At 40.5% G+C, this 144,179-nt stretch overlaps 2 protein-coding genes across 2 annotated transcripts in view; one reads left to right on the top strand and one right to left on the bottom strand.

Annotated features, from left to right (window-relative positions):
- The window catches only part of LOC111862481 (low-density lipoprotein receptor-related protein 2), a 340,196-nt gene extending 296,491 nt beyond the window's left edge, over positions 1-43,705 (top strand). The window contains exons 31-61 of the mRNA XM_023847942.2: positions 278-499; positions 1,442-1,760; positions 3,140-3,341; positions 4,679-5,131; positions 6,681-6,988; positions 7,673-7,883; positions 9,607-9,867; positions 10,481-10,664; positions 11,509-11,690; positions 11,933-12,156; positions 13,626-13,849; positions 15,206-15,417; positions 16,321-16,507; positions 17,244-17,466; positions 17,940-18,275; positions 19,817-20,063; positions 21,524-21,815; positions 23,888-24,218; positions 25,407-25,699; positions 26,832-26,958; positions 27,727-27,912; positions 28,732-28,936; positions 29,983-30,220; positions 31,016-31,270; positions 31,693-31,827; positions 33,219-33,590; positions 34,458-34,868; positions 36,952-37,104; positions 38,480-38,891; positions 40,449-40,566; positions 40,755-43,705. Of these exons, the coding sequence (XP_023703710.1) occupies positions 278-499; positions 1,442-1,760; positions 3,140-3,341; positions 4,679-5,131; positions 6,681-6,988; positions 7,673-7,883; positions 9,607-9,867; positions 10,481-10,664; positions 11,509-11,690; positions 11,933-12,156; positions 13,626-13,849; positions 15,206-15,417; positions 16,321-16,507; positions 17,244-17,466; positions 17,940-18,275; positions 19,817-20,063; positions 21,524-21,815; positions 23,888-24,218; positions 25,407-25,699; positions 26,832-26,958; positions 27,727-27,912; positions 28,732-28,936; positions 29,983-30,220; positions 31,016-31,270; positions 31,693-31,827; positions 33,219-33,590; positions 34,458-34,868; positions 36,952-37,104; positions 38,480-38,891; positions 40,449-40,566; positions 40,755-41,105 (7,874 nt within the window). The 3' untranslated portion in view covers positions 41,106-43,705. The remainder of the gene's footprint in view (positions 1-277; positions 500-1,441; positions 1,761-3,139; positions 3,342-4,678; positions 5,132-6,680; positions 6,989-7,672; positions 7,884-9,606; positions 9,868-10,480; positions 10,665-11,508; positions 11,691-11,932; positions 12,157-13,625; positions 13,850-15,205; positions 15,418-16,320; positions 16,508-17,243; positions 17,467-17,939; positions 18,276-19,816; positions 20,064-21,523; positions 21,816-23,887; positions 24,219-25,406; positions 25,700-26,831; positions 26,959-27,726; positions 27,913-28,731; positions 28,937-29,982; positions 30,221-31,015; positions 31,271-31,692; positions 31,828-33,218; positions 33,591-34,457; positions 34,869-36,951; positions 37,105-38,479; positions 38,892-40,448; positions 40,567-40,754) is intronic.
- A 14,349-nt stretch (positions 43,706-58,054) lies between these two features.
- Positions 58,055-124,185, bottom strand: LOC111862493. Its single transcript, XM_023847962.2, has 5 exons — positions 124,012-124,185; positions 99,966-100,200; positions 78,290-78,421; positions 58,959-60,180; positions 58,055-58,614 (listed from the first exon to the last, which is right to left on the bottom strand). Exons 2-5 carry the CDS (start codon positions 100,177-100,179, stop codon positions 58,122-58,124), a joined length of 2,061 nt encoding a protein of 686 aa, XP_023703730.1. The 5' UTR covers positions 100,180-100,200; positions 124,012-124,185; the 3' UTR covers positions 58,055-58,121.
- Between the last annotated feature and the right edge of the window lie 19,994 nt (positions 124,186-144,179).

The following is a 144,179-nucleotide window of genomic DNA, read 5'->3' as shown; positions in this document are numbered from 1 at the left end:
ATAATATAAGAGTGATGTGTTCAAGATATTTCTAGTTTAGTGTAATTTTTATTTATTAATTAATAACAAGTTCATTGTCATATGCTGGAATCTAAGTTGCTGTTTCATAACACAACATGTTTTAACTACTATATGGTCATTCTCAGGTCTTTACACATGTTGTATGTTTATTCTTTTACTTGGTATAATGTCAGTTGTATAGTAATTAGAGATTAATGTGGTGTTGGAGAGTCTGTATTATTTTTTCATTAATTTTTTGTTGTTTACCTGCTACCAGGTACAAATCATCCATGCATGAACAACAATGGTGGCTGTGAACAGCTGTGCATACCTCATGAGGGTAGTACACGTGTATGCAGCTGTTCTATTGGCTACAAGAAGGAGAATGAAGTTAGCTGCACTGCCTACAAAACATTTGCTGTGGTTTCACAGTTGGACATCACCCGTGGCTACAGCCTCAAGGACTCTGCAGAAGCAATGGTGCCCATCACAGGTCCAGGTATGAGAATCTCCAGTGTGTGCAGAAAAATAAGCCACAGCTTTGCCATAAAGCAAATAGTATAACTGACAAGTCTTCTCAAATATGAGGGTTGTCATGATTGACCCAGCATCTTTGGAACCCATCTTGTGCTCACTTTTTGAAGTGAATGCCCACGTTAAATATTGTCTCTGGATTACAAATGCTGACATTCACTTGTTAAAAGATTTCACACATACAAAGGCAGCTGTTCTACAAAATAAGCTTCTTGATTTTATTAATGTTCATGTTATTGGCTGTAAAGCCATGGGTGCAGGGGGGCATAGATTATTATTTTACTGGCTACCCTTTAATGTGGTAATTCATACACCTGTGTTGTGGAAGTGTATCATCCCTAAGCTGTTCCTAATATCCTCAGTGAACGTCAGCTGATTTTGAGCCTTCTTTCACCAAGCAATTGATTACAATGTTCCACCATCTTACTAACTGCTATGGACACCATCTTGTGTGGTATGTTACTTCATGCTCACAGGTATGGTTAATGGTTGCAGGAGAGAGATATGAAAGAAACGTGCAAAAAAATGATACCAATTCATGTAATCGTTTAGCAGAAACAGATAATATTCTGGGTCAAATTTGACCACCTACCTTGTAAACCTTTTGGCTTTCGTTGTGAAGCTCATGTTTCGAGTTTCACTATTTATGTATTTTAAGCTCTGCAGTTGAAATAGCATGATCTTGTAGCCTCTTGACTCACAGTTGGGGGGGGGGGAGGATGTGGCTTGATGACTCACTTCAAATGTGTTTACATTAAGTTTTTTCCAGGCTACCCCATGGACAGTTTGCAAACTGGTGAATTGTTATGCAAATTTAAGACAGCTCAGTTTTTCAACAGGAAAAATGTGAAAATGTGTGTCTTATGTGTGAAGTAATATGGTAATAGCCATCAGTATCTCTTTTCAGGTCACCACATCCTCCATGTTGATGTCCATTATGCACAAAATTGGATCTATTGGGTCGAGTTTAACCGAGGAATATGGAACGGCATTTTCCGCATCAGACCAAATGGTACTGAACTCCAGCCAATAATTAAGGATGGAATTGGATCAAATGGGATTCGTGGCATCACAATTGACTGGATTGCAGGCAACCTGTATTTTACCAATGTGTTTCCTCATGAAAACTACCTTGAGGTGTGTTGGCTTGATGGCTCCAATAGGATGGTGCTTGTTAAGACAACTACAGATGCACCACGAGAACTTGCTGTCAACCCTGTTAAGAGGTACATAACATAAAAACACTAAACATTGTAAATATGCACTTATAAAACATAATTGTTGATTGCAGTCTAAAGTGAACACTGTCTTCTATTGCCCAAACACTGAAATCTTTGGCCATACCCAGTTCTGAGACTTCTAGTGGCTTTTGACTTCTAATGACTTTTAATGCCATTTTTATCAAATCTTGAAATTATGTATGGTGGTAGATTGGTGAAATATATTCAGTTTTGTTAACTCTCTTGGTGCCAGCCGGTGAAGAAATCCAGCGAGTAGGGAGGATGGAGAATGATAACCATCTTGTTGTTAGTGGCAAACTCCATGGTTTTTAGGGACATATGGGTGGGCACGTTGTCATGATGAAGCCAGTTGTGGTTGCGCCAAAGTTCATTATTTTTCGCCGCACGTTTTCTCTCATGCATCTCAGAATGTCACAATAAAAGTCAATAATTGATACCAGCAATGTCTGCTAGCTCATGGGTTGTTTGGCGATGGTCTTCATGGATGAATTCTTTCGTTTTGCTGGTGCTTGGTCACCCTGAACGTTCGTTATGTCCAGCTGACACTCAACCAGCCTTGAAACGTGAATGCCATTCAAAAAGCGCTGTCTGGCTTAAAGAATGTTCTCGAAAAGCCACATTAAGTATTTCAGGGATAGTGGATTTACTGAGCTTCACACAAAACTTGATGTAGACATGTTGATCGATTTTGCCATCCATTGCAGACGAAACAAAACACAAAGTCAAAAAAGCATTTGTATAAAAACAGTGCATGTTCACAGTGCAGTGTCACATGGCAGACTGATACAATACGATTGTGGAATTGTGACCTTGGCCTCCCCTCTCATGTTCTTTCATTGAGGCACTTAAACAATAACAGTCTGGTAACTTTCTGACAGCATGTAAGATGCGAAGTGCCCTTCTGTAAACTGCTGGACAATAAATAGGATTCATGTCTTACTGAATCTGTATGTAGCTTTCCAGTTTCTAGCAGTAAGTAATGAACCATTACAGCTTTGAACGTGAAATTCTGTATGGAGATGTATCATAAGTGGACCTACACATTCTATATGAATCACATAATATATATTAATAAATTACAAACAAACCTGTGATGTGAATCTTTGATGTTATATTGGACAAATTTAACAATTGGCATCTGTACTAATTGAAACGATTGTCAGAAGTAGGTTGATTAAATTGTTTTATTATTAATTTATGGTTCCTGTTAGGGTCATCATATACATTAAAATGATTGGAGGGGAGTGGGCAATGTAACCTCTCCTAGAACATCAAGTTCTCATTGTAGTGTACAGCTAATTGTATTATGGACATTTTGACTGGAATACTGTCATGAATAAAACAGCTGAAACCTTTATTTTCAGGTACCTATACTGGATTGATTATGGCCAGTATCCAAGGATAGGAAAAGCATTCTTGGATGGCACAGGCTGGCAGCCAATGGTGACTTCTGGAATCAGCAACCCACGTGATTTAACTGTTGATATGTTGACACATGAAGTATACTGGGTTGATTCTAAGCTGGATATGATCCAGAAGGTGGCCTTCAATGGTGGAAATAGACAGGTATAAATACTTTTCTAACTAATTTGAATTACTGTAATTGCTGAAAAAAGTATCTCCTTCAGAGAACTATCAGATGAAGAAGTGACAAGTTCAGTATTAGTAATATTACATTACATTACATTACATTACATTACATTCCCTTCCCTGGATCAAAANCAAAAAAAAAATTTTTTTTTGTAGGCCTGTGTAGTAGATCACTGAAAATCTTGGTCTCAGCACAATATGCCCTTTTTCTGAAAGCATGAAAGGTTAGCATTCAGTTTATGAAGATAGTGCTTTTGTGTTGTGTTAAACACTTTGTACATCTGCACTGGTCCGAAAATGTTCTTCATTATTTGTAATGAAGTTTATTAATGAAATATTTATTCTCGTGGAAGAGTTAAGATCTCCAGTCCTTGGGTTGGACACCATAGAGAACACTGTCTTCTCTTGTCAAGTATTGTTGTGTTACATAGCAACACATTGTAGCATGGCCCACAGAGAACGCAGCTCCTGTTGTTGTGTTTGGTGGAACATGTATACTAAGTTGTTGCCTAGCAATAGGTCGATATATCACCATAGGTTATTGGCTTTTGGTCATTGAACTTTAATGCTAAATGAAGGAAAAGCTGAAATTGAGGAGTGTTAGATGGATGTTCCATTGTAGATTGTATTGTTTGTAGGATGATAAGTGTCACAGGCTATTCCTAGTCCTTCTTCTATATGCATAATCACATAATTGCTCTAACCAAATTTGTATTTATGAATTAATGGGTAAGGTGTTGGCCTTAACCAGTCCGTGCACCATGGGAATCAGTGATCTGCTGTTCAGCACCCCAACAATCTACTCTTCAAACGATGTGTAGTGCCATACTGCAACACCGGGTTGTATAAAATCTCAGCTGAGAGAAGTTCTTAAGTATGCTATATCCTCACAACATGTGAGGCTGTTTCTTCTTTTTTGTTAGGTCCCTTCCATGAGTGGGATTGCTGGTTAAACCCCATGCTAATGAGGTGTCCTTTAGATTGCAGTGTCCTGTAAATAGAGATTTTGGTGTAACTTTTCAATGTAATGGGATTTTTTTCTATATTTTCCACCATATTTTTCATTTGTTATAGAAATATTTGCTCACTTTTTGGAGAAAAATATGTGACTCATGGTTATTCTAAAATTTTCAGTCTAAAAATATGTAAAATATTTAATCTACTTATCTTTCAATAGCTTCAAATCTCATGTGTGAATACAATTCTGTATATTCCTGTTATGTTTTCCCCCTTACTTTTTATCTCTGTATGTCTGAAGTATTGAGTCTTCCCAGGTGGAGTAACTTATATTTTTATAATAATAAATGTTTCAGGTGATCCGCCGCAACTTGCCAAATCCAATGGGTGTCGCTGTGCACAAGGGTGATGTGTACTGGGTGGATCGTAACCTGGCTTCAGTATTCAAAGCTTCAAAATTGGCTGGCAACACTTCTCTTCCAACTTCAGTGCGCACAAACTTACCTCGACTTCGAGATATTGCCATCTTTGATGTGGCAAATCAACCGATGGATGAACATAACCCATGTCTGAGGTTGGGGAATGGCGGATGTGACCAGCTATGCTTCTCCTTCCCATTAGAGCCAGCCACGATCGAGAAGACACAATATCGCTGTGCTTGTGCGACTGGTGAGCTGACTGTTACATTAAGTGGTGGGGACGGACGGAAGTGTGACTCTGTGTCAGAGTTCCTTGTGTTTTCAACTCGCACTGAGATCCGAGCAATCAGTCTTGACCCACATTCTACAAATTTGCCCTTCAAACCAGTGGTAAGTATATATGTTCTTCATGCTTTTACTTTTTCTTGTGCCTCCATTTTGAAATCCTGTATTTTTAAGTTGTACATGCTTGATTAATTTTTTACAAGCTTTTTGCTCTCTCTATTGTATGGTAAGTAACAAGTTATTTAATTACTTTACGGAACTGTCATTCTGATTATCAGTTAAGCACCAAAATGAAAATAAAGTATCTAACCACAGTGCCTTGAAGAAGTATAGGAAGAAGGGGTGAAACTCACATAGTCTTCAGTCAGCATGAGCTGAAAATTGCGGGTATCATTACATTTTGGTCTCTCTGTCTCCTAGAATAATATTGTAGGAGGCTGGTGGGCCCCAGGCTCAATCTGAATGTGGTGTTGAAGAAGGAAATTTTTTTTATCAGAATAAAATCCGTCATCCATCCCATACCTGGCCTCTTTATGTAGTTATCCCAACTTATAAATTGAATGCTGACTTTATTGATGTTCTTCAAATACAGAAATAATTTTCTGACTCTTTGGTGTTAAATGGAAACAAGGTTCCTATATTATGAGGTTAAGACATAAACTGGAGATGTTCCTACATAAAGGGATTAATAGTTGAATAATCGTGATGAAGGGAATAAATGACAGATATTCATTTTGAAGGACTTAGGGCAGTAAATAATCTGAAGTGGATATTAGAGAAATAGAGTCTGAAAGTCCATGTGTCAGGACAACTGGTGGTGTCAGAACACAACATCAGATTCTTATTCAAAGAGTTCTGAGTTTGATCCCAAATCAAATCTGTGTGCTTATGTACTGAAACCTTTACCTCTTTTAAAGGTAGAGAAAGTTGTGAAAATGTGAAGAATATTGGGCTGCCCCATGGTTTGGAGCATACATTTAGCTGTAATTCCCCCTGCTGACTGCTGTTCTCATGATCAGCCTATCACAGGGGTTAATATTATCTGACTTGTGAGTGACTGATTCCAGAAATGAATTGTACACCCATACCTTGGCAGGCAGAGACAAGAAGGGTCAAACAGACCTTATCTGGAGGCACTAGAAACCAATCTAACCTACCAGTCATCTTGTGTCATGGAGCTAGTTCTTTCCATTGCATTGTCATTGTTTTTCAGCTTGTAGTTTTTTAACCTGTGATATTGTATAGTCTTATAAGTGGACACTGGTGTTTCAGAGGAACATACTTCTTTCATCTTCAGGGTTGAAGTAGGTATGGTGAGGAATCAGTTGGGTTATAAAGAAAGTGGTTACTCAGATCCACAGGAGGGGGAGAAGAGGTAGAACCTGGTCTGGGTAAATAAGAACAGTGAACAGGAAAGTGGCCCCTTTTAGGACCACATTATTACCCCCTTCTGTGGATATGATTGGCAAACTCATAACCTGCCTATATAACCCAATTGTATTCTACATACTTCAACCCTGAAGATGGAGGTAGCATATTCCTCCAAAATGGTGGTCTCTGCTTGCAGTCCTGTAACCTATAAAACCACACTCTTGAACAGTCACAACTGTCAAGACCTCAAAACTGCTGTAACTTTTTTTTCCTTTCTTTATAGGGGAATCTGACAAATGTTGTTGGCGTAGACTTTGATTATGCAGATCATAAGCTGCTCTTCACCCAGATCAGGCCGTGGGCACGCATTGCTTGGATGTCCAGCACAGAACCCAGTGCCAGTAATATGCAGAATATTATCAATCGCGGTATAAACCCTGAAGGAATTGCATATGACTGGACACAAAAGAAAGTGTATTGGACAGATTCATCCAACAACAGTATCTATGCCATGAACATGGATGGAACAGATCTAGTTATGATTGCTCGAGTTGAGCGTCCCAGGGCCATTGTGGTGGACCCATGCAATGGGTGAGTTGCTGGTGTGTCAGAGTGGATTTTACACTGTGTGTGATAGTTTTCTGTGTAATCTGATGGTAGGGGTGTGATGGTTCCTGGGATTAGATAAGATACTTCTGTGTTAAACAAAATAAATTTATTAAAGAGAGACATTTTATACTACCTTATTTGGTACATGTAGCATGCAAGATGCAGGTAAGGAATATTTATAGAATTCTAGCTGATATAACTGAATTTGGATGTGTAGACGTGCATATTTAGAAATGCTGCACATTTGGCAGCTTCTCAAGAAGGGCTCAGCTTCATGAGTGAGTGAGTGATATAGATATGCATTGGACAGTAATATTAAAATGGATGGATATTTGTTTATTTATTGATTTAGTTAATGATTATGTCAGTATCTGAGACTAAATAGCCTCAAATTCCACCTTTCCTTTGTATTTCCTTCTTCCAGTGATTTTGCCCATTCTTCAGGAGTTAGTCTGTTCAGTAGGGTCCAGTGATTGAGGTTAACTCTTTCTAATGGATCCAAGAGAGTAGGTGTCTCTCATCCTTTCACACAAGGATGACAGTAGATCAAGAATCTGAAACGTTTTGTTCTTTAGAATACCAGCTAATCGAAATTTAACAATCCTAAGAATTTAGGAGTCAGTTTGTACATGAGTAACAAATGGTGATGTATGGCTTGCATCGTAGGTCACTATACTACACAGACTGGGGCCGTTTTGGAACGTCGGGTCGAATATTCAGAACAACAATGGCTGGTTCTCTGAAGAAGGCTATTGTGGATAAAGATCTGTCACAACCAAGTGGTCTGGCCATTGACTATGAAGACAGGATGCTCTACTGGACAGATGCTGTGAGGGAGAAGATTGAGAGAGCCACAATGAATGGAACTAACAGAGAGGTGAGCAGACACAGTTCAGAACTGAACAGTATTAGATTCAGCAGAGTGTTAACATGTGTATATGCTGTCCACACATTGTTAGGCATACTAAGTACATGTTCTGTGTAATGTTTACAGTTTAGTTTAACTAGTAACATAGCATCAAGTAACCAAGTATAATTAGAATGATGAGGACGAGATGGGCAGGGCATGTAACACAAATAGGATATTGGTGGAAATGTTGGAAGGAAAGAGACCAGTAGGAAGATGAAGATGTAGGTGGGTGAACAGTATTAAAATGGATCTTGGAGAAATAGGATGTGATGATATGGACTGGATTGATCTGGCTCAGGATAGGGACCAGTGTATGGATCTTGTGAACATGGTAATGAAACCTTTGGGTTCATAGAATGCTGGGAAATTCTTGAGTAGCTTCACAATTTGCAGTTTCTCAAGAAGGGCTCAGTTCCATGAACCAATGAACATAACTACATGAGACATTGCTAGACCAACATTATCTTATGCTGGTGAATCATGGCCAGTGAGAAGAATGTGTTAGGTGAGGTTAATATCAGCATATCTGGACTTCATGAAGAAGGCTGTGAGGAGCACACTTCAGACTGTAAAAGAGTTGAAGAAATTATGAAAGAAGTACAGGTTCAAGAAATAAGAGAATATGTGAAGCAGTACAGATGAACCCAGAAAGAACTCATTGACAGGATGAGGTCTGACTAAAAAAAGAAATATTGGGGTATCAATCAGTGGAAAGAGAAAGGTGGACTTCTGAAATGATTGAAGGATTCTGTTTCGTAATGTCCATCTTAGATGTATGGCAAGGTAAGGTTTCCATCCATCTCAGAACTCAGCAGGACTAACACTGGAAAGGTTAAGAAATGAGTAAACAAGATTTAGTCCATGGTTTGGAAAGTTACAGCCCACAGCATTGTTCTGACAACATTAACCCTCTCAGATATTCAAGCTCATTTGTGCTTCAATTGTATTTCCCTTACAACAGTCCTATGGTACCCTCAGTGTGCCATGATTGTCTCAAGGTTGTTGCAGCCTTTGGGGAACAAATGATATCAGAGTGGTAGGGCTTGATGTTAGTGCCTCTGTGTATCTGACTGATGGAGGTAGCCCCAGGAAAGCATTTCTTGTCAAATTGAATGGAAAGGTTGACAATATAGCCTCTTATTAATCTTTACTTTCTCATACATAGTGAAGGGAATGTACTGTACTTGCAAGAAAATCAAGATTTTGGTGGAACTTCAAGCTTTAGGGATTCTAATAAAATATTTACTGCTGTAATTTCTTATACTTAGAACTGAGAAAGAGAGGAAATGAGATGGGGTCAGACTGGATGTAATTCATGAGAGCAGCAAGCAGAGTTCAGGATCTCATGTCCCAGTCCGTTATTAACAGCGTTACTTTTATATATTTTGATATATCTATAAATTATGGTCATTCAGGATAATTAATTGCCAACTATTTAATGCTTCTTGAAGTACTGAATTCTTTTTTTAAGGCATTCTGGCCTTTGATCACTTCAAAATAGCCCAGTTTATGCCCAAAGCAAAAATAATTTCCTGCCTCTGATATAGGCTTCATGTTGAAATCATGATTTTACAAATAACAGATTTAAGTGAAGTCTCTTTTCCACTTGGTGGTGCATAAGAAAGCCGTCGGTTATGTTCCTCCATGTTTAGTCCTATATTACATATTTCACTTTTCTATTTTCACTTAGGTTCTGGTTTCTGCAACCATCTACCCATTTGCAATTACTGTCTATGGTAACTACATGTACTGGACAGACTTGCAACTGCGTGGAGTGTACCGAGCTGAAAAACACACAGGTGCCAACATGATAGAGATGGTGAAACGTTTAGAAGACTCTCCAAGGGACATTCACGTTTTCTCAAGCTCACGCCAGAAATGTCAAGTTAATCCATGTCACATCAACAATGGAGGTTGTGCACAATCTTGTCATCCAGGACCTAACGGCACAGTAAGTCAATGTTGTGCACGTTCTGTGAACTAAAGCCATGTGAAGAGGGTTGTATTGTCTGTGGTGTTACACTACTGAGTATATATGGCTAAAATACATATGGCTTTGGCTGACATTTTAGATTTCTGGGGCAGAGAAAATTAAGTCTAGGTTATGATACCAACTAGTGTCATAGGTTGTTCTGTTTGGAAAAAGGTAAAGCTATCTCTGTAACAGGCTGTGGAGGTCCTTGGGGTTGTGAGACATCAAGGCTCCAACATTTTCTAGACAGTCAGCTCACAGACGGTGGTGAGGTTGTCAGCCCTTCGCGCTAGCCGCCATGTACTCCCAGGAAGATTCCTGGTACTCATTTCTGTTAGAGGCTGAGTCGACCCCAGGGCCATAGTGCGGCTGGAAGGGTTACGTTAATTGAAAAATTCAGTGGCCTCATCGGATATCAAACTGGTGACCTTCTGGCTTGTAGCATAGTGCCTCAACTGACTGTACTAGTGTGTGTCCTTATATAAGGACTTTAACCTAAATAAATGAAAGTGTTTGTTATTTTAATGTGAATACACAGAAAATTTCTTGTTATGAACTAAGTGCAAGTTCTTTTGGTGTTGTGTTCCCACAGGCTGAGTGTAAATGTAATGATAGTATGAAATTGGTAAATGAGAACCGAATGTGCGTGGCCAAGAACCTGACCTGTGAAAACAACAAATTCTTCTGCCGCAATGGCAAGTGTATCTCTCGGATGTGGGCATGCGATGGGGACGATGACTGCGGAGACAACAGCGATGAAGATGAACAGTACTGCAGTAAGTGTGCTGTGTAGATGTTCAGATGTTCAGAGTATACAGTTGTTTGCATGGATCTGTTGTCAATCTCTATGACTGACAGATTATTCAGAGCAGCTGCTAATGATACAGTGCAAGTCATGTAGCCACTCTGTCCACCTTCACTAGAAAGAAATGGTTTGAGCTGTTTGATATAGGCCAGAGGAGGCTGGAGGGGAATGTAACAGTAAGCATGCTGTGACCCCTACCATACATGGGACTTCTTTCTATGGCCTCAGTGTAATATACGTGTAGACACATTTCATACTTCTTTGCATCACATATGCACTTTAATGTGGGTTGCCTAACAAGAAAGCTTTGCCATATATGTTTTGTCTTCCAAATGCTCCTCAGTTTTCTCCCATATTCTTCCTTAGGTATGGCATGTTCCTTAATCCATTGTTCTCACTGTGAACTCTCTCCTCCTCATAAATGTTTTTCTGTCTGTTTCATATGCTAAACCTTCTTTGGCATTCTTTTGTCATTTATTCTTCCGATATTCCCATATCATGTTATTCTGTTCTTCATTTATCTTCTGCTATATTTGTCCCTAAATTCTCTTTATTTCCTTAATTCCTTACTCTTATTTCTCCCAGTTTCCCTTCTGTACTTTACAGAAATCTCATCTCAGCTGCTGTTAGTCTATCAATGTCTACTTTTGTCCATAAGTATATCAGTATCATAATTGTATAGTTCAGTGCAAGGTATTATCATTGGTGTGACATTCATCTCTCTCATTGCCAAGGTAATTAATTTTCTAGTGTGATTGGTTCCTCTTAGATTGAAGAACACTCTTTACTTGTTCTTTTTTGTGATTTGTTTACAGCATTCCATTCTTGCAGCCCTAATGAGTTCAGGTGTGCAAATGGTCGATGCATATTCCGATCATGGAAATGTGATCACGAAAATGACTGTCGAGATGGTTCAGATGAGTTGGATTGTAACTATCCAGCATGCGCTAAAGAAGAGTTCACGTGTGACAACCATCGGTGTATACCCATGTCACAGGTGAGTATGATGTCTTACAAAAGTTCTGACTTTTATTAATTAACCTGTTGTACTTAGAATTTGTTAAATTCAAGATGATGGACAGAGTTCAATTAATAGTCATGTTTGATTGAAGTTATAGAAGTTAGAAACCAATTTGAAGGAAACCTGGCTCCGAAGTGTCTTGCAATCTACTACTTCATGGACCAAAGGATTAATATTTGCTCCATTTTCAGCATTCAAATGTATCTTCATAATTTCAGGTTTGCAATGGTGTGAATGACTGCAAGGACAATGTGACTTCAGACGAGACTCATGATCGCTGTCCACGCAACACAACTTGCCCAGTAAACCATCTGAAATGCGAGAAGACGAATATCTGTGTCGAGCCGTACTGGCTCTGTGATGGAGACAATGACTGTGGTGACAACAGCGATGAGGATGCACTGCATTGTGCTCAGCGCACATGCCCACAGAACAGTTTCAGGTTGGGTGACACAGTTTCTTTGAACTACTTTGGAGGAGAAATATAAATTACAAGTCTTTGGGAAGAATTTTTGAGGGCAATATTTGGTCCTACAAGAGATGACGTAAATGGCTGATTTCTTATATTATATAGTAAGTCCTGGGGGCACATGATAGCATAGTTGGTTGAGGCACTATGCTACAAGCTGGAAGGTCACTGGTTTGATTCCTGATGAGGAGATTGCATTTTTAAGTTAACCTAATCCTTCCAGCCGCACTATGGCCCTGGGTTGGACTCAGCCTCTAACAGAAATGAGTACCAGGAATCTTCCTAGAGGTAAAAGGAGGCTGGCACGTGAGGCTGACAACCTCACCACCATCTGTGAGCTGATTGTCTAGAAAATCTGGGAGCTTTAACATCTCACAACTGTATGGGCCTCCATGGCCTGTTACAGGGATAACTTTACATTTTAAAGCAGGAACTATTGATTTGTGTTGACCTCAGGATAGAGGATAAAATTGTTCCTATGCTTAATTAAGCACAATACCATGAATTCATGTATGGAAGTTGAAGTATATGTCCAAGCATTTTTACAGTCAGCACTAGTTTGAAGCGACTGGATACCTTTATGCTGTAGGAGGTTTACCCTTGAGAAGGAGCCTGCAGTTCCCATGGGATAGGAGGCTGGGTGGGACCAAGAGCCCAATCTGGTTGTTGTGGAGACAAGAAATGCTATTATCTCTGCCAAGAATCAAACCACAGTTATCTAGTCAGAGCCTAATTAGTGTATTGTCAGAACTGTGCTGGCTGTCACAATGGGTTGGAGTAGATGAGGAGAATGCATATGAAGTTTTGGTTGGTAAACAGCTTGAACAGGCTAGAGGAATAAGATCTGAAAGTCTGTGACGATGGTACTGCAAATATTATGTTTCTGGACATCATCCACCGTCCTGCTTTTATCTACGCAAAACACCATCCTGCTTTTATTTCAAAACACAACATTTCAGATGCTGGATTATCTCTCCATCTTCAGGTAGAATCTACTCAGTTGATAGATCTAGTCCTTATCTCTGGACACCTGCACCATGATAAGATATAAAAGTGCAAGCTGAGCACAGCACAAACCATCTGCGAGAGCTAAGACAAAACATTAAAATATTAAAAACTACACGTATAAGGCCTTGCACCTGAGAACTATAAAGATAGAAATCATCAATGGAGAGATGGAATTCTCCATTGATGATCTCAACACAAGTCTAGAGAAAGATGGGAGGATGGCATGAAGATGAATCTTACAGAAGTGGGTCATGAGTGTTCAAGGAGGATGAACTTAGCTGAGAATGGTGTCCAGTGACAGCCTTAAGGAATTAGCTTGTTAGTTCCTCAGAGATATATTTGACATGCACATTAGTTGCATATGCTATGAGTGGAAACTTTATGAGTCTGTTTACTGTTAATTTGTAACAACATCCCTGTCATATTGTCTGCAGGTGCCCAAATCACCGTTGCATCCCAGCAACATGGTATTGTGATGGTGATGATGATTGTGGAGATGGATCTGATGAACCGCCAGAGTACTGCAAGTCTGAAGGTCGGACATGCTTTGGTGATTTGTTCACATGCGATAATGGAAACTGTATTCCTCGTATCTATATCTGTGATGGTGATAATGATTGCCTTGACAACTCGGATGAAGATGAGAGACATCAGTGCAGTAAGTAATCTTTTAATTGGCATATTTTTCTGGATGAGTTCTGTCAGTAGCAGTTGGCAGTGTGTAATCTCAGTTATTGTCATTTGGATTTCTAATTTTTATTCCATATACTGTTATATAAAAGCCGAGTCTTACTATTCTGAATTGATTCTGTCCATATACTTATTCTGTTGTTATTTAAAAGCCATTGTTGTTAGCAGTTAACAGATATAACTATGAGGTGACTGTTGGAAGTAGCTCTGACAATGTTTCAGTTGGCTTTTCAGTCTCAAGGTCCTCCAAAAACAAATTTCAAATTATTGGTACCGCGCATATTCAGTGAAATCTTCACACATTTAACCTACAAAAGTGGATCAGTGGAGAGGTTATCTGTGGAAACTGTAGTTAGAGATGTGAATTGTTTATTTCAAAGGCACTGATTTATTGCATCTGAGATCATTCAGAATAACGTGTAATTGTATATTAATAAAAGGGAATATTACAACGTGTAGAAGCAAAAAATGATACGTATAATGGCAAAGCCAAAATAATGTGTTACTAATTCATGTGTCTGTGAGTATGTAAGACATTAATTTTTTATTTCCATAGATTGTACCATCTGCAATTTGTGAAGAATGAAATGAATAAACAGTATTATGATGAGAAATGTCATTGAAAATGTAACAGGCTACACTACAGTATGTCTCAGTACTCTGGTACTCTCTTCCGATCTGAGATAGCTCAGTCAGTGTTGAGACTAGCTATAGGTTGAACAGCCATTTCTCTCTATGGGTTATTTAATGTCACTTTCAGAATAGAGACTATATAGTGTTGGATGGTAGGATGATGAATGAGTGATGAATTGGAAAGAATTTGGAAGGAAGCAGCCATGGACTGATTGAAGTACTAAGATGACATTTGCCTCGAGCGACTAAGGAAAACCACAGAAAACCTTAGTCAGGATATCCGATGTTCCAGAGATATGGAACTAAGTTCCTTCAAAATACAGGGCTAGAGCATTACATCTAGACCAGTGTATTCAATCTGAACCATGTTTAGGTTTTGACTGGGGTTGAAATTTTATTAAAATGATCATGTCTTGAATGGCTCTCAGGCCCACCCAGCTTTCTATCTACATACCCACATTATATTTCCCTAGGAAATATTTTAATATTCACATTTATACCTAGGTCTCACAAATGATCTGTTCCTTTGACATTTTTTAACTAATCTTATTTCCTCCACATGCACTGCTTTTACCATCTGTCTAATTCTTCCCAATTTAACACCCAAATAATAATCAAAGGTAATGTTCACAAGTTATATAATCTTCTTCATTATCCTGTTACAGTAACATTGTGAATTAAATATTTGCAGATGCTCGAACATGTGATGAAGAAACAGAATTCACTTGCACAGAAAACAAGATGTGGAACAGGGCGCAGTGCATACCGCGCAAGTGGTTGTGTGATGGTGATCCTGATTGTGTGGATGGAGCAGATGAGAATGTTACATTACACCATTGTTCAAACCCTGTTCCTTGCAGTGAGGATCAGTTCACCTGTAACAATGGCCGTTGTATAAACAAGGTAAGGGTATCCTCTGCCCCTTTTCTACAGCTGCCCAAATTTCTTTATACTTTCACCTGAATGAAAGAGACAGCTTGAAGGCCTAGGTGTAGTTGGGAGCATAATACTGGAATGGATCTTAAAGAAATGGGTGGGACACTGCACAAATTTTATTTGACTCAGAACAGGAACATGTGGGGACTGTTTTCGAATATGGCAATGAAACTTATGGTTCCATAAAAGATGGCAAATTTCTTGACTAGCTGGGTGACTGTTACCTCTGAAGAAGGACTTTGCTCCATGGAATTAATTAGTCAGATTTTATTAAATGGCCTGGTAGGTGGAAGTGCTAATGGATGCATAATTATGACCTGCCTATAATGCATCCATTTTACACATTTCATAGAAGAGATTTATAAACACATTTGATTTTCCTGCAGCAGTGAATATTAAGATATAGTCTTCTGGAATATGCCACTGTGTAGTCAGGTAAATAAGTACCAGTATGCAAGAGCACCCTTTTGCTTCTATTCACAGTCTTGAACCCTGTCTTCTTAATTTCTAATATGTTTTCATGATTGACACTAATTTCTGTAGAGGTTGTGGAAAGTGAAGTGGAACGAATTCCTGAAAAATGCTGTCTTCTGGAATGTGACACCATATAGTCCAGTAGAAGTTTACCAGTGTTTCAGATGAACCTGTGCCCTCTAGGATTGAAGAAGAAACCAAAGAAGCAGACAGGAAAATTCCTCACTTCTTGCTTTTTGCTCATCTTACTCTTGGCTCCTGAAGATGCTGGCAATATATTCCTTTGAAACATTGATGAACTTCTATCAGGTTGTGTGGCATCACATGTCAGAAGATGGTACTCTATGTAGACTCTACTGCAGGAACTTAAATCTCAAGTGAATCTCTCTGTGGCAGGGTTGGCTGTGTGACCACGATAATGATTGTGGGGATGGTTCAGATGAGGGCAAGTTTTGCAGCTCACAGTACAAGACCTGCAGCACTCTTGAGTTTGCATGTCAGAACTTCAAATGTATTAGAACCACATACCGCTGTGATGGCGAAGATGATTGTGGTGACAACTCTGACGAAGTTAATTGTCCCAGTGAGTACTAGTTAGTCATCTGAAAATCACCAGTATTAACCTATCAGTCTGGAGTGTCATGTGCTGCATGCAGATGACTATTCATGCTTTGTACTTCCATCTCACAAATAGTATTTGGACCACATGAATTCTGCTGCATGTACATCTGAGATAAAGTTGTAGACTGTTACGTGGTGTAAAACTCAGAGCTGTAAGAATGTTTTCTGCTTTCCATATAGACTTTTTGTTCAGTATACGAGGAAATCTTCCCCATCCTCTTCCTCTTCCTCATTTCTTTTGCGGTATGGCAGTCAAACTTATTCTGACTTCACATACATATTCAATTTTTCCAATTCCCTCCTCTGGCTTGGAGTCCTTCTAGTTTATGCTGTAGAATCTGTTTTGGTATTCTATCATCAGCCATTCTTTTGAAATGGCTTATCCAGTTCTGCCTCTTCAATTCCTTCCTGCCATCTTCATTCTTAGTACATTCAAGTTTAGTGTGACTTCATGGGTCATACTGGCAGTAGCACAAATTCTGGTAGTTCTCTCTTCCCAGAGAGATAAAAATGTGCTAGACCAAGTGGAATAACCTGTCTCTCTCTAGATATGTGGTTGTGCAGATAGGCTGATAACATTATTGTATAAAAAATCTGAATACTGTGTAGTTCATGTGAAGAAATTAATAAATTAGTTTAAATTTTCATTGTTAAATTAATGAACAGTACTTTGTAACATGATTGTCTTTGTTACTCAGAAAAAGAAAAGCCTCAGTGTGCACAAGGCCAGTTCATGTGTAACAGCGGACAGTGTATCGACTACCATCTGGTGTGTAACAAGGTGTCAGATTGCCCTGATGACAGTGATGAGCCACTTCATTGTAACGTAGATGAGTGCTCTAAAGTGGAAGTCCATCAGTGTGGACATAAGTGTGTGGACACTCTTACAGGCTTCTATTGTGAATGTAACCAGGGCTACAAGTAAGTATCACAGACCTTGTTTATAGGCTCTTAAACTTGTCTTGGCCATGGCACAGATATTGTGTATTATTACTTGTATGTAAGAGTTCTGGTTGGAATTAAAGAATTTCCCTCATACTACCTACATGTGAGAGAAACTTACCATGGGAGATCCCAGCAGCTTCATTTTGCTACATTTCAAAGTAATACATGGAGCCTTAGCCAACAAAATAGCACTTACCCTGTATACAATTCTGGGCAGAACGAATTGTTTACTTCCGTTTAATATGACATGGACCACATAGAAAACAACATGTACAAGAGTGGCTGTCTCTTCTGGCTTCACTATTCTAGCTTTCAGGAATTGGTTGGGGGAACATATGCAGACAGGAAGGTACAGGAATTGGAGTGCATCTTTAATCATTTCATGAAGTATCTTAGGAGTCAGATGTTCTGGCAGGTTTATATTTTCATGAAATTGCTTTTTCTTACAGGTTGCTTGAAGATGGAAAAGCATGTGCTGATATTAATGAGTGTGTGGAGACACCTGGTGTGTGTTCACAGTACTGTTCAAACACACCAGGCTCATACTATTGCAAGTGTAATGAACAGTATTATGAGCGGGCAACTGATGAACACACATGTAAGAGACGAGACAAGACTCGACCCTGGCTTGTCTTTACCAACAAGTACTATGTTCGAAACATGTCTCTAGATGCTTCACAATATTCACTCATTCATCAGGACCTCATGAACGTTGTAGCTCTTGATTTTGATTACAAAGAAGGTCACATGTACTTCTGTGATGTCAGTGCCAAGACAATATTCAGGTTTGTAGCTGCATTATTGTAAATGCAAACTAACTGGATGTCACTCATAGCTGTGGGATTTGAGATTCTTATGAATGAAATTAAGATTGCTGGTAGAATAAAATAAATTTGCTTCCAGGAACAAAATGAAATGACCTATACAGTGCAAATAGCTGTAATAAAGTAATGAAACAAAAAATTAAAATACAAATTATAATATTTTATTAACCTGTCATTTTGGATTGCTGTGCGCTGCATGCTGGTGACTATTCATGCTTTGTGCTTCATTCTCGCAAATAGTATTTGAACTACATGAATTCTGCTGTATATACAGTGAGATAAAGGTCTAGGCTATCATTGCTGTATTGACTGGATTTATTGATTTTTCTTAGAGTAAATGATCATGGAAATTTTGGTTGTAAATCAGCTGTTGGATATTTCATTGGCTAGTAAACATTTATCAAATGTGAATATTGAAGGTATTTTGAATTAATATTTTCTCTTATTCCTATGACATTAATTTTGATTATTATGGAAAGGAAGTATGTCTGAATTAAAATCCTTAGTAGAAACTGAATGCACCATGTTACGGACTGACACTTAAATCCTCGCTTGCTTAAGGGTTAAAAAAAACAACATATAATTGATTAACATTAGACCATGACAAACTGAATGCAAACAGTTCTGTGTCAATGAAATTATTTCTGTGATATAACACTGTATATTTGGTAGAATGTTCCCAGTAATTATGAGGAATTGTTGGTAACATTCTGCCAGACTACATGGTGTTACGTCCCTCAGTACAAATATAATTTTAAATCCTGCTTATAATTCTTAAAAGAAAAGTAATAATAAATTGTAATCTTGTCCATACACCTGGCAGATTTAGAGGCTGGAATTCAGAGAAATATATATAAAGAATATTTAATACTATTTGAATTTACACAATTGCCAACTTATGAAAACATAACCTGTATTTTCTTTGAAACCAAAAGTAAACAGACTCTCTTTTGCTAACATTCTGCTGCTGACTCCTGACCACTGTTGCTATTATCACAGTTATCTGAATACAGATTGGAAACTCCATCTGCATTCTTAAAACTTTCTCATCTTAAGCAATTATCATTTAATTTTGCTGTGGACACCTGTAAAAGTTTATGTATTCAAACCAATTTGTTTAGTAAAATTCTTTTAGTGAAGCCTAGTTCTACAGATTTTGCAAGAATTGCAGGGGCTCTTGGTGTTCCTATTTGTTTCACTGTGTAGTCTTGTAGGTATGTAGGCATCAAACATATCAGAGCAACACATTGCCTCCATAGTCAGAATAGAAAATATTGGCAGTATGTTCCTTTGAATTGTTGATACCCACTGACTAGACTACATGGTGTCATAGTCCAAAAGATCGTGATATGTCATGAAACCCTCAAATCATTTAACTGTAGGAATCTTCTGTTAAGAATTGAACAGTAATGTGAAATCTTGAAATTTTATGTACTACACAGTTGTGATGCAGAAATTTCAGACTGGATGAATTTTACAAAATAATTTTGCAATTGTTGCAGGTCACGAATAGGATCATCAGAGCCAAAAGAGCCTGTTATCCGCCATGACAGCCATGGTCTTGAGGGAATTGCTGTAGATTGGGTTGGTCGCAAATTGTACTGGCTTGACCGACACAGCAAACAGCTGGATGTCGCTGAGCTTGATGGCACTCGACGCAAAACCCTTAAAATTGGCATTGCTGATCCTCGTGCCCTCGCTGTTCACCCTGGAACTGGTTATTTATACTTCACCAGCTGGCATCTGCAGGCAAGATGTTTCTGAGACTTGTCTTAGCCCTTTCATTCTCATATTAGCAAGATCTATGTTGGCTTCCCCAATACTGAATTTATTTTCTACATAAAATCAACGGACCAAAATGAAACAATTTAAAACAATTTAAAATTATTTTCTACAACTGTTTCTTATTTGCTACATGTGATATCATTTATATATTGTGATGCAATAGAATAGCTTAACAGGAGATGTTATCCGTTGCCAGGCAGTGTCACAGTAAACACACTATGTTGTCACCAAACAAATGAGCTATTGCTACACACCGAATTAACACATGACAATGGAAGAACTGTGGGAATGCTGTTCTGTGTGCAGCCTGACCANACAGGAGATGTTATCCGTTGCCAGGCAGTGTCACAGTAAACACACTGTGTTGTCATCAAACAAATGAGCTATTGCTACACACTGAATTAACACATGACAATGGAAGAACTGTGGGAGATGCTGTTCTGTGTGCAGCCTGACCTATAGCTATGTGATGAGGAGCAGTAAAGCCATGAGTTAGTTGGGAGTCAACATTTTTGAGACAGTTGCAAGCCAATAAGGACATCCGTTGTCAGGCAATGGCTAGTGAAGACATAAAAGACTTAGCATGTTCTGTAGTGAGAAGTAGATTGTGCAAATTAGTGAGAGCCTTATAATTACTTGTAGTTACAATTTATAAGTGTTCAATAGATCCAATTACCAATCGAAACCCCATGTCTAGTGACCAACACATGACAGTATTTAGATTCGCTATCACTGTTGCTAGAAGTGACATCTGAACCTATTTATGCACTAGATTCTAGATTACTTTCACTTGAAAAGAAATGCTTATATTTCATGGACACCATAATGCAAGCAAGAGGATGATGCAAACGGATGGTTAATTCTGTTTCTATGCTTTGGCCAGAATGTAAACTGACATTGTTCTGCTGTTCTCAAGAGATTGCAGTAGCTTAGAGTTAAATTAGAAGCAACTAGAATAAATACAGTCCATATAATTTGGCTGCAAAATTTGAATCATGTCTACTCTGCTGCAGAAAGGGAATACTACTCGTACAAAATTAAGTGTACGTGATCACTGCAGTGAAGTGGTCATGGAAAAGGTTCAGAATTTGATTCTCCCCTAACCTCTTGCTTGATCTACGGTTTGTTACATTGGCCAGAGCATGTTGCTGACTGTTTGCAGTTGGAGGTCCAGATCTTGATACTTGCAGGGTGAAGGGAGAAGGGATGGAAACAGACATGTTTGCTATGTACTCCTGCATTCCTTGCAAGTCTCAGGGCTAGTTATCAGCTGTTCCTCCATCTAGTGATAAAATTAAGAATATATGGGGGCCAGACCTCTTCTCCCCATGTATGTACATGTATCTACATGACATGGTGCGTAATTAATCAAGTACAGGGGCAACTTTACTTCTTACATATTTTATTGTTATTTATTGTTCTAGGCATTTATTGGTAAGATGGGAATGGATGGTTCCAATTTTACAAGAATTCTTACATGGGAAAATGACATCGCATGGCCGAATGCCCTCACCATTGACTATTTCACGGATCGCATCTACTTTGCTGATGCTCACTTGGATTATATTGCTTTTACTGATCTGGAAGGACACCATCGTCATGTTGTGCTTTCGGGTCAAAAGGTGCCCCACGTGTTTGCTGTTACACTGTTTGATGACTACCTCTACTGGACTGATTGGAATCTCAAGGCCATCGGCAAAGCCAACAAGTTCACAGGTATGACAAGTGTTTCTTATTTTATGGCAACTGAAAAGAAGAGCTAATGTAGCAGGCAGTGATATGAGAGTTATAAGATAACTGAAATATCAGCAGTTGTAATATTTAAGTCGGTTCTCTTCGATTTTGTCCATTTAGGTAGTTTCTGTATATAAACTGTAATTCCTACTGTTGCAGCTTGGATTTGATCACAGGTTTTCTTTTGGGTCAGTTTCCCCTGCCAGTTTTTATTCCAACAACTGCTCCATATTCAGTAATCATCCTGTGATCGATGCTATATAGCCTTGACACAGCAAGCTTAAAAAGAATTGAGAAAGAATTGGTAATGAGTTCGGTCTCTATCTTCAGATGGAAAAGATACTGTCACGTGTTTTAGTGACTAGAGATGGGATATGGATTCGTGCATAGATATACTGACCATGTGCAGGTCATAACAACAAATAACTTTAACACTATTTCTGATTTCCACGTTACAAATCACTCCACCCTAAGTCTTCTCAGTCTACTTTCAGTAGGCTTTACTTGATAATAGCTCTCCACAATGGTTATTCCTCAGCAGTGTCTTCACTAGAGATTTCTTGTTACCGAATCTTAGCTGCGGAGATTCTTCCACTTCTGTTGCCTGCTGATTGACGCTCCACAGCTGAACTCTTTTCTCTCTTATAGTGCTAGTTATCTTCAAGATAATTCCTCAGCATGGACCACGCAGAAAACACGGCCTCTGTCACTGATGAGGTGTGTTTACCATGCCATTGTATGGCAACAGTGGCGGCACAGACCCCCATACTAAACGCAGCCATTCCGTTGTCATGTTCGTGTATTACTTAGCAATGGCCATTTCTCTGGCTCCACAGTTCTTGCATGAAGCAAATACACCACAATATGAAAATATTGGTACTGTGTTAGGCCTCTTGCTGCAGCTAATCTCATAACTTAGATTCATAGAAGACATTTCCAAAATGATGTGGCTCATACATAAGTTGAACTAGGATGATAGACAAGTTCAAGGATATAGCCCTCAACATTGTATGATACCATGTCACATAACTTTGAGCTCGGATTTGAGATTCTCACAGAAGTGACTATGAAGGGTACAGTCTTTGGGAGAGAGGCAGATGTTTCAAAGGAAAGTATCACCACTATCTTCAGCTTAGCTTGTCACCTGCTTCTGTTTTCCTGCTTGGCTTACTCTTCACACCTATAGATGGAGGTGACATGTTCTTGCAAAATATTGGGCTCTCTCTAGACTACAGTTTTATAATCTAGAAGACTCTACTTTTCAGCTTCAAACTTTATCTACAGTTTTATGTGTATGGATGTGATTATTGTGTATTGACAGGTGCTATATGAGATTAAATGTTAGTTGGTAGTGATTTGGGAGCCATGTATGTCTTGAGACACATTCCAAAAGCATATTATATTTCATCATAAAATCTCTACTACTGTGAATACAGCCCATAGACCATATTCACTCCAGCTCAGACTGTACATCTTTGAGTACTAGGATGAGTAGTGCATAAATTGGAAAGGAATTATTCCAATAATTTCATGGAAAGACAGAAGAAAATCATGAACACTATCAGTCAGGATAGCTGGTCTCTGGTGCAAGATTTAAGCCCAGGACCTCCAGAATTCACTGTGTTTGCTATGGTGGGCTCTGTTAGATGCATCATACCTCTTTACATTACTAAGGGAATGGATGTTGTATTAACTTATCTATGTGTAGTTATGTAATATTGTCAGTATCTCTGGCTGTAGCAATGAATGACTGGATGACAGTGAATAATTAATTTGAAATTATGTAGAAGGAAGCAGTCATGGTCTAATTTAAGGTACTATACCAGCATATGTCTGGAGTGACTGAGGCAGTCCTTGTGAAACCTTTGTTACGATAGTTGGTGTCTTGGATGAGATTCGAAATGAGCAACTTCTAAATACAAGTCAGAAGACATCACTGCCTGTGCCAGCTTGCTTGGTGTCTTATTAATAGAACTGAATATTCCGATATAAAATTATGTTACGTGGAAGATGTGTCCGTCAGTTCTGTGATTGATCTTATTTTATATTTACAGGCAAAGACTTGGCGATAATCCGAAACACAACTCATCGTCCATATGACCTGCACATATACCATCCACTGCGACAACTGCCGTATCCTAATCCCTGTGGAAACAACAATGGTGGATGTTCACACCTTTGCTTGATCAGTCCGAAACCGAAGTCTGGCGATGATCCAGTTCCTACAGGCTTCGGAGAGGGAGAGGGTCCGGTGACGTACATATGTGCCTGCCCGAATCAGTTCTACCTCTCACCACAGGATAACAAGACCTGTATTGCAAACTGCACAACCGGACAGCACCGCTGTGGTGGAAATGATGATAAATGTATACCGTGGTTTTGGAAGTAAGCTCTGTCTTTTAAAATTATTTGCGAGTTACGAACCAAATAGGTCTTGTCTATTGCCTCAGTAGAATTTGTGTTAGAGAAATCCTGATGTGTTTCAGTCTTACAAGACCATTATCAGGTGATATAACTTATTAAAATAAACTTTACAATTCATGTGTGTAAAACCTTAAAATGTTAGTAATATCTGGGGTATAATTCCCCTTTATGTTAGACTTATATTACATTATAGTGATGTAGGTTATGTTTAGTGTGGTGGAGTTGAACATGTTATTTTGTTATGCTGTTTTGGGCTGTCTTATACCCACTTTCTGTTGTTGCTGACAAATGTGTGTCAGTACTGGTTAAGGTGGGCCTAGTATATTCCACTTTTATGTTTTATTGCGCTCCTGTTTTAAAATTAAATATTAAATTATGTGATACTGTTTGAATAACTGGATCTTTCTTCTAATTTCATATTTGACATTTCCATATTTATTAATTCTTTGGCCATGCCATAGCTCAGGCAGTTAGTCACTGGCTTCTCACCATGGCGGCCTGGGATCGAGCCTGGGTCTGGTCGTGTGGGATTTGTGGTGTACAGATTGAAGCTGGGGCAGGTTTTCTCATAGTACTTCAGTTTCCCCTGCCAATCTTCCAACAATTTCTCCAAAACCATCACATATCATTTGGGGCTGGTGCAATAGGCCAGTAGTGGCTGCAGTACCAAGTTGTCTTAGTCTCACCCCACTAATAATAACAGTAATAATGATAATAAGATTAAAAAAAATATTCTGTAGTTTCACTTCCAGGTAAAAACGTAAAGCTATCCCTGTAACAGGCCATATAGGCCCATAGGGTTGTGAGATGTCGAGGCTCCCACATTTTCTAGACAGTCAGTTCACAGATGGCAGTGAGGTTGTTAAACTTATGTGTTGGCTGCCCTTTACTCCCAGGACGATTCTTGGTACACATTTCTGTTAGAGGCTGAGTTGACCCCGGGTCATAATGTGACTGGAATGATTAGGTCAACTGAAGAATCAAGTGGCCTCAATGGGAATCAAACCCATGAACTTCCAGCTTGTAGCATGGTGCCTCAGCCATCTACACTACAACGTGCCCAAAAGTTTCACTTTCATGTAACTTTAATATAGGGAATCAGTACTGAATAGCAAACATGGTTTTGATTTGACCATCTTTTTGTGACAGATGTGATGGCGAGAGGGACTGTAAGGATGGCACAGATGAGCCATCCACATGCCCCGAACGTAACTGCCGTGCGGGAATGTATCAGTGCAGTAATGGGAACTGTACGGCATCAGCCACCATCTGTGATGGTGTGGATGACTGTGGAGATGGCTCTGATGAAAAGAACTGTGATTTACCTTGTCCTGAATTGGAATTTAAGTGCAAGTCTAATGGCCGCTGTGTGCTGAATGCTTGGAAATGTGACGGAGATGCCGATTGCAAAGATCGCAGTGATGAATCTCCAGAAATGTGCCGTAAGTTTCTAAATTATTATTACAAACAATTCTTTCCACCTTAAATACACAAAAGTTCTGAAAAGAACTGTTAACTCTGTCATGTCTCTCTGTCCATCTGCATGCAGCACGGCCTAAGACAGATTTTTATCAAATTTTGTAAGGTATACATAATAGCATTTTTTTTGTTGCCCGCTTCAAACCTTGGTTTATTTTGGATAGTTTTAAGAGCCTCCTTGCTTATAGGCATAAATGAACATTTAAATATATATCCTGAATTTTGTTAAAATTTTGAGAACCTTAGTGAAGTGGAACCCCCATTTAATATTTCTTGATGGACAGTTTGCCCTCATCTGTAGTTCATTTCAGTGATCCCTTGCAATAATATGAAAGTTAAATGTCCTCCATCTGAATGTGCTTTGTGGCAACTTTGGATCTAATTTTAATTTTAATCTCAATTTTAATGTTCATTCTAGATTAATATTACCCCCTTTTTTTCTCTCAAGAATGACAGTGCAATAAACAGTGCAGTGCTTCATAGAATGGCACATACATCCATGTAACTGCTTGACAATGACCACAGTTGTTGAAACATGTTGTGTTATGAACTAATTATGAATACTTTGTTGTCTGGTGTGTAGTAGCCGCTTTGTGATTATTTGATAAATATGGGGTCACACGGTAGCATAGTTGGTTGAGGCACTGTGCTACAAGCTGGAAGTTTGCGGAATCAAATCCCAATGTGGTCATTGGATTTTTTTCATTTTACCTAATCCTTCCAGCCGCACTAAGGCCCTGGGGTCGACTCAGCCTGTAACAGAAATGAGTACCAGGAATATTCTTGGAATGTTCTTAGGGGTAAAGGGCGACTGGAGTGTAGGGCTGACGTTACCGCCATCTATGAGCTGATTGTCTAGAAAATGTGGGAACCTCAACATCTCACAACCCTATTGACCTCCACGGCCTGTTACAGGGATGCCTTTACTTACTTTTAATTACATAACTAAGTAACATGACTGGTTTTGATGCATGTGTGTGCTGGATAAGTATGATTGAAAGCAAATGCAACTGGATGCTACAATGTAACATTATTGTGTAACATTCAACCTTGCACCATTGGAATTAGTTAGTGAACTAACAATTTTATTTGCAGATAACAAAGAGTGTGATCCTGGAACAGAGTTTGCATGTAAAAATGGACGCTGCATCCCAAAACTGTGGATGTGTGATTTTGATAATGATTGTGGGGATGACTCGGATGAACCCGCATATATGTGCAGGTAAAGCTTTGTTAGAAACATTTGAGTTGCTCTGTATTTTGTGCTCTTTGAGTTATAGGGTCTGGCAATGGATGGAATTTTATTATGACTGTGATAGACATTTAGGTTCCATGATGAAAGGAATCTCGATAAGTTAAGTGAAATTTATTTCATCTAGACATGAGAGACATTTTATTTTAATGACATGTTATATGGGTGAAAATGTCACAAGCTGATGCATGGGTAAATTATTGTTTTCTATTGTGATTTCGTAATGATTCTGTGTAGAAATTTTTTTTTCTTCTTTGCATTTATAGCATGGGGTAGTTTTATAATTAACTTTGCGAATGTATTGATAGGAACTGAAGTGTGTGTCAGTGAGTTAATTGCAAATTAATAAGTGTTAATTGTATTTACTACTTAGCAGGTTCATTAACCAGTAACACTACAGATGGATATTTTATGGGCGCTAGAGCATCAACTAACATGAATGAGGTTTGCTGGGGTTTTTGTCAGTCTCTCGAAACAGATGCTGGGATAGTACATCAATTGGGTCATGACTGCTTCTTTTGTATCCCTTACAATTCATTGTTCATAATACTATTAGATACAGTATAATAATATAACCCACAAACACAGCAAACATATCTACTGCCTTGTTTTCATTGGTCGCTCTTTGTTTCTGTAAAGAATGACATAAGTGAAATTGTTCTTGTACTCCGTAAATGCAGATATAAGTGCTAACAGAGCTGTGTAGGTCTGAAACATATGTGTTCTTCAATGAAACAGGCAGCGTAACTGCACTACTGGGTGGCAGCGATGTCCTGGACCTGCCAACTACCGGTGCATCCCCAAGTGGCTCTTCTGTGATGGCAAGGATGACTGCCGTGATGGAAGTGACGAGCTGCCACAGAACTGTCCCAAGTGCCATGAAACTGGAGATTTCCGGTGCACGAACAATCGGTGCATTCCCAAGTAAGTGTCCCTGTCAGGGTTGTCTGGTGCAAATAGCCATTTGAAATATTTTTACTGGGTGGCGCAAGAAGACTGTTTTTTAAGAGATGCAAACATGGACAGCCCAAAGTATCTGAAAGAAATTCATATTATTTGTGTAGAATATACATAATAAAAATGATCTTTTCAGTTTATTATTATTTTTTTATTACACAGAAACACATTTTGAATTTTGAAAGTTAAAAATGGGCTTGGGTTTGAAGATCTCTCTCTTGTGACATATAATGCTGTTTATTTCACTGAAACTCAACAGAAATTTTGGAGGCAAATACTACCTGCTTCATGCTGGTTTCTTCTTGGCTTATTCTTTGGCTCATATTGATAAATTAAAAGTTTATTTATGTAATCAGAGAAAGAGGATTGAGAATGAGGATTCAAGTCACATTCAGAACTCTACCATAATGCTTGCATATCCTTAAATAGCCATGATTATCATAAACATTGGTAAATTTCAAAATATGAGTACCTTGAGTGTTTTCTATTATAGGATATAGAATTCATACAGTTTCAAATTCAGCATTGAAAATGATAATGAAGAAAACCGAAATTTCTGATGTAGTTCAGTTTTGCTGCTTCTGTTTTACTGTTCACATTCCTTATTTGTACATTTTGTTGTGCCTTTTGTTTATTTTTATGCCTGATTTGATGACACTGGGTATAATGGAACAGGTAATGTATCTGACCGTTATTCGTCACAAAAACCTCTTACTTCAGTAAACATTCAGGTTTAACTTAACCCATCCCATCTCATTTAAATTTAAAAACTTTGGTGTTCTACAGACGATGGCTGTGTGATTTTGAGAACGATTGCGGTGACAACAGTGATGAACAGGATGCCCTGTGTCACGGTTCTTATCGTGAATGCTCAGAATCAGAGTTCCGTTGTGCCAACAATAAATGCATTCCTAACCGGTGGCGCTGTGACCTTGATGATGACTGCGGTGACAACTCTGATGAAGTGAACTGCTCTGGCTTTCAGTGCAAGGTAAATTGGTGCTACTTAAGCAAAATGTGTACTGTCATGTGTATGAGTGTGATTGTAGACAGGACTGATGATTGGATCTATTGGACTCTTTGATACAGTGCATGGCTACATTTTACAGTTCACTGTTACAGTAGTGTCCACAGTCACATCTTCACTAGCTGTTGCTCAGTAGTGGCTTCCAATAGTGGATGTTCACCTTCCACTGTGTTCCTGTGCTATCCCTGGCCTCATCTACCACCTTCCTACAGTAACAGCTCACAGTGACTGAACCTCAGTGGTTCTTGGTTCTCTAACTCGCTGACTAACTCACTAACCAACTGTCCTACATATAACATCTCAGAATGGACCACACAGAAAACTCTGTACCATTATTGCTGTGCAGTTGTTGCCATGGAAACATGCTTGTTTGTGAAGCCATTACTTAACAGATGCTGTTTGTATAGCTCTGATTTTGTGGCCATTGCCTAGCAATGTGTCCACATGCTAAAATACTTTATGCGACATTATGCGCATTGGTTATATATTGACAAGTAATTAAGAATATGAAATTTTGTTCTCTATATGAAATTGTACATTGCAAGAAAATATGCTTAACACACACATGTTACTGATTTATCTGTTGCACAAAAAGTTACTGAATGATACCTATGTGTCTTGCAGTGTGGAGAAGGTTGAGAGACAGCAGCTTATTGAAAAGTTCCATCTTTTGAGATATATTGCCATGTAGCCAAGTGAAATTAAACCAGAGTTTTACAGGAACACATTGCCTCCATCTTCAGAGTTGAAGAGTAAGCCAAGGAAGAGACTTCGCAGAAATAGGCTTTGCTTACTGCCTGCTTCATGCTACTTTCTTGCTTGACATATTCTTGACTCTGAAATCCTGGAAATGGTGGCAGTGTGTTCCTCTGAAACATCAGTTGACTTTCGCTAGACAAAACCTTCACCACTCTGAGAACCTCATATCCAAATGGCTTATTGAACTATACACATGCTTACATCACATGAACATCCATATTGATGTTACATTCACTGACATTTCTTTCCAGAATGGGACATTCCAGTGTGCGAGTGGACACTGCATTGCCTCGTACTTCCGCTGTGATGGAGATAGAGACTGCAGAGACATGAGCGATGAGATGCACTGTCCTCCACGGTTTCCTGGTGGCCGGTATTGCCCCGACAGCAAATTTGAATGTGGCAATCATTTGTGCGTAAACCAGGGAGATCTCTGTGATGGGACGGATGACTGTGGTGACAATTCTGATGAGAGCCCCAGCCTGTGTAGTAAGTCTGTGTTTATATATATATTCTAGAGAATGGTCCATTAAGATCAATGTCAAGCTGAAAATATTAATACAGGAACCCTATTTGTTGTAGGCTGTCTCATTCCAGAGAAAGTAGTCCCTTATTAGAAGGAAGACATATTTACAATGTTCATGTCCTTTCCAGAACCTACTCTTTAATTTTGTTATGCTGAAATGGATATTGTCAGGACTTACAATTTTATTCTATAACCAAAAGACACCAACAGAAGTCCTACTTGAGAAGCTTATAGTTGTTCATCTAGTTGAGAAATGCCCAACATTGTGTGGAATCCAAAGGTTCTTTACTTTACACACCTCTGGTCCCTCTTTTGAGCCACATGAATCCAATCCATGCCCTCTCTAGTATCCTTCAATTTATGTCTTAAGTCTTCCGTGCAGTCTTCCTACCAAAACTTTATATTCATTTCTCTTCTTTCTCATATATATTATTATGTCATTCTCCTTGGTTTGCTCTTTCCAGTACTACTTCTCCAGCCCCTTATTTCTTTTTCTTCTTAGGTCCAGATATTCTCCTCAGTGCTCTGTTCTCAAATGCTTAGCAATTTGTGTTCTTCCATTAATATGAGATACCAAGTTTCACACTTGTATTTAACTGTGTGCACAAGTGTACCTGTACTCCAGTTTTGTTCTCTTTGTGAAAGATTTTGTCCTACATGTATCTTGGACAGTAATTTTACTGTCCTTCACATCCTGAGAGCTGATGTTGTCATTTATGTTTCACAAGCTGTTACATTGCTGTTTATTTCTTTCCCAGTGAACTTCAGTTGCGATGCACTCAAAAGATTCCAATGTGAAAACCATCGTTGTGTACCTCGCTACCAGCTGTGTGATGGAGTTGATAACTGCGGTGATGGTAGTGATGAAAACAACATGACTTTATGTGCTAGTCGTGTCAAACCATGCAATCTCTATGCCGAGTACCAGTGTGCAAACAAGAAGTGCATTGACCGTGGCCGAGTGTGTGATTTCGCCGATGACTGCGGAGATTCTTCTGATGAACTTGGTTGCCGTGAGTATCTGAACCTTTATCTGTGACTCAAACATAAAATTTTATAGTTTTTTCTTTTTGCCAGTGGGGTGGGACTAAGTCCCTTGTACTGCAGCCACTTCTGGCCTATTGTACCAGCCCCAGATAATAGGTGAGGGTGATTGTGGAGCAGTTGGTGGAATGAAGATTGGCAGGGGAAACCGAAGTCCTCGGAGGAAACTTGCCCTAGCGCCGCTTCATCCACCACAAATCCCACTTGACCAGACCCGGGATTGTACCTGGGCCGCTGAGGTGGGAAGCCAGCGACTAACCACTTGAGCTATGGCACGGCCAACTTTTATAGTTAATTGATTCAAATTTGATTAATATGGCAAGATATCTTGTGCAGTAACTCTGTCAGGAAATTGTAAATATACAGTTGTCTGTCCAAATTTGTATTACAGATCACACAAAAACATGCACAGAAGACAATAGGGGAGGCTGTGAGCACCACTGCACGAACCTTAGTGATGGAGGCTACATCTGTGCCTGCTACTCAGGTTTCATCATCTCTCCAGAAAATAGGAAGAAGTGCCTAGGTAAGGAATTGGGGCAAGTTGGTTCAAGATGTAATGCTTCTCACTTGTATTCAGGATGTGTCGAGTTTGAACCCAACCAGGGCTCTGACTGTCCTGGGAGTTTTCTTTTTTGCTCAGTCCCTCCAGGTAGATGTCAGGATAATATCTTTAATAGCCCATGACCACTTCCTTTCCAGTTCATTATCATGTCCAAAACATAGCCCATGACCACTTCCTTTCCAGTTCATTATCATGTCCAAAACATCTTCGAGGGTGCGTCATCATGGGTAAGTGATGTGGATTATAACATTATCATTAGTCACTAGATTACATTCTCAGCATGTGATGAGAACCAAAAGCACCGTACCGGAGATCTCCTCACTGAAAACAGGATTTTTCTTCGATAAGGCTGTGTAACCAAGATATGCTGTGCCCTTGAAGATGTTTCAGACAATGTATATTGTCTTCTTATTTGATGTTCCTTGTCTGAGTTACTGATAGCATCATTAAATAAACTACGAATAAATGAAGGAATAAATAAATAAAATATCTTGTGATTTGTAAGTGCAGTGTTGCATTCTGTTGTGTAATTTGACTCGTTAAACAAGTGCATGCACACAGTCAAATAACGTTCATTAACAGTTAAAATTAACAAATTCTTGTCTCGTTTTAAGCACAGCAATGCCATCTTCAGGCACAAAATATTCGGTTAGGTGTCTGATGATTGTGTGTAACAATATACATGACTTTTATTTTGGACGTCTTTCATTGTTTGGGTTTTTTCAGAAGACTGTGTTGTGAAGGCTGGATCAGTTTCCATCATGTGTAAGGGAGGAAATGTCCCTTCTCAGATGGACCCATTTGAAAGAACCACAGAGCCAATGCTAAAGACTAACTCTTTCTTATGGTCCCATCTGAGTAGGAACCTTTCCTCCTTTATACTTGTTGATGAAAACCTAACATTGTTTTTATTGTAACCAAGTAACTAAACAACTAATTTAATACCTAACACTATGGAACTGAGTCCTTCTTGAGAAGCCGTTAGTTGCTGCTCAAGAATTTCCCAACATATTATGGAACCTTGGTTCATTACCATGTTCACAAGAGTGTGCCATTGGTCTGTATTCTGAGCCAGATGAAGCCACTTCATACCCTCCACATCCTGTTCCCTAAGATCCATTTTAGTATTACCCTCCCACCTACATTTAAGTCTTCCTAGTAGTCTGTTTCCTTCTGAGTTTCCCACCAAAATTGTATATGTATTCCTTTTCTTCTCCGTGCATGATCTCATTGAACGTTACTGTTGCAGATTACCATGTGTATTATATTGGTGGTAGAGATTTTAATTTTATATTTGAATATCAGCAGTGTGATTCTTGTAGTTAGTAATTCATGTGCTTTTTTTCTTGCAGATGTTGATGAATGTGCGACTGGGGTTCACAGGTGCTCACAACTGTGTACGAACTTGAATTCAACATATGAATGCTCATGTCGCAAAGGGTTCACTCTCTCTGATGGAATGAGTGGTGTATGTAAGGCAGACAACCCTGAAGTAATGCTTCTCTTTGCTAATGGCCCGGAGATTCGTTCATACAACTTGCTGGAACGCCGCCAGTTGGATGTGATACAAGACGAGAAGAGAATAGAGGCCATTGATTATGATCCGAACACAGAAATTATCTTCTGGGCAGACTCTTACGAAAAAACCATCAAGCGTTCCTACATGGTCAATGCTCAGAAAGGAGATGTGAAAGTCGGCTTTGCACAAGATCTTAATATGAAAGGTGTGCACATAACTTCCAGTGACTCGTATCTTTTCCTTTTTCAAACTTAATGAGTGATACAAGCCCATTCTGACATTTAGTAGCAATAAATCTGATTTAGTCATCTACTTCAGGGTCTTCCCATGTCTCTGCATCCTTTTGGATTATGTAGGTATGCTAATTTTGGTAGTCTGTTATATTGTATCCCATGTACAGCCATTAAATTTAATTTATTTCCTCTACCGTATCCTTACTGGAGCCAAGAAAACTGCAGTCGGTATAGTGACTGACTGACTGTGGGCTGGATGACTGAGGGATCGGAGTTTGAGTGCCAGTGGGTCAAGAATTTTCTGTTCTTCACATTGTCCTCACCATCTTTTGGGTCCACCCAACCCCTTATCCAGTGGATACCGGGGGCTCTATTCCTGGGGTAAAACGGCCAGGGCTTGATACTGACCACTCACCTCCAACTAGTGCTGAGGTCAAGATAATGTGGATTTATACATTCACCCCCATCCATGCATATGGTGTAGTGCTTAATTAGTTAAGCACAGTGACAACTTTACCTGTTTTTTTTTACCTTTACCATATCCTTACTATATGTCTGAAAGAGTTCCAAAACTTATGAATATTTTAGGCCTATGGCTAAAATCTTCGTACCATTTACAGGAAATAACTACACTATAGTAGTAATAGTAGCAGAATCTTTTTGTTGAAAGTTGTTGTCTTGTGGGTTGTGCTATTTCATGGTCTGTTCAATCATTCTTTGACCTGAAGATGGAGGCAGTACCTGTCTGCCAGACTATATGACGTCACATCCCAGGAGACGGTTTTCAAATTCACAGAAATAAGAACATCAAATCTTACAATATTTTTTTTTTTGTACAGGTAACTCAAAACCTACCAGCCTGGCTGTGGACTGGGTAGCAAATAACCTATATTGGACAGAGACTGATCGCTCTGGTTCGAAGCCACGTGGACGTGTTATGGTTGCTAAAACCGATGGTCGATACCGGCGTGCAGTCATCAATACGGGCCTGGAATCACCTACATCTGTGGTTGTGGATCCACAGTTAGGCCGTATGTACTGGACTGATGCAGGGGCTGCTCCAAAGATTGAATCGTCATGGATGGATGGCAGTAAACGACGACCCTTGGTCACTACTGGCATTCGACATCCAACAGGCCTGGCTGTTGATTATGCTATGGATCATGTGTTATACTGGGTTGATTCGAAGCTGAACACCATTGAAATGGTGAAGCATGATGGCAGCAACAGGATTCTTGTGCTCCACGGAGGTTTGTAAAAGTAGCAACTTTCAAAGCAAGTTTTTCACATGTATAATAGAGTCTACATTCAGAGGGCCTGACACGTTTCACCCAGTGAAACAATCTGGATTCAGATGATATGTCATTACAGGGGACAGGAACTAAATTATTGTGTTTCATGTTTTCACTTCTTGGTTAAATTTAGTTACAGATATCATCCATCTCTTTCTTACTTTCCCATCAGAAGGGAAGTAAAGTTGGAGGTCCCTTGCTGTATACACGTTTATTGCATGTAGGAGTATCTTCCAGTTATGGTAAAAGATGAGTGAAGGCAAAATTGGGTTCCATTTTTGGTCACCCAGTACCCTTCATATTCTGCTCTTAGATGTCACTGCAGGTGCATGTCTACAGAGACCTCTGGTTGACAGGAGTTGGAACAGCTTGAAAGCACCCAACCCAACTGAACTACGCTGGACAACTGGATAACATAACTCACCCAAGATGTGCCACTCTATTGAGGTTAAGAGCACAAATGACATAATTGTCAAAGTGCGATAATAAAAATCAACCAATTTTACTTAACCATGCTTTGTCATCTTCACTGATTTTATAATGCAAGATAGAAGAATGATTGTAAATCACAAAAAGGGGAGGATGTGAATGAGAGCAGTTTTGTCTACTTTCCATTAATGGCTAAATATTTGCCTGTCAAAACAGTGAAACCATGAAATAAATCACTCAGGATACCAGGCCTCAGTGTTGGGAGTTAAAGTTATTATCTCCCATATACAGATTAAGAATGCTGATTGTTCATTATTCTGTTCGTTAATACAGGTAAGTAACATTTTTGTGGGAAAACTTCTAGGAAAGGTTCCTCTTGAAAAAAAAAATGAAATGGATAATTTTGATGTTTGAAGATGGATGAATCTTCCTCAGAATCATGCCCAGAGATGAGTATTGTTATTAACAGTGTTGAATTGTTGGTTCTGCTACAAGAGAATTATATTAGTTTGAAAATATCAGGTCTGTGGTGTAGTTTAGTGTTCACACTAAGCAGTGGGCCATCACTCTTGCAGTCATTCACATGGGGTGGGAGAGTGGTAGCAACTGTTCTTTTGGTGCTCCTGCTTTGTTGGAAGAGGACAGGACGGCCGTTAGGACCACACCAAGAGACGTTCCCTAGTAACAACAGTAATTTAGATTTGGGATTTATACTTCTGTCGTAAATCAAATCATGAATAGTTTCTAGCCATGCAAGAATACAAATTTATAAGATGTCTGCTAGACAAATGTTGTCTTATGGTAGTGAACCATGGACAATAAGAATTGATAAGATTGATATCAGGAGAAATGGGTTTCATTGAGAAGGCTGTGGAATACAGCATTCAGACTTTAAAAGAGGAGAAGAAATTATAAGGTAACTACAAATTCCACAGATAACAGAATTTATAGAACAATATGGAGGAAGAATAATACTGTATTTATGTATGTGACGCCATGAAGTCTGGTAGAAGTCTACCTGAGGTCTGAAGGAACATGATGCCTCCATCCTCGGGGTAGAAGAGCAAATTTACTGCCTCCATCTTCAGGGTGGAAGAGTGAATTTGCTGCATATATCTTCAGGGTAGAGTAGTGAATGTGCAGCTTATATCTTCAGGGTAGAAAAGTGAACTTACTGCTTACATCTTCAGGGTAGAAGAGATGCAGAAGAAACATGATACAGCATGTTGACAAGATTCCAAAAAGAAACCTTAAAATTTCAGCAAAAAAGAAAAATTAGTTAATGAAGATTTCTGAAATGGTGGAAGGATTCTCTTTGTAATATCCATAGGAGGCCTCAGTAAGCTAATACTATGCAGGATGCTGTTGACTATGATGATGATAATATGCATCTCGGTTACAGAGTTCGTATGTATCCGTACAGGACATTATTTGACAATGTGAGGTGGACCAGCTTCTAATGAAAGCAGTCTCTGTGCATTTATAACCAAAGAAAAGATTTCCCCCCTTCAAGGTAGAGGAAACCTAATTACCATGCAGGGATTCCAGTGTACATCCCAAGGAGTAGCAACCTTGTGAACAGTGCATTTTATAATTTCTGTTTTGTTGGCAGAGGCACTTCATCATCCAATCTCACTGGATGTGTTTGAGAGCACCATGTTCTGGATAACACGGGATGCTGGCGAATTGATGAAGCAGGATAAGTTTGGTCGTGGAGTGCCTGTTGTCATCACAAAGGACTTGGTGAACCCCTCAGGAGTGAAGGGTAAGAAGTCACTATTATGAGACCTGTGCTGTGTGTCTGTATTATGTTTAATTGTGTTCAGTGCCAGACTGCTGATGTAATGAAAACCTTGAACCTGGCACTAGATCCTGTGTGACTAGTTGGTTGTCTGTCCCAGTGATTCAGTCACTGAATGAGTGAGTGGCTGCCTGAATAACTTGAATGACTTACTGATTGACTGGCTGTATGACAGACTGGATGACTCATTTTACTGAGTAAATCACTAAATTAGTGATTGTAAGATTCACCCACTGGCTACTGATTCACCGAATGGCTGACAGTGACTCATTGACTAAATAATTAACCCATTAATTTTGACTTGTTGACTCAATGGCTGAATGACCATGACAGACTGATCCACTCTCGGCTGATTGATTGTCTGTTGACTGAGTAAATGATTGATTAAATTATGGTTTCATGACTGACCCACTGAATAACTGACTCAATGAATCACTCACTTATTGACTGATTAACTGATTTATTGTACTACTGACTGAATAACTCACCTATTGGCTGCCAAACTGATAGACTAATTCATAAATGAGAGTGCAGTTGAATCACTTACTCACTGATTGGTTTATTCACTGATCAGTTTATTGGTTGACTAAGTGGCTGCCTTGCTCGCTGGCTTGCTGATTGTCTACTTGTATTACTGACTAGTGGACACCCCACTAGTGATAAAAAAAATTAGCTCCATGGAGATGAGCCTTTCTTGAGAAGCTGCCAGTTGTGCAGGTACCCAAGAATTTCCCAACATCTTATGGAACCCGAAGGTTCACTACAGTGATCACAAGAGCTGTCCACAGGTTCCTGTCCTGAGCCAGGTCAGTCCAGTTCACACCACCCCATTCTGTCTCTCCAAGATCCATTTAAAATTATTCTCCCACCTATGTCTAGGTCTTCCAAGTGGTCTCTTTCCTTCCAGCCTTCCAACAAAAACCCTATAAGCATTTTTCTCCTCCCCATGCATACTACATGGCCTGCCCATCTCATCCCCCTCGACTTGATTATTCTAATTGCACTTGGTGAACAATACAAGTCATGAAACTACTCATTATGCAGCTTGCATTGGGCTACACTTATATATTAAATCATGATTCCAGTGAATATGCATGCTATCAGAAACTGGAATTTGTTTTTGGCAAAAATTGAGGCTGGAATGCAAGCTGAAGCACTGCTGCCTGGTTATCTTAACAACAATGACCTGTACATAATCAGGTTAGAATAATGACAGAATTGAAGCCTTAGGCTTAGGATAGTGCTAAATACACATAGAACGTGCAAACTACATACTTGTAGATCATTGGCCTAGGGTGACTTACCTGTGTCTAAATTGAAATATGTTTTGTGTTCTCAGTGTATCACGTGCAGCGTTACAACACAACGATCAGTAACCCGTGTTATAGCACTCCATGCACCCACTTGTGTCTCATTGTGCCGGGTGGACATCGATGTGCATGTCCAGACAACTCAAACTTGCGCGACAATGGCAACGAAGTCACGTGTGATGCTGCATCTGAACGTCCTCGTCCGTCTCCACGAGTCTGCAAGTGCCAAAATGGCGGCGTCTGTCAAGAGGATGATTCAGGTGGCCTAACTTGCCAGTGTCCCATGGACTTCCATGGTGAATTCTGTGATGATTATGTGAGGAAAGCACCTGTCCCAGGCACCGGTTCCAACACGGCCGCTATTGTTATTCCGATTGTCGTCATCCTCTTGATTCTTCTTGCATCGGGAGCAGTATACTTCGTTCTTCGCAAGAGGCCGTTGTAAGTTTGAAATATTTTTTGTAAATATAGTATTTTTATAGTTCTTTGCCCATATTGCCATCTTGCAAATTGCTGCACTTGTGCAAATGTAGATAACAGGAGGATTGTAATTAAGATCTGAATGTTTGTGACAGTGGTACGTTAATACAAATATTATGTTTCTGGACATTATCCATTATGCTGTGCTTATCGTAAACACCATCCTGCTTTTTTATTTAAACACAGGATGATAGTTAACATTCAGAAACATTATAGTTGTAGGAGGATTGTATCTGAGAGTATGGCTTCACACTTCTCCCGCACACAATAGAACCCTGGTATAAGTTCCAGATTTTCATGGCATTCAGTGTTCAAATTGTGGTCTTATGACTTGTGATACTATTGAGTATCATAAGTAGATGCCAGTGTATGGGAGCAACATATTGGCTCTCTCTCCATGTTGATGTGAATATGGTGAGCGTGATATTAAGTTGTATGGGCAGGTTCCAAAGAAGATCCATGGGATGGTGAAAATGGGATGAAGCCCACTCAGGGCCAGTAGGAATGATGAACAGGAAATGCAGGAAAGAGAAAATCCTGTTATTTTTCTTGACATATTTAATTATTCTGTATCAAGTTCAGCACTGTCAGATTGCTGTTAAGAAATTCAAATTAAACTTGATTTTAATGTTATTTTTCTTGACATATTTAATTATTCTGTATCAAGTTCAGCACTGTCAGATTGCTGTTAAGAAATTCAAATTAAACTTGATTTTAATGAGCTGATGATGTCCAAAAGTTGTCCTTTACTAAAAGTCTTGAAAACTATAGTTTCATTATATTGTGACATGATAGCTGAAAGCCAGAACAGTGGAACAAGAAGAGGCTGATATTATTAAGTAATTGCATGGTAAACACATATCCACAGCAATGAATCAGCATGCAATGACAGAGGAACTGTTGGAAATGGTGTTTTCTGTGTGGTCTGTGCCAAGGCTGTATAGCAAGAGACTAACAGTAAATTAGTCAGAGGTTGGAGTCAGTGGTTAGTGAGCTGCATGTGAATAGTGCCAGTTCCTGGTTGGCCATGAGGAATCTCCACTGTTAGCAGCTGCTACCTGGCAGTGACTAGTGATGGCAGAATAACAGATAGAAGACTGTGTGTACTGTAGCTGTAGTGATTTATAGTGTGTAGATTAGCAATAATGTTATAAACACTTGTAGTCACAACTTATAAGCATTCAGTAATCTAATTATCAATCCAAACCTTGTGTCTTAGTCACTAACATATGACAATATTGTTGACTAATGTTTGCCAGACTGAAGTTAATTTTAATGGCTATGAAGTCATTTCAACTGCATTCATAACAGTAAAGCAGATTAAACCAAAACTGAAAAATTAAACTAGAGACTTTAATGTGTTAACTGGCTTCTCGTACGCTCATTCCATGCAACAGAACCCTCCCTGAGAAGCGGATATTTGCTGAGATAATCAAATTCTGCACCTTTTATGGAACCTGAAGGTATATTACCATGTTCACAAAAACCTGTGACTGATTATGTCTTTATTGCTTGCAGTGGAAAGGGCACTGGTTTGGGTGGACTCTCAAATTCACAGAGTGTTTCCTTCCGTCAAGGCACCAATGTTGAGTTTGGAACCCCAACTTTTGCCACCAATGGCCCACAGGGTAGAATGGTAAGTATTATTCTATTCCATCCTGTAATTACAATTGACAAGGAACATGTACATTCTAAACAGAAATTTGGAACGTTGGTGCAACTGCAACCTGGTCAATAACTGGGAATAATTGCTGATAATGACATTTGCTTCCGATAAGTGTGACAGGTACAACCAGATACTGAATTTATTTGTTTTGTATTCAGGAGCCCATGGATGTGGAGTATAACATGGGAGATATAGGTGCTAAGAACAGAGACTTCAGTAATCCCATGTATGACGCATTGGACGGAAGTGGTCCGACAGGTAATGGGGGCAGTGGTGGAGGTATCTACGAGGTGCCTTCTGATGTAACCAAGTCAAAAGTTACGGCTGGTAACGGGGAAGTAGAAGTGTTGCCACATCCTGAACCAGCATCTGCTGTCCTTGCACCATCAAGTGTCATACAGCGGTCATCCCCCCAGATCCATATCCGACATAGAGAATTGGATCCAAGCTCAACTGATACAGGCAAAGACACACAGAAACTGGTTGAGGAGGACAAGTCTGAGTGCTAATTGTTGTTTAGGAGTAAACCTTCAAAATGTGGCTTAGAGCACGGGTGCTGGACTGACAGCTGGAGAGAGTTCAGTGGAACTGCATGAGGACGTAATAGACAGAATGAATGTGTATGAAGATTTTGATCCAGTGATCCATCTGTTAGAGTTAAATGTTGACATCCTGTCTTATGGTCCCTCCTAAAATAGCACACCATCACATGACTACAGTGTACAATTCCTAGTTTCTCCTTAATGTAAAGTTGGATGATTTCAATACCTGTTTATATGCAGATTACAGAAATGTTCTAACAACCACCATTTTTTCTTTAGAAAACTGGATCTATTATTTGTTTCAAAAATATAAAAAGTTATAGCATCTTGCAAAGATTTGACCTGGAGAGTGGCACATTAACAGCTGCTGGTTAATCTAACTCCAGACATCACTCACATGTTGATCACATGATCATCATGTTGCATACTGATTACTTTAAAAATTGCCTCAGTAAATCTGGCTACCTTATGAGTTGTTATATATTAAGTTTTAATCCTTTCCTTGAAGAATGGTGCGTGATGTGAAATGGTGGAGCTCAGATTGCATTAATCAAATGCACATTGACTGAAGTCGCCTATTTTTCATTAAAGGAGAAAACAAGTTGCTTGTTTTGTTGTACATTGCTATTAGTTGCTGTGAGCACTTGAGTTACCCTTTAGGTATGCACTCAAAATGCAGTGAGAGGAGAATTAGCTAAGGGTTTGGCAATTTTTTTTTTTTTCATATTTATTAGCGCAAAAAATGTCAGGTCTCACGTTGGAAAAGTCTGATTAAAGAAAAAAAACACAAAAAGGGATTGATCTAGAAACATTCCATATTTTACATTGTACCTACATGAAACTGTAATATTTTTAATATTAAAATTGCACTATGATCATATATGTTAAGGACAATTTGTAAAGCAAAGAAAAGTTCCTTAACGTATTTTAAGAAGAGGACCAGGACTCATGTGTTAACTCTATATTTTGAAGAACTTGTGTTGTGTAATGCTGTTTGAGGTGTGGAGTGGAATGGATGATTTTTGAGCTGTGACACGGAGGCGAGGATTTTACCTGCCAGCTCCAAGTTTGCCCAATAATGACACAGCATTATGGCTTACAGCTATGTGCATCTTGACTACATTCATTACAGAAAAGTAAAAGTTAAAAAAAGAAATTTTTTTTTTTTACAAATTTCATGACTGATGAATAAATAAGAGATATTGAAAATATTTTTATATTGGTCGAGGTAAATGTTTACATGCCTAGAGGAGCTGAGAGGGTGTTACAATCTTGCAATCTTGCAATGTTGTGTTGTGTATATATATATTTGAAACATATGTAAATTTAATTTAGAAAGAGACTCATCATAGTCCTGGAAAATATTTCTTCTTTCCAAGGTCTGTTGCATATTTGTCAAAAAACTAAAAGGATTATTACCAGTCTGCAGGTCGGATCTTCATTCCTGCTGTCTCTGACATTGGTTCGCTTTTATAGCCAGTCTGTGAGATGTCACGCATTATGTAACATTCCAGAATCACATGTAATTTATTTAATTGCAGTACTGACACATTTCTATGCTTTATCGTGCACTGCAGGATAAACAGTTTATACAGAGGGTTTATAAATTAGCTTGAACTTCTGAACAGTCATATGCAGCAATAAATACATAATAAAATTGACTGTGGTAGGCATTTTTTTCCCCATTGAATTTTGTAGTGTCACAAATGTTCTATGTGGTGGCCTTATGTAATGCAGGCAATGCTCCGTTTTACTGATACTTACCATGACAACAGTTGCAAGAATCTATACTCCATAATTCATCAAGTGTTTGTGGAAGGTGGGACCAATTTGATCCTCGATCCAGCCCCCCCAGAGGAATCTGTAGTGGCAAAATCAGGTGACTGATTGGGCTAAGCAGTGTGCCCTGCTTGACCAATCAGTGTGGCAGGGAACATGTATTCCACAGGTTTTCCGTTGACCGTATCCCTGCCATTGATGTGGAATGTGGCCTCATCACAGGCTTATAGGTCATAGCTCATCTCTAGCTCATCACAAACTGACTGTTCAGAAGTGTGACCTAATTTAGAAAGACTTAGTATAACACTGTGCATATATCAAAATGAGACCGTCCATCACGTGTTGATACATTCCTTTCTTATCATTCCAGCATGGTATGTTCTTAAATATAAGGACTTGAGATGAAGTGGAAATGTTTAATATAATAATTATTTTAAAATATTGTACAGAACTGTTTTGTGTGTTTGTGTGTGGGGGGGCTGGGATGGGAGGGGGGGATGGTCCTTGAACTGTGGAGTATCTTCAGGGAGTTAGTTAGATACTTCATCTATTTTATTTCCATTATCTGTGAGAAATTATTTTGTGGATTTTATACAGTTACATTTAACAGATGACATATACACCATACATTGCATTGTTAAGTTTGTCTGCATTATGTACTTATGATAATCTAACTAAAACCCTGCGGGTAAGACCACGCTAAATTTTTGTACAGATTATATAATCTACTTGTACTGAGAGCGAAATAAGTTTTACAGTAAAGATAACCCATTGGGTTGTGTTTTTCATCTACATGTAATAGAAATGAGACCATCTTCAGATTATTACTGATATTCCATAATTTAAATTATGTGCACTGACTGTTCTTACTATCAGCTTTGTTGCAGAATTATAGGTTTTTACAGTAGTCTATACATACTGTAGACTCTTTAAGGGTTATAAGTACAGCATCACAACTGGAAAAATTGTGGATGTTTCAGAGGAAATTCTTGCCATCTCCTCAAGGGTTGATCCTGAAGAATGTTGTGGCTAATTCCTCTGAAATATCAATAATTTTTACTGTTTTGGCATGGATAATTCAGCAGTGATACTTTTAGGATGTGATGCTATGTAATTTGGTAGATAGGTACCAGTGTTTTTGAGAAACCTGTTGCCTTCTAAACTACAAGGTTTTACGTTCTTGAAGATTGTAATTTTAATATCCTTATCTCTCAAAGACTTGTGTTTGGATCTTCATAGCGTGACTGAAGAATACTGTCTTCTGGAATGTGACATCATGTAGTCTGGTAGAAATTTACTTCACATTTCAGAGGAATGTAATGCACCTCTTCTTGCTTGGTTTATTCTTTGACCCAGAAGATGGAGGGAGGAAATACATTCCTCTAAAATGTCAGTGAATTTCTACCTAACTAGATGGTATCACACTATAGAAGATGATAATGTTCAGGTGTACTAATTATTTTGTCATCTCCACTCAGTGTTTTGAACTTCTGAGTAAATGTTCTTTTTATGTAGAGGTCCCTCATATAGATAACTACAGAATTTTTGTTCGAGCATCCTTCCCTTAGCTAGGCTGTGTTCACTGTGATTCAGTCTTGATGTCTGATGACTTACTGGTAAACAGGGACAGCAGATACCTCTTGTAGGTGACTTTAGATGTCCATTCTAGGATTCATGTGGTTTCTAAATAGCATAAGTGCACATTAGTGACACATCAACTTTTTCATTGGATTAGCTCCTCACCAAACATTACACTTGAGTGCTTACCATGCTTGCTATATATTCAGGAAAAACTCTAAGAATTAAATCTCAGCCACACACTGGTCATTTGGACTCTACTGATGTTCTACTGAATCTTTTTAGTCTTGTTCAGACAGTATTTTAAAACAGGCTGTGACCACTTCTTTCCATATCTTTCCATTCTTACCATTCAACACTACATAACCTGTGCAGCTGCAAAATTATAATTAAGTAAGGCAAGTATAAATCAACTGCAACCACTTCTTATTAAATTGATCTTTTTCACCATTATTTGTTCTCATCTTTTGTATTTCTTTCTTTTTTGGTGGACCTCTGTAAATTCAGACAGAAGGTAAAACGATGTCACAATCAATATGCAGAAAATTTTCTTTTTTGCTACAAGATACAAAATTTCTGATAAAGCTCATTGCGTGGAAAATAAAGTTCTGGTATATCTTCTGATGGAGACAGATATGTGTACACACTAATATGTGGTTATGTCAAAGTCAGCAGATTCCATTGTGGACAGGCAATTTAAAAAATGTCTACACAGTAGCCAAATTTTTAGGTCCCAAGTTGGATCTTAGTTGCAACTGGGTAGTGCCCTATTTTAATGAAGTATGTTTGTTTGAACGGACAGAGGAAAACCATTAAAAATGAGAATTTCTGATCTCAAAAAATGCTATTATGACCTGGGACTTCACGAATATTTTTGAGTTGGAGTGTAAATAATTTGGCTGTTGATTCAGTTGTAATTAATTTTGATATATGCTTTCTTCCTCTGTCTTTTATTACCCTGCAGAGACACTTAAGGGGGATTAAAAGAAGACTGTATTTCTTTTGTTAATGTATATTGAATGTCTTGCACAAAGACTGGATTCCCATTAAAATTTATTCATGATGTCAAAATATTGCCTGAAATAAGGTATATTGATTAAACATGAAATTTTAAAGCCAGGAAACAAGTTTATTTGTAATAATCTGAATATGGTTACTTAGATATGTAGAAATATTTCCCTTCCTCTGCTAGAGTGAAACTACCCCGATTGCCTCCAAATGCATGCAACCAGTTTACTTGAATCATACCCATATCCATGTTGAAGACATGCATGGAGTGTGTGCTGAAGGAAGAACTGAAGAGACGTAAAGACGTCACATACATGTGGTAAGGGGAAGTATGCAAGTTATTAATTTACAATCATAAAGCTATTTGAAATTTCAAAAGACAGTTGTTGTGGTTATCAGTATTGTTGGAGGAGTCATGATAGCACAGTTGGTAAAGCAACTGGCCAGGGGTTGGAGTCTGGACTGCAAAAGGGTTAAAAATTTTCTCATAACCACATTGTCCAGGCCATCTCTAGGGCCCACTCAGCCAGCTATCTGATGGAGCTGACAGTTCACCTCCAACCAGTGCCAAGGTAAGGAATATGTGGAGCTATACATCCACTTCACCATACATTTCAGTGGCGTAGTGCTTTATTAGTTATGCACAGGGACAAGTTTGCCTTTACCTTTTATCAATATTATTGTTGAATTTGGAGTCTGAAATATACTGAGGAAGTATTTCTGTGCATGTGCAATATTTTTTTTTCCCATAGGAACAAACTTTTTCAGTAATATTTGGCCTTAATAGCTTAAAAATTCTGGAAAGACAGCCATGTTTATGTTATGAATTGAACTTTGAAGAATGATAATATTCATTAAGTGCTGCAGTTGACATTGGTGGATGTTGCGGTACCAATGAATATGGATATGAGCAAGTGATACTGGTAATACCAGTTCATATGCAATCATTTAAAAGAAAACTGGTTATGTTCCCCTGCAGCACAGGGTTCCAGGTTTGCAAAATTATGCATTTCTGTGTTGTGCTGGAAGATTTTTTTTTGGGGGTGGGGGTGGGGAAAGGCAATTAGTTGGCTTGTAGTTAATGTTCTTACTGGTTCAGCTGTTGGCAGTGCTGCAACTGATGGTAGTCCTAATCGTTGGAAGTAAAATAACAGCATCATACAGGGAGGATTTGTACTTTGTTGACTGGTTCCATGGTGGCCGGTGCACTGCTTGCTGCAAGATGCATACAAAATTTGCTGATGAATCAGCATGTCTGATGACTGATAATGTTTGGAATGAAGGGAAGTTCCTACCTTTGTTCACAGATCAAAGGAGGTGTTGAAAATGTTGTACCTCTATATGTAGACATTCCTTGCACCAGAAGGGGAGGTTCTGATTTGAACTTTGAAGCTGTTCTGCAGGAATATTTGCAATTTCCCCACAGGCATTTTCTTTTAGTTCTTCTGTTTGAGGGTTACTGTTGTAAACTTTGTCCTTCAGATAGTTCCAGAATAGAAAATCACAAGGATTAAGATCAGGTGAACATGATGGCCAAATACCACTCCTGATAATTCTGTCCCCGAAGTCATCGGACAAAGCCTGCATAGACATACATGCAGTGTGAGCAGTAGCTGAGTCTTACTGAAACAAGCCATAGAGTCTTTCCTCTTCTGTTAACTTAGGAAAGAATTGCTCAAGAATGACCTATACATATCTTTCGCAATTAATTGCTTAGTTAAAAAAGACAGGTACAACAATCCTTCCACTTACTTTCACTGGATGGAGCAGGTCTTCATGGGTTAGATGTGGATTCTGTGAACTACAGTCATGATTATTTTGTGTATTTATGTATCCCTGCAATTGAAACCGTGCCTCATAAGAAAAGAATGTTAATTGCGGATCGATCTCTCCTTTGATGACAGACTGTAGAAACAAACTGCAAAAAATGAACCCAGCTAGCTGATCACGTGGCCGCAAGGCGTGGATTACTTTCTTTTATAGGACCTAAGCTTCAGAAATTTTGTTGCCGTTTATACACGAGAATTTGGCACTCCAGTCTCTTGAGCTAGACCTTTCAGTGATTTTCTAGCTGTACAAGTCTGCCGTCTATGTCATGTAAATTCTCCTGAGTAGGCACCCGGCTCTTATGCTTTTGATTCTAGTTTACTAACAGTCTCGTTGTTCAGCGTTTATTCAACAAATTGTGAATTTTTTGACTGCTGGGAATTCTTTTATCACGAAATTTTCGCCGAAACTTACCGGCGTCCGTATTTCACACTTCGTATGCGCCGCGCAGGAAGCGGAAGTGCGCAACGTTTTGGTGGCTGGTTTTAACGCGGGCTAAGTTTATATGCGTATGTAATGGAAGAATGAATAAGGGAAGGAGGTTTCTCGTACGTTTTGAAACTAGAAATTAGAACTGGGTATTCAGATTTTGCAGGTAAGGGAGAATTAACGTTTGTGTATATTTTTCTGGCGCATACAGATGCAATAAATGCAAATTTCCTGTTTCAGATGCTCTGCTGTAGTACCATCAAGTGTTAACGCACAGAATGAATTCAAGGTGTCTGCATGCATATGCTCAGCGAAATTCAGCTTTCTTGGCACTACACATTTGAGCGAAGTAAAAGGAGACCGGAAAAAATTACAAAACTTGGGCTTTATAATTCGTAATCACCCAGTAGTATTGGTGCAATAAAATCATGTCACATTTGGTTGGGTTAGGTTAGAGTAGATTCTGTTAGGTTAAGTATAATTACTTTAGGTTAGGCAAGGTGAAACTTTACTTTTATACAAACAAAACTGGGAAAATACACATCCATATTCATGTGCATTTGCTTTAGTTAAAGGAAGAGAGAACTTTGTAAGGTAAAAGTAAAGTTGACCTCGTGCTTAATTAAATAAGTACCAGATTATGAGGGCATACATGGGAGTGGATGTATAGTTCCACCATTCTTGATCTCTGCACTAGTTGGAGCTGAGTGGTCGGCTTCACTCCCTGGCTGCTTTACCCATGGGAAAAGAGCCCCTGGTACCCATTAGGCAGGAGGTTGGGTGGACCCCAGAACCGGTCTGGACGACATGGAGAAGAGAAAATTCTTGACGCTACCAGGACTCGAACCCATCTTTCATCCAGCCCATAGCCAGTTGGTATACCGACTACACTGGCTTTCCTCATAAACCTTGAGAGGAAAATGTGACCAAACACTGATGTCCTAAGAGGTATACAGAGTTGTTACCCCATAGTATAGATGGTTTAAGATTATAAAATTGTAAATAAATTCTTCATATAAATATATAAATATAATTCTTCCAGAATTGCTTATGTAAAATATTATGGACAAAGTACAGGTGCTGCAGTACTTATTATTATGGGGCAACCAGATATGCAATTCCCATTTGCCCTGCTCACCTTTCCCCATCCGAGGCCCCAATTGGCCACTCCCGTACTCCATGGCATTACTTTCTCCCCTGGTAGTGTGACACATTTCCAATTTGCTTTGTATCTACCCTGAATGTGGAAGCAGTCTATTTTTCCAGGTTGTTTCTACCTACCCAAAAAAAATAAAGACATAAAGCTATGCCTGTAACAGGCCATGGAAGCCCATAAGGTTGTGAGAGATCAAGGCTCCTACATTTTCTAGACAATCGGCTCACAGATGGGGGTAAGGTCAGCCTTATGCGCTGGCCATCCATTACCTCCAGGAATATTCCTGGTACTCATTTCTGTTAGAAGCTGTATCAACCCCAGGGCCACAGTGCAGCTGGAAGGTGAATTGAAATATCCAATGTTCTCATCGGGACTCGAACGTGCAACCTTACAGCTTGTGCAATAGTGCTTCAGCCAACTATGCTACCGGAGGCCCCTGCTACCTACCTACCTACCGTACTAACAGTGTTGTAACGACAAAATGAATCTCTACCATCATGAAACCTCATATCTTATAGAGATCGGCATATGATTAGCAGTAGTGAATAAACCAGGATTTGGAAGGAGGCAGTCATAGATACAGCATTCAGGCAGATTCACTGGGTGGAACTGTTGAAATGCCAGAATAATTACAAAGACAAAAATAACACCATCTAATGTGACTATTTCAGTTTTATCATTTGAAGACTCATCACCCTTACATGTTTCGATCCCTACAGATCATCCTCAGAGGGCATCAATACTTTTTCAGAAACTACTATTACAATAGATGTTAATTATATACATATATAAGGTCTGAAATGCACGATGTACACAGTGTTCAACCTTTCACATTCACAGCAGCCTTCCTGGTGTTAAAACTTCTTAAAGTTTTTTAAAAACTTTCTAGTTCAAGCTTAAAATTTATAAACCATACAGGTTCGTGTCAATTCTCCTATTGTTATTCTTGGAGGTGGCTGATCCTGTGCCGCCTGTCTCTCTTGCGAAGGAGATTCTTAGTATTTCCGTGTTTATTCGTGGCTTGCTGTGTTGTTTACACTGTTCTAGAGTGTGCTGTGCTGTGCTGTGAAAGGTTGAACACTGTACATTGTGCATTTCAGACATTATATGTGTATGTATATAATTAACATCTATTGTAATAGTAGTTTCTGAAAAAGTATTGATGCCCTCTGAGGATGATCCATAGGGATCGAAACATGTAAGGGTGATGAGTCTTCAAATGATAAACTTAAATAGTCACATTAGACGGTGTTATTTTTGTCTTTGTAATTGTTAATGTGACGGACCAGGATGAAACAAATCAAATTCAGAATAATTTATCATCTGCCTGAGATACAGATCTGGTACCTCCTGAAATGAAACCGACATGTCACCAGCCTGCTAGGTTCAGCTCTCGTCTAATTAACCAACTAATTCTGTGGAGTTCAATCCTTGAGAAGCCACCAGTTACTCATCTACTCAACAGCTTCTCAACATTTTATGTAATCCAAAGTTTCATTACCATGTTCACAAGAACCCACCACTGGTTCCTATCCTGAGCCAGATCAATCCAGTCAATGCCACTCCATACTTTTTCTCTAAGATCCATTTTAATATTATACTTCCACCTATGTATGTGATTTCCTAGTGGGTTCTTTCTTTTCCAGACATCATCTGGATAATGTAATGGTGTATTCGGTGTAAGAAGTGAGAGTCAAGAAATCTGATTGATAACTTGTTTATTAGTTTATGAAATTCTACTAATATTGTACAAATCAGTGTATGTATATACCTCTTTATAAGTTTAAAATGAATATTCTAATATACAATAATTACATTTATATATATGTATATATGTTCAACAAGAAACATTTAGCTATAATGCATTTTGAGCACATTCTTTATATAGTCTAACAAGTAATATCTGATCAGACTGTGGTCTTCTGGGTTGTAACACTGTAATCTTGTAGGTGTATACCAAAATTTCGGAGGAATATGATTTATCCATCTTTAGGGTTGACGTACGAGTATGTAGGGCAAGGAATTGACTGGGTTATATAATCATGTCACGAGGAAGGCGACCACTGAGACTGATGGCAGAGGGGATCGAACCTGGTCTTGGCCAATAGAAACAGTGAACAGTTGTGTCTAAGTGACCACCTTACCTCCAACCTCGTTGCCAGTTCCTCATTCTGCACATTTGAATCCTGAAGATGGAGGCAGCATTTTACTCTGAAACGTTATCTGTCCACAATACTATAGTGTCAAATCTAGAATGTCATAATCTGGATAACGACCTCCATGGCAACCCCAAAACTTACGTGATTAGCGCCTGATTATGCTGGCATGAATACAAAAAAGAAATGTATGACCTTCCCTGATAAATCACATTTATAATATAATGTAGGATTATAGAATAATCCTTGCTGTGGTAATCCTGAATTATGCTGTCATTTTCCTGTAATGTACTTCAGTTAGTGTATTATTTATTTATTTTTATTCAGATTACATTATTGGTTTCAGATGTTCCCTGCATGTCAGCACTGCATAAAAGTGGGTTCTGACCCCATGCAAGTGTTCGTTTGTGATCTGGTTAGGCTAGTTTAGTTTATATGACATTTCAGGTTTTCACATTAATCACCCTTCATTGTGTCAGCATCTCAGTATAACATGTTGGCTCTGACATAGTTTGGGTACTTAGTTGCCAGCTCCTTGTTTCAGTAGCTGTGTTAAGTCTCTGGTCAGGTCATAAGGAATTTGTGCAGATTTTCTGTGATTATTTTGGTGTCCCCTGCCAGTTTTCATTTCACCAGCTGTTCTACATTTGTTAATGATGCTGTATACTTCTGATGCAGAGAGCATTATTAAATAACTGACTTAAAGCACTCTCAGGGAATAAAACACTAACATGATTCCAGAGAAAGTTGTTTTCTTTTTGTAGTATTTTTATAATAATCAAATGTATTTACAATATAATATGTGGGTAGTTGAGTTTAGTGTGTTAATTCACCTTTTTGGGGCGTAGCCATATTGTATGTTGATGCCGTATGATGATAACCATGTTTATGGTTATCTGGCTCTCATGTTTGCAAAAGATGCAGACTTTTTCTCCGCCTTGAACTTTGAGGTTTGATGTGTGGAACTAGGAGTGGAAGTCTGTGTTGAGGGTGGTTGGGAACAGGGTGCTGAGGAGAATATTTGGAGCTAAACGGGAGGAAGTGACAGGAGGATGGAAAATGTTACATAATGAGGAGCTTCATAATTTACCAACTATTATTAGGGCTATCAAATCAACAGGACCAGATTTAAGAAGGATCAACTATGCAGTTACCCCTGAGCCTCCACAAAGCAGAACTAGAATCCACAGATTTTATTTAGGTGTTTGCTTCTCTAAAACCATGAATAGAGAATTCATATTTTTAGTTATTGTAAGAAGTAAAAAAGTTTGTGATCTAAATTTGTTGTTACCGGTAGGACCTTCCATATTTTTGATGTTGGGGTCCCCCCACAACTGTAAATCTGGCCTTCCAAATCAAGGAGGATGAGATTGTACCACACATGGTACACCACTACAAGTGCATACACACTTACATCAAGAAGAGACAACTTTGGGAGATCTAGGAAAAGATGGAAAGGAAATACTACGATGCATCTTAAAGGTCTTATGATGTGAACTGAATTCAAGTGGCACAGGGTAGGGTCCATTGACGTGTTGTTACAGATATGATAATGTACCTTTGTGTCTTGTAAAATATGTGGCATTTCCCAGCTAGCTGAGTGACTGTTAGCTTTACAAGAATAATTCTGTTTCATGGAGCTAATTCTTCTGTTAGCATTCATTCTGATTTCTTGTGCATATGATCAGGCAGTCTTTGAGAAAGCTGTGTTTTCCCACTTGAAAGTGTGTGAAATTAATACAATAGAAATTAATATTTATGGACAACAAAGAACATGAACAGGAAGAGTATTGTATTCCTGGATCTGATGACATTTACTGACTTTCAGAGAAAAACACTGCCTCCATTTTCAGGGTCAAAGAGTAATTCAAGCAGAGACTTCCACCAGACTACATGATGTTACATCCCAGATGACTGTATTCTTCACAGTTGCTGCCATGAGAACCTTGTATGTGTGAACTTTATTTCAACTTGTAAAGGCATCAGTTTAGCTGCTAACCTGGAGGTGAAGTACCATATATCTCTGAAATAGTTTGAATTTTTTCAAGTGAGTCTGTAAGTAACCGTTCTCTCATCTCCAACATTTGATCACAGTAACAGAACATGCATAATTTTAAATGACACACATTAACCCTGTAAGTCACAAGTACTATAAGAACTGCTTTCCAGATTACCGTTTTGCCTTTAATGTGGTAATATTAGGCCTCTGGATATACATTTTCTTTATAAAACACCAAAATATGTCATCTATATACATTAAATATCACTACAAAATCCAACAGTGTTTCAGTACATTACACAAACTCCATTTTTGATAAACCAGAATACACAGATCCTAGCCTAAAATATATTTTTAAACAGTTTATTACTTGTTTATCTATATTCTCCTTCCAGACACCCACTCACATTCAAAATTATATAGTATTTCATGGATCATTTCCCAGTGCATGTAACTGGAAAAGTCTATAAAAATAAAATTTTTGTGAAACAAAAGAATGTTGCAGTGTAACTTATATTCCTTCTTGTAAAAATGCCTTTAGTTATAATGGTACACAAAATCTGTCATTATACTTTTTCTTTCCCATGTGAATCCATGACAAATTTTGTGTACACCAGAAAGGTCAACAAATCACAGCATGGAAAACATTATGTTAGTGTAACTGTATTTGTAATTGTAATTGAGTAAATGTATTTACATAAAATGAATATTGCTGTATGCTAACATTTATGAATTATAATAAAATAATTCTTATTTTCAGTAATTGGCATTCATTTATTGGTTACATTAATTATTATTAGGAATTCTGTTTAACACCAGACAGAATTTTGTTTGTAAATCGGTGATAGATATTTTGAAACCTTTCCATGCCTGCCTTTATTTAAAGAATATCCCTGTATTATAATGTTTCCATGGTAATGTATAATTTTTCTTCAGTTGAAGAAAATCTGTGAATACATAATTAGTTAGCATTTGCTGTTGATAAATGGCACTACACACTTCATCCACAAATATTCTCAACCACCAAATAAATGCAATCAGTAGATGTGTAGCATGGATAGGGTTAAAAGTATATTGGAAAAAATGTAAAAGATTGTAGCAGATGTAGGATTTTACACAGTTGTGCCAGTAATGCACAAATAGTTGCATCATCAATAATCTGTCTTACAAACGTGTACTAAGTGTTTTGATGAAACTGTCAGTTGTTTGAATTTTAGTTTACCTCAACAGTTCACTTTGTTTGAATAAAGATTTGTACACACTGTAGTATTTGCTGTTTTCACTAAAACATATTGGCAAAACTTAAATTTTGTTCATTTTTGGCAGTTTAAATTAAATCTTGCATTTGGATTCCAAAAAGGAATCGCACATCTTCAGAGATTTCATTAGAATTTAATGCTGGGGCTTATTAAATTCAAAATTATTTGATTACTAAAATTAATTATTATGGATGTTTATTTTAATATTCAGTAAACCAAAAAATAATATTTGACTTCTCACAATGGTGAGTATTAAGATCATAATCTTCTGGAGTATTATATTGTTTAAGTCTGGTAGAGAGATAACCAACATTTTGGAGAAACGTGCAGCCTTCATTATCATAGTACGAGAGTGGAGGTATTATGAATATAATATATACGAATTATATATGAGAGAGACAGCAATCATGTTACTGTAGAGCATCTCTTATTGTTTCATCCTGTGAGATTTGATATTCTCACACCAGTGACTATGTTGAGGTTGCTGCCTTGTGGGATATGCATTGTGTATAGAACCATAAGGTATATTTTGGACTCTATCCATCATCTGGTATATATAAGACAAAAAACCACAATGTTTCAGAGGCTGGATCTATCTCTGTCCTCAGGTGGATGGGGCAAGATAGACCTACTCAGTTGGTCGTCCAGTGATTGAGACTAGCTCTTTCTAATGGGCCCAACTGAGTAGGTCTATCTTGGCCCATCCACCTGAGGACGGAGACGGGTCCAGTCTCTGAAACGTGTTCTTTTTTGTCTTATACCAGACGATGGATAAAGTCCAAAATAAACCTTATAGTTCTATACAGCATACACAATCACCAGAATCCTTTAAAGTCTATGCGTTGTGTAGCCTAACAGTTTTGTCATATCCCAGAAGGCTAAACAGTTTGCAGACTACACAGTATCACATCCCAGATGACAGCATTCATGTCAGTGTACAGAAATATGGAGAACTTGCTAGAGTTTCAGTCTATGGGATTTGGCACTCATACAGCAATAACTACCCTGAAGATTACTGTCTTGGGATGTGGGGTGTGGTACCTGTCAGACTGGTCACATCCCAGAAGTCTTGAATATCAACTAGACTGCATGGAGTTACATCTCAGAAGGCAGTAATCTTCAGTGTTTCAATACATTCAATTAAATGAAAGTCTAGGTACACTATTGCTTACTGTGTTTTCCATTGAGTTGTGCATTGCCTTGAGTCACAAACAATAATGCATGTATATGTTAACAACTGACTACAAATTACAGAGTATAATAACTTTAGAATATTGACGCTTGTGGATTCCAGACTCTGTGAAACCCACTTCTTGTGCTGATCTATACAATAATAACATTAATTATGACGTCTCTTAACAGAACTTCTTTTGTGAATCCTGCAAAATATCCTCTGTTAATTCCAAGAGGACTGGAGTTAACAATTATACACATTAATATTGTAACGTGTAGAACCGTCTCTATGCACTGACCACGGGATAAGCAAATATACCAGAGCTGTTTCTAGGCAACGGCTTGGTAAACATGTTCCCGCAGCAGCAGACATGAGCTCAACAATGGTACAGCAACAGAGGAACAGTATTTTCTGTGATCTCTGCAGCAATGAATCAAGACAGAACAGTAGAAGAGCTGTGTTTCCTGCATGGCCAATGCCGAGATGTTATAACCAGGATGGTTAAGAGCTTAGCCAGTTGATAGTCAGGCGGTGAAGAGAAGACTAGGAGGTTGGTGTTAAATGGCTGCAAGTTAGTTGCAAGAGGTGCTCAGTTGGAAATCCAACTGTGAAGAGTAGACTTTATGTGTGACATTTGGGAATGTGTAATTCAGTGGGACTGTTACATTTCCTGTGTTAAAATGCATTGCCAGGAAACAGCTAGTGGACACTGTAATAGATGGAGGACACAAGTCTGTGTGTGTGTCAGTGATCTGTAAAATGTAGTCACAAGTCGTGGGTGTGTAAGCGGTCAGTGTTACGAACTGCAAACAATACTGCTGAGTCATGTAATCCCAGTCATTGATTTGGAGTTCAGTAACACAGTGTTTCCTGGTCAGTGTGTTCTATGGGGTACTACAAACTATTTTCTCATGTAGTATATAGGAGCCAGGTTAGTACAGTATGCGCCAAAATATACAGTACTGAAACTCGCGCATCTTGAACGCACTTGTGCATTTGTCAACGGGGCATAGCTCCAGTCGCACATGTTCCCAGTAGTGAAAAGGAAGTTGTGTTATGTAGTTGTTGGAAATGGGTCTCTCGACGGAGGAAAAAGTATTCATAGCTGAGTATTATTTCCGCTCATACAGAAGTGGTCAGACGTTACCGTCCAGAAACCGCTACACAGTACACGTGTGACGTTATGGCGTGCCGTCTCAGCACCTGGTATATTAGGCCCCTATTTCATTGAGGATGAGGAAGGCAATGCTCTTACCGTCACCCAAGAATGCTACAGGGACATGGTAATCTGACCGCTTCTTCAGGATTTGAGAAGGTTCTGTCATGCAAGGGGCCTTCGCATGAATAGACAGTGGTATCAACAGAACGTCTTTTCATTTCAGTACTGTAATTTTTTGGCGCATACTGTAATTACCTCACCTTACCTTTAAGGGGGGGGCACAATGTATAGAAGTTTGGGAACTTCTGAACTGTACATAAAGAGTGTAGATACAATTGCATAAGAATACTACATAGTTCCTTGCAGATGTTACAGTTCTATTGTTGGTGAGATGGTGTGGGAAATGACTGTCATTGCATAGGTTGCTCTGCCGAAAGGAAATTCGGTTAGGGCTGACATTGAATGAGGTTCCACCTGCATTTTGAATGCTATAGTTCCTTTGTGTCTGGGCTGAAATGTGTTTACTTTCTGCCTGACATCCCATGTAGAAACCTTTATTTCCAAAGTGGCAACATGGATCAAGTCGTAACCTTAGCAAAGAGCTGCTGTGTATTTACAGAACATTTCAATAACTGTCCAGTATGACCCTCGTGTCAACTCAGCCTCCAACAGAAATGAGTACCAGGAATCTTCCTGTGGGTATAGGGCCAGTGGCTGGTGCATAAGGCTGACAACCTAATTGCCAAATTTGATCCAATTGTGTAGAAAATGTGGAGCTTTGAACGCCTGTTACAGGGATAGCTTTACCTTTCTTCACATTTCCAGTACAGTACCGAAAATATGTTATTTGAAACCGGCCAAAATATTTGAAATCTTTTGATTCGTCATCAGGGCCACTTACAATATTGTAGGCTGCTGACGTTCATATGTCCATATTACTTGTTACACCATTCAGGTACATTCTACAACATTTATGTCTAGAATATCAGAATATTAAATAATTGGGGGGGGGGTTAAAAAGTTTTTTTTTGTGAAATGTAAAATTTTTTTAAAATGACTTAATGTTATCGTTCATACAATGATTTAAAATAATCAGATGTCTCAGTAAAGTCTGCGGATTCTATTTCTGTTTTGTGGAGGCCCTGGGGCAAGGGCCTGGAGCCCCTTTCCCCCTTAAATCTGGCCTTGCTTCTTCTGATGGCATCTATTAAATGTATACTGTATTCTTCTACAGTTTGTTTTACTGTCATCCTTAGTACGTTGCTAAGTGTCTTATGTGCCTTTGACGAGACGGAAGACTGAAAACATGTTCGGTTGTTTGTAACAGGAGACAACTATATTGTTGTGTTGTTTGGTTATGGTATTGTCTTGTGCATAAAAATAACAATGGTATGAATTTCATTGCGGAAACCGTTTTGTATTTGTTTAAATTTGCATTTACACAACCGTTAATATTATTTTAAATATGTGATGTTTCACCATTATCAATTTCAATGACTAAATCGAGCTCTGAGGCACGTTTACTGACATCTGATAAAGCAGCTGCGTTGCCGCCATATTGTACTGTTGAATCACTGCTTGACTGATGTGACTTTATTTTCTGTTTATCATTTTCTGATACTGCGTCATTGCTTTCATAACATTTCTGTTTATTCTGACGTTCTAATTCGCTGATTCTTAAAAGGTCATGTAAGCTGGTGTCCTCTTCATGAAGCTTTCCCCTGACTATTGACATTTCTATATCCTGAAAAACATCTTCATGTTGATGCGCTGTCGAGTCTTCTGTGTTGGATCTTGATATTGAAAATGGTGATCTGCTGGGCGAGTGTTTTCGGTAGTGAAGCCTCTTATATTCATCTCTTGTTGCAGTATTTGATCTAGTGAAGAATGGAACTGAGTTTGATTCTCGATGACGTCTGCTGGTGAAGTCAGACGTTGAACTTCTTCGTGACCTGAAATAACATTTTATGAATGATAAGCTGGTATGAGTACGAGGGAACCATATGTAAATCTCATGATGACCACGGTGTCACTGTATGCCATATAACAAATTTATTAAAGAAACTTGCGTATTTTTTTTTTCCAAATGTATATTACAATCCCAGGGCACTAAATTAAGTGGTACTCATATCACACCTACCTCTGAATTTCACAGGACTGCCACGTTTGCATTACTTATAGGAGGAAATTAGAAATCTACAACGATAAGCTGACCTGTAGTGGCATGATATCCCTTGATTTCTTATGAATGCACATAACCCTGTAGTTCCATATGCAACAGGCTTTAATCACTCACCTGGGATCTTCAGTGTTGGATCTTGCATAGTAATGTTTGGGATGAACAGCGCTGGACTCTCTGCGCTGGTAACTTCTCATAGATTCACCTGTGTTTGATCTTGACCTGGGATGAGGCGACTTTGTCTCATCTGTGCTTGATCTCGAATATGTAGCAGACGCTCGCCTACCTCGCGACTGCTTGTTATGCCTTGATTCGCCAGTATTCGCCCTTGACCTCGGACGTGGAACTTTTATATCCTCTGCATGTGTCCTTACATGAATTCCACCTAACCTCGGACTACATGAATGTGATTCGCGTCTAAAATCTAAACCACTACATGGTAAAAACTCATGAAAGTCTTCTTCAACCGGCTTTTGTCTTACGAACAAGTGTCTTTTTGCCGTTTCTGATTTTCTCGATTGGTCCGTAACCTTTAGTGTTACTGGGCAGTCATTTGGAAGATGTAAGTCCATTGCCATCGATGCTTGAGAGCCATGATGAGAGCAATTTGCTCCTGCGCTTGCGCCAAGTTCAAGTGATTCACGACTTCCGGTACTCATATTTCCTCCACTTCTTGTACTGCGACCACTGCCTTGCCGACGTAGCAAAGGTGGGGATGAGTAGTACGCGCATGGGCCGTAAGTTGGGTTGTCCATCGACAGGGCTTGCCTCTGGAGGAGATAAGGGCTCAGCAGGGCACAACCTCCGCCGGTAGGGTGAAGAGAATTCCCAGTAATTCGGGACCTTGATTTTGGTGACGGGTTTACAGTTTGTGGTTTCATCAGTGTTTGGTTTTGGTTTGGAGAATGTGGACTGTTGTCTGCAGAGAGGTTTGGTGCGGAGGGACTTTTAGTGATCCCGTTTGTTATTGGTTGAGCACAGAGCCGCGAAGAGCCAGAATCTGTTGATGGCTGTCGGTTTTGTAGCGCTCTTGAGAACTGGACAAATGTGGCTGTAAGAGCACGCCTGTTCATGACTTCGCTACTACATGGGGAGGTACCTCCGGTGTCACCACGTACACTCCCGGTTTTATTGCTGGATACGCGGAACAAACCCATGTGATTGTCCCACTTGGTCTGGCAGCTGGTGCTGCGACGGCTGTCTGACCTTTCCGACATCTGTTTCTTCGAAAGAGGACTCGCTTTTATCGTGTTGTTGAATTTGAACCTCGCAGGAACTACTTTCGCTGCGCTGTCCCGTGCTTCAAACGTCATGACACACGCGGCGACAACGATGAAACCTGAAACAGAGAACGGATGTTGGCAAGACAAGCGGAAATGCAAAGGTAAAAAGCAAAATTGTGTCAGTTCTTAATTAAATATATACCACGCTATGAAGGGGAACAGGCGGCAGCGTAGTTGTCGAGGCACTATGCTACAAGCCGGAAGGTAGCGGGTTCAATTCCCGATGAGGTCATTGTATTTTTCAATTGACCTAGTCTTTCCAGCCGCACTATGGCCCTGGCATCGACTCAGCCTCTAACAGAAATTAGTATCAGGAATCTTCCTTGGGATATAGGGCGGCCGGCCGGTGCGTAATGCTGACAACCTTACCGCCATCTGTGAGCCGATTGTCTAGAGAAAATGTGGGAGCCACGACTTCTCACAACCCTATGGGCCTTCAGGGCCTGTTACAGGGATAGCTTTACCTGTTACCACGCCATGAAGACTGTGGAGAAGTGGAGGTATAGTTCCACAATTCTTAAAACACTGACTGAATAAAACAACAGATAATATAACAGAAATAACTAATTTATTGTAAAATTCATCTCCCTGTAACAGGCCGTGTAGGCCTATAGGGACGTGAGACGTGGATGCTCCCACAATTTCTAGACATTTCAGCTCACAGATGGCGATGAGGTTGTTAGTCTTGCGCGCCGGCCGCATTTTACCCCTAGGAAGATTCCTGGTACTCATTTCTGTTAGAGGCTGAGTCGACCCCAGGGCCATAGTGCGGCTGGAAGGATCAGGTCAATTGAAAAATACGATGACCTCATCGGGAATTGAGCCCGTTACCTTCCGGCTTGTAGCATAGTGCCTCAACTGCGCTACCGCGTGCCTCACTAATTCGTGGAGGACAGTGAAAACACGAGGCATCCAGAGAAAATCAGTTAATCAGTGAGTTTATTTAACGACATTTGTTTAACTGCAAAATTTGCTTGAAGATCGCTCTCTACTGAGATGCGACGATATTCACGGACATTGTTGCCTCCTTCTTCAAGGTAAATGAAGGAGGCAAGAAGTTTCTCGAAAGCTTTCTATCAGAATTACATTCTGGAGAACACTAGTCTCCACAGTTACCACTGTGAAGACCTCGAAACTCACAACTGAACCCTTTAAAGCACCAATTGCTTTAACATTTTGTCCAGAGTGTACTTGTTTGTTTTGTGTGGTTCTCAGCATAGGAGTAGATAGAATTAAGCAATCGGTATTCGTAATTGGGATTCATTGTGGTTTCCGTGAGATGAGCTCAAAATGTTTAAATTATATTCAGGTGTACATTCAAGAACTCAATACAAAACGCTCTTTGCTTATGTAGCTGTTAAGAGGATAACTGTAGCTGTTGGATTTTTGTGATTTGACTCCCCACGCCCACCCAAAAAGGAAAACACGGTTACAAGTGCATATAAATCGCATTCAGAATTCGCATTGGCACTTTTCCGCATTTATACAGACATATATTTTGTTGTCACTGTTGTACATACATGCGTACCCATAATTCTTCTATAGTCCATTCGCGGAGACGAGACAGTTAGCGTAAACAAAGCAAGCCCCGCGTCGCCACAGCTGACAGCAAGGAGTGGACAAAGCGCGCAGTTACTCAGTGTACTCACTGCATTCAGACTGAAGAGTGAACTTTGGACGCCCCTGCAACGGTACATGCATCACGTGATCGCTGCATGATTTCATTCAAAGAGCGAAGGAGATACCGCGTGCATTTGTTTACGAGGACTCTCTCGTCTCCGCGAATGGACTGTATATAACACCAACCTGCCTGCAGCTACATGGGCCAAACTTACGTCACATTACATTTCCTACTCTGAACCGATCACAGTGACCGCGCGGTCTAAGGCATGAACCGTCTTCGCTCGCTCGAACACTGGGATCGTGGGTTCGAATCCCACACAAGACATGAATGTCTCTGTGCGTTTATTCTGTGCTTGTGTTGTCCTGTGTGTAGGTAGCGGCCTTGCGACCGGCTGATCCCCCGTCGAAGGACTCCTACCGTCTGTGTATAGGATTAAGAAACTGAAAAAGCGGCAAAGGTCCAACATTTCGGGGAGCGAATCAAACACTTTAGGTGGTTGCATACCGGAAAACATTTGTGTTCCCATTATGGTAAGGTCGCTGTGCACGGGTTGGGGTAGCTCAGTCGGTATACCGGCTAGCCTTGGTTGGACGACCGGGACTACATACCCAGTAGGGGCAAGACATTTTCTCTTCTCTTTAACGTCCAGACCGGCTTTGGCTTGACCCAGCCTCCTGTCCAGTGGGTTTGGGTGGGTGGGTTGTTTCCTGGTGTAAAGCGGCCGAGGCATGAAGCTGATCACTCACCTTTATCTAGTACTGAGGCCAAGAATGGTGGAGCTGTACCTCCACTTCCCTCCACGTTTTCATGGCGTGATGCTTATTTAATTATGCACATGAACAACTATACCTGAATTTTTTGTGCTTAAGGGCCGCAGTTTGATTACCTTCGGTTATGTATGGATAGGAGTGGCCAGCTTCAGGTTCCGGCCGCTTTATCACCGGTACTCATTTCGGATGTCAGGTGGACCTCAGAAATTTTCTGGGCAAAAGGCCCCTGCCGGTAATTGAATCGCAGTTACTCGGACCTCAGCCTTGTCGCTGTACTCACTGAGGCCTGTATATGTCAGAAAACAGAACTTTTAGGTAAATCTTTCGGGTTTATGGCCCGTCTGTGGGCCCCTGCACGGAATCAGGAACCCAAATGAAACTCGTATTTCACGGGATGCGAGTTTCGGCTGTCTGAAGTGGAGCGGTGTTTGAGGCGTACTGCTCGACTTCGATCTGTCCGCGCTGATGGAGACATCTACCGAGATCTTTGTTTACTTGTTTCCGTAGCAACGCTGTCATGGCGTCCATTTCGGAGTTTTAAGCTGGTGTAACGATACGTTAAGAGGAGGTGATAAGTCATGTCTCCTCAAGGTTAATATCGTCACATTAAAGAACATTTTTTCCTGAGCAAATAGGAAATCCACAGCCCTGAAATTTTGTACACTGTTTGTGGGGTTTCCTTTATAAACTTGCTTTATCATTATAATATTGTGACTATAGTTCCGTTGCTAGACAACAGCTCGATAAACACATTTCCGTGGAGACAGTTTCTTGGTAAACATCTCGTTCTTAGGTAAAGGCTGCAACAGTACGCGACAAGAGTAGACGTCCATTGCTAGTAAGAGGAAGTGTCTTCCATGAGGTTCGACCCAAGGTTATATAATGAGAAATCCAGGCTGGCTAGACAGATAGAAGAGAGAGAGAGAGAGAGAGGAATGGATTGGTGTAGAGTGGTCAGAAGTCGAGATTGTCCAGTCGAAGAGAGCGATTTGTGAAATGTTGTAACAAGGCGCATACAGGTTCAATAAATTCGATCATCAAATCCAAAACCCGTCTTTTAAATCACGCAAACCCCCCTAATATGTGACAATATATTTGTAAATAGATTTCTTATGATTTTTATATTCAAAGAATGTTTCATCAAAGCGGCCTCCGTAGTCTAGAGGTAACGTTCCCACCTCATGACTCGTAGTAGGTAAATAAATAAGGAAAAGTAAATGAAATAGGGGCCCTAGTTGGTATCTGTTGTTGCAGAGCAAGAGTTTTAGCTGAAGTTCAAGTTGTAAATTCACTATGAAATTTTAAAATTTTTTCCACTCGGCGGGGGAACGGCGTAAAGTGCCATCTGCTGTATCACGTGTCGGCGATATACGTAAGAAGGAGACGCCGTTTAGTCCCCAGCGAACTGCTTTCCTTCATGCAACTTATGTCTTAATAATGCATGAAGTACTGCTCCAGATGTTGGGGAAATTAAATTTCTGTTCTGCAGAGCAGGCGAACTGTATGATGAGGCTTTATGGAGTTGGTTGAGCGCAAATGGCCTTTACAGCAGAGCCTAGACTGAACTTGTCTCGAAGAATGATGGGTGGAGGGAAATAAGAGGTGAAGTTTCCTCTGTGCTTAATTAATTAAGCACCACCTCATGAAGACATATAGGAAAAGGAGGTGTAGCTCCACTATTTCTGACATCGGAACTAGCTGAAGGAAGTGAACACTCACTACCTTTTATTGTCGAGGTTAAAAATTATGGAGTTCTACTTTCATTCCCCATACATATCCATGTCCTGATGTTTAATTAAGCATAGGTTTTATATTTCATGGAGCTGAGCCCTTCTTGAGGAGCTGCCAATTCTGCAGCCACTCAAGAATTTCCCAGCATTTTATGGAACCCGAAGGTTCATTACCGTGTTCACAAGAGCCCTCCACTGGTCCCTATCCTGAGCCAGCACAATCCAATCCATACTATCCCATCCTATCTCTCTAGGATCCATTTGAATATTGTCCACCCACCTACGCCTTGGTCTTTCCAGTGGTCTTTTTCCTTCTGGCTTCTCCACCAATATCCTATATACATTCCTCTTCTCCCCATTCGTGCTACATGCCCTGCCCACCTCATAAGCACAGGTTTACCCGGTAGATTTCGTTGTAGAACCTGATATGAAGATATTGCTTCGGAAATCTAGCTGTAGATGAAGGTTGCGGAAATAGGTGTTAAGATGTAGAGATTGGGATAAACTGGCTAAGGTTTTCAGGCAGTAACGGAGACTGTGAGACCTCGGTAACGATGTATCTTGTGATAGGCTATAAATATCTAGAGGATAGTAATCTTTTCCTCAAATCATTTAGATATGTTCTGTGCTGAAATTGTAGCTTCGAAGTTCTCCTCTTTAACACGAGAACTGACCCATCACGTCTGGTTTTCATATGAAGCCTCGCTATTTCAATCGATGTTGCTGGGCCGGTTTATGCGTCCTGTACAACACGGAGACTGTCTGCCCACACCCATACGCTACCTGTTGCCTCTGACGATTGGAGCAGAGAACAGAACAGGGCAGACATCAGGAACAACTTGTGGCTTTTCAGCTTCTCTGATATAACCTTCATGTAACTCTTTGCACGTCACGCGCCGATTAGATCGGCTCGGGTAGACTTGGGTTAAAACCATCATAGCCGAAGAGACCGGCTTATTAATTAACTGGTATAGCATTTTGTCAGTAGTGTGATATACCGGTGGATTTTTGTAATTCGTAGAATAACAATGATGGACATTTTGTCTGAGAACAGCAAAAAAGAATACCAAAGCCAGTTACAAAACTCTTAAGGCTATAGAAAGAGAGAAGTCTGCAAGGTGTCTGTTACTTCATGAACAATAATCCCTAAATTTATTAAAGAATAAGTAAAAGTACAAAATATTAATATGAACCGGGATAGCGCAGTCGGTATAGCGACGCCCTGCGGTCTGGGCGAACAAGTTCCTGTAGGGTCAAGAATTTTCTCTTCTCCACCTCGTCCAGACCGGCTCTGGGGCCCACCCAGCCTTCTACCCAATGGGTACCGGGGGCTCTTTTCTCGGGGGTAAAGCGAAACGGTCGTGAAGCTGACCACTCAGTTCCAACTAGTGCAGTGGTCAAGAAAATGTGGCTCTATACATCCACTCCCCCTTACATCTGCATGGCGTAATGCTTAATTACTTAAGCACAGGGACAACTTTACTTTGTTTTTTCCTTGGCACTACAGCCCCAGTGGGCCTAGGCCTACCTCCATGAACTTCTCCGTTCACTTCGGTTTTTCTAGATCTTACACATTCGGTAGGACTCCTTGGGCGGGTGATCAGCTCGTCGTAAGGCCTCTACCTGTACACAAACACAGAAAAACGCACACACACAAACTAAACATCCATGCCCTGAGTGGGATTCGAACCCACGATCCCGGTTTCCAAGCGAGAGAAGACAGTACATGCCTTGGACAGCTCGGCTACCGTGACCGGCGGAACAACTTTACCTTTACAAAATATTAATAATATATTTTTAGGGTTAAGTTAAGAGATATATTGAAAGCCGCTGAATGACCACCATGATAGCATAAGATGCTTATAAGACTTCCTCAGAGGGCTGGATGGGCATCGCCTATGAAATTTTTGTATACATATTTTTTTTTTCGAAACAGAAAATATTTACTTATGATGTTTTAGTGTCATTTGACGGAAATATTGCGTGTTTAGGTGGAGCTGTTCCTGCCACGATCAGTGTTGGCGTTTTTAACAGTAGTTACTTCTTTGGCGAGGCTTGGCAGTTGAAACGTTAGCTTCTGGTAAGAATATCTGAGTACTCCAGCGTTATTGCATGATGGATTTTGGGTTCTGCTGAAATTATTGTACCCAGAAGGATCTTTCCCTTTTCTGTGGTCTATTATACGAATCTACTGTTATTTATAATTTACACCATCTAATTGAGGGACTTAGACAAATTATCAACTGGAAAACATTTGGAAAGAGACTGTCATGGTCTAATCGACCTACTAGCCTGGAATTTTCCTGGAGGAACTGAGGAATACCGTGAGTCGTACTGGGTAGCTCGATGGAGATTCGAACGGAGCACCTCCCGAATACTAGTGTAAAGCATTACCGCTATGCTAGCCCGCTGAAGATATGCTTTCTTATATCTTGTATACAAAAATAGGGGACAATTATACGTATAACAAAAAAAAATTAAAGATATCCCTGTAACAGGCTGTGGAGGCCCATTGGGTTGTGAGACGTCGAGGCTCCCACATTTTCTCTAGACATTCGTCTCAGATGGTAGTGAGGTTGTCAGATGTTACAAATTCTTGTCTATCAAGTTTGTGATCAGGGAGTCGGATTTAATAGCAAAAAAATATATTTTTTACAGGTTGTCGAAGAAAGAAAATGAAAATTTGTTGCGCTGCGACTAATATTTCTGTTTGAGTCGGTGTCACTCCATCTCCCTTAAGCAGGGAAGGGGGGCGGGGGGGATACTGCTGGATGATTGCACTTGGTTCGTAGCACAGAAGAAGTTTCATGAGTGGCACAATATTGATTCACAGTTGTACAGTGACGAGCTCCAAGTCACGCCGGAGGTAGGCACAGGATCTGCTCCCAACCTTTCCACATCATTTCTTTTATCGTTTCATTTAACGACACTCAATCAGCCTCACGTACTACTTGGTCGATTCTTTGATACATTCTTAGTTTATTTACCGACTCAACTACATTCGTTATGTAGAATTGGTTTTAGAATGATTATAAAGGAGGAACATAGACTGACGGTGTTTGAGAACAGGGCGTTGAGGAGAATATTTGGACCGAAGAGAGATGAAGTAACAGGAGGTTGGAGAAAACTGCATAATTAGGAGCTTCATAACTTGTACTCTTCTCCAAGTATAATTAGAATGGTCAAGTCAAGGAGGATGAGGTGGGCAGGGCATGTAGCCCGAAGGGGGGAGAAGAGACATGGATATAGGATATTGGTGGGAAGGCCAGAAGGACAGAGAGCACGGGGAGACCAAGACGTAGGTGGATGGACAATAGTAAAATGGATCTTAGAGAGAGAGAAGATGCGATGTCATGCTTTGGACCGATCTGGCTCAGGATAGGGACCAGTGGAGGGCTCTCGTGAACACGGTAATGAACCTTCGCGTTCCATAAAATGGTGGGAAATTCTTGAGTAGCTGCAGAATTGGCGGCTCCTCCAGAAGGGCTCAGCCCCATGAGTAAGTAAGTAAGTAAGTCCAGAATTCTTGAAGACTATGTCATATATTGAATTCATGATCGCTGGCATCATCATCAGCAGCAGCAGCATCAGTGTCGAAACAGTACTGCTTGAGTCATGGCCTACCTGCTAGACCATCCTGTTTTCACGTCTTTGGATTTCGAAACAGTATTTTTTTTACAGATCTGGGTCAGCCTTTGCGTCCAACTTCCAATCAGGAGGGCCAGGTCCCCGTATTTTGTGTCCCCCAGTGACAGGGTGGCCCAGTTATACCCCCAGGCACCGGGCTCCCTTCTCATCGCCTTTACGACTTGCAGGGTTACGGCGGAGGGATACGTACTGTGCTTTCAGCGAAATCTCCGGTATGGCGGTTTTCAGTCCTGTCGTGTTTTGAGGTTAGAATGTAGCAACTCTCTGATGTTGACATAACGACCTACGTCACGGTTTATGATTTAATGTTCTCACAGCGGTGGTTATGAAGAGTTCTTCCTTCTGGGATATAGCGCCCGTGTATTCATTCGAAAGTCAACAGATATTTCGGAGGAAAATGTCTCCAAACAATAAACCATCGTGAAGCAGTTAACAAACAGAGCCCATTCTTTGACCCTGAAGATCGAGGCGATATTTTGCTCCGAAAGTTCCCTTCACTTTCAACGGATTACACAGCCTTTTGTTCCAGAAGATAGAATCTTCTTTACATTACTATGTGCTAATTATGTACACTCAGATATATCTTAGACAAATTTTACTTTAAACCAGCTCTTGCAGCTCACTATCGGCGCACTGTGTTACCGTGATCTCACCCAACATCATTACAGCTTTGTTGTTAGAAGAGATGGTAAAGTAAAAGTAAGCAAAGCTATCCCTGTAACAGGCCGTGGAGGCCCATAGGGTTGTGAGACGTTGAGGGTCCCACATTATCTAGATAATCGGCTCAAAGATGGCGGTAAGGTTGTCAGCCTTACGCGCCGGCCGCCCTTTACCCACAGGAAGTTTCCTGATACTCATTTCTGTTAGAGGCTGAGTAGATCCCAGGGCCATAGTGCGGTTGGAAGGATTGGGTCAATTGGAAAATTCCAGTGACCTCATCGGGAATCGAATCCGCCACCTTCAGGCTTGTAGCATAATAGTAGCCCTTAATAGACACTTCAGTATCACAATTTCATTCCGATCTATGAACTTGAGGATTTGCGGAATATGTGATTAAATAAACATATTAATAATTGTCTAGAGGTGCCTTTGTCTTGACAAAGGTGTACACTGCAATACCGACCGAAACACTGCCGTTTGCTACTCTCCACCTCCTGATTCTATCGTAAGTAACAGATAGTTTATAGGGTTTGATGTTCTCACACCGATGGTTATGAAGAGTTCCATCATCTGTGATACAGCGCCTTGTTTCTTGGTTGGCTTACTCTCAACCGTGACGATGGAGGTAACGTGTTACTCTCTAACGTTTTTTTTTCAATTTTAAGGACTACACAGCGCTATATTTGAGAAATATAATTCTTAATATATATTATTTTTGTATTTTATTTCCACAGAAATAACACAACGACAAACGGACAAATATAACTATACATATAATCATAGGTCTATGTACGAGTATATACAGGAATATTTGGAACAAAGATGTGTATTTCCAGAAATTTCATGTTTTTTCATCTGTTAATATATGTTATTAATTACGAGCGTTCATGAGCAGATCTTGAGTTAATTAACGGGACCATCTCAGAATTCGCTCCTGAATAATTTTGCATGAGAAAATACAGGAAAAAGAAACCTAGAGGTAAAGAAATTCACAACTACTTATGTTCCATTTTTGCTTGCTCGATGCGCCCACAAGCTCAAGTATGCATATATGTATATTTATTTCATCTACATAAAAGCAACACCTACTGTACACGGATCAGCGCGTCTTACTTCTCAGAGGCTGTCAATAGCAGGAAGAAGATGTGAATGTTATTGCGTTAAGACCAGAACACTTAGTCAACGAGCTGGGTTGGGAATGCTTTCTATGTTTTCCATATTCGGTACCTCAAGCCAATGAAAAAGCTTAGTTAAGTTCTCTGCAACTTGCAACCATGAAGCAGAACTTAGGCACTATACTTTCGTGGTTTATTTTTGCGATGTTGCCACTAAAGTAAAGCTGTCCCTGTAACAGGCCGTGGAGGCCCATAGGGGTGTGAGATTTCGAGGCTGCCAAATTTTCTAGACAATCGGCTCAAATTGGCGGTGATGTCAGCATTACGCACCGGCCGCCCTTTACCCCAAGCAAGATTCCTGGTACTCATTTCTGTTAGAGGCTGAGTCGACCCCAGTGCCATAGTGCAGCTGGAAGGATTAGACCAATTGAAAATATCCAGTGACCTCATCGGGAATCTAACCCGCGACCTCCTGGCTTCTAGTATAGTACCTCAACCAACTACGCTACCGCGTGGGTTACAAACACACACTCGATGATTATTATCCATCTATTTTTTTATGTTTTTCAACCCTAGTGTTAAGTGATATTTTATGTGGGCATAACGAATTTTTAAACAAGAATTCACGACACATAACCCTTTTCTCTTATGAATTTCACATGCACGGTCACAAATGACCGTCTATCAGTGTATATAAATCTCATGTCTGAAATCTGGACTCGTACATGGCGTATTACGAATTGTATTTAACCCTCCATGTTATTTCGCAGTCGATGTGCCTCCAGTTTATGCTAAGCTTGGGCCATCCATCACACAATTCGAACGACTCATGGTGACAAATTTTGATGTCTGCCTTTAAAAGCAGACGCCATCTCTCTTCAGCTCCCCCTTCCGTCCTTCTTTCTACTCTTCTATATCTCACAGAGTTTCTATTGTTATGTCCTTTTTGTTCCCTTCCTGGAGTCATGTACTAGAAGACGTTCCAGCCTTTGAAATATTCTACCATTCACTGGTACATGGAACATCGCTCTGATAAAAATATTCTTTCCCTTCAGTGCTGCCTGCTATGAAAGGTAAAATATCCCTCCATTAAATTCCAGATTTCCTCTCTCTTACCGTACCTTACCATAAAGATAAAATGTAAAGGTTTCCCTCTGCTTAATTAATTAAGACGCTGTGAGGACGTAAGGAGCCGGGATAGCGCAGTCGGTATAGCGACTGGCTACGGGCTGGACGACTGAGGGGACGGAGTTTGAGTCCCGGTAGGGCTCAAGAATTTTCACTTCTCTAAGTCATCAGAATCGGCACTGAGGTTCACCCAACCTCGTATCCAATGAGTACCGGGGCTCTTTCCTCGGGGTTAAAGCGGCAGGGGCGTGAAGCTGACCACTCACCTCCAACTAGTGGCGAGATCAAGAAATGTGGATCTATACATCCACTTCCCCATACGTCTTCATGGCATAGTGTTTAATTAGTTAAGCAGACGGATAAATTTACCTTTAACATTACTGACAACTTCGTTAAATGAAGCCTAAAATAAGAGACAACTCAAATTTCAATCTGTACATGAAGATACGATAACCATTGTTTGAGAACTGGCTTTTCAGAACTAGGCAGATTGTCAATTCCAGAACTAGATATACGTTCTAGTTCAGAACTAGGTACACGCTCCGATCCAGAACCAGGTAGGCACTTAAGCTCAGAACTAGGCAGACATTTTAATTCAGAACTAGGTATAGTTTAATTTCAGAACTTGATAGATAATCTGGTTCAGAACTAGGTAGACTCTGAAGTTCAGAGCTAGGTAGATACAGAAGGTCAGAACTCAGTAGACACTGAAGTTCAGAACTAGGTAGATACGGAAGGTCAGAAGTAGGTAGACACTGAAGTTCAGAGCTAGGTAGATACGGAAGGTCAGAACTAGGTAGACACTGAAGTTCAGAATTAGGTAGATACGGAAGGTCAGAACTAGGTAGACACTGAATTTCAGAGCTAGGTAGATACCGAAGGTCAGAACTCGGTAGACACTGAAGTTCAGAACTAGGTAGACACTCCAGTGCAGTAGAAAAGTCGCGGGTAGTAACCAACACGTATCAGGAGGAAATTAACAGAGTATTTTTGTGAATGTTTTCCTACATGTATCGCTGTTGGGGGCTGAAGCGCACTGGGAACAGCTTCCTCGAAATGAAACATTATGGAACTAATTAGACGAGGTCTGCCCGCATCTGCCCACATTTCCAGCCCTGCCAAGAGCTGTCGGGTGTGCCTTCAAGAGGGTGGGAGGGAAGCAGAAGTGAGCTGGACTCTCCGCGGGAAGAGTGGGGAAGGAGGGAGGGATGGAACTATCTTGTTCCTCTCTTGAAAGCATCTTTACACAGGATCCTATGGGATAACACTTAGTTCATATATTCCGCAAAGTAACGAAGTGTAATATGAGGTGACTGTGAAGAGTATTGTCTTCTGGGATGAGAAGCCGTGTATTCTGGTAGAATTCTCCCTGCTTGCTTGATTGGTTTATATTTGGATACTGAAATAAAAGCAATACGTTCTTCCGAAACGTCAGTAATCTAACAGATTACACGATATGAGGTACTGTTGAAGTGTTAGATAATTTGTGAACTTTTGACTTCATAAATTATCAAATTAGTATAATATTAAAAACAGACTCCGCTTCTTCATAAGTTCTGGCGGCTGATGCTCAGTTAAAATCCTTACATCCTCTTTATTTGTTTATTATAATTTATTCTGTTCATTTTTCTCACATGATGCCTACGATCCTCGAACCAAGTTCCATGTTACTAATCTAACAATATTTTCATTGCTATATTCCTTTCTTTTTCTAAACAGCGGTGCCACGAAGCGAAATTGTACCTTATGGCGCATCTGACTTTACAGGGGAACGCCCGACACTTCGGTTTGATTGCGCGCTTGCAAAAGAGAACACACTGTATAAAATAAAGAAAACTTGTCGTATAACAACCAAGCAATCTAAATTGCTTTACAAACTTAATACCGAATTACATTATAAAATAACGTACACCATTTAATGGATTCTCTTCTTCCTGGCTACTTGCTTGTCTTACAATTTAACCTTGAAGACGGAAGCGATATTTTTCTCTGAAATATCTTTGGACTTCTACCGGACTGTACCGCGTCACATTCTTCATAGTTACCGCTGTGAGAACCTCAAACCCAAAGAACTTACTTACTCATGGAGCTGAGCCCTTCTGGAGTAGCCGCAAATTCTGCAACTACTCAAGAATTTCACAGCATTTTATGGAACCCGAAGGTTCATTACCGTGTTCACAAGAGCCCCCCACTGGTCCCTGTCATGAGCCAGATCAATCCAATCAATATCATCCCATCCTATCTCTCTAAGATCCATTTTAATATTGTCCACCCACCTGAACCTTGGTCTTCCCAGTGGTCTCTTTCCTTCTGCCTTTCCCACCAATATCCTATACGCATTTCTCGTCTCCCCCATTCGCCATTCGTGCTACATGCCATGCCCACCTCTTCGTCCTTGACTTGATCATTCTAATTATACTTGGAGAAGAGTACAAGTTATGAATCTCCTCATTATGTAGTTTTCTCCAACCTCCTGCCACTTCATCCCTCTTCGGTCCAAATATTCTTCTCAACAGCCCGTTCTCAAACACCCTCAGTCTATGTTCCTCCCTTAATTTTTAGAGACCAAGTTTCACACCCACACAGAATCACAGGCAAAATTATAGTTTTGTATATTCTAATTCTTATGATTATGGACAGCAGACGAGAAGACAAAAGGTTCTGGGCTGAATGGTAGCAAACATTACCAGAGTTTGGTCTAATTTACTCATGGTGTGGGGTGAGACTACTTGGGCACGCCGGCCTCTAGTGATTGTGTGAGTGTTGCAATGCGAATTGGCAGGGGATACTGAAGTGCCCGGAGAAAATCTTATGTGACGTGACTGCGTTCAGAACCCTACGACTGAGCTGCGGTCATGGCCGTGAAGTTCTTCTTACTGACGCTTGTCATATTCTGCGAATTGCAGACACAGCTAGGCTCTTGGTATTACGTTTTTCAGTTCCTGTGACGTCACAGTGACGTTCTTACTTGCTGGTGTTTGTTTAAGCTTAATGTGCAAACTCGTCTTTGTTTTTGTTTTCATTAAAGCAGAGCTTTGCAGATTTTAACGGAGTGAAATTGTGAAGGAGATGACGCGCTGATTTGTGTCTCTCCCCTTCATGTTTATGCTTCGTAGAAGTTCAGGTTTTATTACGAGGTGTAAAACCTAGAGAAAGGGGTAGTAATATGGAAACCCCACTCCCCAGGGCCTTCACTTGTCACGTTAGTTCTGTGTCGTTTAATCTCAAGAGATGCAATGCACAATCGCATGGGACATTTAATTAGTTTAAGTTGCTACGACTGGAATGTTAGTACACGAAATGATCATTTACAGAAATTTACATTTTCCTAGAAAAAAGTTCAGAACATAACCGAAGGAACGAGATGTTGGTAATACTGAATACACAAAGGGATTAGTGACTGCATGAGACAGAAATAACCTGTATGACCTTCAAAAAGGTCATGTAATCGTATCAACGTAATGAGTTTCTATTTTAGTTTAGTATGCGACGTCTTCACCGTTTCATTTTCGGTAGATATTCTGACATGACGGATGAAAGCTTTGATTACTAAGCAACGGATAGGTATAGGGCTTCCCACCGAAATGAACACATATGAAATAATAGAAGAGCCCGTTTCTAAGCAAGGAAACACAATATAATAGGGGTATTGTTGGAAACGGTGTTTTCTATTCCATCCGTGCGAAGTAGTTATAAAGAAGAGTTCAGTTGAGAATAGTTAGTGGAGTTTGCCCTGTGGAGGCGGGTTCGAATACCTCCACCGTGACCCTGCGAGTCGTAGAAGACGACGAAAAGGGAAGTTTCAAATTTGATACAGAAAAATATGGTCGCGAGTCCCAAGGGACTCGGACCCAAGAAAGACTGCACTGGCAAGGGCCAGCAGCATATACAAAATACAGACCCGTCCTCTCGTCAGAGAGAGAGCCCCACAAAAGCAAGACCGTAACTATGAAACAGTAATAAATATCTGATCATGAGCCCCTTCCATAATCACGCACCCCTAATTCATGAAAATATTGCAATAATAAGTCATCGATTGTAACAAATTTAAGGGACCGAAACTTGTAAGGCTGTATATCTTATATTTCCTATGTATGAAATTTGTTACACTGGATGGCATGTTATTATAATAATTCCAGTAAGGTCAGGAAAATGTTACCACAGGCCTAGAAACTTCGGTTCATTTGAAAACCAATTCTGGCGATACCAGTATGACCCCGGTCATGTTACACGTTGGAACAGTTCATGAATTGTAGAACCCTTGATAATCCAAGCAAGGAACCGACAGAAGGACCCGGTAGGTAGGTACAGAAGGGCAAAGGAACAAATAGAAAATTAAAGAGAAGGAAAGAAAACAGAAAGGAAACTTACATCAAGAATAAATAAAAAACAAATAAAGGTAAGAAGTAAAGTTCCTGTGCTTAATTAATTAAGCAGTACGCCATGAAGGCGTATGGGGGAGTGGTTATATAGATCCACATTTTGCTGACCTCCGCATTAGCTGGAGGTGAGTGATCAGTTTCACGCCCTGGCCTCTTTACCCCCCCCCGGGAAAATAGCCCGCGGTTCCCATTGTATAGGAGGCTGTGTGGGCCCCAAAGCCCGTCTGGACGACGTGTAGAAGAGAAAATTCTCGACCCTACCGGAACTCGAACTCCGATCCCTCGGGCGTCTAGTCCACAACCAGTAATAAATAGATAAATGTATAAGGGAAAGCAGCAAAGAGAAGAATAGAACGGAGGAAAGGATAAACAAATATATAAGGATGGGGAAGAACCAGAGAGAATGGAAGAAAGAGAGGAAGAGAACACGACGACAAAGGGAAGGACAAAGAGAAAATATAGAAACAAAAAACAGAGAACAAAGTGAGGACATGAAGGAAGCCAATGGGAAGAATACGTAAATAAATGAGTATATAATGAAATGGAGCAATAAATAAATTAAAAAAAGGAATGGAAGAAAGAAGGAATGAAGGAAGAAGTGAAAGGATAAATGAATACAAGTAATTTATATTTCTGGCATTATTCAAGCCTTTATCCCACTTAGGCCCACTCCTTCCCTTTAATTCAAAACTACCCTCAGGAATTCTAATAATTCCATAACACATTCCTGAGCCTCCCTTCAGATGCTCCCACATTTTAAGAACATTCCATCTGAAATTACGCTCCCTCGCCCTTGCTATGGCTATGGAGAGATGCTGAAGGCTTTCGGTGCAACAAGGACACATCTCCATCTTCATAATTTGGTAGGAAGTAAAAGCAAGCAGTACTGGAAAAATTGATCTCCTACTTTCCTTTGATATGACACGGATCGCATAGGCAACGACGCGTCCAACAATTTCTCTATTGTTGCGTGTGTATTCGTTGCAGCGATATTTTTTTACCGAGCCGTTGCCTAGCAACGGTAGGGGGATACGCATACGGACACACAGACTGATGGGAGAGATTGACTAAGCACGCCTTTGAGATGGCCTCAGTTGTTGTTATATACATACCGAGTTTCACAGAGATTGGTTCAGACTTTCAAAAGTTGGTAAAGGGGGATACACAGACATACAGACAACATGGAGATTGCATAAGTATCATTTTATTTTATTTTTTCCAAAATAAGGAAGATAGACTAAAATTAAGTCGAGTCAAAAAGTTTGTGGCGATGTTGTGTAAAAGTAATATGTCTATTATTTAGTGTATTGTTCATTGTCTTTAGTTTTCTGTAGACATATGTTTCGGATACTTGATATGTTTCCGTCTTCATGTATGAGAGGAAAAGTCTGGGTCAGTTTGCAAACGGTTAGTCACGGTTACTGAAGAATTTACATTTGAATTCTGACCCGTTCAGTTTCTCTGAACATAGAATATATACCAGGACCCCATCGGCAATTGGTTTAAGTCTGCAGCTTTTTGAGGAGCGTGCAACAACAAACACGACGTCCGTCCGTCTGTCTGCCTGCCTATCCATCCATCCAACCACCTATCCATTCAAATATCCACCGACCCATCTATGGCTCTACAGTGTTTTTGTTGGGCCTCGGCTGTTTCTTCAGTTTCTTAATCCTATACACAGTAAATAGGACACCCTGGACGGGGGATCAGCCAGTCACAAGGCCTCTACCTGCACACAGGACATAAGAAACACAGAATAAACGCAAATGTTTTCCATCAGGATGGCTGGCGTCTCGGTCGAGGTTCGAACCGAGAATCTTCAAAATATTAGTTTTGAGTATTACCGCTGCGTCAACTCGCTCAGTGGAATATACTGAAAAAATAATTTGTGTAATTTTTCCGTGATAATGAGAGTTTTAGCACAAAATTTTCAGGATAAAGCATTGAGAAGAAACCGTGATTTTGGGAGCGGTGTGTGTGTGTGCTTGTTATGAAGAAGGTTAAATTTGTGTGGGTGCTGGAAGCTGACCGCGTAAATGGAAACCACAAAGTGAAATTGAAGGTGATTTAACCTCAGTGCATTATTGAAGTGAGGGTAACTGAAAGCTGAATTAATGAGCGGGTGCAACAAAGCAAATCCACGAAAAATAAGGGCCGAAAACAGGGATCGAAGGTTTAGAATTAAATTTTGTGAAAAACATAAGTATTATGATTTTGTTTTACATGAAAATGTTTTACGTTAGAAGAAATAGGTTCAGTTATCAGCGTGTTTACGTGACATAAGTTTTGTTAAGCTGTTGTTGCTTTTTTTAAATCCAATTCGAAGCATATGTCTTCTTTTTATCTGCTCTTAACTTACTCATACACGTAAAGCACACGAGAAGAAATTTTGAGTTGAAAAATCACGAAGTCGAATTTTTTACGGATGTACGCTCCACGCTAGGGTCTGAACGGTTGAACAGGTTTTGTTCATATTCGATATTTAAGATTTTATGCTTTATAGGCCACTTCTCAGCGAACAGGACATTTTAGCTTCAAGAATATTACCCTTCAGATGGACCCCGGGAACAAAATAGCGTTTTTCTCGAAAATCGGTCTAATTAATTTAATTAAATTTAAGACATTTACGAAGACCCTTATCCTAAATTAATGTACGTTAGTGGTATCTACAGGACAAAAATTAAGCTCAGTAGGGGCCAAAATATTAACGCAATGCATACATGTCGCAACCTGTATACCAGAACTACCAGCAACAGTGTACTGAATAGGAACCGATTTCGTTTCCAAGGTAACATATTCAAGGTCATTCACATACAAGAATGCATGTGCGGCATAAGCTAGACACGATCTGCTTTCAAAGTCTGTGCTGAGAGAGAATTTGTAAAAAGCGCAATAGGAAGCCAAGAAAGAAGCAGGCGGTAAGCTGAGCTGGTTTCTTAATTTATTCTTCTACCCTGAAGATAGAAACGATATATTCTTACAAAACATCAGACTTTCTCCGATCTATGCGACGTTACAACCCAGAACATCAGACGTTTCATAGTTACCGCTGTGAGTACCTCAAATGAAACACTGACACAAACGTTTACAGAATCTGACTGTACCCACCTCCCACGCCCATGACGATGGGACCAGCGTAGGACAAATTGTTGAGGTGGAAGCCCCTGCTCTCGTTCTTCACTCGGACCGTTTGATTGCCCCTCACTTCCTGCGCCACTGACAGCTGATCTGCATAATACCCTGAAACACAAACATCACACTGTGTAGTGCTGTTCACAGCCAGTGTTGACGTCAGCAGTCCCATTTCCTTTAGTAGATATGTGTTATAACATTTTCTCTGTCAGTGAGCAGACGAGGCGGGTTCTGCTAACTAATGCACAGAGACTGGTATGGTGTAGCATGTAATTCACGTACATTCCAACAGATGCCACTACTATAAACGGGCTTATAAACGGAGGAACATTTCTTCTGGGATTCTGAACTGTACGAGGACCAAAGGACAACAATGATGGACTTTTGTCTGAGAACACCCAAAGTCAGTTACAGAGCTCTTCAGGATAGAGGGAAAATGATTTGTGTAAGGCATCTGTTACTTGTAAACAAAATTTCTAAACTTATCTAAAAAAGGAAAAGTATATGTGCAAAATATTAATATTATATTCTTAGAATTAAGAGATGTTCAAAAATCTGTGGGTGACCGCTATGATAGAATAAAATGTTTATAAGAAAATGTGTTACAGAGGGCAGGATGGGCATTGCCTAGGCCTTCTTTGTGTGTGTGTGTGTGTGTATATATATATATATGCTTCTTTTCTTAGACACAGAAATATCTGTTATGTTGTAAGATTTGAGGCTTTCACGGCGGTGACTATGAGGNAACGTCGGTTAACACCACATATACACGGTGCCAAATCCCAGAAGACTGCTTTCCTCATCTCTTATGTTATTAAGTATTTACAAATAAATCTGTTAATTTTTTCATAGCTACTATCAAGGAAATGCTTCAATGCAGAAGAGACTGAAGTGGGGAGGGGGGAATAAATAAAGAAAGAAGCACGGAAATAGATAAATACTTAAAGCACAAAGAAAAAGATGAGAAAGGAAATAAATAAAATAATAACAGATAGAAAACAAAAAAAGAAACATAATAAGACTATAAGAAAATAGAAAATAAGAACTGTAGTTTTGTACATAAGTGCCAACGTTTCGGAGAGATATATTGCCTCCATCTTCAAGGTCTCGTAAGAAACTTAGTTAAGCTATAGTTCTGTAAAGGATCCCAGCTATAATCTATAGAAGCAAAGAGAGGGGTAAGTTTAATCCCTTCTCTTCTGTAGGTAAGTGACTGGGGTCTTAATAACATAACGTGCCACATCTGTGCACTGGCTTGACAGCTCCTTCTGTCAGTAATGGTGCTTGGATGGGAAGTTCTCCGGGCCGGGGAACTTGACACAAGCTGCATGAAAATATAGTCCCTCTCTCTCGTCTCTCGTCTCTCTACCGGAACATATCACTCTGTTGTTACTTGAAGGTCTCTCTGGAAAAGCAGCTGCCATCTTCATGGTCCTGCTTCGATTTCTGTGAACAGACTCCATATAATTTTGTAAATAGGTACCAAGCCTTAGGATGGGAACTGCTCATCTTCTGGCTAGGAAGACGGAGGCAGAAAGTCACTCCGTAACTTTGCTACTTATCCACAACATCACAGCGTGACATGCATGCATAGCCACGGAAATCTGAGCTCTTACTCTGATCTCTCCCCCATCATATGCGCATAATTTGTGGGGGGATTAAAATTATTTTCTATATAAAGGGGCACGCTGTAGCGTAGTTGATTGAGGCCGGAAGGTCGCGGTATTGAATCCCGATGAGGTGGATTTTTTCAATTCACCTAATTCTTCCAGCCGCACTATGGCCCTGGGGTCGACTCAGCCTCTAACAGAAATGAGTACCAGGGATATTCTTTGGGGTAAAGGACGGCCGGCGCGTAAGGCTGACAACCTTACCGCCATCTATGAGCCGATTGTCTAGAAAATGTGGGAGTCTCGACGTCTCACAACCCTATGGGCCTCCACGGCCAATTACAAGGATACCTTTACTTCTTTTACTCTTTTGTATACCTATATATAGTTCCTCTGTCCGTCTGTCCTACCCTATTTGTTCCGAAATGTGATTCATAGAAGAAACTGTTGAAGAAAAAGGTGCTTCTCTTAGAGATAAAACTCAGGATAAATGATTTTGCTGTTACGCGTATGGGTTCGAGTCCAAGTCTGATTATTTCCCCATTATTCCTCTCTAAGGAAAGCCTTTGGATCGTGACAACAATGGTATAGTTATAACAATGGGACCATATAAATAACGGAGTCGTGACTTATAAGACGGGCGTGAAGCTGACTACTCACTTCCAGCTAGTGCCAAGGTCAAGAAAATGTGGATCTATACATCCACTCTCGAATACGCCTTCATAGCATAATACTTAATTAAACACAGGGACAACTTCACCTTTTTTACTAGGGAATCTTTTACCGGTGGTAAATCCATCGGGGCGTGATGCACTCACCTCCATCTAGTGCCAAGATCAAGAATGGTGGATCTAAACCTCCACTTCCCCATATATTTTTAATTAATTAAGCACAGGGATAAGTTTATTACAGTTTACGTCTACACGCCATTTTGATGTGTTGGTATCAGAGACGATGTGTTCCTGGCGACCGTGACCGAGCCCGCAAGAAGCTTCTGCCGTCTGACATTTTGAAAACAAGGGTAATGGCCGCATATGTTGTTTTGCGCCCCCTAAGCTTACCTGGGACTTCTCCCTCAAGAGGCCCCAACTTCACAGCGCTTTTCAAACTTCAGGTCAAGCAAGAGATGATATTTCTCTCAGCTCTGCATTAATATTTCATCACGAAGCAACGGTTCACGTTAGGTCACACTGTTTTTATGTCAGGTCTGTGGAATGTGTTCCTTTGTTTCATTGGTTATTTACAGTTCTTTATATATTTATTTGAGGTACGCGGTAGCATAGTTGGTTTAGGCACTATGCTACAAGCCTGAAGGTCGTGGGTTTTATTCCCGTTGTGGTCATTGGATTTTTCAATATATCCAATCCTTCAAGCCGCACTATGGCCCTGGGATCGACTCAGTCTCTAACAGAAATGAGTACCAAGAATCTTCCTGTTGGGTAAAGAGCGGCCGGCACATAAGGCTGACAACATCACGGCCATCTGTCAGCCGATTATCTAGAAAATATGGGAGTCTCGACGTCTCGCAACCCTACTGGCCTCCACGGCCTTTTACAAGGATAACCTGGCGCATAAGGCTGTTAATTTCACGGCCATCTGTCAGCCGATTATCTAGAAAATGTTGGAACCTCGACGTCTCGCAACCGTCTTGGCCTCCACGGCCTGTTACAGCGATAACTTTACGTTTTTATACATTTATTTAGAGTCGTTCGATCAATCGCTTGTGGCTGAATCGAACGAGAAATTTGCCTCGAGATATATATATATATGTATTATGGAAGGGGGTGGGTTTCCCCATGCACTTAGACCAGTTATTGGTCCATTGTGCGTCCCCCCTTTAATTTCTACTCTCGCCATACCCTACCGGTAACGGTGCGTGCCATCAGCCCCCGTAGAGCCAATGAGGTCGGCCTCCGGTACCTTGATGCTTCGCCCATCCACCAGAGGCATTGGAGACTACGTGGGCAGGAAAGGGCCTGTAATTTAGCTCAGAGGTCTCCTAGAGACATGAGGTTCTTTTACGTGCCGTAAAGCTACGACACGGGACACACGGCTTAAAGTCCCTCCCGGAGCACTTGTTCCCTGAAATTTTCCGCCCTTAAAAATTCCACGACCTCCGCCGGGTTTGAACCCGCGTACCTTGAGTCATGAGGTGGGAGGCCGCTGCCTCGAGATGTAACTGACGCCTGAATGGTGTTTGGGAGGTACCTGGTTCTGATCTCGACTGAGACACTGATTATCATGACTCAGATCTGTTATGTTTTTCCTCAGTTACTTCAGGAAAAGTTTCGGAATATTACATTAAAATTATGCTGCAAACGCCTGCTTTCACAGCTTTCCCATTTGATTATCATGATTTCAGTCGACGCCTTAACGTCTGAGTTATTGATAATGTCATTGACTGTATTAAAGAACAAACTCCGTGGCTTTAGTCTGCAAGCGAACTATACCGACCGAACGACCGCCGCTTGTCGGCGAAGTTAGTGCCAATCCGTGGGGATTCGTTGCGCTGACCACGCGATACCCTCTACCCGCTAATTTGAGTGTATTGCAAATGAAAAATTAGGCCATAAATGAAAGTTTTGGAAGTGTGTTCAACAGTGTTGTCTTATATTGTGGGTTGATATCCAAAATGTTGCATAGGACATTAAACTCGGGTAATGCTTGCCACCGTTGAGTTCACAACGTTTTGAATTTTTCGTTTGCGGTCTAAAACGTAAAAATTAAAAGATACAGGAATATAATTTTGAGCGTACTTTTGCATGGGTGTGAAACTTGATCTTTTAAATTAAAGGAAGAATGTATAGACTGAAGGTATTTGAGGAAATAGTGCCGAGAAGAACATTTCAACCAAAGACGGACGAAGCAATAGGGGGATTGAGAAACTACATAATGAAGAGCTTCAGGACTTGAACGGTTCTCCATATGTAATTAGAAAGATCGGTCAAGGATTGTATGGGCAGCATATATATCGTATATGGCAATTAATGGGGTGCCTACAGGATTTTCTGGGGAAACCAGAATGAAAGAGTCCACTAGGAAGATCTAAACATAGATGGGATTATAATATTAAAATGTATGTTAGAGAAATAGGATGGGATTGTATACACTGGATCCATCTGGCTCAGGATAAGGACCAATGGAGGGCTCTTGTGAAAACGGTAATGAACAAAATATTCTGGACTTAATGGTAGCAAGCATTACCAGAATTCAGTCCCTCTTAATTTCCTCCTGAATTAATTTTTTTATTTGTTACTGTCTTTCCCAGATATTTTGAACTGTGCTACATTTACAAAGGGTCTTAATTTCATGATTTCTTAATAGTTCAAAGTACTCGTATACTCACCGGCACTTCGACAACTCTTTTCCTCCTTCATGTTCTAGCCCCATGTTATACAAATGTTGAATCAACGCGAAACGTTTCAACATCCTGTCTGGGTCTCGCATATCTGACAATGGTTCAGCTGATTTTGAAACAAACGCCCGTCATATGTTGTTTAGATTTTCCAGCAATACTGCGGTGCCGGAGAAGTTGCCGCGTTAGCAGGCGCGCTGTGAAGGATGAACTGAATTTCCTTTTCGTGTAGCTTCTGAGGCAGATGAAGCGAAGAATATTTGAAGCTTATCACACTGCCGTTCGAAGGGACGAGTAAGACAGAATGTTTCTCCGAAAATTAGTTGTAGTCTACCAGACTATACGGTATTATAATACAGAGTCTAAATCTTCACCTGCATCGGAACTTCAAGTTATCAAAAGAAACAAGAAGTTCTGGGAAGAAGTAATCGCCACGACATGGACCGCATAGAAAACGAAAATATGGGGGACACACAGACATAGAGATGATTTCATAAGCCTCTTTTTATTTTTCCAAAATATAAAATGAATCTTTTAGAGATATGATTGCGTGGTATGGAATGGATTGATCTGGCTCGGGATAGGGACCAGTGAAGGGATCTTGTGAACACGGTAATAAAACTTCGGGTTCCGAAGAACTTTGGGAAATTCTTGGGTAGCTGCACAACTGGCGGCTTCTCTAGAAAGGCTCAGTTCCATGAAGTTATTTAGTTATGGAAAGTCGGCCAATAATCTTACCAATATAAAATAATGTACGTGTATACTAGATCTGCAAATATTCAGTTTTTATACATTATTTAGTATAAATTCGATCTGCGAAGCGTTCACCTGAGTCTCTCTTCATTATAATGAAGGGAAACTGACTTCCTTGCTCGGAAACCAACAAAGATTAAGCCCATAAGATAGAGACCAAGGTTGTGATAATGTGCTGCCTGATCAGTACTATCGAAAACCTCAGGAGGGCAGTGCTAGGTGAGTATAGGTCAATGGTGGAATGTTAAGTAGAAATGTAAATAGGAGAAGCTGCAATAAAACTCTCATCCACTACGTATCTCCCTCGAAGTCACCGGGGACTGAACACGAGGCTCTGTAGTGATAACCCAGCGCCTTGTCAATCGGCCTGTATTGCTGCCTCGATATTGGAAAATGGAACTTAATACAAATCTGTTTCGCACCTTTAATATGTGACCGTGAATGAAGAATGTCCAAGTTCCAAGTGACGTGATTTATGTAATCACTTTCCCAGATCTCTCTCCGTGTGTGAAGTCAGTAACTAACTTCACTGCGCTGCACAAAGCACACACAATGGAGCCCCAACCGGCAACACCGCCCACCCCTCAAACCCCTCTCCCCTCACATCTCGAGAGCTGGCTCTTGATGAAACCCTTGCAGCCGGAGTATCAATGAAATTCGTAGGCCGAAATGTGTAGATTCGCTGTACGAGACGTATTGAGAGTTCTTGGTGTATTTATTTAAGCGTTGCTTATTTAACGACCCTGTCAGTGGCCAGAATATATATATATATCCTCGAATGGCACTATGTGTAGTGAAACATTAATTGTAAAGCACGTTCTTTAGTTACAGGTATTAGCCTGGAATGTATCTGGAAGAACTAAGGAAAACCACGAAAACCTCAGACAGAATAGTCGATATTCGGGCTGAGATTGAACCAGATACCTTCCAAATGAAACTCATGAACATTACCACTTTGTCCAATTTAAGTTGTGCAGAATTGAGTATAATATTAAAATGAATCATAAAAAGAGACAGGATATCATGTTTTAGGCTGAATTGTTATGGCTCAAGACAGGGAAATATCACGGGTTCTTGTAAAAATGATAGACAAACTCGAGTTCTCTAAAAGGCGTCATATATCTTGATCTATAGCAAATAGTAATTTCTCAAGGACAGTCTTCGTTGTTCTTTTTTTAATTCGCTTAGTGGGCGGTGGAGTCCAACTGGGTACACTCGGCACGGCGGCCACTGATTGGCCTTTTGTAGCTTGCCCCGGGTGATTATGATGACGAAGAATTTGGTAGAATGAAGATTGGAAGGGGAAATGCAAGTACTCGGAGAAACCCCCCCCCAGCGCGAGTTTGTCCACCACAAATCCCACTTGACCAGACCAGGGATCGAACCCGGACCGCCGGGGTGGGAAGCCAGCGACTAACCGCTTGAGATAACATAAATTAAGTAGGAGGGACTGGAGCAGAGTTTAATTTATATTGTAATTTTCAGTGTACAACGCTAATACCAAATTTAATCAAAACTAAGCGAGTTCTGAAAATAAAGCATAGAAGCGACTGGACAGCCCCAGTCGTCCACGTTTACACACTCACTATATGCTGTATATCATAATTAGACGTAGATAGCTAAAGTAACGTTGGAGACAGACTGGTTCTGTGACGTCATGCACCGATGTGTTTGAGCAGTATGTAATGGAGAAGTGTAGGCATAGAGGTAAGGCTCATGACTCGTATTCAAGAGATGGTAGGCTGGAATCTCGACCGAGACACCGGCCATGTTTTCTGAGGTTCTTTCTTATTTTTCCCCAGTATCTTCAGCCATATTTCAGGTTGGTACCTTCGTAATGATTCGAGATACTCCTCCATCTTGCACATTCTTCGAAATGTATTATTTGTCACTCACCCTACCATTCGACGGTATGCAACATAGTTGCAGACTTAACATACTTACAGAGCTGAGCCCTTCTTGAAGATAAGCCAATTCTGCAGTTACTCAAGAACTTCCCAGCATTTTATATAACACGAAGGTTCTTTACCGTGTTCACAAGAACCCTCCACTGGTCCCCCTCAGGAGCCAGATCAATCCAATCCATACCATCCCATCCTAACTCTCTGAGATCCATTTTAACATTGTTCACCCACCTACGCCTTGGTCTTCCCAGTGGTCTCTCTCCTTCTGACTTTCCACGAATATCCTATATGCATTCCTCGTATCCCCCATTCGTGCTACTTGCCCTGTCCACCTCACCTTCCTTGACTTGATCATTCTAATAGTTGCAGAAGGCTATATAAATTAAAATCCCAGAAAATAGAACGTGTCTGCTTTGTAGATGGTGCATAGAGCGTCATGTGCCTACAGCAGTTCTGGTGCTGTTGTTTGAAATAAGAGCACAGGACAAACACACGAGAAGTTTCCGCTGTTGCGGCTGCTGTAAGTTCAAATTCGGTTTCTCCCGGTAAATTAGTCATACGCGTGGGAAATTTATGGGCGTCACTGTAACTTGCCTACGGCTCTACCGCGTCTGTAAAGCTGACAGTGGTCTGGAAGAAAATTTCGAAATTACATTCCCCTAGGACTACTAAGAATACAGAACAAGTATCAAATTCCGTTCTGTTATATTCAGTGACGTATTTTGGTGGCTGTGGGACGTCCATCAGTTCGGATGACTTCATCAGAAGTTACAGATTTGGAAATACAGTGCATAAAATTATAATTAAATGGAACAGGGTATTGAGGAGAAGAGATGAAGTGACAGGAGGTTGGAGAAAACTGAATTATGAGGAGGTTCATAACTTGTATTCCTCACCATGTATAATTAGAATGATCAAGTTGAGGTGGATGAGATGAGCAGGGCATGTAGAATGCGTAGAGAGAAGAGGAAAGCATATAGAATTCTGTGGGAAATACGGAAGGAAAGAGACCAATAGGAAGACCTAGACATAGGTGGGAGGATAATATTAAAACAGATCTTAGAGAGACAGAGTTAGGTGGTATGGATTAGTTCAGGGCATGGACCATTGGAGGAATCTTATGAACATGGTAATATATTTTGGGGTTCCATAAAATGTTTGGAAATTCTTCAGTAGCTGAGCGACTGGCGGCTTTTCAAAAAGAACTCAGCTCCATGAAGATAATTAGTCAGTTAACACACAGATAACGAGCACAGTTAAAATATGCAGAAGTTGTTTAATAATATTACGGAAAAATGAGGATTAGTGTTCTCTGGCCTATGAGACCGTATATTCTGGTAGACATTTTATACTTTCCGAATTTACATTGTAACCACATCTTCATGGAAGAACATCAGTCACACGTGGGTCCGATCTACCAGATTACACGACATCAATTTTCAGACGACAGTAATGTTCATAGTCCCAGCCATGACTCCGTACAGTCCAGTTAACCCTTATAAACATTTTGAAGGAACCTTCTGCGTACTTATTCATGGTAGAAGAGTAAATACGCATGATGAAGAATTACAAAGCTGTACGGCGTCACATCGCAGATGACAGTAACCTTCAGAGACATCCGCGTCAGATTTATGTTTCTAAATCGAAATATTAAGGCGGGTTTACTGATCCGTTGCCTAGCAATGGACGTATTACCGCGTTTGCTTCAGTGGAAATTTTTACAGAGTCGTTGCCTAGCAATGGGTATCACGTACTTTGCCACATATGGAATTCCTACACAGTTAATAACAATATTTGTAATTTCTAATTTATATTCGGATTCTTCTTGCTTGGACACTGGAGTCCTTCATAATCACAATTTGGAAATNTTTTGGATGATGATAAAAAAATTGTGATACAGAACCAGGAATATCTGTAGCAACAAATGAACTGTCAGATGACAATCTAGCGAAATGTGTATTTCCGTTTTGTGAGGAGACCCAACCGAGAGATGAGCGAATAAGAGATGGAAAAGGTTCAGTTAACTGAACACGCGATGCGCCAGCATACATTTCAGTATATATACGATATATACGATTATATTGAAAGTGTAACATTTGTGGATGAAATGTGCTAAACAAAGAGAAATGCAGCGGAATTTATATATTAATCCGAGATAAATGAACAAACAGAGAAAAAATATACGGTCAAAAGTGAGGTCTACACTGACGTCATGTTTTGAAATAGCTATAGAGACTGACGTCACAATCAGAAAACCACATGACAGGCAATTTATATCTGCGGTCGGGAAGCTGAAACGATCTTTTCGAAGGATTCGCTGGTCGTGGTTTGTTTCCCAGTTTCAAAGCTTTAGAGTTTTTAAGTTTCAATCCTTCATAGACACTGATATTGAAAATGTCAGCGCTCTTTCTTCTGTATTTGAATCTGGTATGACAAATTAGAAGGGAATATAGCTCAGTCGGTATAGTGACTGGATACTCGCTGGAAGGCCGGGGTTTGATTTCCAGTGAGAGCAAGAGATTTTCTCTTCTCCACAGCGTCCACACCGTCTCGGTGTTCTCACCCAGCCTCGTACCCAATGGGAACTGATCGGAAATTTCCCCTGGAATAAAGCAGCCGGTGTGTGAAGCTGATCACTCAACTCAAACTAGTGCCAAGGGAATGACTACATGGATCTATATCTCCACTTCACCATACGTCTCCATGGCGTAATGCTTAATTGGTTAAGAGCAGGGAAAATTTTACCTTTTTATGGACAGATTATTTGGAACTCAAGAGAGTTATCAGAAATGTTTACAGTTTATTCGGAAAACCTCAAGCGAAGAGACCACATGGAAAATCTGGACGTAGATGGGAGGATAACATTGAAATGCTACTTGAAGGGACATGCCGTAGCGTAGTTGGTTGAGGCACTATGTTACAAGCCGGAAAGTCGCGGGTTCTAATCCCAATGAGGTCATGAGATTTTTCATGTGAACTGTATTCATCAGTTCCAATACAGAAATAAGTGAGTGGGGCTCTTGTTAGCACGGTAATGAAACTACGGATCCCCTAAATTGCGGTGAATTTATTGACCAATTAACCCTTTGAAGATAGAATTCCTTCCAAGTAATGTTTAGCAATCCAGTCCGTACCTCAGAGGAAACACTGTGTGGGCAGAATACAGAGTTTTGGCATGTTAAAGACCGTGGTATATATAGCAACCACCGGATTTAAATTGTTAAACAACTCCTATCTTCCCGTCGAGAATCTAGAAGTTTTTTATTGGCTCAGTTGAAGTTAGCTAATCAAACTAACATCTACCTTACCATTTTCAATATTCCATATCATGTGGGACTTGAGTTTCTCGCAGCTGTGATCACGTGTAGTTTATTGACGTTTCGGAGGAACTAATTGCATCCATCATCAAGATAGTAGAGTAAGTCTAATAGAATAAGTTTTCTTTGCCTGTGCTTGCTTTCTTACTTGGTTCAGTCTTGCAGTCTGAAGACAGGGGGAGTGCATTACTCCGAAATTTAGGTATACTCCTACCAGATTACACAGTGGCACATCTAAAATATAGTATACTTCATGGTCTATATCACATTGTGTGTGGCTATAGAACTGCATATAGAATTCCAATATATATTGATTGCCTTGCATATTCCCATGGTGGAACCTTGGTTTAATACGTCAGGGCACAGCATCTGTGACATCCCTTCGCAGTTAATGGATTCTGTGCGCATGGTATCGTGTTTATGATGTCCCTGAGTAGAATATATAGAACATGGCGTCCCAGTGAACCGCTTTATACATGTAAACAGATAAGCGTTGTAGTTCATCAGTTTATGTTAGCAATAGCTTCAGAGATGAAACAAGATGGCATTGTAAGCTGAGAAAATTTATTTCATTTTGAACTAAGTACATTTGATACTTGAATTTATGACAGTTTACATTCTTAAAATATGTCACAAGTCGAAATCGTTATCTGTAGGAAACACACAAAATCGCAGCCTATAAAAGAATATTGTCTTTTGGTGTGTGACGACGTGTAGTCTGGTAGAATTTCAATAACTTCTTTGAGGGATCTATTTACTCAATTTCGTGGTCCAAAAGTGAACCATGCAAGGGAAAACAACTGATTGCTTGTCACTGATTGCTTTCTTTGTTTACTTATCAACCTTGAAGATGGAGGCAGTATATTAGGAAGAAACGTCAGCGAACTTCACCTGACTACATGGCATCACATCTCGAAAGACAAATGCTATGATAATCATTGTTGTGGAAATCTGAAATTTAGGTGTGTATCGCCGTGAGAGTGCGGCAACATCTCCGACAATGCAGTTATGCATATAGTCTAAACAGAAAATTTCAGGCGTTTCAGAAACACTAGAGAATTGCCATGATACTGCACGATGATGGAAATCGGTATGCTACGGCCGTTCGGGGGTGGGTCTGTCTGTAGTTAGATTGCAGAATAATGATAACATTAATATTTAGGAATAGGGAGTGGCTACATGGACTGGACTGAAACAAGAAATGATGGTCATCCGGAATATGACTCTGTATATAGAGAGTCCTGGGTTCGTGGACTACTCCCATCGTCCGGTGTTCTAGAAAATAGAAAACACGACGTTTCGGAAACTGGATCTGTTTCCGCCCTCAGGTGAAGGGGGAAGACACTCAGTTGGGGTCCTTTAGATCACTGGACAATCCCTGTAAAAACCAAAGTTATGTTACGATCGACGGTCACTCGGCCAGTTTGTCTTGGAATAAGCACCCATCTAGGGCTTACGACCAGCTCACGCTGGTTCCTCGCTCGCGGATTTCTTATAACCTGAAGATGGAGGCAATACATTCCACCGAAACCTCGGTTAACACTATCTACACGGCGCCACATCCCAGAATACGGTACTCTTCATGGTCACTGCCGTGAAATCCTCAAAGTTTATTGAGTAAATGTTATCTGTATTGCATTGGTCAGGGGCCTTTTGAAGTCCTGGCAGTCCGAATCTCCTCGGAATTGCTAAGCGGGAGGGGCACCGCACTCTTCCGCCTAAGCGGCACGAAGATGGCGGCAAGAAACTGTGGAGGTGCCCCAATATATTGCAGCAACTCTGTCGATAGGAACTTCAGCCAGCGGCTTCACAGTACGCCTCTGCAGTTTGCTGAATTGTTTGTATAGCTCCGTCTGCTGAGCTTGGGCAAACATCGCCTGATACATCGAAATTATCGATGGACTCCGCAGGAAATAGATACAGTTTGAGCCTCCCCTCAGACCATCTCACTAGCAGCTTTAAGTAATAACAACCTTGTATCTTCTGAAATATGAGACTGCTTTTTTTTTCTCCATTGCTTTCTGGGCTGTCCTTTCTGAAGGACGGGTATACACTACAGGGATTGTTTGATGTCTCATGGCAGGATATGATTCTTACTGAAAAAAGGATTTTGAAAACTGATTCGTAGGTTATTCATCACTTACACTCCTATTAATATTATTATCATTAATATGGTTAATACGACGACCGCCTCTGTGGTCTAGTGGTGAGAGTTCCTGGCTACACAGGTCCTGGGTTGGGTTCCCGGCGCTACCAGATTTTCTGAGAAGTAGTGTGTCTGGAACGGGTTCCACTCAGCCTCGTGAGGCTAATTGAGGAGCAAGGAAATAGTTGCTTCGGTCTAGAAAACCGAGATAAACGGCCGTGGGGATTTGTTGCACTGACCACGTGACACCCTCTATCCGCTAAATTTGGTACTAACTTCGCCGATGAGCGGCGGTCGGTCCGTCGGTATAGTTGGCTTGCGGACTGCAGGTCACGGAGTTATGGTTAATATTATAGGTCAGCAGATTAACACTTCTTTATTTTTATTCTTCCTGCTGCTCTCACTTTGGAGCATAGCTCATCCCTGAAATGCTTTGTTTCACATCAGTTTCTTAATCTTAGACAGTCGGTAGGACTCCTTGGACGGGGGATCAGCCCGTTGCCAGGACGCTACCTACACAAACACAGAATAAGCGTTGAGAGACATCGATGCCTCGAGTGGTTTCGAACCCACGATCCCAGTGTTTGAGCGAGCGAAGACGGTTCATGCCTTGGACGCCGCGATTACTGTGATCGGCCATGTTAACATTTACGCGAAGATAAAAAAGCATAATGTTAAACTGAGCTCTAACTTTCGAGTAAATATGTGACGTGTGATCGGATTTGAGGTTCTCACACTGGTGACAATGAAGAGCGCTGTCTTCTGGCATATGACGCCGTGTAGACTATTAGTTCATCGATATTTCGGTGGAATTTACTGTCTTTCATTTCAGGGCCAAAGAGTAAGTCAAGTATATTCTCGCTTGTCTCTACTTGTACGGCTGACTCTTCGGCCTGAAAATGGAAACTATATATTCCTCCGAAACTTCGGTGAACTTCTACCAGACTATATGGTGCCACATCCCAGAATGCAATAAACTTAAAATGTAAAGTTATCTATGTGCTTTGTCTAAACACCGTTCCAAGAAGGGAAGTAAGTAATTGGATGTATTGCTACGGTTTCACGCGCTCATAACTTCGACATTAGATGGAGATGAGTGGTGAGCTTCGCGTTCCGGCCCCATATATCCGCTGCGTAGGAAGCTGGGTGTGCCTCATAGCCGGTATCAAGTCAAAGTTTCTTTACGACTGGCTGTTTAACGTCAATTAGTTCGTCTTGGTGTGAAACCCCTTGAGACTCACGACCAGATTTTTTTTCAACTGAACCCTTGCGGTCGTCTTCCTTATGTAATATCCCCTCTGACGAGAGGATGGTTTTGTCTTTTATGAATATGCTTCGTCTTTTTGTCAGAGTCGGTCTCTGCGCCATCGATGGAAAACAAATCTTTGACCCTACCGGAAAGAGAACACAAATTCCGAGTTACCGCACTGAGTTGTCCGCAGTTCGTATAGACTGGACTGGAGACGACAGTCCAAAGCGTGAGGCGGCCAGGTCTCAAGCCCAGGATTAAAGCTGTGAATTTGAAACTGATTTATATGAAACAAAGTTCTAAATTAATATTGAAGAGAGACACGTGGCGTCCTGTACACGATTACAAGTTATATTATGGAATTTAAATTCTTATACAAATTATTAAGGCCGTGCCCTAGCTCAGGCGGCTAGTCGCCGAATTTTCACTGTGGAGGCCCGGGTTCGAGTCCGAGTCAGGTCATATGGGATTTGTGGTGGACAAAGTGGCACTAGTGCAGGTTTTCTCCGAATACTTCGGTTTCCCCTGCCAATTATCATTCTACCGATTGCTTCACACTCGTCATCTCTCATCCGGGGCTGGTACAACAGGACAATTTGTGGCCGACGTACCGAGTGGACTCAGTCTCACGCCGTGCTCTGTAATTTTAGTCCGCAAGGTAACTATACCGACCGAGCGGCCGCCGCTTGTCGGCAAAGTTTAGTGCCAACTTTTGCGGATAGAGAGTGTGGTCAGCGCAACGAATTCCCACGGCCGTTAATTTCGATTTTCTAGACCGGAGCCGCTATTTTCTTGAAATAGCTCCTCAGTTATCCTCAGGAGGCTGAGTGGACCCCAGTCTCACACCATGAAAAAAGTAAACAAATTATTCAAATTGTTTGAATGCTTATTCAAAGTAATGAAAAATAAACGGAAGTTACTTACTTACTTCTTGGTTTTACGAATGTCCAGAGGCTGGTAGGAGGAGCAACCAGCAATGCGATTTATTTAATTTGGGGGGGAAATGCCAAATTGTTCAAAACATGAAAGAAATTTACGAAGTATTAATATAAAAAATTTAGATTCTCTTTAAGATAAATAATCACTCTACATCGATCAGTAAAGAATAGCCTTAACAAATTTAATCATAAGTTTATAGCGAAATTGTTTCTCTGTCCCCCTTCGAATATTGGTAGCCCCCTTTGAAAGAAAATCCTGGTAGTACCTGTAGCCCCATTGTTTTCTGAGATGCTCATTCCGTTTTCTTCTTGCCTTCATGCATTCACATTATTCTCCCGTAAATCATTCTCTCCATCTTCCAACCATCTCAATCTGGGCATTTCCTCTTTCATTCTACCCCGTGACTTACCTTCGAAAATTATCGTGACCACTCTTGTTTCATCCATTATGATCACGCGCCTCAGCGGTTCCAACGATGAGTCAGAATTTCTCTACCGAACTGAATTGTCATTAGAGTAAAACGTTTTGGGTGCCATTGTAGCGATTGGAGATAGAGAGAAGAAATTTTGAGTAAAATTGAGTGAATTGCAGGATCGCTGAGTCAGATCCAAGGGCTCTCTCTGTCGGGGTGTAACAAGTGGCTGCAACTACATAAACGAGTTTCTAAGATAATTCCGCAAAATGGCGCACATAACCTCCATGTGCTCCTTTCCGTTCCAATTCTGGCATCCTGTCCGCCGTTTTGAGTGCCTTAATGCAAATGATTGCAGGAAATTTAAATAAAAGCGTAGGGGTACCAACAAGTGAATCAAGTATACATCGCATTTTGAAATTAACTAAATGACTAACAGGATGTAACTAACTGACGGCCTTCAACCAAATAACAAATCAATGATTGGCTGCTAAGTAACTGATTAATTAGTGGGACTTGATAGCTTGTAATTCCATTGAGAGTTACAAAGATATCAGAAGAATTTGCTGTCTCCATATTCAGGGTATAAAAAGAACATATCCCAGATAAAGGTAAGACAAAGCTATTCCTCTAACAGGCCATGAAGGCCTATAGGGTTGTGAGACATCGATGCTCCTACATTTTCTACACAATCGGCTCACAGATGGCGGTGATGTTGTCAGCTTTACGAACCGGCAGCCCTTTACCACCCCAGGAAGATTCCTGGTACTCATTTCTGTTAGAGGCCGAGTCGACCTCAGGACCATAGTACGGCTGGAAGGATTAGGTCAGCTGAAAAATCCAATGACCTCATCGGGAATCGAAACCGTGACCTACCGTCTTGTAGCATAGTGCCTCAACCAACTTCCCCACCTCGTGCCCCCCGAACATATCCCACAAGAAAGTAAATTTTATATTGTCACATATTCGGATGTGTGTGACTTTAGATAGGGTATGGATTGGATATTCGATTTATTGACTAAACTGTACACATCACTTGGAGTTATACGTAATTACAGTGCTCCCGCTACTCTTCACACTATACGTTCACCACATCACTCGCTAAACCCTTTCCAGCCTGCTGTATCTTAACCAGCCGTTCCCTGGTATCGGCTTCTAACAGTGGATATTCTTCACCTTCCCGCTCTCAGATCCTTCCTTCGGTGACTGTCATTCAGAACTGCCTGACAGCGATTCCTTCATCAGAAACTGATCGCCATCTCAGGCTTGCGTCCATTTTAGACCAACCGCCTACTTTTCTCTTTTCTGGCTGACTTTCAACTCCCCTGACTGCCAACCCGCAGCTATCCACCAACTCTCAATTAATTGGATCGCCTCCAGTTGTCTTCCTTTGAACGGACCGAACAGAAACCCCGTTTCCAATTTTCCAACTTTTTCCAACTGTGTTGTAATATAGGCGGTTACCTAAGGATAGCTCGGATATTTTTGATATATTTATTCTTTTCCACTGCAAAGTGTTTACAGAGCAGTTATCTAGCAACGACTGCTTTTCAAAGAGCCACAGCTCGGCAACGGGTCTATACGTTACAATGTTTACCAACGTTAGAACTCCAAATCTCACAGCTTCTCCGTAAGAAGCGTCAACAGACGTGAGAACTATGGAATCAAGGAAACAATCCAATTTTTCCTTGTTACGTTCTTCTACATTGAAGAAGGACACAAGTGTTTCCTTCGAATCGTTAATAAAAATCCTGACCCAGAAGACAGGAGTCTAGGAATTTTCAAACCCACCTCCGTGGGAGCCTCAAATCTCACAAGAATTGACTTAGTAATTAAGTGAGAAGCATTTAAGTCAGCTAAAACTAAGTAGCTAAGCATCTGAGTATTTAAGAAATAAAAGCTAAGCAGTTAGGTAGTTAATTGTCTATAATCTATTAACGAACTAACTTAATTAACCAGTAACTTACAAATAAACAGTTAACCTAACATTTGGATACAATTCTGAACTCTTTAAAACAAGGTAAAGTTGTCCCTATGCTTAACTAATTAAATACTACGCCATGAAGGCGTATGGGGAATGGATGCATAGATCCACATTTTTCTTCTCTCGGCGCTAGTTTGAGCTGAGTGGTCAGCTTCACGTTTCGGCTGCTTTATGCCAAGGAAAGAACCCCGAGTACCCATTGGATAAGAGGTTGGGCGAACCCAGAGCCAGTCCGGACGACGTGGAGAAGAGAACAATTCTTGATCCTACCGGGACTCGAACTCCGACTCCTCTGTCTTCAAACCCGTAGCCAGTCGCTATACCGACTGCGCTATCCCGACTCAAAATCTTTAAAACCATTTCTAATACTTAAGTTTTTAGTATCATCCACACTTCTCTTTTTCTGTGTTCGAAATCTCCGCTTTGCGAAGTAATTTCCCTATTAACATTCTGGTTCCGTTTCATGTTTCCCATTGCGATCCTGAAGACCGATCTGTTGCTACGTCACAGCCAAGTAGGATGTCTGTGTGGCGAGAGACTAAACTGTTTATTCAACCTCGAAGTTTCTGTTTATTCGCTAGAGATGTTGGTGCTTGATAAACATTTACCAATCTGAGAGCAGCGATCTCCCAGCGGCCCATAAATTTCTTTTTCCGAGAGGCAACGAGGGCTTATAAAAAGATGCTGAATGAATCATAATACTAAGTATATAATGAACCGATAAAACTAAGTTAAATTAATTAAACGACGAAGTATATAGATATGAGATCATATTGTTATTATTACGGCAGTATTAATTCGCTCTGGTACTTCACTATTTGACTGGAGGCCTCAGGGAACTTCAGACTGACAGTCTGGGAACGTTTCTGAAGTCGGTGACCTTGAGGAACATTATCTTCTATAATGTGACAGAATGTAGCAACCTACATGTAGGCCGTTTCCAGGAAACAACTCAGTACAAAATGAGTTTCCGTGTAAACGAACATTCAACAAAGGTTCCTGTGGATACCGCTGGAATAGATGTATAAGAGGTCGTTCAGATAAGAACGCATTCAATCCCGTGTGGAGGCGGGGTCGAATACCTCCACCGTTACCCTGCGAGTCGTAGGAGGCGACGAAAAAGGAAGTCTAAATTTTGAGACAGTAAAATATGGTCGCGAGTCCCAGACCCCAGAAAGACTGTGCTGAAAAGGGCCAGCAGCATGTAAAAAAGAGAGACTCGTCCTCTCGTCAGAGACGGCGCCTCACAGAAACAAGTCCATAACTGTCAAACGGTAATAAATATCTGGTCATGAGCCTCAGATGGGGCCCAACAGCAAGACTGACTGACTGACCGTCAGACGTAATGTGACATTGAGAACGCTTTAATTCTTAAGTGATTCGTCCTTCGTCATTTATCATTCGGAATTAAATCGTAAAGCAGAAGTGAGTGATTCCTAAGTCAGAAGCAAGTCAGTCACAGTAGAAGGAGACTAGAAGAGAAGACAGTCGCAGTCCAGTCAGAATGGAGCGAGTCATAGGCAGTCAGTAATTGAGTTTGATTGTAAAAGAAGGCGTCAATAAATCAAATCTTCCAATCCAGAACCCGCTACTGTTAGTCACGGAGTCATAAACAAGTGACAGTTCTTACGTTTTGGAGGAAAACACTGAGAGAGGTGTCACAGTTTGTACTCTTCTCCAAGTATAATTAGAATGATCAAGTCAAGGAGGATGAGATGAGCAAGGAATGTAGCACGAATGGGGGAAGAGAAATGCATATAGGATATTTGTGAGGTATTCGGAAGGAAAAAGACCACTAGGAAAGCCAAGACGTAGGTGGGTGAATAATATTAAAATGGATTTTAGAGAGATAGAACGTGGGTGATATGGATTGGATTGAGCTGGCTCAGGATATTGACCAGTGAAGGGTTTTTGTGAACACGGCAATTAAACTTCGTGTTCCATATAATGCGGGTAAGTTCTTGAGTAGCTGCACAACTGGCGACTTCTCAAGAAGGAATCAGCTCCGTGAAGTTAGTTATGAACATACTGCCTCCATCCTCAGGTCAAAATAATAATCCCAGGAAGTGAAGCAGTATTACTGATATTTTGTATGGCTTAGTTATAGATGAGTTTGGTTGTTTCATGTTTATTATTAGTTGCTGACTCTTTGACACTGAAGATAAAAACAATATGTTCCTCCGAAACCCCTGCAAATATCTGCCAGATTTCACGGCGTAAAATCGTCAGCTGCTGTGTTACATTATCACTGACTTGTGTTAGGGTGTACCTGTTAGACTTGCCTACCCTGACACGTGGAAATGAGTACAGTGAAGACATCAGCCTATGTGCCTGTAATGATACATGTATAAGGTTGCCATGGATACAGAGAAACAGCTCTCAGTCAGGGGGGAAGTGAATCGCGTGGTATTGGCGCCTCGCGAAGTCAAGAGCCCTTCCAACCCCGTCATCCAGAGACATCGCACCTGTCTATAGGATGTATATATATTGTCGCGTATTGGGCGTATAACGCGACAAATAACTTCACGCCGTATTTGATATAGCGAATTTTATTTCACATTCGCACTTACAATCACACAATTGACAGTTTTAGAACTACTGCTATCTGCAGTGTCACAAATACTACACTCCAAATGCCACAATACAACTGACTGGTTGCTGGCTAACTCGGAACTAACTCGGAGGTAGCTCGAGGACTAACTGTGAATAGCCTTCGCTGCTCCTCATGTAGCCTCGATCGGACAATACAGAAAACGGCCACGTAATAAGCACCCTTGTTGCCTGGCGCTGTGTTGCTAGCAACGCTAGCGGTAGTAACCGCTGTTACTACCGTCGTCTCTCGCAATCCTGTTTACCCGCGCTGCCTAGCAACCCGCGGTACCCTTGGTGACGTCATCGCTGTTGACTCGCTTTGCATAGCGACCAGGATGCTAGGACTCGGCTAACTTCGGCTCACTTCGGCTTCGCTCGGCGCATCACGGCTGGCGGGGGGGAGTCATCCATAGCTCAACATGTCACAATATATATATATATATATATAGGAAGATATCATAGCATGAAGTACCGTTGCTATGCAACGATTGCTAGAAGCAGCGTGCGTTACTTGGTAACTGTCGGCAAACATGTACCCGCGTAAACTAGAAGCACACGACAATAGAGGTACAAAGGAAACGATGGTGTTTTCTGTTGGGTCCGCCCCGAGGCTATATAGCGAGGATCCCAGGCCGGCTAGGCAGTTCAGTTGAGTGAAGTGAATACATCGACGGTTAGCAGTTGAGTTGAGCCCTGCAAGGAAGGCTGAGAAGAGATGACGCTATAGTTGATTTGACAGTTGACAAGAGTTCAGTTGCGGGATATTCGCCGGAGGGTAACGCGCGGAAAGCTGAAGAATCTATACTGTTAGAAGCCAATGCTAGAAAACGGCTGAAGACAGGAGGCTGGGAAAGGCTTAGTGGGTGCTGTGGTGATCCGTGAAAAGTGTGGAGATTAGCGATAGCGCCGTAATTACTTGGAATTAATAATAATACTTATTTACTCGTGGAGCTGAGCCCTTCTTGAGGAGCCGCCAATTCTGCAGCTACTCAAGCATTTCTCAGCATTTAATGGAACCCGAACGTTCATTACCATGTTCACAAGAGCCCTCCACTGGTCCCTATCTTGAGCCAGATCTATCCAATCCATACCATCCCATCCTATCTCTCTAAGATCCCTTCTAATATTGTCCAGCCACTTACGCCTTGGTCGTCCCTGTGGTCTCTTTCCTTTCGGCTTTCCCACCAATATCCTATACGCATTCCTCACCTCCTCCATTCGTGCTACATGACCTGCCCACCTCATCCTCCTTGACTTGATCATTCTAATTATACTTGGAGGAGAGTAAATAATAATAATAATAACAACATAGAGGTAAATTCTTCGGGAAAGTAGTCACTGCAACGCCGACTGACAACTGACGACACTGTAATACCGACTGAGTTACGTACCGACTGTAGCCATGGCGCATCCCAGCAGAAGGAGCAGCAGGCCGAGAGTTAAGGCCTTGCAGGCGTTCCACAGACATCGCGTGGTCACTTTGCCTCTCACCACCTGCACATTCCAGTGTGCCCCGTGGGGCTGGTACCCGCGCCTGGGATGTGGGGCAACTGACAGTTTCCGGCGCACCGTCCAGTTGGCGCCCATGAAAGCTCCCTGGTGCATGGTCTGGCCTCAGCGTCGCACCTGCAACATGTAGTGAAGTCCTCAGGTTCAGTTTAGTGGCTGATCCGGCACAAACATAAAAGTAGCAAATATATTCTGGGGAGATGAAGTTGCAGGTATACTTACTTACTCATGGAGCTGAGCCCTTCTTGAGAAGCCGCCAATTCTGCAGCTACTCAAGAATTTCTTTACCGTGTTCACAAGAGTCCTACACTGGTTCCTATCCTGAGCTAGATCAATCCAATCCATATCATCCCATCATATCCATTTTAATATTGTCCACCCACCTATGCCTTGGTCTTTTCAGTTGTCTCTTTCCTTCTGGCTTTCTCACCAATATCCTACATGCATTCCTCGTCTCCCCCATTTGTGCTGCATGCCCTGTCCGTCTCATCCTCTTTGACTTGATCATTTTAATTATGCTTGGAGGTGAGTACAAGTTATGAAACTCCTCATTATGAATTTTTCTCCAGGCATTCACGATGGTGAAAATTATGACTATGGTCACCTAGGATATGATACCGTACACTTTAATCTGTCGTTACAACATTTCAGAAGAACTGAAGATGAATGTGGCAGGTCCCTCGTGAACATTGGTAATTGTTTATGAAATTACACGGTGTAATAACTCACACGACCCCTAATATATCGTAATGAATAGCTCCATAAATTTTACTCTTCGCCGAAAATTATTAGGGTGGTAAAATGGAAGCATGTGAGATGAGCAGGCTATGTAGCACGTAGGGAGAATGAAGAATGCGAATGAAACTTTATTAGGAAATCCCGGAGAGAAGAAATCATTTATGAGCCCTAGGCTTGTACGAGGAGCGGGGATAATATTAAAAAAACAATGGGGATGTGGAGCTTAACTAGCTCGGAATAAGATGCCTAGTAACGAAACTTTGGGTTCCATAAAAAAGAATGAAAACTTGTCTAATTAAGCAACTATACTGTTTTCTGTAGATACTCTACCGAATTGAGTTAGTTAATTGTTTAATATGTTAGTAGCCATTACTCTGCATGTCAGAGATTCAAATATCAAAAATAATAAATTATGAGCTGTCAAAATTTATTTATAATTGTCCCATAAGTGATATCGGAATCACAACCAAAACACTAGCGAAGCAACTGGAGACTACATCAACATATACACTAGTCCTTTACATGTGTCACATATTCAAAGTATTTCTGTTATTCAACCATGTGCAGAAATTGTGTGTAATATTGTATCTTGAGTATTACATCGCAAGTTAAATTTACTACTGGCAAGTGAACAGTAGCAATAATAATAACAATAATTATTGAAACACATGTTACGGTCTGAAGTGAACTTTCCAGAAAACAGTTACAAAGTCGATTGGGATACAAAAACAAACACAAGGACAAAAGATTAATATCATACAATTCAATTTAATTGTAAGATTCGAGGCTTTCACGGCGGTGACTATGAAGAAAGCAGTCTTCTGGGATTTGGCACCGTGTATATGTGGTGTTAACCGACGTTTCGGAGGAACGTATCGCCCCCATCTTCAGGGTAGAAGAAAAAGTATAAGAAATCTGCAAGCGACAACACCGTGAGAAACGGTAAAGCAGACTCTTCTACCCTAAAGATGGGGGCGATACGTTCCTCCGAAACGTCGGTTAACACCACATATACACGGTGCCAAATCCCAGAAGACTGCTTTCTTCAATTCAATTTAATTGTTTATTTTTAATTAACTAAGTATACAGGAGCCAATTACAGGTTCAGCACAAACAAATGTAAGAAGAAAGCCGTGCATATATGAGACGAAACAACGCATGCGCTGCATGTGCTGTATTGTAGTGCATAGTGCATGTCGGACAATTGTAGTGTATGTACATTATCACAACTTTATAGTGACAGTGAAAGTTGCAAAATGCGGTAATTAGCGAATAACTAAATTAAACAAAAGATTGATTTTAAAGAATTGATCATCACACATGTTCACGTTATTACATATTTAATTTGAAGCTAAAAAGGAGAAAATGAAAACAATAATTATTCAATTCCATTGTTAATTTGTTTACATTCCAATTATATTGTAGCACGATCGAAGAGACAATCAAACGACTCACATACATATAAACAAAAGATGAAAGAAGGTAACATATATCATTTAGACAGTAACATTTCTATTGGCCGCGCCATAGCTCAAGCGGTTAGTCGCTGGCTTCCCACCGCGGCGGCCCGGGTTCAAACCAGGGTCTGGTCAAGTGGGATTTGTGGTTGACAAAGTGGCGCTGGGCAGGTTTCCTCCGAGTACTTCGGTTTCCCCTACCAATCATCATTCCACCAATTGCCCCACAATCACCCTCACCTCTCATCTGGGGCTGGTACAATAGGCTAGAAGTGGCCGCAGTACAAGGGACTTAGTCCCACCCCACTAGCAATAATAAAAATAATAATGCTTACTAAACAGCCCAAAGGCCAAGAGAAACAAATAAACAAATACATAAACACAAACATAAGACAAAATAAGACAACTTGTTTCTTCGTCACAGTAATACTTCAACTAATGTAATCACGCAAACAATTATATGGCGTGAAATAAATATACTTTCATATTGAATACAATTAATATTGTAATAAATAATGAAGTGTATTGTAACAAATTATTGCCTTTATCATTATTTCGAAGTTAAAACATTATAAGAAATTAATTTACTAAATGTAAATTTTTGCACGAAGTTTTGAATAAGATATACACTCTATTTTCTAAGTACAGAAGCACATTACCATAACCAGTGCCTGTAATGTCACTGGATTCACGGTGCTCATGCTGATACAGATAACAGCGTTTCCATTAATCATAAATGTAATCTGAACTTTTGCATCTCTGAGGTAATGAAGTTTGGTAAACAGATGTTCGAGTGGGCTTGAGCGCCATAGCGGATCCACGCAACAGAAGCCATTAAATAAATGAACATCTCAAGTAAATTGGAGGCGAGAGAACACGGCGTATAACATTTTCTTTCAATTTAACGCTGACTTTCTTTAAATAGAACTCATAATGACACTGAGTCATTAAACTAATTTTATTAAAAACATTCACTGATTTCTGCTGTTATTTTCTTTAAATTTATATTTGACTTTATTTAAACAGAAATCGTGACAACACGGACTCAATAAAATGTTTTTTAAACGTTCGCCGATTTCTGCTGTTTCTATTTCAGAAGCTATTAATTTTCTATATTTAAATAGGAAAATAAATCGTTATATTAATTAAATTAATTCTAATTCCAATTTCTGACAAAACAAAACAAAATCCCCTATACAAAAAATCATAATATGCAATTTCGTATGTAAAGATATAAGTTGATATTTTTCTCCAAGAACCGAACAGGCTAGTCTAGCGGTAACGCAGTAAACTTGTATTTTGTGATGCTCACTTTTTAATCTTAGACGGTTATTGACTACTCTGATAGAAATTTTCTCTAATCTTCATTCTGACAACAGTTGTCACGTGTATGAGTGATTATAGACCGGGTTTGGATTGGAGATTGAATTTATTGACCACTTATAAGTTGTAACCACAAATAACCACGTGTATAACTCCATCATTATTTCATTTTACAGCTCACTTGAGCGCACAGTCTGTTACTAGACGTTTCCTGGTAAATGCTCCAACAGTGTGCATTCCTCTGCCTCTGGCTTAAGACCTTTCTTCACAAACTCCCTTACAGAACTGACTAAACTGTTCTTGTCCCTTGCTTATAACGTCTCGGAACAGACCACGTAGAAAACACGGTTTTCTTCATTGTTGTAGTCCAACTGTTGCATTATTAAGAACATGCTGCCTAGCAAGATGAACGTGTTTAGCGAGTCATTGCCCAGAAACGGCCTTGGTATATCCGCTAATCTCTCGGTCGTTGCATAGCAACGGTTTTTACAAGCTACAGTAAGGATGGTAATACTAGATTTTAGAAAAAAATGTAACATGCCGGAAATCGAAGTTTTTCTTTAGCCTCGCATTTGATGACGATAAGTAATAAACCGTTAGAGATGGGATTTTGTATTTGGCACGGAACTATCACAAACTTACCTACATGTTATGTTTTGTTACTGAGACAACAGTTACAAGATGGCGGTGATGAGATCGCTTGAATATTATGTTAGATGAAAAATAATCTCGAAATTAATTTTGGACAGCGTTATTTTTAAGCAGTATAATTCTAATATTAATAAATTTATGTACGTATGTTTATTGCTTCATTAATGTTAATTGTTTTTAGGCTAATCATCTTCGCCGTTACTCTTAGAATTAATAGCAATGTAATGACGGATCTATATCGTGTTAAAATCAACAGTTATTTTGCACAGAAGCTCTACTTAATTGAGTTCTTCCAAGAAACATGAACTGAAAGCATGATAGATAAGTTATTCCATACAAGATTTTTATAGGAAAAACTGAAGGAAAGAGCCACACGAAAGACCTCGACATAGATGGGTTTCTAATAATTATAAGAATCGTAAAGAAGCAGGATGTGAGGGTATTGACTGGATTTATCTGGTTCAGGAATTTATGAACACGGTGATTATTTTTAGTGTTCTATAAGATTCTGGAAATTTCTTCTCTATCTGAGCAAATGTTAGCTTCTCAACTAGCATCCTGTTCCATTTTGTCACGTGGTTAGTTTTAACCTAATAATAATCGACTAAGTCACTGTAGCTGTAACGGTATGAACTCGTATACGGGAGGTGCTCGGTTCGAATCTGGAAAATCGGCCATCTTAACCGAGGTTTTTGAGATTTTCTGAGTGCTTTTGGATAAATTGAAGGATAATATATGAATCAGATCACGACGGTTTCCTTCCAAATCCTTTCCAATTAATTATTCACCAGTCACGTTATCCAAGGGTTCTATCTCATGGGATATAAAACCGTGTAGTCTCTCGCAAGTAAACAGAAATTTCGAAAAAACATATCTCCATCTTCAGGACACAAAAATAAGACAAGCAGAATTCTGGTTTTCAACTGGTTCACGCTGGTTATATCCCAGAAAATATAAATTCATAACCACCGGTGTGAAAACCTAAAATCCTACATGAATTTTACAATTTCACGCCATGTAACATGAGGAAGCGTCACAAAATAAACCAAAAAATTATATCCTAATAAATTAGCATCATCAGCATAGACCAGGACAGTGTAAATATTTATTGAATTCTGTTTTTACAGGGAAGCATTGAGATTTGACATGGATCGAATAGCACAGTGCAACTGGTAGCGAGTTTCTATCAGTGGGAATCCATTTCATCAAACAATTAACACGCTTGAACTAACACGAGCAACAAACACAACAAAGGCTTTCAATTACCAGCACGACATAGCGGCGAATATTTTCGTCATTTATCTTTTGGTTATGCGGGCACGTGTTCTCTGAAATACTGGGACAGTAGAGATACAGAAGGTCACCTTCCACGGGCTCAGTTCGTGATGTGAATAGAACACAGGAAAAATGCGAAGGACTTTTTTTTCCCCGATTATATGAATATTTCATGAAATATTCTATTTGTAATCTACAGTTAAAAATTTTAAACATATAGAAGCCTTGAAAAAAACTTAACTTCTGATTGCCGTCTGTGACAAGAAAACATATAATTTCCTTAAACTTTACCCCATATTCTTGAAAAGCTAGTAATTGCTCACCTATTCAATAAATTCCCAGCATTTTACACAACTGAAATTTCATTGTCTTCACAATAGATCATTTTTTGATCTCGACTAGAACCAGAGTAATCCAGTCGACATTCTCTCATTATATTTCTTTAAAATCCTTTTTAATATTATCTTGTCATCCAAGACTATGTCTTCCCAATCCTCCCTCTCCAGGTTTTCCTACAAATATTTTGTAAGAACTCTCTTCTCTTCTCTCATGCACGGCACATACTCTCCCCAACATATGCTCTTCGAATTTATCATCCTAATAATTTCTTTTGCGAGCGATACAAATTATGAATCTCCTCGTTATGTAGTATTATTAGTTCAGCCCTCTTAAGTCCAAATATTCTTTCAAACACTAATTTATACGAAAATCGTTTTAGTAGCTTCAGAATTGTGACGTGTGGAGACACAGACAAATACATCCCTTTTATGCGCTCATTTTGTGTAGTGCCCTTATGTTTATACCTGACCGTTCTCGACAGAATTTGCAACTGATTTGGTCGAGCCAACAAACGTAAGTAAAGATTGTAGGTTGTGTATGTGTTATAACAAAACCTTGAATAAAATATATCACACAGATTTCTTCCCACAATACAGCTGTAACCACTACCCCGCTAATTGTTTCCACACTTCTCAAGCGCTACCCAGAAGCCATGTGAAAATATTTTCGAAAGATGTATGAAATGATACAGAGTTATGTATATAAAACCCACGCTGGCTCTCTGAACCTTTTTTTCAACTCAATGCTAATAACCTAACCCCCTCCACTCCCATTATGTACCGCCCCTCTTTTATGTCATGTTCCATCTCATTTTTTGTGACAAATTCTTCTCAGATTGAAGCTACTAATGAACAACATTGGTTTATTGATTGTTAAGATGTGAAAAAAAAATGTTATACGCCTGTACAAAGCAAGTGTTGCAGGGTTTCGGTTGGAAAGTCAGCCTTACGCATGCTTTCCACTTGTTTATCGGCATATGCTCGTGTATGGACTCTGTACCAAATTTTTGTCGCGTTTGCGCCTCGGGTTTAACCTCCCATAGACCCAGGAGCCACGCCCTTGGCACATTCGTACCCGGCCCTATAGAAGGCGCACTCCGCCTTGATATGCAGACGTGTTTCCTTTTAGCGGATGTCCTACTCTTCTCGGCTTCCCTTCGCAGCAGACTCGAACTTCTTTCGATCCTTGGTCAATAATTGTCATTTCTGATGTTCAGAGTGTTGTGGTCTGGGAGGAGTTCACCGACATTTCGAAGGAACACACCTCCTTCTTCTTCGGGATCGAAAACATACTGCACATAGGTCTAGAGAGGTTGGCGTGACTAATAATTATGGGTTCTAGACTTGATGATTTGATTTATTATTATAAGTCTCTGCTATACTTTCAATTTATTATAACAGCTCACACATTGAAACGCTTCTGGATAACGAATCTCTCCCTGTTGTTTGAAACTCGGAATGGACTCTTAGTCTCTCCAATTCTGGATCTTTGTATTTTTCCTCCTGAGTCTGAATCTTATGTTACGACCGACGGTCAGTCGGTCAGTCTGCCTTGGAATAAAGAATCCATCTGGCATATGCGACCAGATTTTTATTACTGTCAGACAGTTGTAGGCTCGTTGACGTGGGGCGTTCTCTCTGACGAGAGGAACGTTCTGTCGTTTATAATTGCTCCTGGCCCTCACCAACGCAGTCATTTTCGGGTTCTAATCCCGTGGGACTCATGACCATATGTTACTGCCTCAAATTTCGGGACTTCTCTTTTCGTCGCCTCCTATGACTCTCAGGGTCACGGTGGAGGTATTCGACCCCGCCTTCACACACGGGTTCAAATACCTCTACAGTCATAGGAGGCCACAGAAAACTGACTCAACCGAACTACTAGTCCTCGTTATACAGTCCCGGCACGGACCGCACAGAAAACGTTTCCTCCATATTTGCGTGTTCTCTCGTTGCCGGAGAAACAATGCTTGAACAGAGTTATACCCTAGCAACGGCTGTTTTACTGTCGCCTGTTTACACAGCCGTTACTTGTCAATGGATATACATGTCACAGTATTTTCACCACAAGGGCGCCTTTCTATTCAAGAGCAAGGCGCACAAAGAGGCGAGACCTCCACGTGTTCTGCTGTATTGATTCCAAATTGTATTAGAGATAAACCTGTCTCTTTTGATGTGGAGTTGGCATTAGTCTGTTCTCAGCAAATGGATTTCACAGCTAAATAATTAAACAGTTCAGTTTCCATGTGAACAGTTACGATTCTGCCTGATTAGAAATGAATACATAATATCTTATAGCTTGTATCAGAAGCTTCTGGCATGACGTAAACACCAATTTGCCTCCCCTCCCGGTTACAGAGTTTCTCTGAGATGTCAACACTGTTGCCAGTTGGTTACACCGCTCTCTGACATGTTGCTGATAACCTGACAGTGTAACGTGACTATGTTGTTGCGCCTTCTGCTACTACTTGCATGCCAAAATGACAACAGCGGACTGTGACATGCAATAGAAGCACATTACAGTGTTGCCACGTTACGGAAAGAGGAAAAATATATGTTACGGTCGTGCATTTACTCCAAATAAGTTGGTTCAAGCTGTGACGCTTCAGTCTTGTAGTTGGGTAACGCCCGCTTCGAATATCGACCCGTGCACTGCATTTTGTTGTTTTCATTAGTCAAAGCAAGTGATAAAATAATACTTTAAAATAGGCCACAACCTCTACAATCCATATCCTTCCAAATTAATAATTCGTTGTCGTCTATTCACTCTACATTTTATAATCTGAGTAACATTTTTACAGAGATTTTGAAAGACATTTTTCCTAATGTTGTATTTTAGCGTCCTGTTGCACTGATTTTCATCCATGATATGTATACAGTGGCCGTCTTGTAGTGCACTCACTTTCACCTGATACTTCACGACATGTTTCGGCAACATAGTGCCATCATCAGGTGCCCTAATTACGTTAATCTATTTCATTGCTTGTCTTTATAAAATTATTTAAAAAGTATTTTTCCTATTGAGGATATGTAGCATCGAATGACAGGATGACTGATGAATTGGGAAAGGATTTGGAAGGAAATGAACTTCGCCTATATGATGTATTACTCTGGGATTTTCCAGGAGGAACTGAGGAGAATCATGAGATACCTCAGTATCCTGTGACTTGGCAGAGATTCGGATTAAAGCCTAAGGCGTTGCAGCTAGACCATCCTTTTAATACCTGAATTACTGAAAATTTCGTCAAATAAACTACATGAAAAGTGCAAGTGAGGCACGTGGTAGCGTAGTTGGTTGAGGCACTATGCTACAAGCCGGAAAATAGCTGGTTCAGTTCTCTATGAGATCGTTTGAATTTTTCGATTGACCTAATCGACCTAGGAAGGGGAATGTTTGCCATTGAGAGCCGTTACTAGGAAACGATTAGTGAATACATAAGCGGAGAAAACTTGAACATATAACTGTAGTGAACTGCAAAATGCATGAATCAGTGAAACCGTTATAATTATTTGTAGTCACGGATCTGTAAGACTTCAGTAAATCCAATTACCAATCCACACCTGGTACTTAGCCACTCTAGGATCATGACAATGTTTGCACATAGGTTACTGTAAAATAGTCAGCAGATGTAGCGTACACCCGTCAGATTTCACCACTGTGGAGGCCCGCAGTGACTCATGTAGAGGTAAAAATTGTAAACTCGTTTGTGGGATATCCTTGTTTCTAATCTCGGCTATGACACTTGGTATTTTGACTGCGATTATCGTGGTTTTCCTCAGTCTATCCAGGTAGGTCACTACGGCTTCTTTTTAAATCTCGTCCAGCTGATCATTCATGCATCATCCAAAGCTTCAACGCCGTACAGAATAGGTAGTGACAAGTTCTTAAAATAACCCACCAAAATAACTTTGACGTTAATAGTCTCTTAGAAAAATTGATGTAAATTGGGTAGAATTAACACTGGGAAGACAGAGTTAACAATCTACCATAATGTTAACCCAAAATCAGCCATTATAATTGGGCAGTTAATGACAGAGACAACTAGGCAACTAGTTCAATGTAGTTCTGGCGCTGACCCACCAGTGGGCAGCACGTATGTGTCATGGCATGGCGGACACAACGGATCCGGGGATATGTCTGAGTGTTGATGGTAGCCCATTAAGTACTCTTTATGGGCCCTCATCGTCACCCAAATAGCCCACAATTACAGAGATTTAGTAACAAAAGATAATAACCATTAAATTCCACATGAAACCGTGAAAACGCTGGGGTTTGTGCTTTACATAGTGTTTCATATTAGCAGATAAAAGTGATGGAGATTACAAAAAGGAAAAAATTAAATATCTACCGACCAATGAGCCCATTAAGTATGCCTCAGTATAGAGTACACTTCATGGGGAAGAGGGGGCTGTGTGTAAGTGACAAATAACAGGAGGCACTTGCAAGAAACGAGCAGTTCTCCAAAGAACTAATCGGATACTTTCCTCTCACTTCATGTTGGGTATTTGATACAACAAAGACCGCACAGAAAACACCGCGTCCTACAGTTTTTCTATTGTTGCGTGTGTCTTCTTCGTTGCTACTGAAATATGTTTACCTAGCAGCTGCCTAGCAACGATCGTCTCTTCTGGCTCCACTGTTTCGGCTCTCGGGCGTTAGAGCGACATACAAACAATCAGATATCAAGATGATGTCATAAACTTCCTTTTCCTTTGTAAGGTAGGTTAGACTGAAAGTTTGTTCGACATGAGATTGTGACACGAAAAACAGTGATTTGTGGAATGTGGGGACATGCAGTCTGGTTACTGAGGTTTGAGGAATTACTATTGCCTCTTCAGGAAATTAAAGCGAGGAAGTAACCGGAAACAAGGGATAAGAAGGGCAAGTAAACGAAATGAAGCGAAATGTATAAAAATTTCGACCAATTTAGCCAGGGTCTCTCAGCCAAGAGTTCAACCTGGGACCTTGTGAATGAAAAAAAAAATGCAGCTTACTTGACCCACACATTTTCTATATGTGATCTTTTGGACGAATTCTTGGTTCTGTACGACGAAATACGTCTATATATGTAAAGACTATGCTTATTTCACGATGCTCTTAGTATTCACACTCAACAGCGTCAAATGTCAGGATGAGTGGAATGATAAATTGGACAATATATGGAAAGAAGTGGTCGTGGCCTATTGGGTGTACTATCCGTATATTTTCCTGGACGGATTTGGGGAAAATCACGCAAGATGCATTATATCCGGTATCATGGCCGGGAATCGAATGGAACACCTCCCGGTTGTAAATCAGTAGGATTTCAACTTTAACAACTTTGCTCGATGCGTCAGTAAATAATTCATGAATAAATAAATATAAATAACAATATTAAAAAAACAAACAAACCTCGTGGTTTTAGTCCACAAGCAAACTATACCGACCGAGTGACCGCGGCTTGTCGGCAAAGTTAGTGCCAACTAACACATGGTCACATGGTCAGAGCATCGAATCGCCACGGCCGTTAATTTCGGGTTTCTAGACCGGAACCGCTATTTCCTTGAAATAGCTCCTCAATTATCCTCACGAGGCCAATTGGACACCGTTCCAGACCCACCACTTCTCAGAAAATCTGGTAGTGCTGGGAATGGAACCCGGACCTCTGGATCTGTAGGCAGGAACCGTGACCACTAGACCACGGTGAAAAGTCATTTGTGTTCAACAGGAACTCCAGTATGAGTGTTTAATTTTTATCCTATATATAAAATAGATTATAGTAACTCTCTTTCTCAATGTCGTAAGGAGCTACGTCACTGTGTGATGATGACGTAACCTCAGAGATGTTTTAGACACACACTATAATTACTCTTACATCCAGGTCAAAACAGGCATCTAAGATGTTATTAGCTCATATTATTCGAGCCTTCTGGATGCAACAAGAAAACGGGTTGGCAGTTCTTGTTTCTAACCCGCAACATGAAACGTTTTGACATAAGAAACCTCGGTTTGTGTCGAAGCAAAACACGGATGGGAGTTCTGTTATTCATGAAATCACAGTTCAGCATTTGAAACCGAGAGCGGTGCAAGTACTTGCGTGAGAACTTACATTCTAAGTTACATGTGAAGTATTGCTTTACACTGTCACAATTCAGAGTGTTTATAGACGCGGTTACGAATGGTAATTGGATTTATTGGTCGGTCACAATAGCCGCGCGATCTAAGGCATGAAATATCTTTACCCTCTCGGGCTCTGGGATCGTGGGTTCGAATCAAACTCAAGACATGAATGTCTGTGTTTGTGTTGTCCTGTGTTTAGGTTGGTGCCTTGCTACGGGCTGAGCTGTGAGCTCTACATTACGATTGTTTTACCCCTTTGTAATGGGTCCCTGGATCCCATATTGTGGCTGGGCAGGTCCAGAAACGGGTTTAGTTGTTGTGAAAAACAGGGAAGTCCCTCTCCTGCCCAGAATCTGAATGCAATTCACTGGAACTCTCGCTCGTAACTCTATCCCTGCAGTGGCAGGGCTATTCCCCCTGATTCGGGATGAAACTCGGTTTGGTTAAATACACGTCACGCCATATGGGCGTATGAGGGTGGAGGTATAGCTCCACTAGATAGAGAAGAGTGGCCAACTTCACGTGCCTGCAGCTTTGCTCCCACGAAATAACCAACATTACCTACTTCATTGGATGCTGGATGGGTCCCAGCCTGGACACCGTGGAATAGAGACAAATCTGTTGCTTCTGTAGGGAATCGAACTCCAACCGTCCAGTACGTAGCCCGTCATTGTACTCACTGAGCTATACTGAAGCAGTGCATTATTATTATTATTAACCTCTGTTAGATTTGTTTGTTTGTTTGCTTAATTTATAAATTTATATTTTTTTACTGCGTTGTCAGTACCTAGAATGTATAGCCTCTGGTTGTAGGATAGAAAATGACGATATTTAAGAATTTGGAATTGAACAGCCGTTGCCTAACAGAGACACTATCCCGGTGGTTCCTGACAGAGAGTGAAGAAAAAGACAAAATTTGTAAGATTTGAGGTCTTCACGGCGGTGACTACGAAGAATGCCGTCTTCTTGGAAGTGACGCCGTGTAGATATTCTGTTCACACATCCCAGAAGACGGCATTCTTCAAATAGAAAAGCTGTTTATTATGGCCTGGGTTCTGGCCCAGATACGAACCAAACACCTCCCCAATACGAGTCTACAGACAAGCTCGCTCGGCATCTTTATTTGGATAGAAAAAAAATTGAGTGGAAATGAAAATGTTAACAAGACGTCGAGGGACCTGCCAGGGTACAGAAACCTGGAACGGAGCCGCCAAATATTTGTACAGTAACTTCATGAAGGGATGTTGAGAGTGGGGGGACGGCCACCCGACTAGCACAGACTCCAGGGGCATGTACTTCATACCACACTGGAAAGATATAGAAATATAGGGAGGCCATTCACTGGACTGGGTGGTTATGAAGCAAGAATATTCTTTGTTCTAATCTGCTGACAGCAGAGGAGAAAGACGTGTAAAATGTCATGCAATCGCATTACATATACGCCGTAGCGCACCTGGTTGAGTCACTATGCTACAAATCTGAACATGTGTTCGATACCCGATGAGGTCACAGGATTTTTCAGTTGACCTAATTCTTCCAGCCGCACTACGGCCCTGGGGTCGACTCAACATCTAACAGAAATAAGTACCAGGAATCTTCCTGGGGGAAATGGCGGCCGGCGCTTAAGGCTGACAACCTCACCGCCATCTGCGAGCCGATTATCTCGAGAGAATGTGGGAGCCTCGACCTCTCACAACCGTATGGGCCTTCACGGCCTGTTACAAGGACAGCTTTACCTTTTTACTCCATCAACTTTGGGAACATAATGGCCACCTTCATTTTAGAAAATTAATATACTATATAGTCAACGTAATTCGGATATTTATACGTTGGTTGGAAATATAAACCTGCGCAGAAAATTTCTTCCGTAAGTTTTCCTGCATAAGATATGACGTATCCTTGTCCTTAGGGTGGATGCACTTTACATGTCTACGAATTGTGATGAATGATATGAATCCGCCACTGGCTAGACGTATGAGAGCACTGACCTCTAGCAAAACGTTTCAGACAATGAGCTAATAGCGTTCGAGAAATACCCTTTCAGAAATCGAGTGTTCTTTAACAAAGAACCACTTAGACTTCAAAGGCGCTCTCCCGGAAAATGGCTTCTATGGGATGGTTTTCATTTTCTTCTATACTCTTCATTGCGATGTAGGTTCGGTGTCCCTCGCGGTGTCACTCAGAGCAAGTTAGCTTCTAATCTTTATTAGGAAAATGGCCGATTAGAATATTATCACATATCGGAGGTTTTCGTGACTAAAATTAACGGGTTCCAGATCGGATGATTGCATTTATTGTCACTTTTTTACAATTACAATCAATTATAACAGCTCACGCCGGTCACGGTAGCCGAGCGGTCTAAGGCATGTACTGTCTTCTCTCGCTTGGAAACCGGGATCGTGGGTTCGAATGTTTCCTGTGAGGTACGAACTGAATTCTTATATATTATTCTTATACACTGCCGGTCACAGTAGCCGAGCGGTCTAAGGCATGTACTGTCTTCGCGCGCTCGGAGGTCGGGATCGTGGGTTCGAATCCCAAACAAGGCATGAATATTTGGTTTGTGTATATATTGCCCTGTATTTAGAAGAGGCCTTGCGACGATCTGCTCACTAGTCCAAGGAGTCCTACCGTCTGTAAAATTACCGTGAAACTGAAAAATCAGACCAGGGCCTAAAGGGGCTGTAGAGCCAGTGGGGGGGGGGGAAATAAATAACAGCTCACAGTCAGTGCCTGCCTGTGATTCACTCCAGCCCTTACTGGATTACGAGTGTCTTCTCTTCCACTGTGACGAATGACAAATGAAGAATCACTCCCCAATGAATTCTTGATTTCACGAATGAACTAATTTATAGGGACGAACCGACGAGAGAACACTACTTCCGTTAATTCGTGTATTGATCTGTTGTATCCATTGCCACGGAAATATGTGTTTGTGGAGTCGTTAGCTAGCAGTAGACTGGTTCGTTGTTGCGGGAACTTATGTTACCGATCCGTTACTCAGCAATGGACTATTCCGGCTTTTAGGCGTCATGTCACATTTCGACGGAGACGCGGGCTGTACTGACTGAGGTACTTTGTGGCTTTCCCTATCGGGTGCAGGTGAAAGCTGGAACCTTATCTTGATAAAGGCAGCGACCTTCATCCGAATCTCTTCAGTCTCAGTTGCAGACAGCGCCGTTAAATAGACCGTAAATAAATACATGTAGCTGAGTATTTGCGGAGTTTTATTAGGATATACATGATCTGAAGTTTTCTCGGCGGTAAATATTGTGGTATGTAAGCCCGTTGCTAGGCAACGACAGCGAAATACGCAGCTATACAATAACCGTTACTAAGTAATGGATCTCTAAACAACGGCCATTGCTTGGTAATGGCCGTAACAGACAGGAACAATAGATTTGTTGTCAGCAGTGTTCTCTGAGTCACACGTGCTTCCTTGTGTGTGTGTGTGTGTGTGTGTGGAGTCGAATACCTCCACCGTAGACCTGTGAGTCGTAAGAGGCGAGGGAAAGATGGTATAACCGGGCCACCTTGTTCCTGGGGGACCTGGCCTGGCCCTCCAGTTTGGGGGAGTCTCGAATCTGAGACAGCAATATATAGCCATGAGTGCCGTGGGACTCGGACATGAGAATGACTGCGCTGACGAGCACCAGCAGTAATTGTAAACGACATACCCATTCATTCGTCACTGATGATTTTACGTAATGACTACAACCGCAAGTATTTGGAAAATGAAATTACTGGTCGTGAGTCTCAAGGGGCTTGTCGCCAAGATGATCTGATTGGCGGTGAACAGCCAGTCGTAAAGTAACCCTGACTGTGTCTCTAGAAGAGAGTCTTGAGACGAGAGTGAGAGGAGTAGGAGGTTGGTGTGAGATGGTCGCCAGCCTGCAAGTTAATGGAGTGGAATCAGTGAGAGGCCTGCTGCGGTTCAGTCGCTGTGAGCTGTTGTTGGAAACTGGTAGCTGAGGCACGGGGATAGTTCATGAACCCAGAGGAAGGGTACCAGTAAACAGGCGAAGAAAAAGCAGGCTGAGAAGCCTTACGCGTCTGTTCTAGTGTGAATTAGCAATAGCGATACAGTTACTTGTAGTTATGAGCTGTGCGTGTATAAGTGTTCAATTCATTCATTCAACTACTGGCAGTGGTACCCGATACTTCCCCATCTACCGGAGGGATTGGAAACTACTTGGACGGGAAACTTTTTACCTAATTTTGCTCAGAGGTCTCCTAGAGACATGAAGTTCTTTTACGTGCCGCAAATCTAGGACACGGGACCCACGGCTTAAAGTCCCTCCCGGAGGAATTGTTCCCTGAATTTTTCCACCCTTAAAAATTCCACGACTTCCGCCGGGTTTGAACCCGCGTACCTTGAGTCATGAGGTGGGAACGTTACCCCTAGACTACGGAGGCCGCTTTAAGTGTTTAATAAATCCGATTACCAATCCGAACCCTTCTACAGTCACACGTGACAGTAGGATGTTGCACTCGGCTGTGTTACATTTCTTACAAAACTGGCTGTGCAACTGCTCGATCTCATAACCCAGAAGACTACAATATAAATTATGTTATGATCTAGAAATATCTACCGTTTAGTTATAATCCGACCTCGGACAGATGTCCCTTGAAAGGTGGGGATATCGCCTTGTCTTCTTACTGTTATGTTCCCCTCCACGTCACCCGGCCCGAAGCCTTTGTTACTGGCAACGTTTAGCGCTTTATTATCACTATTAATATCTGTGCCAATAGAAAGGTTGGAGGAAATGAGGGGAAGAGTGCGAAGTGCTCTGGGGGGGGGGAGAAAAGCAGCTGGAAGGGGATTCGGGCGTATCGATTTATGGGACTTACTCCTGTCGCCTCAGTATGGAAACTGATCATTCGTAACGGTAATGAGACAGTAATACAGCTATCTCCTTTATTTAACTGTAATATGAACATGTTAGGACAAAGAAGGATGAATTCGTTTCGAATTTTGCGAAAAAGAAAGAATTATTGTGTAGGATTTGAGGTTCACATAGCGGCGGTTATGAAGAATTATAATTTTCTTGGATAAACAGTTCATCAGCCAACGTTTCAGAAGAACATGTCACGATGAATAGGGATTTAGACGTACGAGATATCACAATTTGACTTCAATTCTATTCTCATTGACTGAATAAAGCACATTAAGCAAAGAATGAAATTATTTCTGATTTAATTTAAGAATCTGAAACATGCTTTCATTATATAATGGGTTGGTGTCGGAGAGGCTTTATGCTAACTGCTTTTTAACGGACTAATTGTCGATGTTAAACATTTCGGCTGGCATGTACGTTGTACAGTGACAGATTTCCTTAAAGTGCTGTTAGCTAATGTGATGTTTTACAGTGGTTAAACATTGTGTAATCATGTTATACACTTTGTTAGACGGGAACCAAGTGTACACTTCGGTTGTTTTATTTTCTGATCCATTATCGTAACTTCCTGAGAGTATAGCTTAATTAGCGATGTAACGTCATAGCCTCACTTTATATTAAGTTCATAATGGTTTCTGACTATTAGCTTCAGATGATATTTAATTTTCTAACCGGCAACGGCCACAATATATACTATATGGTTTAACATTAAAAAACGACTCTTTGTAATAATAATTGGTTCTTAGATTAAAGCAATGACAATTTTTTCTGAAAATCATAAATTTTATTAACTTTATAACCGATATGCAGACGCCCTATTTGGAAGCCGCCCGTTGCTCATCTATCCAAGAAATTACAAATATTTTATGGAACATGAAGTTTCTGCCGTTTTCACAAGAGCCCTCCATTGGTGCCTATCCTGAGCCAGATGTATCCAATCAGTATCACCTCGTCCTATTTCTCTGAAATCTATTTTTCAACATCATCCTTCCATCTATGTCTGGATCTTCCTAGTTGCTCCTTTCTTTCTACCTTTCACACCAAACTCCTATACGCATTCCTCTTCTCTCCCATGCGTGTTACATTCCATGCCAATCTCATCATCTTTGACTCGAATATTATACTTTATTTTCAATTTTGCCTGTGTCTCTTCATAAATAAAAGCGTCTATACAAAAACTTGTCGCACGCGTTTCCAAAAAAATTCTTGTAACTTTTATGGTGTTGGTATGGGTGCGACGTGTATAAGAAATTATTGTTAGTTCTTGTTGGGTTCTCACACACCTGCTACGGCACTGTGGTCTTGCCACTGTACAGCTAATGGGACTCCACACTGTGACTTGAGAGACCTAATTTACAGCCAGCCTATTGTCTCAATAGAATATGATGTAAGAGTTCCCCCCTGTAGTACATTGACATTTAATTTTATGGGCTTAATTTTATCGCAGCTTATAGAAACTGTACACAGACATATATGAACTACTTCCTCGCAAAAGTACATCATAAAATGTACAAGGACTTTAATGACGCGAATATTTGTAGCTCACGCTTTCCATTTATTCCGGTTTCAAGCTCTCTGACACGAAATGTCTCTGGGATGTGTTTTTGCTTGAGATAATGTGTCACATTTCTACTCACTCATGGAGCTGAGCCCTTCTTGAGAAGCCGTCAATTGTGCTGCTACTCAGGAACTTCCCAGCATTTTATGAAACCCGAAGATTCATTTCCGTGTTCACAAGAACCTGCCACTGGTCCCTATCCTAAGCCAGATCAATTCAATCCATACCATCGCATCCTATCTCTCTAAGATCCATTTTAATATTGTCCACCCACCTACGCCTTGGTCTCCCCAGTGGCCTATTTTTTTTCTGGCTTTCCAACAAATATTTTACATGCATTCCTCTTCGCCTCCATTCATTCTACATGCCCCGCCAACCTCATCCTCCTTGACTTGATCATTCTAATTATACTTGGAGAAGGGTACAAGTTATGAAACTCTTCATTATGCAATTTTCTCCAACCTCCTGTCACTTCAGCTCTCTTCGGTACAAATGTTCTCCTCAACACCGTGTTCTCAAACACCCTCAGTCTACGTGTATCTTCCTCCCTTAATGTCAGAGACCAAGATTCGCACCCATACACAACCACAGGCAAAATTATAGTTTTGTATATTCTATTTTTTAATGTTTCTAGACATCAGACGAGAAGACAAAAGGTTCTGGATTCAGTGGTAGCAAGCATTACCCGAGTTCTGTCTCCTCTTAATTTCCTCCTGAATCAGGTTTCGATCTGTTGTCGTTGTTCCCAAATATCTGAACAGTGCCACATTGCCTCTCTAATATTTCTTAAATATTCTTATGGATAAATGGAATGTCTATGGTGACGTCACAAGGAATAGGGTTTTATGATGGAAAACTCTAGGAAATGTTCCATTTTGAAAGAGCGACTAGGTAATTTGGGGATAATATTAAGATGTATCTTAGGGAAATATGTTATCAGAATTTTAAATGGATCTAATTAGCTAAGGATCGTGTCCAGTGCCCGAATTTTGTGCTTTGATGATGCATTTTGATTGTTCTAATATAGCGTTAGCTCTGTAAACAGTTTAAATACGAGGGACAATTCAGACATATATGCTTCCTTTTCTGCTCTCGCAATATATAGCGGCTACAATTTTTATAGAATAACTAGCACCCACATTGATCCTATAAGCCCTAGTGGTTACAATGCGCACCACCAGCTTTAAGACACTAAAATCCTATATTCTACTCACAGATTTTCTTTGTATGTTTCCCTTTAATAGCACTAACCAACTGTTCCTTTTTTCCCCCCCCTTGGCACTACAGCCCCAGTGGGTCTAGACCTACCTCCATGAACTTCTCCGTTCACTTCGGTTTTTCTAGATCCTACACATACGGTAGGACTCCTTGGGCGGGTGATCAGCTCGTCGTAAGGCCTCTACCTGTACACAAACACAGAAAAACGCACACATACAAACTAAACATCCATGCCCTGAGTGGGCTTCGAACCAACGATCCCGGTTTCCAAGCGAGCGAGACAGTACATGCCTTAGACCTCTCGGCTACCGTGACCGGCAACTGTTCCTTTAGCGGAGGTGTAATGTGTTTCCCGTGAGGTACGGCCTGGATTGCTATATATTCTGCCCACGGTGTATGTGTGTGTTCCGTACGGTTCTCACAGTAGACAGCGACTGTTTCCCTAAACAGCATTAACCGGTTGGGCTTTGTAGCGGAGACGTAATGTGTTTGCTGTGAGGTACGGACTGAATTGTTATATATTCTGCTCACACAGTGTATCTGTGTGTTCCGTATGGTTCTCACAATAAACAGCGACTGTTTCCCTAAACAGCATTAACCGACTGGTACTTTAGCGGAGGTACAGTCCCGGAATTATCCTGGAAGGACTGTGGAAAATCAGGAAAGTCACCAGAATTTCCGATATTCTTGCCTAGATTCGAACAGAACACCTCCGGAACAAGAGTCTATGATGCTATCAATATTTCACTCAATCTTTACATAATTTCATGCCCACAGAGAACAGCAGACGGGAGAAAAACGGCTTCTGTATTGAAAGGTACATTATACACTAGAGTTCTTTTAAAAAACACAAGAGACGCAAACACATAAACTCGGTTTTCTTCTGTGTAGCGAAACAAAGCAGGGGATCGGATGCCCCAAGAGATGGAGAAACCCAAGTAACAAAGGTCATACACTTGACACCAGTAAAGAATGCATCTAAATTTTTAAAAAGTTTCCTGTAGGGACACACATTTTGTATCTTTGCAGGCAAGTTTATCTTCATTCATATTTAACAAGAAGGTATTTTAGCTTCAAACAGACCAGTTCGCGTTCTTTTTCACCGTTTCTAAACGTCGACTTCGGTATTGCATGTATTATTATGTACATAGCTCATATAACGAACTCAGTATAGAGCAGTCATGTCATTGTGTATACGTAAAATTTGTCTGATATAACCTCAAAGTTTATCATTAACGCTGGGTTTATGATCGTTGAATTATTAAGAACAATGTAACTTTGTTTATGGCCTATCTCTGTACCGAAATTTCACGTACCTACTTCCAAAAATTTTTTGGTTATAACCATCAAACAGAAGGAGAAATATAATTCATGCACGACCGCCATACTGTTACAGACTTCTATGAAAAATTGTTTTAAAAACAGTTACACATTTTAAACACTCTACAACCATAAAAAAATTCCAGGTTTTGCCACCTAGATTCTTATATTTTTTGGTTACTTTCATGATGTTTTCTATTTAGGACAAGAAAACAAACAAACAAACAAACAAACAAACAACTAAACAAGGCAAGCAGGCATGAAAATTAGTAATCTTGTAAGATTTGAGGCTTTCACGGCGGTGACTATGAAGAAAGCAGTATTCTGGGATTTGGCACCGTGTATATGTGGTGTTAACCGACGTTTCGGAGGAACGTATCGCCCCCATCTTCAGGGTAAGCAGACTAGTCTGCTTTACCGTTTCTCACGGTGTTGTCGCTTGCAGAATTCTTATACTTTTTCTTCTACCCTGAAGATGGGGGCGATACGTTCCTCCGAAACGTCGGTTAACACCACATATACACGGTGCCAAATCCCAGAAGACTGCTTTCTTCATTAGTAATCTTGTTCTTAAAGGAAATGATGCTATAAGTTCCCCACCACACATGTTTGCACTTAGACCAAATTATTATTACTGATCGTGGAGACATGAAAATTATGACATTATGATGGCTTTAAATGAACCAATGTTCATACCAAGTTTCGTGAAGATCGATCACCTGGTTCAAAAATCGAAACTGAGCACACAAAAATACAGTCAAACGATATGATTTCATAAGCCTAATTGTTGTTCATAGGAAAGTAAGCAAAAGTAAACTAAAGTTGTCCCTGTTCTTAATTAATTAAGCGCTACGCCATGAAGGCGTATGATGAAGTGGAGGTATAGCTATTGACTTCTGCACTAGATAGAGTTTAGCGCTCAGTTTTACTTGCCACGAAAGAATCCCCGGCCATGCAACACGCTATACCGACTGAGCTATCCCTGAACTGATGATATTTATGTGTGTCTCGAATATTATGCTTCTTATCCGCTATCGTTCTTAGTATGATAGGCACTATGACTGTGACGAGGAAGATGAGAAAAATACAAATGTTCCTGTTCGTATCCGTAACATTTCAGTCACTAAATATCTGATACACATTGTCGGGCTCTGGGTATTTTTCTCTCGTTTGGTTCAGGTCACAATTGATGTCTCTCGTGTTTTAAACTTAGAGAATCAGGACGTGCAGGACGTGCGTAATATTGGTTGCCATGGTGACAAAGGAGTTATCGCTGTGTACCGAAAGATGGCTCCATTTTCAACAATGCATTCTAGGAACGCTCGAATTATGAGAACACATTAGTGTGGGGAGGGAAATTTCATTTGAGAATTGAAGAAAAAACGTAAGCGACTGAAGAACAGAAATGTAAATTTGTCTCTTTATAAAAGAAAAGGATTACCGTATTTACGCATGTATAGGCCGCACATTTTTTGCCAAAAATTCAAGAGGAAAACTGGGGTGCGGCTTATATTCGAAATATTCGAAGTCACACTTCATTAAAAAAAATTATATTCATAATTAGTAATACAGGGTGTTCTACTCCTGAAATAATATCCCAAGAAAATTATTTTTTCTGTAATTTCTGTCTGAAAATTGTGCTGCGGCCTATACACCCACGCGGCCTATACATGCGTAAATACGGTAATTCATTTCTAACCACAGCTGTAAACGGAAGTGAAGAACAGCTTCAAGCTCCGGAAACCTAAACTTCTGAAGTATTTGGATGCGAAAAATTATAATTTTTTTGACAGAAAATCTACTGCTGCTAGGAAACGATACTTGGTTCTTCATTCCAAAAAAAAAACATTTCATATATATTCTTAAATTCCATATATGTTGCATATATTCAGCACACTCTATAATGTGAGATGACTCCTGGAAGCCAGAATAGTTCGTTCCTAGGCAACTGCTAGTTAAACACATTCCCGCGGAAGCGTAAGCGCGCAACAATAGAAGAGTGGTGTTTTCTGTGGTCCGTGCCGCGCGCGTTGTTATGCAAATTTTCTATGATTACATTGCTGTGATTGCTGCTTCCATCTTTGTAGTTGCCTGTTCGACTTACTACTCTAAACTGAAGATGGAAGCGTAGTTAAACGTAGGTAAAATTCTACTGGATAAAATAGCCTAACATACTGGAAGATAGTGTTCTTCATGCTGATCGACTATAGAGGGTCAGTCCAACAAGTTCTACATTTATATCTGTAATTCAAATATTTCAAAAGGAGAAGATGAACGGGGATTGTAACACAAACGGAAAATATGTGAGATGTATATATAAAATTATAAATGGAAAACTTGAAGGGAAGATATCACTTGGAAGACCTAGCAGTAGATGGGAGGATAACATGAATATGGATCATAAAAGCATATGATGTGAAACTATAGGCTAGATTTAGTTGGCTCATAATAGGAAAAAAATGACGAGCTCTTGAAACATAGTAATAGACTTTCTGGTTCCATAAAACATTATGAAAATTTCTTAAGCATTTTAGGGATCTATGGATTATTCTCCTTAGGATTAGTTTGTTAAAATATTTTTATCCTGTCTTCGCACTCTCGAACGCTGGGATCATGAGCTCGAATCCCACTCAAAGCATCGATGTCTGTGTGCGTTTATTCTGTGTTTGTGTTATCCTGTGTGTAGGTAGAGGCCTTTGCGACGGGCTGATCCCCCGTCCAAGGAATCCTACCGTCTATGTAAAAAAAAAGATTACGAAACTGAAGAAGAGGCCAGGGCCTAACAAAGGGCTGTAGAACCATTGGTGCGTGAATGAATGAATGAATGAAACATCTTGGTCAATGAAGATTTGACCTCTAATTCATGAATAATAGTCTTACCACTTACAGACTTTTCATTTTGTATAATATTTCCATATTTCTACATAAGTTGGTACTTTGAAATAGTGTATTCATAGTGAATATATCAGGTATGATATTTAATTGTTTATTGCAAAATTACCATAATTTTGTGCTAGTATTTATGTACTAAATTGCATGACACTTTACTTACCATTCACGTCAAATATGAGTTTAACACGTATTTGATGTGGTGATGTTCATTTGTTTGTAGTTTCCATTGTTAACGTTGTTTAGTTCGTGTAATTGCCGCCACGGACGCTGTGAAAGGTTTCAGATTGTACCCACGCGTCTCGTTACCCTTAACTCGCAACCATCACAGTTTGTATAGCACCAATCACGGGCTGTAGAAGGCGGTGAGTTAAGTAAGCGGATATCAGAAACTTGCACAGCACAACGTTAGAAAAGCCGGACTTATCGCATACATACACAAATATCTTTAATTTAATTTAATAATATGATTTTAGTTTCAGTCACTCTTTTGTTATTATGTTATTTACGAGTACATTAAAACGTATTTTAATAAAGGTAGTATGTATTTTTATACAGTATATATATATACAAAAATCATATTTTAAATAGACTAATCATTATATTTTATAAGAAAATTTATGAAGCAATATTTTAAAATTTAAATGTGATATCCCTGGCCATTTTTGTTTTGTTTATTAAGGAATAAATTAGACTCTGAATTTCAATTTTTTTGCGATTAAATTAATTATAAATATCTTGAATTTTACTTTTAATTAATTTCAGAAAAAAATAGACACTTAAGAAAAAAAACAGCTATATATATGTACCTTACCTATAATAATTTATATCAATACTTTATTAATTTACTTTCCCGAGCATACATTTTATCTATTGGATATCTATTTTGTATTAAAGTAATTTCTCATAACAATTTTTTCGTTCATACTTTAAAGGGTCTATGATTATAGTCCCGTAATAAAAACGTGTTGACGTAAAATATAGTTCGTGCTTTGTGTTCAAAGATTAACTCACATTTAATAGTTATTTTAGAAAATTTGTAATACTTTCTCTTTCTAAAGGCTACATAAATTCTGAGACAGTACTCATATCCCATAATTCACTATACATTTTCTCTCACAATAAAATGTATCGAATTATTAAAACTGTACACTACATTTTCAAAACACAATTGCTTCAAAAATTCTCCATATTAAAGCTTAAGCAACAGAACTTCGTGAGCAAGAAGGTACACTCTGTATTTCAGTAAAAACACCACAATTTCACGTTGATGCTAGCATCAGTAGAGGAAGTTTCACGTACCTTCCCTGTCTCTGTTCATCACGTCACTGGGCGTAGAGAGAGCTGAAATATGGACAAGGCTCTCTGTGTTCGTTCGTTGCTAGGATACGCAACCCCCTCCCCAGAATCCCCCTCTGTGGACCAGAACCAACAGGTAGGACATAACTACTTACCCACGCGCGTGCAATCGACCTCTTTACGCATGCGTACAGCAGACTTCTTGTATCGTCCTTGACTGTTCTGTAGCTTTACGAAAAACAGTGCAGTGTAGAAACAGTAATTCAAAATTATTTTAAAGCGATCCTGTTTCCAAGCTCATTCTCCCATTTTAGTGATGTATGAGCTATTAAAACTGATGTTGCATGTAAAGATAAGTAATTCTGGTATGTGACGCCGTGTCGCGTGTTAGATCTGTATGACGTTTCGGAGGAATGCGTTTCTACGTGAAAATTAGGCAACATTTTTCTGCGAAAATTTGGTAGAAATCTGTAATGCAGGGTTTCACATCCCGGACGTCTCTAACTTGACCTCACATGCCCCATTGGCTTGACATTCTTAGTCACCCGCAAACATAACCTCAAATCGCATAACTCAGTACATGACTTACATTAATGTAGCGTGTAGACCGCCTCTGAGGTATAGTTGCCAGAGTTCCTGGTTACAGATCCAGAGGTACCGGGTTCGATTCCCGGCGCTACCAGTTTTTCTGAGAAGTAGTGGGTCTGGAATGGGGTCCACTCAGCCTCGTGAGGATAAATGAGGAGCTATTTCAAGGAAATAGCGGCTCCGGTCTAGAAAATCGAGATTAACGGTCGCGGGGATCCGTTGGGCTGACTACGTGACACCCTCTATCCGCTAAAGTTGGCACTAACTTCGCCGACAAGCGGGGGTCGCTCGGTCGGTATAGTTCGCTTGAGGACTACAGGCCATGAAGTTCGTTCGTTCGGAAAACCGTTACTGGCTAACGTTCTCGAGACAAACAACGAAACAACAGTCGCTGCTACGCGTCTGATTCTTAATAAGCAAGTATACGCAGCCGCTAGTGGGTAATGCCTTCGCAGACAAATACGTTCCCACGGAAACTTCTGGAGTGTAAAAATGGAAGGTGTTTTCTATGCGGTCCGTGTCGACATGATATAACCGAGACAAGTTTAGAAGATTTCAGTTGACTCTCGTGTGGAGGCGGAGTCGAATACCTCCACCGTAGCCCTACGAGTCGTAGGGGGCGACGAAATGGAACCCAATGCCTAGGGGTATAACTGGGCCACCCTGTTCCTGGGGGATATAAATACGGGCCCTGGTCTTCCAGGTTGGGGAAGTCTCGAAACTGAGACAGTAAAATGTGGTCATGAATCCCACGGGACTCGGATACGAGAATGACTGCGCTGGCGAGTACTAGCAGCAATTGTAAACGACAGACCCATCCTCTCGTCAGAGAGGATGCTACATAAGGAATATAACAGCAAGTGATCAGATGGAAAGTAAATATTCTGGACATGAGTCTCAAGGGGCTTGTCGCCAAGAAGAACTGATTGGCGGTAAACCTCCAGTCATAAAATAACTCTGACTTTGAATTGTGAGTTGTCGGTTGTAATGAAATCTGTCAGAAGACTTTTGTCCGTACAGTTGAAGAATCTCTTTTGTTAAGATCCGTTACCGGGAAACGACCAGTGAAATCAGACTGAAATTTTTTTTTTTTGCGATGGTGTCATAATTAAGTAGTTACGAGTCATGGGTTAAAGTGGCCTATAAAGCCAATGTCTAATCCAACCCCCCTCCCCCCTCAAGAGTCACTGTAATACGTGGTATATTTTTTCGTACACACATCGAAATTACCGCATTTGGATATTACGCTAGACAGAAAGAAAGAAGAACCAAACAGAGGTTGAACTAAAAAAGACAGGAAATGATGAAGACAATAATAAATATACAGGGAATAAATATCTCCATGCAACGAAATTGTAATGGTGCTGCGTGAGAGTTTTAGTAAGCATGCATACTTTGCTGGTAGTAAGACTACCAATTCCACTGGCAGGTGGTTCTGTCAACTATTATTTTAATGAAAATCCTTTATTTAAAACAATTCCTTGAAACGTGTATTCCTTTATCACTGGATGTTGTAATTGGAAAGCGAAAAGACCGGTAAACATGTAGGATGAGAAATAAAGACAAAATGAGTGACAGTGGATTTAATAGTTAAGAGGAAAACAAAGCAAAGGTACTAAGGAAGACAGAAGGAAAGGAGAGTTAAAGGAGGGAACGAGAGAAAGATGGTTCGACACTTACTGCTCAACTGCTTGTGCTGACCCAAGCCTTGGGACGGAACTCGTGGCTTTCCTCAGGCAAGTACTGTCCGTGTGTTGGGTTCCGCCCGTTCTCAACATAACGCTCAGTGAATTTGTTCTAATCTACTACATGAGTGAGAATTTTAGGGTGAATACGGATTATAAAAGGGGTTTAGTTACAGTGCGTCACCATTCTTCCCTCCCTCTGAGGCCGAGTATAAACACTGATTGTTGTTCAGCAATTCTTTCAGTATTTTTTTGTGTGATCTCTAAGTTACAGTTTATGAAGATGTAAGTTATGTACTCGCCGGTCACGGTAGCCGAGCGGTCTAAGGCATGCACTGTCTTCGCTCGCTTGGAGACCGGGATCGTGGGTTTGAATTCCACTCTGGGCATGGATGTTTAGTTTGTGTGTGTGCGTTTTTCTGAGTTTGTGTACAGGTAGAGGCCTTGCGACGAGCTGATCACCCACCCAAGGAGTCCTACCGAATGTGTAAGATCTAGAAAAGCCGAAGTTAACGGAGAAGTTCATGGAGGTAAGCCTAGGCCCACTGGGGCTGTAGTGCCAAGGAAAAAAAAGTTATGTACCCCACAAAATGAGGTATATTATAGAGCGATGATGTAACATCCACTGAGAATTCAACGGGAAATCCCGTCATTAGCTTCCCACTGCTTTCTCCCGTATTCCATTCCTATATCATATCGAATTATTCATTCATGCTGGGGCCACGCGGTAGCGTAGTTGGTTGAGGCACTGTGCTACAAGCCCGAAGGTCGCGGGTTCGATTCCTGATGAGGCCATTGGATTTTTCAGTTGACCTAATACTTCCAGCCGCACTATGGCACTGGGGTCGATTCAGCCTCTAATAGAAATGAGTACCAGGAATCTTCCTGAGGGTAAAAGCCGGCCGGGGCGTAAGGCTGACAATCTCACCGCCATCTGTGAGCCGAGTGTCTAGAATATGTGGGAGCCTCGACGTCTCACAAACCTATGGGCCTCTACTTCCTACTATAGGGATACCTATACTTTTCTTTACTTTTATTATGCATTTAGACTGAGGTTTAGCGGTAGCTCCCACTAATAACATGCATGAATAACCAATCGTAAACCATGTTACTCTACGTTATCTATGTACTTCAAAATAATATCAAGTTTTATAGAATAGACAGGATATATCAAAGTAAAAGTGTAATCGCTCGTTCATGATAGACTTCATGACTATTTTCATACAGCCTCTTAACGCTCGACATTTCTTTGCTATGGTAACCTAAACAAATGATAAACCTCAGGTTTCAAAAGGTGTTTATCCATATAGAAGGATAACTGCGTCTGCAATTTATGTTTTACAACCGAAAGGAAGTAACACATGAATTAACATTTCTTGGGTTTGATTTATGGGCTTCTGATTGTGACAGCGCCTGCGCAGTTTCGTCACATAATCATGACGAAACCCGTCACAACGTGCTGTGTGTTTTCGGAAACAGTATTTGTATTACAATATCCTTATTGTAAGAAGTGAAGAGCTAGCCCTGTAACGGACCATGGAGGCCCATAGGGTTATGAGACGTCGAGGCTCCCACATTTTCTAGACAGTCGGCTCACAGATGGCGGCGAAGTTCTCGGGCTTACGCGTCGGCCGCCCTTTATCCCCAGAAAGATTCCTGCTACTCATTTCTGTTAGAGGCTGAGTCACACAACAAGGCCATAGTGCAGCTGGAAAGATTAGTTCAACTGAAAAATCTAAAGACTTCATCGGGACTCGAACCTGCGACCTTCAGGCTTGTAGCATAGAGCCTCAACCAGCTGCGCTACCGCGTTCCTTCCAAGATTTACATATGTATGTACAGTATGTTCAATAATTCGGCCCACGGGTAAGTGCCTAATGAATAATGAGGCCCTCAGATGTTCAAAGTTGGACAGCCCTAGTTGAGTACACTGCATAGCCTCGACATAAAACTACAGGAAGAGAACACTGATTATCACATATGCCTTGAACAGGATTCGAAAGCAAGAGGTCTGTATGAGTTTAACGGAACTGTACTACAACATACTGGCATAATGAACGTTTACCATAAAAACATAAAGTTGTCCCTGTGCTTAATTAATTAATTATCATTCTATGAGGACAACTGGCAAAATGGAGGTATAGTTCCACCATTTCTGACATCGGCACTAGATGGATTTGAGTGGTCAGCTCCCTGCGCCCGTTGTATAGGATGCTGGGTGGGCCCTCGACGCTGTCGAGTACAAAATAATATCTTAATCCTGTCGGGAATCGAACCCAAACCGCTCGGTCCGTAGCCCGTCTATACACCGGCTGAATTATCTCAGATATGAAAGTTTACTATACACGTGATTACAGAAAATAAATTTTAATTCATGATTTCAGATGTATTTATTAATTGTAACTGAAAGTAGCACTAGGAAACATTTCATTAATTCTGTGAAGTTGAACACAAAGGATCAGAGCTGGAATGAGGACAAAGTTTTAATGGAAATTGCTTTTGCAGCTGATGAAGTTATCGAATAAGTTTGTGCCGTAATCTCTAATAAAATCTCATATTGATGATTCCAAGTGAAGTTGTAGCAAATTGCTGCCGGGGATATCGCTACAGACTGTGTCATAATTGGGGAAGGCTACAGGGAGATGTGGCACTACAGACTATGTCATAATTGGGTAAGGCTACTGTGAGATGTGACACTACAGGCTGTGTCATAATTGGGGAAGGCTACTGGGAGATGTGGCACTACAGACTGTGTCATAATTGGGGAAGGCTACAGGGAGATGTGACACTACAGGCTGTGTCATAATTGGGGAAGGCTACAGGGAGATGTGGCACTACAGACTGTGTCATAATTGGGTAAGGCTACTTCGAGATGTGGCACTACAGGGTGTGTCACAATTGGGGAAGGCTACAGGGAGATGTGGAACTACAGACTGTGTCATAATTGGGTAAGGCTACTGGGAGATGTGGCACTACAGACTGTGTCATAATTGGGGAAGACTACTGGGAGATGTAGCACTACAGGCTGTGTCATAATTGGGGAAGGCTACTGGGAGATGTGATACTACAGGCTGTGTCATACTTGGGTAAGGCTACTGGGAGATATGACACTACAGGCTGTGTCATAATTGGGGAAGGCTACTTGGAGATGTGGCACTACAGGCTGTGTCATAATTGGGGAAGCCTACTGGGAGATGTGACACTACAGGCTGTGTCATAATTGGGGAAGGCTACTGGGAGATGTGATACTACAGGCTGTGTCATACTTGGGTAAGGCTACTGGGAGATATGACACTACAGGCTGTGTCATAATTGGGGAAGGCTACTTGGAGATGTGGCACTACAGGCTGTGTCATAATTGGGGAAGCCTACTGGGAGATGTGACACTACAGGCTGTGTCATAATTGGGGAAGGCTACTGGGAGATGTGATACTACAGGCTGTGTCATACTTGGGTAAGGCTACTGGGAGATATGACACTACAGGCTGTGTCATAATTGGGGAAGGCTACTTGGAGATGTGGCACTACAGGCTGTGTCATAATTGGGGAAGCCTACTGGGAGATGTGACACTACAGGCTGTGTCATAATTGGGGAAGGCTACTGGGAGATGTGATACTACAGGCTGTGTCATACTTGGGTAAGGCTACTGGGAGATGTAACACTACAGGCTGTGTCATAATTGGGGAAGGCTACTGGGAGAGGTAGCACTACAAGCTCTGTCATAATTGGGTAGGCTACTCTGAGATCTAACACAAGATACTGCATCATACACGGGGTAGGCTATTGGAAGATGTAGCACTACAGGCTGTGTTATAATTGTGAAAAATTACTGTTAAGATTGGCAGTACAGGTTGTGCCATAAGTATTTCACAATCTTAAACAATTTCTTACTTCGTTTCATGATCCTCTTTAAACTGAATAATTGATATGTTTTTATTAGTAATGATGATTATAGTAATTAAATGGTAAATACCAGTATTGTAACTTGCTGTAAATTGTAGAAAGAAAAGTTGTTCCCTTGCATAATTAAGGAAACACCACGGCATGAATTTGTATGGGAACTGGAGGTGTAGCTCCACAATTCTTCATCTTTGCACTAGATGAATTTGAGTGATGAACTTCGCGCTCCGGCCATATTACAGCCGGGAAAAGAGCCCTTAGCATCCAGTGGATAGGAGAGTGTTTGGGCTCCACAGCCAGTCTGGACACTGTAGAGTAAAGAAACATTTTTTGCCCCTGCAAGGAATCGAAACCAAGCTCTCTACTCCGTGTCTTATTCGCTATAGCAATTGAACTTTCCCCCCTTGTCATAACTTAACATAGAAAAGCTAAATAATTAAAAATATTTTGAATTGTGAAAAATATTTTGCTTATGAAATTTTGGAATTTATTTGAGAATACTGAAATATCGACTGAACACTGTGACTAAAATCTTACGCACTTAATCGAAATTTTATTTTTCCAGAGAATCGATTAGGAAAGTATTATTTCTTCGAGTATTCGATTTATCGAAATGGATATTCTAGTTACTTGTTTTGCTCGTGAAAATATGATGTGTGTCTCTACTCCATCTACTGTGGATATTGCAGAATCACTAAGAGTCGATTTTATGTTGTTGATACACGTTTTTGGTCCAGATGCTGTTCGTGAATCAGTTAATTCAAACTGTTGCTGCTAGATGGCGAGTGAGGACAGTTACCATTCGCGAATCCGCAATCCGCAGTGGTCGATACTCTACGACAGGATTGCTAGACCCCTGCCCCACAATTTGCATTGCAGTTGTGATCTGTGCTGAGCTCCCAAGCTCGACAAGAAACCAGTTTACAGAAACTTTCCCCCAATGACTACATGCATGTATCATTTGAGGTTCTCACAGCTGTGGTTATGAATAAACCGAGCCACGTACTTTCACTCAGGTTTCTTACTCAGATTATTCTTAGATATTGAAGATGGAAGCGATATGTTCCCCCGAAACGTTGGTTGACATTAACAGACTATATGGCTTTATATCATAGAAGACAGAACTCATTTACGTATATGAAGAATGATATTTTCCGCGACATGATGTCGTGTAGTCTTGGTAGAAGTTTACCGATGTTTCGGAGGAAAGTACAGCCTCCATATTCAGGTTATAAGCCGAGGAACCAATAAAAAGAAAGCAGCAGCTTCTGACATGCTACAATGACGTCACATACCGAATGATAGTGTCCTTACTAATCACTGTTGCACGAACCTGATATCCAGTTAAATGTCTGACTGACTGACTGACTGTCTGAGTTATCGACTGACAGGTATTTGCTTCCTTATCTTGCAGCTTGTGCGTCCCATCTCTTTTGAAGGTGGCAGCAGAGACAACTGGTAAGACTGATATGATCGAGTAAATTAGTGATGGTCCTCGCCAGCACAGTCATCCTTGGTCCCACGGGACTCATGACCGTATTTTACTGAATCACGACTCTGGGAATTATGCCGACTCACTCTCTAACTAATGAGTTGTTTAGTTAACTGCGGTCTAAGGCGGAAGAGTCGGACGCTTCTCCCGTCGAGTCGGGCTACACCGTAACCCACAAATTTCTCTACACATCTACATAGTCTACAAAGCTTTACATACGGCACATTCTCTTGTGATAGTCATCATAGACACACACTGTATAATATATTACAGAGTAATTATACATTCTTAAAGTTTATTGAGTTAATTTTCTGTTGACGGCCTCTATTGTCTAATGGTCAGAGTTCCTGACTACAGATCCTGAGATCCGGGTTCGAATCCTGACGCTACCAGATTTTCTGAGAAGTAGTGGGTATGGAACGGGGTGCACTCAACCTCGTGAGGATAATTGAGGAGCTATTTCAAGGAAATAATGGCACCGGTCTAGAAAACCGAGATTAACGGGGATTCGTTGCGCTGACCACACTACACCCTCTATCCGCAAAAGTTGGCACTAATTTCGCCGACAAGCGGCGGTCGCTCGGTCGGTATATTTCACTTGCGGACTAAAACCACGGAGTTTGTTTTCTTGTTAATTTTCTGTTACTAAGAATGGCGGTGTCTTCATGGCATGGTGCTTAATTAACTAAGCACAGGGACAACTTATTTTTCTATTTATGTTTCTGCCTATCCTTTAAGCGTTTGCTGTGTTTCTTCTTCCTTTCTATGCTCTGCTTTGCGGCGTTTCCAATACTTGAACTACACAGCGTTGTGTGCTAGTACAGAGGCTGAGTGATAACTGGGAAAGGATTAGGAAGGAAAAGATCATAGCATAACAGATGTATTATCGAGGCATTTGCCTGGAGGGACTGAGGAAGGTAAAGAAAAACCTCAATCATGATAACCAGTGTCCCGTCCCAGACTCGAACCAAGCATGTCCCGAACCCAAGTAAGATATTTTACCGCTTCTCCAACCCGCTGCTTTCTTCTTGTTTTTTCTGTTTTTCTGATTCTTTTTTCTTACTCCTACAACCCTCTAAGAAGTTTGGTCTCCTGTAGCACAGACACCCACCCACACGTCTCTGTTACTTGCTCTTCCCCTTCTACCTCATGCAGCCACCCCCGTCCTGGTCTTCTCAATGTTTTTATACATTCTAGCCACATTCTCCTCATATTTATTCCCAACTCTCACGTTTTCACTTCTTCATGTTATCCGTTTCTTTATATTCCTTCTTATTTGTGTTCCTGTACTCCGTTTTCTGGGTGAACGCGGTAGCTACAAACCGAAACGTCGCGGGTTCCGTTCCCGATGAGGTGAAGTTTTCAATTGACCTGATCCAGCCGCACTATGGCCTTGGGGTCGTCTCAGCCTCTAACAGAAATGAGTACCAGGAATCTTCCTGGGGGTAACGGGCGGCCGGCGCGTAAGGCTGACAACCTCACCGCCATCTGTGATCCGATTTTGTAGATAAATTGTGGGAGCCTCGACGTCTCAAAACCCTATAGGCCTCTACGGCGTGTTAGAGGGAGAGATTTTTTACTCCGTTTTCTGATCATGTTCTTTACGTTCATTATTCTCTCTTTATTTTTTCTCTGATCATTCACCATTCTTATCTTTCAAGTGGCTAAGCTGCCGTTGTAGCATGAGATACGTAAGATAGGCATGATCTGCTCTGTAAAGCCTGTACTGACAGAGGGCTTTCATATAGTGCCAAGGGAAGAATTTTCGATAATACTGTCACGTGTAGGGTGGTACGCGTGCCGAGAATGACGGGTACTAGTTCGAATGATTGGATTTATTGGCACTTCGGTTTTCTTTTATTGTTAGTGGGGTGGGACCAGGTCCCTTGTGCTCCGGCCACTTCTGGCCTATTGTACCAGCCGCAGATGATAGGTGAGGGTGATTGTGGAGCAATTGGTGGAATGAAGATTGGCAGGGGAAACCGAATTACTCGGATAAAACCTGCCCCAGTGCCACTTTGTCCACCACAAATCCCACTTGACCAGACCCGGAATCGAACTAGGGCCGCCGCGGTGGGAAGCCAGCGACTAACCGCTTGAGCTATGGCGCGGCCTATAAAATGATTAGGGAACTGAAGATGCCAGGGAACAACAAGAGACTGTATAGCCACTAACGAATGAACGAGCTATGATATTTGTGATGGCTATCACGCAACACTTGAAATGTGGTCAGCAGATATCATATGGTTAGTCCAGTGTGAGGTGTTTGTTTTCATAGGCTTGTCTTGGATGCTGGGAACACTAGAGGGCGTTTGTAGTGTAACTTAATGACGTAAGGAGAATTTGAGAACCCAAAGAGAAGGTTTTTATTTTTTTCTTCAGTGGTGTATGATGGTGGCTGGAGGTGAGTTTTGTGGGAAATGGGATTCTGTCCCTCTTCTGTTTTCAGCTGTGCCAACAAGCAGCTCTCTCTTCATCTATCAGAACTCCCCCATCTCCTCCAAATGAAAACAACTTTTCTCCAGTGACGCTTTCAGTCGTCTGCTCTGTTTCCGCTCGGCCAGGAGAAGAAGCAGACGGTTCCATTTGAAGCAGAAGAAAACAGTAAATGAAAAGAAAAACATATATTTGTTGGGTTTGAGAACTATCAGATACGAATGATTGTTCTAACATAGAGAGATGGCATGTCTTGAAGGATATTTTACGAAGCTGTCAGTAGTTACAGCATACAGCATATAGCGTGGGAAGATACGTCGATTGGAAAGGGTTTGAAAGGAAGCGGTTGTAAGTTAATCCAAATCCTGGATAGTACCTGGGGTACTGAGGAAAATCACGAAATATTAAATCAGAATAACTTACGTTCCAGACGAAATTCAAAGAGAACACTCTGAGAGTATAAGTTAGAGCATTGCCGCTAAGTTAACTTGCTCAGCAATATGTTTGGGTTTCTGTGTTTCCTTTTCCCCTCTGTGGACCTGGCAGAAAACACCTGAACACTATGAAGTTTACTCCGTAAGTAAGTAATAAGGCAAAGTAAGTTTAAGTGCAGTTTTTCTTGGGTTTAATTAATTAAGCACCACGCCACGAAGACGTAAGGGAATCAGATTATAGCTCCACTATTCTTAACCTAAGTACTAGATGGAGATGAATAGTTAAACTCATGCCCCGGCTGCTTTACCCCCGAAGAAAGAGCCCCTACTGTCCCTTGCATAGGAGGCTGGGTGGGCCCCAGAGTCAGTCTGAATGCTACGGAGTAGAGATATATCTCTCGCCCTTGACAGGAATCGAACCCAAATTCCTCGGTTGTCCAGCTCTACTGACTGAGCTATCTAGGATAGAAGTGTGTGATAAATGGTTAAATAAATATACAGGATGTTCCAGGAGGAAAGGTCAATATCCTGGAAGGTCATAGTATTGGTCATTCTAAGCAGAAAGCGTATATGTGCATGTGCCCTATTCCGAACGGTTTCCGAGATAGAGCAACACGCCATGTCCTCACACGAGTTGCAAAGTGCATTGATGTTGACGGTGGAATTTTCGAAAATGTATTACACTAGGTAAACTGCACCAACTTTGTCACTTGAACAATAAATACCGGTAATAGAAACAGTACGTAGTATCTCTTTCTTATCAACAGTTTTGGAACTGCACAGTCAAATAGCTGTATCTCGGAAACCTTTCGGAATAGGACACATGTACACGTACACATTTTTTTGTTTAGAATGACCGATATTATGACCTCCCAGAATATTGGCCTTTCCTCCTGGAACATTCTCTAAATAGCTATAGAATAATAAATAAGGAAGGTAAGAAGGAATGAAAAATAGGACATATTTAACAAAATTAAGAAAAAAGAGAAAGAAAGAAAGACGCAAAGGGAGAATTAAAATATTAAGAATAAAAGACAAATAAAGAAGAGATGAGCAACTGTAGGTCTAAAGGAGTAACATACAGATTTACTACTTGAATGAAACCGAATACTTTTATGTTGAAAGGACCTGCCTCAGTAATTTTTACGCACATACATTTTTGCGGATTCGCTTTGATCAGAGGAGAGTCTATAACGATTCAGAAATTGAATGCAGCTGGCACAGTTCGTTTTGAAAAACGCTGATGCCTTTTGAAAGCAAACATGCGCACCCTCCAGTGGATTTTCTTTGAAACTTCTGGTTATTTTGCCTTCCAATTTGAAACGTATGATCAGTGTTTCTAATAAATTTTCAATACATAAACATTATTACTATACTAACATAGGAAATATACTAAAGTAAAAAAGTAAATAAAGTAAAGGTATCCCCGTGACAAACCGTGGAGGCCCATAGGATTGTGAGATGTTGAAGTTCCCACATTATCTCTAGGCAATCGGCTCACAGATGGTGGTGAGATGTCAGCCTCATGCTCCAGCCGCCCTTTACCCCAAGAATATTCCTGGTACTCACTTCTGTTAGAGGCTAAGTCGACCCCAAGGCTATAGTGAGGCTGGAAGGATTATGTCAATTGAAAAAATTTCAACGACCTCATTTGGAATTGAACCCGCGACCTTTCGGCTTGTAGCATAGTGCCTCAACCAAGTACGTTACCGCGTGCCCCCATGAAATATATTAGTTTTATAAAATGAATGCGTATTTCTGTAATAAATTATGTTGGTATATAATATTGAATAAAAGTGAACGATATTGGGTTAATATAGGAGAAAATAACTCATTAGTTATTCAGTTCCTTTAATGAAGTTTATTAAACAAAAACTGATCATTTTATTGCTTTATTTTTTTAGTTTTATTTAAAAACTATTGCATATTGCGTGATAGTGTGCTTTGATACTTAATGAAAATTGAAGATTCTAGGATATTTATGAAAAGGGTATATTGGACGAAGGAAAACAATTTATTTTAAAACAAAATTCTACAATAAAATTAAGTACCAGACAGCAATATACCTACAACAATTCAGTAACAATGGATAATAATAACAATAAAACCAGTTTTGGGGGTGTTTTTCTGTACAGTTCCCATGTAAAGACACATGACCTTTTCGGAATGAACGATTCCATTACTGAGTGAATTGTTTATTTGTGATTTATTATATTTGGTTCATAAAGCATATTACAATCCATTTCACCCCGTTGTCAGTTTCCCCTGGATTGCGAAATGTCCGCATATCCTTTGTCTGCCCTCACAGTACACAACGTCACGTGATGAAACCCATCTCATTCTTTCCACTTTGAGCTTCACGTTAGAGTCACGTTCTAAAAATATGAGCTTGTAATTCCTAAGACATAATCGTACATAACCGGTTTTAACAATCAGTCTCAACAACGAATTAATCTGTGAATTGACTGGGAAGGTAATCTGTCATAAATTTCCGTGACATTAGAAAAAATGTTAAGTATACTGTAACGTGAATACTCATCGCCAAGCCACAGCTCCGTGAATATGTTCCAACACGCAACAGTAAAAGGACGTCATCTCTAGGCAACGCCCGAAGTACGCGAACGCAACAGTAGGGGAAGCTCTTATCGTCAGAGTCGTTAAATAAATATTCCAAACTAATTTATCCATTATTTCTCTAAATTCTTCATTCATAAACCTCCTGACATTTATCACTCCATGCCATATTCACGCTTTTAAACCCGGTTGACACAAGAGGGTTTGGTGATCAAGCACTGGAAGGTTAGGTCAGATCTGTCATGGATGAACCGCCGCTAACATTTCCACAACCCACATTTCTCAAGCGCCTACACATTTCTCTGTTACGCCCTCTCCGTTCTGCCTGAACAGAAGGTCTCCCTACAGCTTCAGCTTATACCCTCTGAAGAAGTGACGAAATTCAGACTTTCGCAGAACATTCAATGTAACCGCACACAGTGTCTGTGTGAAGTCAAAAGCAGAACAATTCTGGGGGGGGGGGCAAGTTCGCCCGGATCTGAGCCAGCGTGCACGCTAGACCCTCACGAGTATAGTGGGGCTCGGTCCCGAATGGCCTAAAACTTGATGAGACTTTCGCGATGTTGTTTGATCTATTATTAAGGGAAATGCCATTACTAAGAACATGGTCAACTTAAGCATTGTCTGCTGTGCTAAGAATGCGAATAACAGATTCAGTTGACTCGACTATAGGCAAAAAAAAAATGGAATTCTGTGGCTGTCGTCGAGAAGGGCTCTGGAGTTCACCACACTGGTGCCAAATTTGGTCTAAATAGGTTCAAAGGCGTGCAGATAAAGAAAGAAGCACAGACTCTTGTATCCAATTAGATTTCTTTCCTCGAATTTGACAGTTTTACTCATATTTCTATGTGAATGTATTATCACGAAACAAATACAGACTTTAACAGCAGGCGACCTCTTTGTAAGCGTGTAATAATGGCGGCTTTTAGATCGTCATTTGTCATCGGTTCTTCATGCTTATTAAATCTTGATATATCAAAGTCAAAAGTGATGATATCGAGCTATTATTCATTTGCAGAATTATATTCGTTGATTAAATCATCTTTTGATTAACTTATTTCCACATTTATATTTACATACAGAATTGTAAAATACATGGCTGACATTTTCAGTCGAGTTCTCCGTGTTTTCTGTTTTCCCCCTTTTTCCATTGGGCACGTGATTAATGTGTCCAGCTTCATATACATCGTCAATCTTGATGGAGGTTAATATTGTTAAAGAACCAGCGAGCTCTACATCATATCAACTGATATTCATATCTGTCTGTTTTAGCATCCGTGACAAATATTCGAGAAGTTCGCATTTCGATTCCCAGCTTGGAGTTCAGCTATCATAAAAGAAGTTCTTCCCCTGTCACACAGATGCTAACATGGTGCCCTAATACAAGATATGATCTCTGCCTTTCCACTTTATTTTTTGCTTAATAATTCACATTATTCATTTTCTTCCTCCGTCCAGTCTTCCTCTTCCTTTCTTTCTCTTTCAAATTCTGCTTTTGTTACTCGGCATTCGCCTCCATCTTTAATGTAACTTAAAATTGTCACAATCTCTCTTGAATTTAAAATAAAATTAAAATCACACTCAATTACTGCATGTTTCGGTCCTACTTGGTCATATTCAGGAAATTGTTCACTTTCTGAAACAGTCGCACTGCACTAGACCTTAAGTCAAAACAAATTCCGTGGCCCGTAGTCCGAAAGCGAACTCTACCGACCGAGCGACCGCTGCTTGTCGGCGAAGTTAGTGCCAACTTTAGCGGGTAGAAGGTGTCGCGTGGTCAGCGCAACGGATCTCCACGGCCGTTAATCTCGGTTTTCTAGACCGGAGCCGCTACTTTTCCATTCAAGTAGCTTCTCAGTTATCCTCACGAGGCTGAGTGGACTCCGTTCCAGACCCACTACTTCTCAGAAACTGTGGTAGCGCCGGGAGTCAAATCCGGGACCTCTGGATCTGTAGCCAGGAACTCTGACCGGTAGACCACAGAGGCAGATCTTAAGTGAATAGTTTTCTTATTTTATTTCCCCCCCCTCTTCTCTTCCATATTTCTTTTCTTTCTTTATTGTCTTTCCTCCTCCCTTTGTCGGCTCTACCAGACAAACCACATAATTGTTCCTAAGATTTGTGGTTCTAACGGTGGCAAGATTGAAAGAAAAACACTGTCTTCAAGAGAGTGACGCCGTGTATTTTGGTACGTGTCAGAAGAACCTGCTACAACCATTTTTACGTTTGAAGTTCTTATACCTTGAAGAAAGAGGTTGTATGATTCTCCGAAACAATGCTACCTGTCTACAAAATTAGACGTCATCACATCTCAGAGAAAAATAAAGTACTGACTTACTCATGGAGCTGAGCCCTTCTTGAGGAGCCGCCAATTCTGCAGCTACTCAAGAATTTCCCAGCATTTTATGGAACCAGAAAGTTCATCACCGTGTTCACAAGAGCCCTCCACTGGTCCCTATCCTGAGCCAGATTTATCCAATCCATACCATCCCATCCTATCTCTCTAATATCCATTGTAATATTGTCCACCCACCTACGCCTTGGTCTTCCCTGTGGTCTCTTTCCTTCTGGCTTTCCCACTAATATCTTATACGCATTCCCCGTCTCCCCCATTCGTGTTACATGACCTGCGCACCTCATCCTCCTTGACTTGATCATTGTAATTATACTTGGAGAAGAGAAAAATAAATAATTAATGGAATTATAATTTTATAAATTACAGTATTCGTGATAACTCAGTTGAAAGAATGACTAGGCTACGAGTTGGACGACCGAGGAATCGGGATTTGTTTACCGACAGGGTCAAATGAGTTTTCTCTGCAGCCTCCAGACATGCTCCTATCCGGGAGATACCGGAGTGTTTCCCCAGGGTTTAATTAGGCGGAGAGTGAAGCTGCCCACTTAAGTCCATCTAGTGCCGATTTTAAGAATGCATGGAACTGTACCTTGAATCGCCCTCACGTCTCCGTTAATTGCTACTTAGTTAAGTGCAGAGACAACTTCGCCTTTCTATTTTCTCATGAAAGCAGTGTATATGGGGAGTTGTGATAGCGCAAGAAAATTATCTGCAGGTTTTGACGGATTTATAGGCTGCAAGTCTCCCCCACCCCCTCTCCACCAATCTGAAGAAGGCTTGTACAGTACCGCCTCTCTGTCTATATATGTATGCCACTTCTAACGTGCCCCTCGTGAACGCTTGAACGGTTGGGCGGTTTTTACTTCTATTCGCTATATAAGAGTTTATCTGTCATAGGTCGGAGCCCGGTGACACATGAACATTCTAGCCACAAAAGTATTTGCCCTTCAGACTGACTACAAGGAACAAAACTGCGATTTTCAGGAAAACGGCTGCTACAATTTTTTTTAACTTTCAGAAATTTATGGAGACCACCTCCCTGCATGAGGGGACAAACGGTAGCGTAGTTAGTTGAGACACTATGCTACAAGCCGGACGGTCGCGGGTTCCATTCCCGATTAATTCACTGGATTTTTCAGTTGATCTAATACTTGCAGCAGCACTATAGTCCTGGGTTCAACTCAGCCTCTAACATAAATGAGTATCAGGAATGTTCCTTTGGGGTAAAGACCGGCCGGCGTGTGAGGCTAACAACCTCACCGCTGTCTATGAACCGATTGTCTAGAAAATATAGGAGCCTTGACGTCTCACAACCCTATGGACCTCCACGGCCTGTTACACGGATAGCTTTACTCTTTTAACCTTCCTACATGAAATTTCTTACGAGAAATCCTCAACAAATAAAAGTATGCCCACTTAATGAGAAAGTATATGTAATGTCTTTAAGCCCATTTGTGCATTCACGTTACCATGGAAATACAGACCAGAAGAAAAACCGTTTACATTAAAGTCAAATTAAAAAAAAAAGGTATCCATTCTCTAGCATCATAAATATCAATAAAACAACATCTCATATAGGTTACATAACATGGGAATTGCGCAAACAATGTTTTGGAACTAGGAAAGTGTTAACAAACATTTGTTCATCTTATTCCCAAATGGGGTCAGGTAGGAGCCTTTACTCTGGTCACTCTACCAACTAACATAACTTTCTACATAAACTTCATCAGGCAGACAAGTTTCCATTTGTGTTAGAACCCCCCCCCCTCTCGCCCCCATTCTCAGTCACAATGTATCTTTGCTTTGTGATGATGGAACAGAGGCAAGCATAACTGTGTTAGTGGTCACGTGTTGAAGCCAAACACAATTATTCTCTGTCGTGGTATTTCCCTTTCCCTCTTCCTACAGCATTTAATTGTTCTCGCCACTGTGGAAAGGGAATTCTACTTTCATTATGTTGGTATGATGATGTAACTTATTGTGGAGGTTCACAGTTGTCTGTAATATAATGCAGTTGTTCTCCATTTTGTTCGTGCTACTCACGAAACTTTCGTATAAAATGGCGTATGAATATTCCTCACTAGAAATTAACACAAATATCTGCCCACCGAAAAAATAAGAGTAAAGGCGACCATTTTGGAGGCATAAGCATAGATTGCACTAAACCGGGCTTTTGAGGAAATGAATGCGAGAGTGTTAACTGGATTCATTGGACTCAGGTTGGGGTTAGTGGTGGGATTTTATGAATATGGAAGTGAAATCTGGAGTTTTAAGAGACTGTCTAAGGAAACATCAAATTTCATGAGAGATCCTCAAATTTGAAGTCGTAACTAACTAACTAACTAACTAACTAATTCTTTATCTTGTTGGTTATATATATGTTGTAACGTGTTTGGAATAGAAACTTCCATGGTAACGCAATAACAGTGAGCCGTTGCGTAACAGCAGACTGTCGATAGAGTAGCAACGGAACCGTGAGGAATGGTGTCTGGTATCCAGTCTGCAGAACACCTACATAAGCCGAGCTTACGACACGCACGAAGAACACAGCAAGATGACAGTCTTGGGATAGCCGCCGCCAGAGACAGCTGAGATCCAACCACAGACAAGGAAAGTTGAGACGTCGCATTGGAGTATTGGGCCAAGAGTCAAGTGACACGACAAGTGATAACAATTGTAAGATGTGTAAGTGTGAGTGACCAATAAAGATTCACTAAATCCGAGACCCACATAAAGTTATTTGTCGCGTGACATACCCAACACGTGACAATATAGACTTGAAAGGATTCTGACGATGGTGTATACTGTAATTCTTTTGCCTTATTTTGGACTTCACCCATCGTCTGGTATGTAAAAGACAAAAAGACAAAAAAATACGATGTTTCGGAGTCTGGATCTGTCTCCATCTTCAGGTACAACTGAGTAGGTTTATCCTTACCTATCCACCTAAAGACGGAGACAGATCCAGTCTCCGAAACGTCGTGGTTCTTTGTCTTTTTGTCTTTTACATACCAGACGATGGGTGAAGTCCAAAATAAGCCAACAGAAATACGTGACAATATGTTAATTTAGTTGACTAGTTGTCACTGAAACATAGAAGCATGTAATTAGATTATTCATAAAATAAAATTCTAAATCGCTCGATTAAATTTATATCCGTAACTACTAAATACTCAGTTCATTTTTTTTTATAATTTCGTCATTTATTTTTCCGTATTATGAAACATGTGATTTCAACAAAATTTCGCAAAATTCGTCGACAGTCAATTATATATGCACTTACAATTTTTTTTAATCTTGTAATATCAGCAATGTAACGAAAAGGAAAACTTCTGAAATCACGCATTTTGGGTTACTGTGGCAACGAAATATCCAGCGTAAACAAATTTTATGTGCGTGTTACTTAATATTTGCACCCCCGCAGTAAACATAACTCATTATTTTATCCCTCCCATGTTTCTGTAATGTGACGTGTTTCCAGCACTTCGCAGGAATCTGCTGCCCCTCGGTCATGACAGCTTCAAATCGCACTTTTCCACCTTGACTGTTCGTCAAGAACTGTTGTT

Source organism: Cryptotermes secundus, unplaced genomic scaffold, assembly GCF_002891405.2.
Source record: "Cryptotermes secundus unplaced genomic scaffold, Csec_1.0 scaffold816, whole genome shotgun sequence".
In the NCBI taxonomy this organism is placed as follows: domain Eukaryota; kingdom Metazoa; phylum Arthropoda; class Insecta; order Blattodea; family Kalotermitidae; genus Cryptotermes; species Cryptotermes secundus.
The sequence above is the reverse complement of the archived record's forward strand: the minus strand, read 5'-3'. Positions and strand labels throughout refer to the sequence as shown.

Coding starts and splice junctions, on each gene's coding strand:
- LOC111862493 (XM_023847962.2), bottom strand. CDS start 100,179: ATGCACCAGGGAGCTTTCATGGGCGCCAACTGGACGGTGCGCCGGAAA. Junction 60,181..78,289: donor CATCGTCATGGGCGTGGGAG/GTGGGTACAGTC, acceptor TCTCTGTTTCAG/GTTTCATCGTTGTCGCCGCG. Junction 58,615..58,958: donor TCCAACACTGAAGATCCCAG/GTGAGTGATTAA, acceptor ATGTTATTTCAG/GTCACGAAGAAGTTCAACGT.